The following is a 144,179-nucleotide window of genomic DNA, read 5'->3' as shown; positions in this document are numbered from 1 at the left end:
TTATTGATGTGTATGTAAAGTGTCAATTCATTTGGGAGCATCCACAAGCAAGTACAAAGGCAACGAAAAGCTTACTTGAGCTTTGTGATTGAAGCAAGTTGTTAAGGTGAGTGGTTTGTATTATAATTAATGCACAAAACAACAAGTTAAAAGGGGCTTAGGTGATCAAATCATCTAATCTAAGTCCAGAAGTAAGTGTTCTTACTTGAGCTTTATTATTTGCAAATAAGCTTACATGTGTTGTGATATGTTTAAGTTTGTAATGTGAATATATATGTGGTGAATATATATCTGAATATGCTTTGTGAACAGTTGGTTTTATGCACACATATTTGATATGAAAGTGTATTTGACTCATTAAGCAAAGTTAAGTAATATGAAAATGATATGTGAAACTTAGCATAAACCAGAAAATAAGTGTGTGTATGAGTGAATATATTAGCATTGAGACCTTTTAAAACTATTGGATATCATTGGCATACCATAGGATTGTGAGTTCTCACAACTTATTGATATTGTTTTGGTATTGACGTTGAAGATAGTTTTGGAGAGATAAGGGCATGTGAGCTTAGCTCCATTCATGAAGATAGTGTGATGTGTTTGGAGAATGTTAGCTTCATGCTACACTTAAAGAAGATAGTGATAGACTCTATGAGTCAATTGGTGTGTTTGGAGATCTGCTTATCCAATGCGTTATGTTATATACATGTTTTGTAGTCACAATTATGTCAATATATCAATGTGAATGTTATGAGATGTGCTAGATAACTTGTCAAGATTGATTGAGATAGTATGCCTTCTTTTAAAAATTGGATAATGTGATTATTTGTGGAAATTATTGACCAATCACTGAGCTTGAAAAAGCTCACACTCTTTATGAACAATTTACAGAAAAATAGCTTGAGAAAAGAGTGAGCCTTCCAAATGATCCAAAGTAAGGCAACAATTTGAGTATATTTGATGTGTTTCCAACTCAATAAGGAAGGCAATGGGGGACTAATCTAAAGGGTTTTGGTTTTTTGAATTGTTAATGGTTTGTAAATGAACATTATGAACTGCTTAAATGATTTTTGAAACCTTTAAGATTGGTTTGGATAAATGTTTTTAATGGATGACTTGTGAAGGCATGTTGTTTGTTGAATTAGTAAGAATTAGTAAGGTGTTATGTACTTATTATTGTAACACATGTACAATGCAGATGGTTTGGCTTGCTGAGCATTGAGGTAAGTCCCAAATGACCTTTTGGTATGTTTTGTAACATTTATGCACCTTAAATCACCTTATATACAAATTTGGTATGTTAAGTAAATGAAATTGAGACTTTAGAAAAGCATGCTAGCATATGTGTTTGATTTGGATGCCAAATCATGTTAATTTATCATTTTATGTATTTGAGCATGATTTATGTATATTATGTATGCTATATGACATGTTGGAATAAGGAAAATGGCATGAAATCACAAAATAATATGTGCATGAGTGTAATACCCCTCATCCATATTCAACTCTGGAATAGGATTACGGAGCATTACCGGACTTACAACTTAAACAACCATCCAATTCGAATCAAATATCATCAACCAAAGGTAATTCCAATCAAATACAATCACATTGTCCCCATTACGAGCCTATGAGGCCCTAAACATGCTTTAGGAGTGGTTTGGGACTAAACCGATAATTTAAGAAACTTTCACAAAACCTTGAAAATTTTGCTCAAAATAGGGGACACACGCCTGTGTCTCTCGCACGGCCACAGGCACGCTCATGTCACAGGCCGTATGGGCATTCGAAATGGGAGCACATGGCCATGTCCTAGCCTGTGTCTGACCTCGTGTAACTCTTTGACTTGGGCCAGACGGCCAACACACACACCTGGGTGACTAGTCCGTGTGCTCTAAAAATGGCCATACACTCCCGTGTGTCAGGCCGTGTGCTAGGTCGTGCCAAACCTGTAGGGTATACTGACTTATGCCATACGACCAAGTCACACGCCCGTATGTGAGGCCATGTGGAGCATACTAACTTGATTTCAATTTCAACACCAGGGAACACATGGCCATGTAACATAACCGTGTGTCACACACGGCTGAGACACACGCCCGTGTCACTACCCATGTGGAAAAAAATAGGCTATTTACCAAGCCAATTTGCCACCCAAATTTGAATGTACCTACAACACATAAATTTCCACCATCACATAGCTTAAATAGGCATTTAAACTAGCCAATTCAAACTTAATTCATGCATATTCTATACCACATTTCTCAATACACATAAGTTACAAAATAGACCAATCTATTTATACCCAAAATCTCATAAACTTAGATCATCAATATGGCTACTTAAAAACATTCATTCTTTACCTTGATTCACAAAAAAATAACATCACCAATATCAACATTCAACTTCCATAGTGTCAACTATTAACAAGCATCACCAAAACTAACCCGAATTTACATATCATAAACTATATGCACATACACATATACACAAGCAAACTAACTCAAAATAAGCCAACTCTCATGGCTTTTATATACAAACCAAGACATATACATTTACAAGCCAATTCAAATGGACAAAATCATTACCAAAACATAACCAACATGACCAAAGTCCCTATACATGCCATATACTTAAAATACCAAAGTTCATAGGTACCAAGTGATAGGTGGATAGTGTGAAGCGATCTTCGACGATCCTCAAATCCGAGCTAGCTTGATAACACTATAAAACATGAGAAAAATAAATAAAGTAAGCTATAAAGCTTAGTAAGCTTGTATACAATAAAATTAATTCAATCTCAAGATTATAATACAAAAATTTGAATATATCAACATTTAGCATATATTAGCTAACAAACCTTTCATATACACAATTATGATATCAATCATATTCTTCACAAGTTTCTTCTAATCAAAACTTATACATGTTACGTATGTACCTGTACCATCTCATATCATTCTCATACTCAATCATATCTTTCGTTTACCTGATGAGCCATTCAGAATAGAAGTTGGATACTCAAGAGTCTCGCACAATAAGTACCTATACCATGGCCCGAAGCCAAATCAAGGTAGCTTATATCTGAAATACTGATATCATGGCTCGAAGCCATTAGCCGATATTCATGGCCCGAAGCCAAATTGGTATAACTCACACCCAAAGTGCTAATATCATGGCCCGAAGCCAACTCAATGTATCTCCTAATGACATGTCACTAGTATCCTAAACTATTCCTAAGGTTCAACCGGGATTTCGTATGCCGAATTACCATCGAGTCATTGATGAATTTGTCCGAAGTCTTGTATTCACAATTTAAGCAATATCAAAGCATTTAAAAATACATTTATAATGAAATTTATCGCATACGAACTTATTTCGGTTTCAAAAACGATAAACTAGACCGATTAATCCGAAACTTTGTTTTTCCCTTGATCTAATTCCAAATTCTTCTTTTCTTGATCTATATAATATCAAATTCAGCACATTTAATTATCCCTCTATTCAATTTAGTCCAAAATACACTTTAAAGCACATTTATACTTTTGCCCCTAATATTTCACATTTTTCACAATTTAGTCCTTATTTCATAAAATAATCAATTAATGAAATTAAAAATAAACCCATGCTAGCTGAATTACTATTATGCCCCTAGCAGCCATATTTTTCATTTATTTCACATTTTAGCCACTAAATTTACACATTTTACAATTTAGCCCCTAATTTGCATTTTCACTAAAAATCACTTAACAAAACTTGTATATTTATCAACAAGCATTCATAATCTATTATTAAACATCAAAATACTCATGTATTCATCAATGAAAACATCTAAAATCTTTAAATTTTTTGCAAAATAGTCCCTGGGTTAGCTAGACCTAGTTGCAACGATCTCAAAAACGTAGAAATCATTAAAAACGGGACAAAAATAGACTTACAATTGAACTAGGAAGCTTGGCCAAATTTTTGAAGCTTTTTTAATGGATTCCTTAGGTTAATTTCAGCTAGAAGATGGAATAAGAATGATAATTGGCTTTGTTTTATTTTATTAACCTTTATTTACCAAATTACAATATTAACCTTGTTTATAAAAATATAAATCACTTAATACTTGTCCATAATTGTCCACTCAAACTAATAATGGTACAATTACCACATAAGGACCTCCATTATTTAATTTCAAAGCTATTAAGCCCTTTTAACTTATAGAACTCCAATTTTTCACTTTACGCGATTTGGTCCTTTTTATCAAATTAACTAATCAAACGATAAAATTTCTTAACGAAATTTTCACACAAAAAAATTATCATGCTGTAAACCTTAAAATAATAATAAAATAAATATTTTGACTTCAGATTTAGGGTCCCGAAACCACTATTCTGATTTGACTAAAAACGGGCTGTTACAATGAGAGTGTCAAAGTGTCATATGCAAATGTTGCAATTTTTCTGCAAATTTTTGAGTTGATATCATGATGAACCCTATAGGATATCACGATACTGAGTTAGTGTTGCGATGTGGGAACTGTGTGGTCACGATACGACGTTTAAATTGTTCTGGGCATATTTTGAAACTATTGCAAATAGGTCCTGATTTTTATACAATAAATTTGGAGTCCTTAAACTACACAAAATGTTTTGAAATTTTACATGACATGCATTTAAACATTTAATTTCAAAATTTTATTTCCACTTTATTAAACTGGTTTATTTGCATATTTTGTAAAATTTACATTTTAGTCCTTATATTTGTTTTGAAATTAAATGAGTTTTAAATTTTCGCTTTAAGCTAAAATTTTCCAATATGGTTTAAAATAGAATGCCCAAGGCACTGAATGAACCAAATTTCATGAATTATGACTTTTGCTTCCCATGTGTAAAATGACAGTTTGGCCCCTATTTATATTTTGTTGTATTATGTTAGCCAAAGCATGATTTAGACTTGTTTGATTAAAACTACTTGTTTAAGACTGTTTTTAATTGGTGTGATGGTTGGTTTATGGTGTGTTTGGATGATCGATAAGGAGAGTCATGTAAGTGGTTAATGTGACGTTTCAGATTTAGGTCAGTTAGTCCCGACTAGGTTTAGGGTGCCACATCTTAACATTGAAAATACCTTCGCCTATATTCGAGTTGCTCCTAGACCAATGGCTATTTAGGGTACCCAAAGGTCGGCCATACTTCACCAGGATTCATGGTGACATAGACTTGATAGAGACGATCAACCAAAAAGTTGAGGTCTATGCAAAATAGTTGACTATAGTCAAAACAAGTGCCGGCATCTGTGACAGCCCTAATTTGGCCCTAGTCGAAAAGTGGTTTCGAGATCACAAAACCGAGTCCCAAAAATAATCAAATGTTATATTATGTGTTTATTTCATGTGAAAGTGCATGTGTGAAAATCCCATGCTTTGATTCTGCCATTTGTGAGTGAAATTATGAAATAGGACCTATGTGAAAATTTTTTAAAATGATATAGGCTAATATGTAGTGGCCTAATAAATAGTAGTGCAAAATAGGAGGATTTGCATGTCAAACTCCCCATTTTATGTGTAGTGGCCGGCCATGGTGTTAATGGTAGACAACATGTGCAAATTTTTTTATTGAAGTTATGGCATAAGTATGGCACAAATAATATATGTTATTTTGTGTCATAAAATGTTTAGTAATAGAATAACAAAAAGGAAAAAAAAAGGAAGGTTTTTGTTCATTCTTGTTCATGAAAGCTGAAAATAGAAGAGAAATGAGAGGAAAAGAGCTCTTGAATGTTCGGTCACTTGGGGAAGAAAAATCCAAGTTCAAGAGCATAGAGGGGCAAAATTCGGATAAGAGAAAAGAGAAAGTAATCGAATAGCCGTTGTAATCGTTCGGCAACATTCAAGGTAAGTTCTTAAGTGTTTAAGCTTGATTCCTTTTTATATGCCCAAGAGTTAAATTAATATGGAAAAGGGAATATAAATTTTATTTAGTTAATGTGCCGAATATGTAATGATTTAAGGCTATAAGCCGATTATGGCTATTATGCTTAAGTTGAATTGGATTTGGAAATTTGATGCACTAAATGAGTGTTACAATGAATAAACTGTGCCATATATGTGCTGGTGGAGATATCACAATTTGTGATTATTAAATACCTAAAGGAAACCATGATGTGTATAAAATTATTATTATTAGTCCTTTGTGGTAGCCGAATATGGCTTGGCACTAAAGTGATTAAATGTGAACTTCGATGAGGTAAATTACTAAAAGTGTGGTGCTATAAGACTATGGGCTAATACGATATGTGGATTCGTTCCATAAAGTAAATTATTAAGGTATGTGATATGTACTTATGCATGTTAAATCGATTGGAATTGAATCATGAATGTGAATTGCGAAGCATAGGTAAAAATGCCTATGACATATATGCGAGTAAGGGTAAAACCATCGTAAATTATCGATAAGGATGGACTATGTGTGGAACCGTCTTATAATTGCTAATTTGAAAGGTTGTGTGTGAATCAGTGAGCAATATGTATATATTAGATGAATCGTGACCTTTTGGTTCTACTTGAATTAAGTTGTGCGATAAATAATTTATGTATATGACTTATAGTCGAATGGTCACTATGGGTTAAGTTTGAATGGTGAAATGGATATGTGATATTTATGAATAACTTTTGAATCGAAATGTAAACGATGGTGTTCATATGGAGCTTATACCCGAAAGTTGCAAATGACTACGAATGTGATATGTTGAATGAGATGTATTAATATATGATTAAATATGCATGATATTTGATGTGTATTCGGGTTAAATCCCGCAGGCTTCGTGCTGGTATTATATCCGGGATAAATCCCGCAGGCCTAGTGCTGGTATTATATTCGGGCCTTCATGCCTAGTAGGCTTAGTGCCGGTGATATGTATTCGAGCCTTCGTGCCTAGCAGGCTTAGTGCCGGTGATGTGTATTCGGGCCTTCGTGCCTAGCAGGCTTCGTGCCGATGATGTGTATTCGGGCCTTCGTTCCTAGCAGGCTTCGTGCTGGTGATGTGTATTCGAGCCTTCGTGCCTAGCAGGCGTAATGCCGGTGAAATGATATGTTATGTGAATTCGATGTTCCTTGTAAGATAAGGGTTTAGCCGAATGTTAAAGATGAAATGATAGTGTATTGTATCATGCTTATATGGCCTAATAGAAAGTATAACATGTTGGTAAAAATGCAATATGCTTTTATAATCGAATGATAAGTTTGAAATGAACGTGAGTGAAATGTTATGCATAAGCTATCAAGTGCTAAGTGTGAAAATGAGATGAAAGAAAAGTGTTTGAGATGTATAATTATATACGTTCGAATGATGTTAGTACTTAATTGATATGAATATGTTATATGGAACTTGTTGACTTGATTATTCGGGCCTTTGAGCTTAGCAAACTATAATGCCGGTGAGATACTATTCGGGCCTTCGAGTCTAGAAGGCTATAATGCCGGTGAACTGATGTCGGGCCTCGAGCCTAACAGGCGAAATGCCAGTGATTTGAGAAAAGTCCATGACTAAGGTACCTCGTGTTAGGTTGACAAATGAATACATTCAGTACGTTAAGTGGGCCAGGTACGCATTATGTACTCATATGTGAGTTTGATCTGTAATGAATCATAAACGTGCATTGTGATACATAAGTGAATAAATGTTATAACTATATCTATGATCATGATACACCGGGTCAGGGTGTGAAAGTATGTGAAAGTATTCGATTTAATTATGTTATACGAATTCAGATTAAGTGTGATAAGAATGCTGAACGTGCATTATGTGTTTGTGTGTATTCGGCCAGATGGCAATATACCTAGAATATGGCCACTTAAGAAATTGAATAATCGAAGTATAATTGCGTTTATTTGTTTGCATTGCTTAAGACTTACTAAGCTTATGAAAGCTTACTCTGTTGTTACATTCCTCTGTTTTATAGATTGTTGACTTCGGTTACCTGCTCGGGTTGGAGTTCGCCGGAGATATTATCACATTGTCGAGCTCATGCTATTGGTGTAAGTAAATCTTAGTATTTCTAGTCTATGGCATGTATAGGGTTTTAATGTTGAGTATGTGATATTATAATTTAGCCAAAGGTGTTGGCTAGTGATGTTTTGGGCCTCGTAAGCCCATATATGGGACAGATTGCATGTGAAAAGAAAAGTTTTAAATTGATTGAAATTTTTTGGCACTGTTTTTGTGTGATTGATTGAGTTTAAGTCGGGCAACACCTCGAACCCTATTCCGGCGAGGGATACGGGCGAGGGGTGTTACATTTAGTGGTATCAGAGCTATGGTTTAGTCAGTTCTCGGACTAACATAGCAAGTATAAGAGTCTAGATGTACATGCCATAAGTAAAGCGTGATAGTGTGATATCTCCCGGCTCTTATAAATTATTTTGCTCAGGTAATGATGTGTTCCAACCGAGCTATTATTAATTGATCCGAAAATGCTATTGAACTGATTGTGATATATTTGTGATATGACGGAATTGAAAGGGAATGAGTACGATCATTCACTAATGAATTGACGGAAAAGATCATGGTTGGACCATGGTAATACATGAGACAGATGAACTAGTGTAAGACCCGTCGGGGACGTGGCATCAGCTCGACTTGTGCTAAGCGTAAGACCTATCTGAGATAGGCATCGGCACAGCCCAGTGAGTGCTAGTGTAAGACCTATCGGGAATAGGCATCAGCACGGGCAGAGCAGAACTAGTATAAGACCATAGTTGGACTATGGCATCAAGTAAGTGATGTACTCAAAACCGTAAGACATTTTCCGATTTGATAAATATTGACAAGTGATCAATACTAAATGTGGAAACTTGATTAGACATTATTGGTAATTTGAGTAAGAGAAATGAAAGTGTGAATTGTGATAAATTCACTTATGTTTTTCTAATATTCACTTGAAATAAAGTTGCGTGTATTACTGAGATATGTGAAATTGTATCTGTAACGAATTGGAAATTTGAAATGTTTGAATCAATGTGCGTAATATTATGATGAGTGATAAAGTTATCTATGTATACAAATATGAAAGTTCCATTCGAGGCTTAACGACCCCACCCCCTTATCAGTGTTATTATTATAAGATTTCATTGTAGTATTATCGGAATAAATTCAAGGATAAATTCATATGATGTTATTCTTCTGTTTCTATTGAATGGTATTCCATCTTATAAAAGTATATGAGATGTGATAGTTCAAAATGAGTTCAGAATAACAGTTATTTGATTTTGGATATCTAGACATATAAGATTTCTGTTAATGTTATTATTGTTCTGATATGGAAAAGTATACAGATGGATTAATGGTTATGTAACGGATCTTCATATGAACTCTGATTGTGAAATGTTTGTTTATCTGGGTTTTAATAGATTATACAAGTATATGGAATAAAAGAAATCAGTGGTATTATAGAAGTGGTTGTGAGATAGAATTTCTATCCAAATTGAATAAAAAATTTTATTATTTTCTAAGAGAGAAATCTTATTGGATTATGATTTATCATCTGACGAGAAAAGATCAGTAAGATAGGGTTTGCATGTGCAAGGTTTTATTTGATGAAGTGACTAAAGTATCTATGATGTGATCTGTTGGTGTAGACCAAAGTTCCGGATTTTTTGGTAAAAAGAGATACATGTGAAGAATGGAAAATTGTGATTCCGAGAATTTTGCTAAAATGTTTTTAGAGTGGAAACTATTTCTTCTGGTAAGATTTTCGGGGACGAAAATTCCTAAGGGGGGAGAGTTGTGACAACCCTAATTTGGCCCTAGTCGGAAAATGGTTTCGGGATTACAAAATCGAGTCCCAAAAATAATCAAATGTTATATTATGTGTTTATTTCATGTGAAAGTGCATGTGTGAAAATCTCATGCTTTGATTCTGCCATTTGTGAGTGAAATTATGAAATAGGACCTATGTGAAAATTTTTGAAAATGATATAGGTTAATATGTAGTGGCCTAATAAATAGTAGTGCAAAATAGGAGGATTTGCATGTCAAACTCCCCATTTTATGTGTAGTGGCCGGCCATGGTGTTAATGGCAGACAACATGTGCAAATGTTTTTATTGAAGTTATGGCATAAGTATGGCACAAATAATATATGTTATTTTGTGTCATAAAATGTTTAGTAATAGAATAACAAAAAGGAAGAAAAGGAAGGTTTTTGTTCATTCTTGTTCATGAAAGCTGAAAATAGAAGAGAAAGGAGAGGAAAAGAGCTCTTGAATGTTCGGTCACTTGGGGAAGAAAAATCCAAACTCAAGAGCATAGAGGGGCAAAATTCGGATAAGGGAAAAGAGAAAGTAATCGAATAGCCATTGTAATCGTTCGGCAACATTCAAGGTAAGTTCTTAAGTGTTTAAGCTTGATTCCTTTTTATATGCCCAAGAGTTAAATTAATATGGAAAAAGGAATGTAAATTTTATTTAGTTAATGTGCCGAATATGTAATGATTTAAGGCTATAAGCCGACTATGGCTATTATGCTTAAGTTGAATTGGATTTGGAAATTTGATGCACTAAATGAGTGTTACAATGAATAAACTGTGCCATATATGTGCTGGTGGAGATATCACAATTTGTGATTATTAAATACCTAAAGGAAACCATGATGTGTATAAAATTATTATTATTAGTCCTTTGTGGTAGCCGAATATGGCTTGGCACTAAAGTGATTAAATGTGAACTTCGATGAGGTAAATTACTAAAAGTGTGGTGCTATAAGACAATGGGCTAATACGATATGTGGATTCGTTCCATAAAGTAAATTATTAAGGTATGTGATATGTACTTATGCATGTTAAATCGATTGGAATTGAATCATGAATGTGAATTGCGAAGCATAGGTAAAAATGCCTATGACATATATGTGAGTAAAGGTAAAACCATCGTAAATTATCGATAAGGATGGACTATGTGCGGAACCGTCTTATAATTGCTAATTTGAAAGGCTGTGTGTGAATCAGTGAGCAATATGTATATATTAGATGAATCGTGACCTTTTGGTTCTACTTGAATTAAGTTGTGCGATAAATAATTTATGTATATGACTTATAGTCGAATGGTCACTATGGGTTAAGTTTGAATGGTGAAATGGATATGTGATATTTATGAATAACTTTTGAATCGAAATGTAAACGATGGTGTTCATATGGAGCTTATACCCAATTGTTGCAAATGACTACGAATGTGATATGTTGAATGAGATGTATTAATATATGATTAAATATGCATGATATTTGATGTGTATTCGGGTTAAATCCCGCAGGCTTCGTGCTAGTATTATATCCGGGATAAATCTCACAGGCCTAGTGCTGGTATTATATTCGGGCCTTCGTGCCTAGCAGGCTTAGTGCCGGTGATGTGTATTCGGGCCTTCGTGCCTAGCAGGCTTAGTGCCGGTGATGTGTATTTGGGCCTTCGTGCCTAGCAGGCTTCATGCCGGTGATGTGTATTCGGGCCTTCGTGCCTAGCAGGCTTCGTGCCAGTGATGTGTATTCGGGCCTTCGTGCCTAGCAGGCGTAATGCCGGTGAAATGATATGTTATGTGAATTCGGTGTTCCTTGTAAGATAAGGGTTTAGCCGAATGTTAAAGATGAAATGGTAGTGTATTGTATCATGCTTATATGGCCTAATAGAAAGTATAACATGTTGGTAAAAATGCAATATGCTTTTATAATCGAATGATAAGTTTGAAATGAACGTGAGTGAAATGTTATGCATAAGCTATCAAGTGCTAAGTGTGAAAATGAGATGAAAGAAAAGTGTTTGAGATGTATAATTATATACGTTCGAATGATGTTAGTACTTAATTGATATGAATATGTTATATGGAACTTGTTGACTTGATTATTCGGGCCTTTGAGCTTAGCAAACTATAATGCCGGTGAGATACTATTCGGGCCTTCGAGTCTAGAAGGCTATAATGCCGGTGAACTGATGTCGGGCCTCGAGCCTAACAGGCGAAATGCCAGTGATTTGAGAAAAGTCCATGACTAAGGTACCTCGTGTTAGGTTGACAAATGAATACATTCAGTACGTTAAGTGGGCCAGGTACGCATTATGTACTCATATGTGAGTTTGATCTGTAATGAATCATAAACGTGCATTGTGATACATACGTGAATAAATGTTATAACTATATCTATGATCATGATACACCGGGTCAGGGTGTGAAAGTATGTGAAAGTATTCGATTTAATTATGTTATACGAATTCAGATTAAGTGTGATAAGAATGCTGAACGTGCATTATGTGTTTGTATGTATTCGGCCAAATGGCAATATACCTAGAATATGGCCACTTAAGAAATTGAATAATCGAAGTATAATTGCGTTTATTTGTTTACATTGCTTAAGACTTACTAAGCTTATGAAAGCTTACTCCGTTGTTACATTCCTCTGTTTTATAGATTGTTGACTTCGGTTACCTGCTCGGGTTGGAGTTCGCCGGAGATATTATCACACTGTCGAGCTCATGCTATTGGTGTAAGTAAATCTTAGTATTTCTAGTCTATGGCATGTATAGGGTTTTAATGTTGAGTATGTGATATTATAATTTAGCCAAAGGTGTTGGCTAGTGATGTTTTGGGCCTCGTAAGCCCATATATGGGACAGATTGCATGTGAAAAGAAAAGTTTTAAATTGATTGAAATTTTTTGGCACTGTTTTTGTGTGATTGATTGAGTTTAAGTCGGGCAACACCTCGAACCCTATTCCGGTGAGGGATACGGGCGAGGGGTGTTATAGCATCGAAACTACCATCCTGGACAATCATCACGGTCAGGGGGAGTATAATATTATGTACCCAATGTTCAAATGTACCTTAAATGTTTTTATCAATTAAACTGACTTTTCCCACTTTTATTTTTTTTAGCTATCAAAGGGTTTATTGACTTTATTAAACTAAATTTGAACCAAATAAATATATGTACAAAGTATGAAATTTACACATGTTGGAAAAATATATGTAAAACAATGTATTTTTAATGTTGTATAAGAAATTTATACATGTTGAATTTATTAAACTAAATTCGAACAAAATAAATATATTACATTATGTATTCTAAATGTTGTATAAAAATAAATAGCACAAATAATTAAATTTACAAGTATCAAAATTCGTGGTTTAATGGAGTCATCCGTGGGGTGAACCGTTGAAGTGCCATTCGTTGGAGTTGGGGTTGTTCTTGATGGTCAATATTCTCTTCACCCGAACCTGCATTCTCATCATCCATAAATGAACTTTAGAGTGTATTGAGCAAACTTGAAAAATCATATGTCCTAAAGGTTTTCCCAGGGATGGAGTCTTAGGAGTATGGAGGTGTCAAGCTAAACATATTAACCATCATTGATGAACTTGATTGTTGATAATTAAAACTGCAATCGGGCATCTTCAGATGATATGCGTAGCAATGAAACCCTGTATCAAAATTGTCAAACCACAACTTTGGATGATAAGAACTACCCTCCGATTATGTATGTGACCTCGGAGGTTAAGGCCCAAGCTCAGGCTTGAGCTCTGGTTCGGGAGTAGGAGGTGGGTAACCTCGGCAACGATGTGATTAACTCAGTCCACTTTCTCAATGCCCTTATCAATGCATGTGCCTAAGGACTACCATCTATTGCCCACCAAATAAATAAGACATCCCATTCTCCATGTACCAACATTAGTAGTGGACCGAGGGCGTGAAATTAAATAAACAAGACTCTAACAGAAGTCTCCTCTTCATCCGGGCGCTCCATAATTGTTAATACTCCAATGCCCAATTCTTTGCTTCTTTTCCTCTCTTATTAATTCCCGGACATTGTCGAAGTTATGTGGATCATTTGGCACATCTTATTTGCACATGAATTGTCATAGAAATTGATCCTCATTGTACCACTCAATAGTTGATGCACATAACTTACGAATGAATCACTAACACGGGTGCGTTAATGCACCACATGAATGAATCTTGATCGAAAAAAGTAATTATTTGAAAAAAAGAATAAGTTGATTAAACATTTTTTTCCATATGATTATAATCTCAAACTTATTTCTGGGGTTTATAAAACATCATCTTCTGGTGGTTTGAAACTTGATCGCATAACCACCGCCAGCTAGTGTGTAACACCCCGTACCCAAGACCGTTGCCGGAGTCGAACACGAGGTATTTACGGACTTATTTCATTTATTTTCACAGTCCATTTTAAAAATTTCCAGACAAGCTGGCTAACTGCATCACTGTTACCTTAAAAATCATATATTGAGTTCCAAAACTCGAAAACCAGTTTCATAAATTTTACCTGAAAATAGACTCATATATCCATCTAAAAATTTTTTTCTAGAATTTTTGGTCAAGCCAATTAGTACAGTTTATTAGTTAAAGTCTCCCCTTTTTCAGGGTTCGACTGCTCTGACCTTCATGCATTACGACTTATATATCTTCCTGTACAGGGCTTCATTACTTATGCCATTTGTTTCTAACGAAACTAGACTCAAAAAGGAATCTATACGTATTGGCATGACCTCTAATTATCTCTGGTTAATTTTTAGTGAATTTCCAAAGTCAGATCAGGGGATCCAAAAATCGCTCTAGCCCTGTTCCACGAAAACTTAAATATCTCTTAAAATACGACTCATATGATTGTTTCGTTTCTTCCATATGAAAGTAGATTCATCAAGGTTTGATTAAATAATTTATTCACTATTTAATTCCATTCCTACTATTTTTAGTGATTTTCAAATCCACACCACTGCTGCTGTCAGCATCTGTTTTTAAGGTAAACTTTACCTATTTCATGGTTTTCCATGAATCAACTAGAATTTGTCATACAAAGCACCAAAATGATCATGATTAACCATTACAATGGCTAATCGTTACCAAACATTTCCATACCTCTCAATGAACAACATACAAAACGATTATAATGCTATGCTCAAAGTGTATATAAGCCATTTTCGCATGGCTATCCAAATTTATACAAAACCAAATGGTACATGACCAACAACAAAAAGGGTAGTCCTATACATGCCATTTTCAGAGTTCAACCAAAAGTGTACCAAAAGGGCTTTGATAGTGTGGACGACTTCGACTTCGACAATCCCGAGTCCGATAGCTGACGAACCAAAATCTAAAAAACAGAGAATCAAAGAAACGGAGTAAGCATTTAATGCTTAGTAAGTTTTGAGCAATGAAATTAGGCACAATTGAAGTATAGCATTCATATGACTAAACGAATAATTTCATATACACACATTCTCAAAATCATACCTACTTCACATTACCAACCCTTATACTCATACATAAGAGATCAACTTAACCAAAAGTCGGAAGCTCATTAATCGACTAAGCGAATACTATTTAAAAGGATTCAACTAATCCAATGTATATACGAAACATACCTCATCGTTGGGATTTTACGAGCATATTAATTGAAATTATTACAGCAAGATCGCTCATTCCCAAACCAAGTACCTTCGGGATTTAACCGGATATAACTACTCGCTCAAATGCCTTCGGGACTTAGCCCGGATATAGTAGTTCGCACAAATGCCTTCGGGACTTAGCCCGGAATTAGTAACTCGCACAAATGCCTTCGGGACTTAGCCCGGAATTAGTCGCTAGCACAAATGCCTTCGGGACTTAGCCCCGTTATCATCCGAATATTCATGAACATATCAGTAAATCATGACACATCTTTATTTCATTTTCATAACTAGAATTCAAACACAAGTCAATTATTAAGCATTACCATTTTCGGCTCAATAGCCACATACAAACAGCATGATTTGGTTTGCTTTGTGACATGATCTCTATGCACATACGGCTACCCATCATACGTATAGACTAATTAACTCAACATATAATTCAAATAGAATCATTATATCACCGTATATTTGTTATGATTATACGTCATGACTTAATCAAATCGTAAACTAAGTTTCATTACTCGAAAACTTACCTCGGATGTTGTCGAACGATTTCGACGGCTATTCGATCACTTTTTCCTTCCCTTTATCGGATTTAGTTCCCCTTTGCTCTTGAGCTTAATTTAACAAATAAATTGATTTAATCATTTGAACATCAAAAAGATAAACTCAAGGTACTTAACCCATATATACATTAGACATTAGAGTCACATATATATGAAATCATGAATCAACTCAACATATTAGCCCACACTCTCTTTTAGCCGATTATCTAAGCCAAGATAAAAGCATCAATATGCTTGCCTCTAACCGAATGCATGCAACACCAATCTACCTCATGTGGCCGAATATGCATGTCTATGTTGAGGCCGATTATATGCTTAATACTTCCTACAAATATGGTTACTTGTATTGACTACTTACCATTTTGTTTCAAGTTCAAAACTCGGCTAATACACATATATACACTAGTAATCAAATACTAACATTTGCACTTCACCTTACTACCAATTCTCATCTACTTCCTACCATGGCCGAATGCATCAAGACACCATACCATTTCAATTTTGGTCATGGGTTAAACAAAGAACTTAATGTCTAACTCAAAAATGCTAAAAAGAAAATCCAAGAGTCATCAATCACCATCACATGTATCACTACAAAGCTTCACACTTAGCATGCAAATGACATCAACACAAGTCCACCTTAGCCGAAACTTAGCTCATCTTCATGCCTCATCACCACAACATCAAACACCAACCAAGAAGACAACACCCATGGCCGAATATCATCTCCATCTCATAGCAAAGATTTAAACCATGGGCTAGGTAGAACTCAAGCTAACAACTAAAAATATGCATGAATCTCATGGAACAACATCAACATACCTTAGTCTAGTGAACCACCATAGCCGATTTTCTCCAAGCTCTTTCCCTTCTTTTTCTTTCTTCTATTCGGCCAAGTTCAACAACATGAGAACTTTTTCTTTTTTTTTCTTCATCATTTTCCTTTTCATTATTTTATTACCATGCTCCTTATTTTATCATTTCTAACATAAAGCATTAACACAACATGTTTATGACATGTTCTACCCATCACATTTTGTCCACCCTCATTGTCATGGCCGGCCACTACTAATTAAGTGGGGAAATTGACATGCAAGTCCACCCTTTTGATTACATGCACTAATAGATCCTTATAGATTAACCTATCACATTTCAAAAGTGTCACACATAAGTCCTATTAACTAAATTCACATGCAATTAACTAAATCGAAGCTTAAAACTTTCACACATTCATATTCACATATTTTAAACAATAATTATCATATTCAAATAATTTAGTGACTCGGTTTAGCGGTCCCGAAATCGCTTTCCGACTAGGGTCACTTTAGGGCTGTCACATAGTGAGACTTTCCATGAGTAAGTTTTAACATTATACTTGAACTCATGACCATATAACCACTGCCAACTGGGAGCTCGAGTTGCAATGCAACATCTTTTAAGGTGATGGTGCACTCCCCACACGACAAATGAAATATGTGGATCTCCAAGCGCCATCGTATTATCGTGAACTCAAACATAGATTAAAACTATCACAATTTCTCCATAAAACACCAACACAAATAAATCTTTCTCCCCAAATTTCAAACACCCATAAAAAATAATTTTTTTTTGTTTTCTCCCATTCTACTGAGCATTGATATTTTTTTTTCTGTTTTCTCCCCTACTTCTAAGCACAAATATTTCTTCCTTTTTTACTTCTCTTCAACAACAAAAAAATCAATAGAAAACCAAATATGAAGATTTTGCACCGAGGATGGAGTATATATAGTGACAGGTGCTACTTGACAGCCTTGTGGGACCACCGGTGCTAATAAATTAATTTTTTTTGGTCTTCTATTTTCCCTTCACAACTATTTAAAAAAAATCGGTGCCACTTGACCCGACACCAATTTTAAAAATTATTTTTAAAAAATATTACCAGTGTCGCCTGACACCCCGGCAATACCTATTAAAAAATATATTTTTTAAATTTATTGGTGCTGCTTGATGACCTGCCATAGTTTGTAGTGGCAAATTAGGTACTTTTTGAAAATTAACGAGCATGTTTTTAAGTCGTTTTAGGTTATTTTATTACATTTTCAGTTTCAATACCTGAGAATTAATTTCTTGCAAAATAAGTGTTTTTATTCATAATTTTGAGTTACTTGACCTTTTAGGCCAATATGGATCTTAAGGTAGTTTTAACAAGTTAATTGAGTGTGTAGAACACCTATTTTCAGGCCCAAAAGCATTAGGAATGACAATCGGGTCTCAACACGAGCTTCCGGAGTTGTAACACAGCTGAACAAGTTCCATATTTAATGTTCGAAGTTGTATGTAGCGACACAAGTCTGACAGAGGGAAAGTAATTAATCAAGGGTGTTTTCATTCGTAGAATACATATTTAGACTAATTAAGGCCTTGTAATTAACCTAACTGAGCAACTAACTCTGCCTATAAATAGTTAAGTTAATGTTAAGCCAGAGGCAAGTTGTTAGGGTAGAATTTAGGTTTTAGTTTTAGACTTAGTTTTTAATTAGGATTTTAATTTTTTTTTTTAAAAACAGTTTTTATTTTTTGTTTGAACTTGGATTCGATTTGAGTCCAAGACTTGATTCTTAAGTATTTTGATATTTTTCTTTCACTTTTTGCCTTTTGACATCGATATCTCTTCAACTGTTAAAGGATTTTGCAGAACTGGGCGTATCTAGTTTATTAAATAGATCAATCTCTATTTTCCTTTTGTTTTAGTTTAATATATGTTTTTGCATGATTAAATTAATTCTTAGAAAAATGGTCTCGAGATTAATGAGTAGCTAAATCCTTTAAGAAGATTAACGAGCGGATGTAGGCGTAATTAACAGAAGGATGGGAGTTTCTCATAGAATTAATTGGTTTAAATTATGTATGCTTAAAAACTAGGATTGGCGCCCCTAAGAAGTCATCTTGGTAAAATTAAGTTTAAAGATAGGTTTGCCGAATAAATTGTAATTTATCCCAATTTAAAAAGCAAGGTCGAGAAATAAGTGAGTATTTATCGATTAATTAAATATATTTAGATTATTTATATAAAAAAACCAAAAAAGTTTATGGTTTTTTAAAATTTATAACAATAAAATGTAATTAAAAAAAAAGAGATGAAATAGGACAGAAACAAAAGGTCAACCAATTATAATAGTGATTGCTAAAGATATATAAATTTTGAGTGTCTAAAATGATTAGTCCTCTTTTTAAGTATTAGACCTCTCCTTAAATTGCATCGTATTGGTTATAAATTAATTATGGTTAAATAGTTGAAAACTTTATATTATATATTTAACTTAATATTTATCTATACTATTTATTAAATGTTTTATTGAGTTGGTGTTACTCTCAATCAGATTATTAATTTAGTTAAGAATAATAATAGAAATGAATAAAATATACATATGGTTTGATTTGAACCTAAACTAATTAGATTTATAGAAACTTTGATTTACCATTCAATTAAAGCTTTATTTTGATATTTTAATGCATTTCAATTTTTATTATGCACGTTTTTTTTCATCCATCAATTATATATCTTTAACTTTATATTATTTATTAAATGTTTTACTGACTTGATGTCACCCTCAACCGGGTCACCAACTCAGTTAGGGAAATTACATAAATACTCTTCCGTAATTAAAATAAGGATAATTTACTTTTTTTAAATAATAATAAATACATGTGGTGGGATTTGAACCCAAACTAATTGGGTTTGCAAAACTTCTAATTTGCTACTTAACTAAAATTTAGTTTTAATATTTATTTTACATTCCAATTTGTATTATGCATACTTTATTGCATCCATTAATTTTATATCTATACTATTATTAAGTGTTACATTGAGTTGGAACCACCCTCAATTGAGTCATTAGCTCAGTTAGGGAAATTACGGAAATGCCTTTCCGTAATTAAAATAAGTTATATTATTCGAGGATAATTTAGTCTTTTATTTTAAAAAAACCAATAAAAAATACATGTGGTGATATTTGAACTCGGACTATTTTTTTTTTCATTTTAGCATAGTATCATGTGTTATTATTAATTAGTTTCAAACCATAAATTTCATTATTTATTCTATCTTATTTTTAAACATACAATTGTGTTCTAAATTCATGGCTTCCACATATATATGCAAATGATAGGCTTCTATTTTATTTTGATTTATATTTAAGCATTTTATTGTGTTGGTGTTATCCTAGAAATATCATTTTTAAAATTTTAATCAATAATATTATTATGACATTTTTGTCTTTTCATATTTTTATATTACCTTTAATTAAACAATTGAAAATTAAAAATCCAAGAATGTAACACAAGTTCAATAGTATTAAAATATAAGCTCCTTACTACTCCACTATTTTCTTTCACTCACATCGTGAGCCCAACAAAATCTATTCCTTAGCACCCTGACTGAATTGGTTTCACATATTAATTGAGTACTAATTTAACTGTGAAAAAATGAAAATACCTTTAATTTACAAATTAAACTATGCTATTTTGAAGGTGTTTTTGTCATTATATATATTTTATATAGAAAAATAGAATAAAATAAAAAATAAACATAATAGAATTTGAATCATGCCTCTTTAGTTAGTTTCATTATTGTTTATATCAATTTTTTATAAATATATTTGTTATATAATTTTATTTTTCTACTTAAATCGTGCGTATGTCATAATGTAGAATATAATAATTAGCAAAATAAATCGAGATTATTGTTTTGTATAGTAAAATCACGTGTAGTGGATATTAAAAAATATGATTAAAATATACTATAAGTTCATGTACTCTTCGTAAATATGAAATTTAGTCATTGTACTTTTATTTTTAGGAATTTCGTCTCTCTATTTTTGAAATTTCAAAATTTATGTCCAACAATTAACATTATTAAAATTATTTTGTTAAATTCAAGCTCATTACAAACGTCATTTTTTAATTACATTACCATCAATTGAATATTTTTTTAATGCAAACTACCTCATTGGCCACTCTAAATTGATATCGTTCCTATTTTGGTCACCTTAAAATTTTTTCATTCAAATGCATTGTAAGTCTTCCGTTACCATTTAACAAAAGTGAACAATTTAATCAATTTCTTTTTTGAGGTGATCAAATTAATCAAAAAAATTTTGGGGTGACCATAATAAGAAGGTCCCATGAGTAACAATATAGTTTACTCTTTTTTCTTTCAAAATATGTACGCTTAATAAATTTAATTGTATTAACAATTAAATGTAAAATTTAAAATCTGAAAAATAATAAAGGTAGACTATACCTTATAAAGAAAATTGGAAGTTGAGTTAATTGATGGAGCATGTCAAGGTTAGGGTAATGCATGTGAGACTGTTTAAGCAAATGTTTTGAATGCGTTGTTGCATCCAATAAGGAGAAAAGCAGGAAGTCGGTTTTGGTTTGGCATTACAATTACGCCATTAAACACAACCTCGTGGGTATGTTTTACATTCTTAGAAGTTTTCTTTTTTATATCACCTACTTTACTTTATTTGCCACAACATTTAACTTTATTAATTTTTTCTCTTCAAAATATCAACTCAATACATTGCAATTAAGTCAAAGTCGGGTTTGGTACGAAATATGGATTATTTCGGCTTAATTCAAAATATGAATTTTAACTTTTACCCCAACATATTTATATTTGTAAATAACTCACAAAAATTTATTCAACCAAAGTTATTATTTAATATTTATTAATTATATATTTTATGTAGGGTTAATATTTGGTATACAACAATGTATTTTTTTTTATTTCACAAGTAATTTTAAAAAATTATTGTGTTTTTTTAAATAATTATTTTTAATAATTTATTATACCTCTACATGACACTTGTCAACTTCTTAACCTTACTTGTGGAGTCTAAAACCTCCATAATGTATCAAATGTTTTCTCTTTTATATATATATATATATATGTTATATTTTTTCTTTTAGTAAAATTCTAAATATAAACAACTTAATATGTTTTTTGGAGAACAAATCAACTTACAGTGGTATAAAACTCAAGTAGTTTTACACACTTTCATAACATTTTTATGATTAATATTTTAACAATCTAACTGTTGAATTTATCAATATCATTGTATTTGTCATGTATATAAAATTTTGAATTAATCCAATATCCCTTTAGATCAATTCAAAATATTATTTTTATTAAAATATATTTAACAATTTAATTTTTTTTACATAAAACATATAATTCGACCTTTCTAATTTACTCAAAATTTAACATACATGATTTACATAAATTGAATATGACTGTTGGATTGTTAAAATATTAATTGTTGAAAATGTTATGAAATTATGTAAAACTACGTGAGTTTTACACTAGTATAAGTGTATCCTTATACTATTTTTAAATATTTACATTATAATATAATATATTTAATTTTATACAATATAAATTATATGATATTAAAAAATAAAAATATATATTATAAACTTCAAAACGAATTAGACCAAGTTGGTGAGTCTAAATTTTTTTCAAACTCAATTCTTAGAACTGATATTTTTATCCAAAATTTTCTAAATTTCCAGCAATTCTTCGAGTACACTAACTTTAACTCTTGAAAAAAAAAATAATTACTATAATTTTATATAAACGTGATGATTAGGCATGATTTTTCAAATGAAAGTAACGTTAGAATTCGTATAAGCATTGACTTGCCTGCGTTTACAAAACAAAGGACATGTTAGCACTTTCATAATAAAAGTAGTATGGATTTCATTATACCAAAATTCAAATTGTATTTTGTTTAATTTATTTTTTAAAAAAATTATGTATATTAAATCAGAAAGTAAATAAATTCTTCTATTAAAAATTTTATCAATTTCTATCATTAAGTGATAACTTAGTTGACAGAGCAAGTAGATAGCGACATGTGATGTGTCACATGTAACTCATGTTAACTTGATATTTTTCCACATCAATTGACATTTAAAATTTTTTAAAAAATTATGAAAATAAATAAATTTTTTAATAATTATTTGAAAAACCATGTTCATGATAAACTTAGATAAATCGGTGTCCAAGTTCAAATGAATCTAAACAGTTATTTGTCCAAGTTGGTCCTGAATATGGTTTTTCAAATAATTATTAAAAATTTTATTTATTTTTAAATAATTATTAAAAAATAAAAAATTTAAAATTAATTTTAATTTAAAAAATAACTAAAATTAAAATAACCATCACCATTCTACATATAAAAAATTATAAAATCTATAACTTTTTATTTTGAGTAAAGGTGTTCATGGTTTGAGCTGGGCTCAACAAAAAATTTAAGCCTATTTGTTACGCTTGGACTCAGTCCGAAAAATGGGCTTAAAATTTTTCCCAAGCTCGACCCAGCTTGCCAGTATTAGTTTTTTTTTTATATTTTTACATAATTTTTAAATATATATAATACATAAAAAATACTAAAACATCAAAATAAATATCTCACAACAAATTGAAAATAAAATTTAAAAAATATGTATACTTAAATAACACTAAGGTAGATCTAACTTAATAAGCAAAATCCTCTAAAATAATAACAAAATTACCAATAAAATAAGTTTTTATATAATATCCAAATAATAACAACAAAATAGTCGCAAAATAGGGAGAAAACAACAAGAAAATAATATTAAAATACAAAAAAGGTAGATTTTTTTGTCCTTTAATGAATTCGAGCTGGGCCTAGGCCAAAAATGCCTTACCCGAGGCCCGATTTATTTTTTAAATGGGTCTTTTTTTTGTTTAATCCTATTTTTCGAGCCTATATTTTTGTCCAAACCCTCTCACATTTTGAACGGGTCTTCAAGCCGAGCCGGATGAATTTTGAGTGAGCAATATTAATATTTCTCGCCATTTACTTTGACTTATATTCTCTTAATTTTTTTTATCTAGATTTGTAACATATTTCATGATTTTGGTCCACTTAGTGGTGGTTAAAATGGAGGAATAAACAACTTCATTCCATTAAAAATTTCATTACTTTTCTAATTATTTTCTTTTAAAAAATTTATATTTATACTAATTCATCAATTTCAATATATATTGTAATTTTAAATAATTTATATTAATTTTTTACAAGTTGTTATAATTTTTAAATAATTTTTTATATCATTTTTTTATAATTATTTGAAAAAAAATACATTTAGGATGAACTTAGACAACTATTTATCTAGGTTAATCTTGGACATGAATTTTCAAATAATTATTAAAGCTTTTTTTATTTTTAAGATTTTTTATTTTTAATATTTGTTGACATGGTAAGCAAAAATATTATATCAATATGAAGTATACATGATGCACCATGTATCGTTGCCTATTTATTCTATAAGTCACGTCATTATTTAATTGTAGAAATGAATGGAATTTTTAGTAAAAAGACTAATTTTAATTTTAATCTAAGTACATAAATTAATTTATCTATTTTTTAATTGAGGAACCCAATCATTGAAAGTAGAGGGAGGAAATTCATATTTTAAGCTAATTGCCAATAGGGGCGAGCGTTCGATATAATCGAGTGAAAAAATTTCGAGTTAGTTGAGTAGACGAATTTTATTTTATCATCCTAACTTGATTTGAAATTTTTTCGAATCGATTAGTGTGAAATGAAATTCAAGTCAAATCGAATCAAGTGAAATTGTTCGATTTAAATTAAAAAATTAAACATGTCAAATTAAAATCTTGTTACAATATAACTAATTACATGTTAGAGCACGTAAAATTGAAACTATATATATTTGAATTTTTTTTCAAAGAAAAAAATATTTTAATATGATAAACTTAAATAATTAATTAAGTTATTTAAATTCCCAAAATTATTATTTTAGAACATTTTTAAAATTTTAATGTTGTTTATATATTTTTTTAAATATAAATTTTAAAATTTTTATAAATATTTTGAATTTATTTTGTAATTTTTGTTGACAATAAGGTCAATTGTTTACTTTTAAAATTGACATGGATCATAATATTATTTATATTAATCTATTATTCGAATTATAAAATTCAACTCAATTCAAATTTAAAATTTAAAATACAAATTGAATCAAATTTTACTCATCCTAATTTTCTACCAATATCCAAAGAAAAGGCTGACTTCTCATATTTGGAGGACAGTTTTTTTTTTATTTTGGTTGGATGAAATAAAGAAAAATTGTGTAATATGATTTGAAATTTTCTTTTTGGTTATTTGAAAGATGTTATTTTTTAAATTAATATGAAAATATAATTGACGACGACTTTATTGAAATTTGACCAACCGCTTAAATGGAAAAGCGTTACCCTCCTCCCACTATATAAAGTGTTGAGATTCCCGGTTACCCTACAAACAATAAACCCGTTCCTCTTCTTCCCTCTCTTTTGTTTGTCTAAAAACAGTTGCTTCCCTGCTTAATTTCGTTGTCATGGACACTCCCACCCCTCTCTTCTCCTTGCTTTGTTTCTTCCTCTTCTCCCTCTTCTTAGGTAACACCAAACAACCCTTTGCTTCATTATACATGTGGCCTGGAACTGGAAGAGTTTTTATTTTTTTATTTTTTTATCTTTAATCTTTTTGATTTCTGTGAATGAATTATGTAGGTGAGGAGCAACATGTTGTTGAAGGGTCAAGGGTGTGGACCTTTGGTTTCAGACCCAAGATGTTGTTTGTGTTCGGGGATTCCTACGCTGATACAGGGAACAACAGGAAAGCTTTGGCAAGTTCCTGGAAACTTCCTTATGGAATTACATTCCCCGGGAAACCTGCTGGCCGTTTCTCTGATGGTCGTGTTTTGACTGATTTCATCGGTACCCCTCTCTCTCTCTCTATCCTTTTTAGGATAAAAAATGATAGTGTTCATCTTTTCAAGTCTTTTAATTTTTAGCTTTACCTTTAGCTTTAGCTTTGGCTCTTTCTCTTTTGTACAACTAATGGGCTTTGCTTTACTTCTTATTTATTGTACTACAATTTAATAATATTATATTGAACCTGAGTTATGTGGTGTGGGTTCCTCCTTCTATCTTCTGCCATAATAATTTTGCTTTGTTTTTATACTGATCAGCAGAGTCTGAGTGCCCGACCTCACTCTTTTTCTTCTTCTTTTTTTCTTCCTATTTCTATCCTTCTTGTGAGATCATTTTCCAACTTTTTCACGCGATTCCAAGTATTGTAAACTTTTGATTTCTTCACTATTATTTTAACATTAACCATTCTTTTCAGTGCCTCTTTGCATCCCATTATAAATAATTGCTTCTTTCAACAACCCCTTTTCTTCACTTTCTTACCTCCCCCTCCCCCCTTTAATTAAGTTGAATCAATGGAATGTAACTATGATTTACATTTTATACCTTTTAACCTTAGTGTAGCACTCACAATGTATTAAAGCATTAAACTCAAAGTTACAGACAACTCATGACAACAAGGAGCTGTCTTGGAGTAAAGTTTATAATAGTTAACAATTTCTTTTCTAGTTCATCAACTCTAAAAGTAACATTAGGTTTTTTAATCCCATCAACTTTACTATTATGGTGCTTTCCAGCCATAGGATTATGCAGTTTACTGACAATAACTTTCTGAATCATCACAGTACCATAAATATTGATTTTATTAGTAAACAATTAATTGGGTTGTTTTATGACAAGCAGCTGGGTACTTGGCGATTAAGACACCAGTGCCCTACAGATACAGGAAAGAACTGGGGGGTCGTCTCAAGTATGGGTTGAACTTTGCTTATGGAGGAACCGGTGTTTTCGACACGCCAGCTCCTGAGCCAAACATGACAACCCAGATCGATTTCTTGCAACAGCTTCTCAATGACTCGGTCTACCCCAAGAGGGCCTTGAAAACTTCTGTTGCGCTTGTCAGTCTTGCAGGCAATGACTACTCTAATTACATTGCCACCAACGGCTCTACTGCGGTAATAATAACACCTCACATATATTCATATATATATATATGCTCACTATGTGCCATGTGTCACCAATCCAACCTTCAATGATTGTATGCTTGAACTTGTTGAACCCCACTTGTAATGACACTTCCTCTACCAGATAATGATTTAAATAATATAGCTCATTTGCAAAAAAGGACAGAAGGCCCAATTGAAGAAAAAATTCATTAAAATTTAAGAAAGGGACAAAGAATTATTGTGAAAGGTGCTGTCATGATATTAGGTACAAAAATTTGACTTCATGTTGGCACTTAGCCAAAATTATGACTTGGTTATATTTGGTTTTTTTTGTGGTGTCCCAATCTTATGTGTGGTCAGCTACATCTTGGAATCAGATTGCATTTTGCTTTGTTTACTAAAAAAATAGACAAATTAATCTCTATACATTAGATTAAAAAGCAAAATGGTTATTTCTATTAAAATTTTTATCAATTTGTATTGTTAAAAGATTGACGCGGTTGGCAGAATAATTAGATAGTGACATGTGGATCGATTTTTAACAGCAGAAATGGATGAAATTTTTAACAAAAGGATCTGTTTACTTTTTGGTCTAATGTATAGGGATTATTTTGCTCATTTTTTGATTAGAGGGGGTAAAATATAATCTGATTCCTAATATAGGCGCCTCTATGGTATTTTTACCTTGGATATGTAACTTATACTGATTTCATTGTCTTGTCCTTGTGATCTTATGCATGCAAAGAAAAAAAAACATTGTCGTTTTAATTTGTTTATGGCTAGTCTACCAAATCCACTCGTTTGACAGAATTGTTGTTTAATATAGATATTATGAAAAAGAAAGAAAAATGAGGGTTGAAAAGAGAAATTTGGTGTGAAAATTCAGGGATTTCCAGTCTTCATTGGAAGGGTTGTGAACCAAATGAAGGTGAACTTGAAACGCATCCATAACTTGGGAGTGAGGAAAATAGCGGCGAGTGCACTGCAACCATTGGGGTGCCTCCCTCGAAGCACTGCCCAATTCTCCTTTGAGCAATGCAACGAAAGTGAAAACGCCCTCGTTGGTCTCCATAACCAGCTCTTGGCTCAAGCAGTGAACGATCTCAACAAAGAAACCAACAGCTCCTCTTTCTTCGTACTTGACATTTACAATGCCTTTTGGAACGTTTTCAATCAAAAACAAGCACATCAAGGTGACTCCCACAATCCTATTCTTTCTTTCTTGCACAACTCCATTAAACATGAAATATATTGGGTTTTTTGCAGTGAGTCCAACATTTGTGAATCCATTTGAGCCCTGTTGTGTTGGAGTGAGTGCTGCATTTTCATGTGGAAGTGTAGATGAAAATGGTGTGAAGCAATACACACTTTGCTCCAATCCCAAATCCAAATTCTTTTGGGATACAGTTCACCCTACGGAACAAGGATGGCGAGCTGTTTACTCAACTCCAGCTCTTCAAAGCAGTCTCAAGCAATTCTGGTAGACATTACCATGAAATGCTTACCTTTTATCACTTTATGATGTTTTTACATTTAGTTTCTTGGTATCTGTCAAATCCCTTCGTGATCTCTTTATTCATTTGTGCTGGTAAAAAGTTGTATGAAATGAATGGAATATTAATAATAAAAGTTCTTGTCCAATGCTACCCTTTTTTGGTGGGATGTCTCTAATGAAACTTGTGTTCATCTCATTGATTTGTTGATGATCATGATTAAAGTTATTATCAAAGAGATGAAACCAAAAGTTGATTCTTTTTCTAATTAAAGATAAAAAATTGAATGGCTGCCACATTACACATTTTAGAATCATCATGGTTTGGGAATTTACAGGCATACATTAGAACTTGGGCTAGAAGTCCAAACCCCATTTGTTATATCAAATAAAGATAAAAACTTGAACTAAAAAGTTGAACCCTTCATTATTGCATAGGTTTATTGGAGTTGGTAGTGGGTTTTTTTTATTTCAAATAAAATATATACTTTTTCTTTAATTTTTTCTTTATTTAATTTTGTAATTTTTATCATTTCCAAGTCACACTTAAATATAAATATATTTGATTGCGAATAAAGATAAGTATAATAATTTAGCCCCTTAACTTTCACCCTCAATTTTTAAAATATAATTTAATTGATAAATTTTAAGGGCACTGTCATGACAACTCAAGACGCAGTTCATATGTACTTCATAAAAAACTTAAACCTTAACAATTTAATCAATTTTTCTATCCAAAAATACAATTCAACTAAGTTTTAAATGTTGAATATCAAAGTGATCCCAAAGAATAATTAAAGCTAAAGTGATAAAATGGTACTGGCTAAACTACTCATGATGCCAATGAAAATACACAATAAGAATTACATTCTTTTTACTCTCCTCCCTTTTTAATTTTTTTGTGGTCTATTCAACCAAACATGGTGTTTTTAAAGTAGTGAAAGTTGTTTCATGGCATAAGCAGCAGCAAAAGGAGTTTCTGTAACACCCTTAGCCCGAATCCAACACCGGGACAGGGCTCGAGGCATTACCGGAACTTTACACTTTCAGTATACTAACTTGGATCACAAAATTCATTTGAATTTAAAACCTTTCAATCATGAACATCTCGTCCCTTGTATAGGCCTTCAAGACCTATAACATATCGGAGAGCAATGCGGGACAAATACAGGCATGCTCGAAAAACCTTTGGCTACTCAGAAAATTTTCCTTAACATAAAGGGACACATGCCCGTGTAGGACGACCGTGTAGACTCACACGCTCATGAGCTCATCCCGTGTCCAAAACTTGAGCATTCTGTTAAATTAACACGGCCAAGACACACACCCGTGTGTCCTACCCGTGTGCTAATTTAGCTTAGAGTTTTAGGTGCAGGGGACACACGGTCATGCCATACACTCATGGGGATAGGCCGTGTGTCACACACGGCATAGACACACGCCCTTGTGTCTAACCATGTGGACTGTAATAGGCTATTTACCAAGCCTTTAATCACCCCCTTCTACTTCTTTTTCTTAAAAGATACCAAATTCAAAGTAAAACATGATTATACACTTGTAAATGATCTTGATGAAATTAGCTGTATGGAAACCTCATATCATTGGTTTCATTCAAAAAGGTTATTTCCCATCTAGTATTTATGGGTTCTTATGTTATTGCAACACATTCAAAACTTGGCTCGTTTTTGAACTCATTGCCACTTGAAGCAACCCATCATAATGGAGCATAAACATGCATATAAAGGCAGGTTATAGCCTACTTTCAAATATGCCAATTTCCATGGCCTTGTACAAAAAGATGAATGCATCTTTACATGCCTTCATTTGGCAATTCAAATGACTCATTTGACAAAATACTCAAAGCCTTATACATGCTATTAACAAAATAGAAGTGTCTTTATACCAAAGCTTGACTAGTTGATAGTGTGTTGACTCTCCAATCGTCTTCCAATCTTTATGAGTCCTCGAGCTCTGTAAAACAGGAAAAAGAGTGGGGGTAAGCATTTTCATGCTTAGTAAGCTCAAATAACCGGAAAGTAAACTTACCTAGTAATTAGCATACATCCATACTTATTTCATGAAATCATCTATTATGAAATGATTTCCTATCACATGCATTCAATCAATGAGTTAGTCACATAATCATGTATCATATAATCTAACTAGATGAGCTCATCATTTAACATTTCGTTCATATATGTATATCCCATGTTAATCTCGTTAAGTTTCTAAGAAATCTTGATAGAATACCCATTATCCGTCAATTCATAGGAATGATCATTCCATATATGCACTCCCGCGAACCTGACATATATAGCAGGATTACCAGTCTAGGCTAAATCCCACATATCAGGAACTTGTAAGGTGATGTTGAGATTACCAGTACAGGCTAAATCTCTTATAGCGAAAACACCCTTAATGAGCTCGGATCTGAATTACCAGTCCAGGCTAAATTCAGACCCTAATCAGATTACCTGTCCGGGCTAAATCTGTAATGCATATATATTCTTCGGGAGGCTCGATCATTCAAGGAACACCCGTTCGGGATAGATCCTTTTCATAATTGAGATCAATGGATTACTCGTCCGGGCTAAATCCTTACTGCAACACATGCAGGATCTCGTTACACATATCAATCAGGGTTTATCCATCAAATCCCCTTTATTAACCTCAATCGAGATGATTATCAACAAGTCATTACCAAAGATGCATTTCATGCATCTTCATACTATCAATAAATGCAAATTTCATGCATTCATAAATCATACAATTATGCATATTAGGGGTTTACTTTAAGTTATCCGAACTTACCTGGTATTCTTTTTGGGATGTGTTTCGGTTATTCTGAAACCTTGCGTTTACCACGATCGACCTCCGGAACTTGTTTCTCGGGGTCTATAACAGCAAAATTAACTCATTAATACCCACATAATACATTTCAAGTTTAATATCCACCCTCGGTCGAATTGACCGTTTTGCCCCTAACCTTTGACATTTTTACGATTTAGTCCCTAAGCTCGTATAATGAAACACATGCAATTTCTATCTTACCCAAGCCTAACCGAACATTTTTCCTTCTTATGGCAGCCCACATTATCCATTAATTTCTCATTTCTACCACACATTTACATCTTTTGTAAAAATGGTCCTTATAAGGGTTTATCATGAAAACCAACTTGGAAAAGATGTTTAACACACATTAATCTTTCATATTCCTCCATAATCCATCAAAATACCAATAACTCATGCATGGGTAAATTTTTGAACATAAAATCTAGCATGAAATATGGGTAGAAATAGGAAGAGCAAGCTACCGGGATTTCAAAAATACAAAGAACATGAAAAACGGGGCTTGGGAGCACTTACTATTAAGCTTGAAAATGTTGAAAACCCTAGCTATGGTGTCTCTTCAATTTTCGGCAGCCATGGAGAAGAAAATGGCTGATTTTGGCTTGATTTTTCCCATTTTAATTCTTTAAAATGACAAATGACCAAAATGCCCTTATGCCCTTTCTTTAAAATTTCATCCATGCAAGCCCATTTTTGTCCAAAAATTTAGAATTTGGGAAAATTACTATCCAAGACCTACTAATTCATAATCTAAAGCAATTTCATACAAATTGCCTCTAGAATCCAAGTTTTTTAATTTATTCAATTTAGTCCCTAATTTCCAATTGGACACCTTATGCTTAGAATTTCTTCATGAAACTTTAACACATGCATATAATCATATTCTAGGCCTCATAATAATCATAAAATAAATATTTTGGTGTCATATTTGTGGTCCCGAAACTACTATTCCGACTATGCCCTATTTCGGGATGTTACAGTTTCAATGGATTCAACACATCTTTTAATTAAGTTATGCTTATGGCTATTTTTTTATGATTGCACTAAAATAATTTTTATATATGCTTGATTTTCATAAAATTATAATTTATAATTGCATGAGAAATTTAGGATTAAAATTCAAAATAAATTGTTATAAATATTTTAAAATATATTTATTTCGTTGATGATTTAAACCATATATGCAAGGAATACATTTTAATTTTTACTTATAATGTAATAAGAAAATTTTTTCAAAATTTTCATATTGTTGATATAAAAGTTATTTTACAAATGTACTTACTTATTTAATGGATTTGACCGAGCAAATTATACCTTGTGGATTAATTTAAATATTTTTATTAAAAATTTAATTTAAATATTTATTAATAATAAAAATGTTAAAATATATGAGTATTATGTTTTATTTAATAAGGGTAATTTTGTAAAGTATCATTACATTTCTAAGAAAGTGTTGAGTGTGATGATATTTTAATAAACTTTCTTATATATACCAAACCAATTGAAATCTAGGAATGCAATTAAAATAGAAAATAAAGCATTTATGCAATGGTGATCATTTACATAAAAGGTTAAATGTGAAGCATTTAACAATAAAAGACTAGCTTGAGTAGTAATAGAATCCAAAGTTAGGTTATGATTAGATGCATTTATATTTAAATTGTGAGTACAATTTAAAATTTAAACATTATTTATTTATTTATGATGCTAGAATGAAAAAGATATTACTACTTTTAGTAGTGAAATTATTGTTATAAATCTTATTTTAGAAAAAAATCTTTTATATCTTCAAAATTGTAGTGATAAGAAGACATAAATAATCTCAACTTAAAATTCCATATGATAAACAGCTATCATCTCCATTTCCATTGTTTAGATATCATAAAATAATGAAGTTATTACAATGCACTATCCTCATTTCTTTTACATGCCTTCTTCACTTAACCCTTTTCGTCTCACTTAATATGCAACATTGAAATCAAAGTAAGTGTAAAATAATGTAAATAAGTAGGGTTGAGTACATAACAAAAAAATTGAGTTGACGAGTTTTATTTTTATCATCTTAATTTAATTTAATTTTTTTAATCGAGTGAAATTATTCCAGTTAAATTAAAATCTTATCATCATATAATTAATTCTATGTTAGAACACATAAATTTAAAACCATATATATATATATATGAAACTTTTTCAAAGAAAAATAAGAGAAAAAATAAACTACTTAATTATGATAAACTTTAATCACTAATTTACTTCTACACATCACCAAAATTATTATTTCAGAATTTTTTTAATTTTCAACTTTTTTACATATTCTTTAGAAATTTTAAATTTTAAATTTTATATATTAAAATATAAATTTTAGAATTTTTATAAATACTTTGAATTTTTTTGTAATGTTTGTTGAGAGACTAGTTTACTCAATTTCAAAATTAACAGGGACCAAAGGGGTGATTACAGCAATTTGTTATTCGAATATAAAATTCAACTCGACTCAAACTTGAAACTCAAATTATTTATTCGACTTGAATTGAAAAAACCGAATAACTTGATTCAATTAACTTGAAATTCGAAAAAAAGTTAAATTTTTTGAGTTGAATTGAGTTTTGCTCACCCCTATACATATGTACACTTATATTAAAAAAATAAAGAGATATATACCCAAATAAAAATAAATATTTATAATATTTATAATTAATTTTATATAAAAAAAACTAATGGATAGTAAAATTTACTATAAATATTAAGATAATTAGTATTAGAGCTGGCAACACAAGTCTAAACTTAAAAACTTATATGTGTCTATCTCATTCCTAAAAAATTCAAACCCATAACATATTTGGGCCCAAAAACATCCAAGCCTGATAAAGCTTGAGTCCAACTTTCTTATAGACTCGAATTGTAAAACTCCTCACCCATCCTGACGTATAGTATGAGTGAAGGATACCATCATATCACTTTCTTAACTTATACAAAAAGAAAACATTTATAAGATACCAATTAACAATAAAAGCAAAACATATAAAATATTATATAATCAACATTGTTTGGGGATAGAAATAAAACCTATCACATAATAAAATAAAATAAAATAAAAATAGTGATTATTTGAATGCTACTTAAATAAAAATTTCTTGCTAACACATCTATTTGTACTATTAAATATTAGCTTTAAATGATATATAATTGTAATACTAATTAATTATGTATATTACAACATCAATCAAGTAATTATTAATATAAAATAATAAGTACAATCTAAGATGGATTTGAAGTCTAATTGTAACATTAATAATGAAAATATTAGATAAATAGATTTTTTTAATTCCTTTAAATTTTGAAATTGAACAAATTAGTTCTTCTAAAAATAGGAGCAATTTAGTCCTATAAATTTTGAGAGGTTCAAAAATTTGATGTTACGAAAAGGAGAAAAAAATATATTAAAAATAAAAACTCCATGTGTCCAACCTTACAACTCTGGACCGAATCCTATTAGAAACCCAAGCGATAATTTTTTATTTTATATACATTTTTTGATAAAGATGATATTTTGTTATTATTGGTTTCACTTTTTTAGATGTTGAAATTATTGTTCAAAAGTTTTCGTACTTTAATAGGTTTCGAAACCAATATTAAAGAATCACTCGTGTTCTTATTGTTTCATGTACTTATAGTATGGAATAAACACATGTTAAGACCTTAATAGTTTGTAAAGGTTTCAAAAGTTGCTTCTTTCATAGCTTTGTGGGTTTTGGTAATTGCTTACAAATTTATCTATATTTTTTTTTCGCTTAAAGTATTTGGTATAAACACCCTACCCTATAATGATAAATTTGATTGTGAAGTAAGAAAAAACATACCATATAAACCTTAACGATTATCCTAGTTGCCCTTAATTGTACAGTGGCACAAAAAATGGAACGTGGAAAATAGAATAGAGAAGAGAAAAATGTAACAAGGAGAGACAGGGGGGCTTCTTTTCTTTTATATATATTTTCATTCATTCACTTTCAGAAATTTGATAACTCATTTGATTACATATATTAACTCAATGGAAGCATTTAGAGAATTCATTAATTACTTCTCCTATTTTCAATAATAGTGGACTCTTGGAATTCTAGAGCAAGTTTAGTTGTCAACATCTTCCTCCTTTAAATTTGTTTCTCAACGAACTTGAACTCCGAGCAGCTTCCTCAGGTCTGTAAAAGTTTCAATCTTCAAGGCCTTTGTAAACACATCAACAACTTGACCACTCGAATTCACATGCTGTAAATCCATTTCTTTTGCCTTTACGTACTCCCTTATGAAGTGAAAATGAGTGCTGATATGTTTCAAATGTTCATGATGGATCGGATTCTTAGCTAGGGCAAAGGTAGACTTGTTATTGATGAAGACCTTGGTTGCATTTTCTTGTTCCAACTTTAGTTCACCGAGTAAACCTCCTTAATCAAATGACATGACACATGCAAGAGGTTGTAGCTATGTACTCTGCCTCACAAGTTGATAGAGCAACAATAGATTACTTTTTTGAGGACCAAGTGAATGTGGTATCATTAAGATATAATACGAACCCCATGGTGCTTTTCCTATCATTGAAACTCCTAGCCCAATCACTGCTGCTGAACCTAACGAGTTCAGTGTTTCCATTTGATGAATATAACAACCCGTAATCGACTGTCCCTTTCATGTATCTAAGGATTCTCTTCACTGCCTTCAAGTGGGAAGTCTTCAGAGTCTCTATGTACCTAGTAATACGTCTAACTCAGAACAATATATCAGGTTAAGTGCAAGTCTAGTACTTCAAACAACCTACGAGACTTTTGTAATAAGTCAAGTTCATTGGCTTCCATTCTCATTGCTTAGTCAATCTGATGCTACACTTAACAGGTGTGTGTAACATCCCTTACCTGTATTCAACGCCAGAACAGGATATGAGGCATTACCGGACTTACATCACAAGCAAACATACAATTCCCAGTCATAAATTTCTGACCAAATTAAAACCATTTGCATTCAATCATAAAGTCCCTAATACGAGCCTATAGGGCCCAAAACATACTTCGAAATTGGTTCGGGACTAAACCGAGCACTTAGGAATTTTTTTACAAAACTTAGAAATTTTTTGCTATGAATAGGGGTCACATGCCTGTGTGATTTGGGACACACGACCAAAACACATGCCTATGGGGCACACACGGTCTAGACACACGCCCGTGTGTCTACCCGTATGGACAAAATAAAAGTTATTTACCAAGCCATTTGTCACCCTCATTTGTACATGAACACCCACAATCTTATTGGCACAACCATGACATATTTAGGCAACCAAAACATCCACAAACAAGGCCAAATCATGTCATTTCATTATCCACACTCAACATATTTACAACATCATATTTTTCCAAACCAAATCATACCAAACTCACATTCTACAAGTTCCAATATGGCTACCAATAACATGCATGATTTTACTTAGTTTTGCTAGCATACCAATGAGCTAATCTTAACCATTCAACAACAAAACCATTAAGCCACATTCAACTATTTACCAAGCATTTATAAATCACATCACACAAGAGATAGTTACATATGCATGCATAAATGTATATATATAAGCTTACAACCATTAAGCTTACACATTCAAATGCCCAGAATCAGAATAAGATATAACATAACATCAATTAACACTTAACCGAATCGCTTAATTAGAGCTACGATTGCAAATAACGCACAAGTCCAAGCTGAAAAAAGTCTCGACCACTCTTACAAAGACCTAGCCTAGGGTCAGAACACACGGAATCATAATCAAATAAAAAACATACACAGTACAAAATTTGGCGACATAAGGCTACACGGCCGCGTGCCCCAGCCATGTCGAAGAAGCCCAGGCCTTGTGGGGGTTTACATGCCCATGTGAAGGTTGCACATGCCCTTGTGAAGGCCACACACACCCTTGTGGAGGGAGTACACGCTCGTGTGAGCAGCTCGTGTAACTCAATGTCCAAAAGTGCTAAAAATTAAGACCAGAGGAGACACAGTCGTGTAGAGAGCTCACACACCTATGTGGGGGCACATGCCCGTGTGGCCAGGCCGCGTGGCACCAAAATTGGCCTTAAAGCCCTAATTCTCAATTCTACACGGTCGTGTGAACCACCTACATTGGGCACACCACCAATGTGGCCACCCGTGTAGTCACAAAACCATACCAGAACTCGCTACAGAATGTGCTTTTGCTCTCGAAACGCTACCCAAGCACTATTAACCCAATAACACACCAAAAACCCACAGTATTTCAAGCAAAACAACAACAATTGACACTTCAAATGATAATTTTCTAGAGATACACCAAATATATCGAATTTCACTAAACTAAATCAAAATTTCGACAATGATAAGAAAGAGTTACCGAACTCACACCTGAATTTGCGATTCCAAACCCCAACAAAGATCAGAACGCCTCCCCAACAAAACTTCCCCTCGCTTGAATCCTTGAATCACCCAAATTAAGGGAAGCACAACAGACGTTAGTTTTTCTGAAAGAGAGAGTGTAACATCCCTTACCCGTATCTGACGCTGGGACAGGGTACGAGGCATTACCGGACTTAAACACTTACATTCATATAAAACCGAGCCATAAAATTTCGTTCAATTTAAAAACTTTTCAAACACATCCATATTGTAACACCCCTATCTCGTAACCGTCGCCAGAATAGGTAAGGGAATTACCGGATTTATAACTCAAACTGGAATAGTAGGACTTTAACTTATCAATCGCTAACATCATTCAACACTAACCCAACATATCATGCTTAAAACAATTATATAAGCTTATACTAAAGTGACCATTCCATGTAGTCACATATATATAAGCATCTAAATACCACTTACAAATTAATCACATTTCAACATTCTTATCAACTCATCCATAATTACGTATCATTCAAACCAAAATACCAATTATAAATTTTAACACTAAATGCACACATGATATAATGCTTTCATATCAAACCAACTTTTCTCATATCAAGCCATATCACATAGCTTGATCATAATACTCAAAATTCATCTCACATTCATATAAACAAGTGACCATATAATCAACTTGTTAACTAGCCTATACATGCCATATTACCCAATTTCAAAGAGTTTAGGAATACCAATTGCCTCCTGGATAGTGTGATTAAATCTTCGATGACTTCCAACCTGAGTGAGTATTCGAATCACTGTAAAATACAGAGAATAGACAGAGTAAGCTAATAAGCTTAGTAAGCTCGCATAATTATCAGTACTGTATAAAAGATTTAACATAAAGCTTGTCATTTTAAGCAATAAGATTGCTTTTAAACCAGCCTCATCTAATTCAATATTTATTTCCTTAACAGTCATGTAATTCATGTGTAATTTATCACATCTACTCACTTGTCCTATAAATTTATCAATGTCACTTGCTTGTCAAGTGTACTATGTATACCTGTACTGATTTGTATCATCATTTCTATTCTTGCAGCATCATATTTACAGTTGAACCCTTGAGACCAACATCGAAAACTCTGTATCTTGCATACTAAATGCCATATATGTGACTAAACCATTTCTATCACATATCACCAATACAATATCAATATCATAGAATTCACATAGCATTGGGTCGATTTATTTCATTACGTATAACCTGTAACACCTTTATATAACTGATAGTAGAATTATACCCATATAAATATTAACTCATCAGTAACATCAATAATTCATAATTTGTAACAAATAATCGTTTTACTTACTTACCTAATTTTGAATAACAAATAAATTAGGTCATACCTGACCATCCAACTCGTCTTACACATTCCGTACCACATTGGCACCCAACTTTGTAAGCATCGAGCCTAAAGTAATACACCGGTATAAACTTGCTAGGAATAAGCCTGATAAAACTCACCAGCTCAAGGCCTGCTAGGCTTTTAGCCTGAATCATTCACCAGCACAAGGCCTGCTAGACCCAAGGTCTGATATTTATTCACCGGCAATAAGCCTGCTAGGCATGGAGCCCGATCAAATTCTCTGGCACATAGCCTGCTAGGCTAGAAACCCGAATATCATTTATTCACAATCAACTCAAGCACACTTTCATTCATACATTTTCCATTCAATTTATCAATATCAAAACTTAATCCAAACAACTCAAACATTCCCATTCTATCCTTACTACATTCGGCTATAATTCATTTAGCCATATATCCAAAATTAACATTTTAAACAAATTGTTTTATTCAAACAAGAACATTTAAATTTCTTATAGACTTATTACATGGTATCGTACATAGATATATATAATCATATCATTTTACTCATCCAATTTGTACATCTATCATGCAACCTTCTTTACCATTATCAATCACACAGTTTTACGATCAATAATGTTAACCCTATAGGTTTGATACTCACCTGCTCAAATTCAAATTTATAAATCATAAATACTTCTCAAAAAATTCAAGGCCAAAATACTTTCAACCATTCCCAATTACTCGAAAAGTCGCACACTTAGTGCCAATAGTTATTCAGCATTATATATCGAATTTGCACACTTAGTACTAGATACTTAAGCTTGCACGTGCAATTTTTACATCTATCACCTTTTATACTCGCACCCTCTGTGCCAAAATTCAATTACTCACTATTCATCAATTCAAATTTATCAACTTTATTTGCATTCGACAACCTCAATTTTTTTTATATACACATTTCAATTTGGCACATATATGTATATATAGTATTTAATTTAATCAACAACAAATATTTCCTTAGTAACTTACCACATACAAGGCATTTAATTTATCATATATTAAAGCTCAATTAACTCCAATATACATTTACTCAACCACAAAGTACTTCATTACTTTCAAACACAAGACCGAATATATATTATGGCATTCCATCATCATGTAATATTAATATAATCAAGTACAAAGCCATTTAACATATCTACCATTACATACTTACAATTTGGCCGATTACCCATCATTTCTTATATCATATAAATTTTTTTAACCATACGAATTTACCTCGTGTATCCGTCGACTATTTGTCTACTTTCCGATTTTTCCTCGATCAAAATCTTGAGTTCGTTTGGCTTGATCTTAATCCCTTAGAAAGCCATGGCCGAATGTTAAAGGTTCCAAAACCCTTTCTTTGTTTAATTATTCGGTTGAGGATGATGAAAACATAATAAAAATATCACATGGCTTTATTTTATTAAGCATTATTCCATAATTTACCAAAATACCCATGTTTAATAACCGAATAAATTATGAAATTCAAGGTCCACTACGGTCCACTCAAATATGCAATGGTATAATTACCATGCAAGGACTCCCATTTATAAAGCCATTATCAAAGAAGTCATTTTACTAATGGCACACATAGTTTTCATTTTACGCAATTTAATCCTTTTTATCGAATTAACTATTTAATGGGTAAAATTTCTTTATGAAACTTTCACACAGTAATACTACCACACTGTAAACATTATTAAAAATATAAATATAATATTTTTACTCGGTTAAGGGGTCCCGAAATCACCTGTTCTGATCAGACTCGAAATTGGGCTGTTACAGAGAGAAACCAATTTTTATAAGAAAATAAAAAGAATTAATATCCCCCCAAATCAAAGCATGATTTCCTACTAACCCTATCTCAACTACACACTCTCTCATCCACTTACACGGACTTTCAAACCCATTCGAACTCTCTTTTAGACAGCCGTGACAAAAATAAACATCCACGCCCGTAGGAGGATTTGAACACAAGACCTCAAGCTAATCTAACTCACAACCAACTGGAATGATGAAAATGTGCAAGTGTACACAATCATAACAAGTAGTAAAGAGACAAGTAAATGTCGAGTTATCGTACCCATAGAAATTGTGAAAAGAATTATTTATGAATGCAATTAAAAACACTTTGGTGAAGAAAAATATTTTGATTTGAGGAGGTGATTAAAAACTCAGATTTTTAACTAAGTAAAATAAATAAAGATAAAATAAAAGTTCCAATGCACGATTTCAAAAGATGATTTTAATCAAGATGACATAATTGTGCTAGGTTAATTACATTTCTAACTTATTACGAATAAATATGTTTATGTTGTTATGAATAAATTCATGGCAACTCAGTAATTTTCTAACTTATTAACATACTCACCTACCAAAATCCATTCATCTCTTGACTATATCTCTATGTCAATTCAACCGATTAAACAAATTTTAATAGTCGAATGTTTTAATGCACATACATACTTATGAAATTAAAATAATCTCTTGTACATATCTCGATGTCAATTCAAACAATTAATTCAATCTCATAAGCACATAAAAGATTACGTGAGGTAACGATGTATTTCTACCTTGAAATAGTTTAATCACAATAATCTTGCAAGTGATGCAAGGCAAATGTATCGTTAGATGCTGTTGCTAATTTAACCCTCAGCTACCTTAGATAATTAAACATGCACTGATTAAGTATCGTGTCAATTAATTACAATTTCAATCCGTTTAAATAATTAATTCATTAGTTACCTTACAATTGTAATGCAAGAATAACTTAGTCATGGTTTTACTTAATCAAACATCTTACCGAGGCTTATAATAACCCAAACACAATTTTAATAGATTAAGTAGACAAAATGCAATCAACCTAACACGAATTAAATTTAAGCCATATAAATTAAATTAAAAATTTAAACATAAAAAATATTCATAGACATGTTCATCATAACAACAACAAAAATTAAAAGGATAGGGAACAAAAATCAAATCTGGTGTTTCTCCGTGGCTTGACTGGTTTGCTCCACTCTTCCTTTTCCACTTGTTCTTGTCGAACCGAGACTGTTATGAACACTTTAATGCTGCTCCAAATGGTGGATGAATGACTCTTTTTCAAGAGGTGAAATCGGCAAGAGAATAAAGAAAAATAGATGGGAAATGCAGAGAGCAAATTGTGAGAGAAGAGAAGAGATGAGGAAAGTTGAGGTGTGTTTGAAATGAGCAGCCAAGGGGGTTTTTATAGGTTGAGAGGGCTGCTAAAAATAGTGAAAATCAGCAGCCAAAGAGCTATCCCATGGCCGACCACACATGGGGCAAGTTTGAAATTTTCAAACTTACTATATTAAGGTAGGGGTAAATCTAGAAAGGCACAAATAGTGGAGGGGTTTATTTGCAATTTGAAAAAGTCTTCAACGGCCATTTTGCAAGCTAATTAATCAGCCAAGAAAACTGATTGGGTCAGCATGTGGGACGGTTTTGGGCTGCCCAGTACTCAGTCAGTTCAGTTTTCTCAGTTCAGCTCAACTAGGTCACTTTTCATAATTAATTAATAATAATTTGTTTAACCCAAATTAATTTGGATATAAATTAAAATTAATTATATTATGAATTAGTACACATAATTTAGACCGACTTAGGCTAAAAATTAATTCGCCTTGATGCTTCAAAATTGTTTCTCGGTTTTGTGCTTCTAGCAGTGTTTGCTGAGTCGTTTTTTGCCCTTTATGCAAATCTGTCAAAAATAATAAAAATTAATTAAAATTAATTATAAAATTAATTAAAATTCATTATGTTAATAATTTAAGTACAAAATGATTATTTTATAATAATTATATATTTTTTGACAAGAATTTTACCGAACTTACTTGAATTTGATTAAAAAGGGCAAGAAAAAATGTTTATATTTTCGTGTTTCCACCAACAACTAGACTAACAGGCCCATTCTGACACTATAACAGGAACCAAATACAATTGTTCATTCTAGCCACTGACCCTACCTATAAATCACAGAACTTCTAACCCCAAAGTCTAGGGTGTTACATTATCTATGTAGAAGCCAAACAAGAAAGCATTTTCCTTCGTAATACCAATTTAAACCGGAACCAAAATAATCATTTCACTGTAATACAGATAGGACATATTCAATAAAAATAAAAGTAGAGATTGTAGCACAACAATTAAGTGAGCAATCCAAACTGGCCTTCCAAACAATCCCTGGAAACAGTAATAAGTTACTAATACCAAATACTCAAGCAAGCAAACATTTTTCATGTTCAAGCCAAACAACAACTTTTTGTGCTCTTATAGCTTTGAGAATAATTGGGAGTTGTCATTCTAGTTTTGGGTTGTGTATGTGTAACACTTCAAAAATTTCAACATCACTAATAGTAATATTTCGAAAAGTAAATAGCAATTTTTTTAAAAAAGTAAGAGTTTATCAATTGAAGAATAGTTGCAAAGCCAAAATTTGACATTAGAAAAAATGTATGAATAGTGAAATTTTAGTAATTAAATTGAAAATTTGTGAAAGATGAACTAAAATTGTAAATTTGCTATTTTAGAAAAAGGGACAAAATTTAAGAAATATTTTTTTTATGATGTGACACAGATATAAATTGATAGGTGGAGTAGGAAAATTGAGATGTGGACTAAATTGTAAAGTTGTGAAAAGCTATGAGATTAAAGTGTAATTTTACCATTTTGTAAGAAAAAGGCTTAATTGCAACTATATCATGAATAAATAGTATTTACATAAGTAATAATTTCTTAAGACACATAAGTATATTACGTGTTAAACATATGAGTGATAGAAAAAGGTAAAATGAATATTTTACCTTTATGCTTTAAAAATGAAAAAAAGCTATTTTAAATGGCAATTTGGTCATATTTTCATTAAATATTATTTTTGAATTTTAAATTATATAAAAAAGAGATTTTGATGAGAGAAATTATAGCCATTAGATTAGAATCATGTATTTAAATGTGAACCATTGACTAATTAAATAATTAAATGTTAAATAAAGAAAAATATAGAAAAGTCTAGATTTATGAAGAGAAATTATTATTTTTTCTATAAAATCCCCCAACGTGGGCTGTATGGCGGGAGGACAGAGGAGAAAAAAAAGTTTTCTGTTTTTTTTTTTCAATTTGGTTCATTTCTTACTCAAACATATTTCTAACCTAAGATTCTTTGAAATTAAAGTGAGATATCACATCTAATTCTAATTCAAGAGTGTCCTTTCATATGAAACGAACCATGGAGGCTTAAAGATGAAGATGAAAGTAGGAGAAAGCATGGGTAAGTTATTTCAATTATTATGTTACGTTTATTTGAAAGCATAATTTGATGTGAAATTGTAAGAATTAAGTGTATTTGATTATTTTCTATGTTCTAAGTGATGAAAGTGTTATGTTCATGTATGATGTGAATGGTGAGTGATTTTATGAATAATTTGGTGGATGTTTTTAAGTGATTAATATGATAAAAATTTAAATAAGGACTAAATTGAAAATTATACAAAATTTCAAAAGCAAAGAATTAAATAGAGAAATTAAGGTTTGGATTTTTATGATAAGGCTATAAGAATATGATATCTAAAGTATTGAAAAATTGTAATTAAATTAGCATGTTTTAAATTAAAATGACCGAATTGTAAAGATTTCAGAACTTGAGTTTTAGGACTAATTTATACGATTTGAGAATTTAAAATTCTGAAAACCAAATAAGAAAGTTTAATGGTTCAAAAATGAGGGACTAATTTGTGAAAAAACGTGATAATTTTAGTTGTAGGGATATATTTTAAAATCTAGAAATTTTAGAAAATAGACTATTTTGCAAAATTCTGCAAATTGGAATTTAGGACTGAATTGTAAAATAAAAATATTCAATTTTTAGGGATTGGATTGTAAAACTGTGTAAATTTAAGATTTTAGGGACTAAATTGTAAAAACCATAAAATTTGAATTTCATGGATTGTATTGTAAAAACTGTAAAATCTAATGAATAGTGGCTGTTCTGTAGCTTTTGAAACATTTAAGTAAATATATGGACATATAATTATATACTTGATTCCATGAAATATTTGATAAACATGTGTGAAATTAAATAATAGAAATTTAAAATTGGTAAGTTAGATTGGTTATGATTTGTATGTGATTTGGAATATTTGTTTGAGTTGTGTATGCGATTTTGTGATTGTTAGAGTTGTGCGATCCAAATTCTTGTTAAAATAAAATACAAGTGGCAAGAGACGGTACAGGCTGCACAAGTGGAATCCGTATATAAGTTTACTTCCTCTATTTGATATTTTATTAGAATAAGGTGTTTTAGCCTTATTGCATTACTTCTATTAGACTTTGATTAGAATATGGTTTTACAAACTTATTCTTTGAAACTAGGGTTTTTTCCCCGAAAGCGTTTCCATGTAAAATTCTGTGTGTTTTTTTTCTCTCTTTCTTTGTAATTCATTGTCATTATCAACGTTCGATTTTAAGAGTTATGACTTAGTGAAAATAATTTAAATTAAATCTTAAGGCTATGAAATGAGCTTAGATGGTGGTTATATGTATAAAATTTTGCTTTATGACTTTTGGGTTTTCCATCAGAGAAGTATCATGGCAGGAATGAGTCCATGCTCACTACACCAATTGTTGATGTGCAAATCTAACAGGGTGGAAAAGGAGGTGAAGATGGGTGGCTTACCTCGTTAGAGCAAGGTGGCACTAGAGCCAAAGAAGATGGTGGTTAGAGAAGGTGAAGTTAGGATTGGGAGATAAGGTTGCAGAAGAATGATGTCTTCAGATAGTAAGGAGAGAGAAGAGTCCTTCTTCTACAGGAGCTATTGGCTTTTATACTCTTAACTATAGTCCTAAGTTGCTATGTGTCGATTCCCTATTAGTAGATTAGAGCCAAGTGGCCAAGTGGTTCACCTTTATAAGCTTAGGCAAGGTGGCATTTGGACGTGCTTTCAATCATTATAGACAATACATGGTAGCTGGAGATAGAGGTGGCGGTTAGCGAGTGCGGTCCAAATGAGTGTTAAGCCGAGGGGTGCTTTCAAGGGGTAAATAAAGCCCTCTTAAGTGCCATACCTTGAGTGCTTTCGAGAGATTTTCTGAGCTTACTACTTGGCCCCTAGGATAAGGGTGTAATAGTGGTGTTTGGATGATTTTTGGTTCACAAGTTAAAAATTGCAATTATTCAAATTGATTTGGTTTCAATTTTTATTTAATTTATAATTAGTTTAAATTTTTTATGATGTAAAAATAAATATTTTATAATTAAAATAGTGAATGTTTCTTAAATGTACTATATAAAGAATTATTTTTCAAAAAATGAAATATAAAAGTTATTGATTATTTTTTAAAAATATATGAAAAATATTTAAAATCATCAAATAATATTCAAAAGTCATAAAGAAAAATTTATTTTATCAAAATAAAATCCAAAACCCAAAAGTAGTATGGAAAAACGGAGAATCGAATTGAATTGAATTGTAACGCCCCAAAATATAGGGGGTTAGCTGTGATGAATAAGTATGAATCTAGCCTTAGGCTTGGTGGTTAAATGCTATTCCTCTATCCTATAGGTCCTGGGGTCAAGTTTTCTTTTTCTATTTATTTTCCTTTTATTTTCAGCAACCTAAGATAAAAGTCACACTGAAACAAATATTATTTGAGGTAAAAACTAAACTAGAAATAGGCTTAATCCTAATGGTTAGCATGATATCTTCCTTTCCAATTGACCCAAATTTGAATCTCTTAATCCCTTTTTATTTCATAAATTCACCAAAGACACTCCAAACATTAAAATAAATATATACAATTAAGAAATAAAATTAAACAAGAATGAGTAACAGGCTCAATGTTAAGGCATTGGTACTCTTTGAAACTAGGGTTCGAGTTATTGCCTCCTTTCTCCCTTTTGTTTTAATTTCATATTCAACAAACCCTAGAAATTGACCAAATTCCTTCCTAATTAGAATTCATATCTTATCATTTCTCAAAATTCCAATAGAATTATTATTCTATCATCTTTTTATCTTTTTTTCCTAATTAGAATTTCAATTTGTCCTTTTCAAATTCGAATAGAATTTGCTCTCCATCTTTCTATTTATTCTGTATTTATTTTCTGACTCTTTTCTTTATATCATATTCTTATCCTAAATTCTGAAAATTATTTTTTGCTTCCCGAATCAAAATTTGTTCCTGATTCAGGTCATTTTTCAATCGGATTCATAATCACCACTAGAAACATTCTTAATTCTTGCCAAGAAGTGGTAAGTACGCCTCAAATCATGAATTTTGATCTTGAATCTTTACAAATTTTCTATCTAACGATAATCTTGTAATCGATTAAACGATTTTTCTCGATTTTTCATCGAATCTTTCTATAATCTTGACGAATATTGAGAATCTTCATTAATTCTTGCATAAATGTTGTTTGAATGACTCGATTTAGGTACGTCGGACCATATCTAAGCATAGGCAATTTGAGATGCTAGAGTCAGGTGTGTGTTCTTTTACAAGTCAATCAGGGCAAAACTATGCTTAAGACATGACCCACCACACGACCATGTTCCTCTGAAACACTAGGTTTTTCGATTTTCACACAGTCGTGTGTCCACTGTTTTTCAAAAAGTTACAATTTTGTCATTGCTTTTCAAAATTTATAATTTTACCACTATTTTTCAAAATTTTTCAGTTTTGCCATAATTTTTTAGATTTTACAGTTTTGCCACAGTTTTTTCAGATTTTACAATTTTCCTCTATTTTACAAATTTTATAGTTTTGATCTAGGATTTTATGATTTGATCAAATTAGTCCCTAATTAAGTTCCAAACTATTTTTAGTGTTTTAAATTATGAAATTAGTCCCTAATTATATGGAATATGTTAAAATCCATGATTGATCGAATTAATGCTGTATTTATTTGTATATATATAATTGTATGAATTATGAACAATATATGTTGCTATTGTATCTATACGTGCGATTATATGAATGACATGCCTTATGTTACTATTAACCCGAATACATGAAAACCATGACTTCTGCTACTAAATTGCCATATGTTAGTACAATAATTGCTATCATACTTGATCGGTATTAAATATGCCGCATTGCATTGCATGGTATGAGACGATATGAACAGAAGAAGTGTGAGAAGTTTATCTACAGTGTTTAGTGGTTTATCCACATCGTTTGAGTAGTTTACCTACACCATTAAGTGGTTTATCCACACCTTATTAGCAACTTTTACCTACACCAATGAGAGGTTTATCCATACTGTACTAACAACTTAAATATGCAAACATTTTGTGCATCCACAACCTACTGATAGCTTGTCTGCAAAAATTTTTTTTATCAAAAACCCTATTGGTTCATCTACCCTTTTTATAACAATTGGTTCATCCACAACATGGTGTAAAGGTAGAGGAGTTCTGGGAAACTCCTCTTATGGTGTGCAGCAGTGGGGCAAGAACCTTTTTTGATAAATTGAAATTGCATTGCATTTATAAACATTTGTATTTTTTTGAATATTGAGATATTATGATAATGAGTTAATTTGAAATACTAAAATTTCGAATTGCTAGTCAAATTGTGTTCATGCTTTGAAGTTGATATTCTATATGTTTTGTCTACTGTTTGCACTGATTTTCTTATGATGAAACTCACATCGGGCTTCATAGCTCACTCCCCTTTTTATTTCCATCTTCACAGATAGCCCATCAAATTAGGACGCGAACTCGGCATACGGAGGGCTCGCTTGGATTGTCTGTTCTAACTTAAAAATATTTTAAAATTACTATTTCATATCTTTATTGTCCAAAGACTATATCGTTTTATTTTGAACTGTGGCATGAGACTTAGGTTGGTTTTAATTAGCATGCGTGTCTTTTACATTATTTTTTTAAATGATGAAGTATGAATTATAATCAAATATGCATGAAATATAGATTTTATTAAAACTAAGATAAAAATCACTTTTCCGCTGCAAGATTATAAATAAAATTTGTCTAATAAATAAACTAGAAATTAACTAAGGTTTTCAATGATAATCACCCTTTATAAGAAAGATGTTAAACTAATTATTTTTTTAACTCATGGATTTTTTTTAAAATAGGCTAAGTTTTCTTCTAAAATAAATAAATGTTTTAAATTGACTATTTTATAAGTCCCGATCGCTACTAGGCCATCTCGGTGGCCGATATAATATCCCGAATTCGAGTCTAACATCTAGGTCAAATTGGAGAGATTACACGAACTATCATGAATGATTCACAAAAAGTTCAAAAAACTAGATTGAATTGAACTTAACCTTACAGGAATCTTGAAAGCCCAAGTTCGAGTCCCACTATGTGTGTATGCTTTGTTTCGATTTATTCTAGTCCATGCTCGAATGTATTTCGCCTATTAGTTTGATCGAAATTTCTTTTTAATTATTTGGATGTATTAATTATAATTGTAATTTTATTTGTATTTGTAACCTGTTAAAGAATAAGAGAAAAGTATTAACACCTCTTAAACCTTAAGGATTGATAAAAAAAATCTACTTACCCCATTCTTATGGTGTGAAGAATATCAATTCTCCAAAGTTTGATGAAAAATACATAAACCTCCCCAAGGTTTATTTATAAACTAAATCTTAAATTAAAAGAGAAATTTACCTTTTATTAGTTAGTTACTAATTTATTTATTTATTCTTCATTTTTTTATTCAATAAATTTTAATTGAAAATAATAAATATTAAAAAATTATTTTACTTAAATTATAAATTAAGTTACATTCTAATATAGACATATCTTTATACATTTTAATTAATATTAGATAATGTCATGCTGAATAGAGGGGTAAAAATAGAATAATAATAAAAAAAGAAAAGTTAAATAACTTGTTCAAAATGGATAAAAAATAAGTTGATTAATGCTTTAGCGAAAAAAGAACCTTTGAAAACTGCATTTTGAGAAAATATAGATGGATTATTATCTTATACGTAGTTAGTGGAGGAAAAAAGGTTAAATATATTTTAGGTGAATGTATTTTTCATATATTTGGAATTTCCATTTACTTTTCGAATTCAAAAATATAAGTCTAATTGTCAAAGCAGATAAAACTCTTCTCTTAGATTCATGTTATTAGAACATCATTTTCTTATTATATGGCTATCAAGTGGGTCTTTGGTTATTTTAAAATATTACATCAGTAACTTTAATAGAAGAATCTAAATGGTGTTAATCACTGAGTTTGAATTTTGAAATTTAAAAAGTATAAAGGCTAAAATCCTATAAATAAAAATAAAGGGACCAATTTCTAAATGTATAAAAAGTAAAGAGGTTTGGAGCACATTTTAACTTAAAAAAATTTCACAAGCGAGCTAAGAACGATGCCATTTGTTTTCTTTTTCATGTAGAAAAAAATAATAAAATATTTAAAAATAACACCTGTCATCATTCTGAGTTGAGACTCTAGGTGGAGTTTCTTTTCATATAAATTTTTGTCTTTTTCCAATTGAATTAATGTCTTTGATTTAAATAATATCGAACTCAGTGAGGATCTTTGTTATAGTATAGATATGTAAGTTTATTTTTAGAAACATGTTATGAATAATAATTATATTTTCTTTTTGTAATCTCTTTTTATTTTTTTGGTTCCTTTAAATATTTTTATTCAAATAAATGATAAATATTTTAATCTTAATTTTAATTCAATTATTTATATTAAATTTGTGATGAATTCATTTTTCTTTTCACATTTATTTCTATTTTATATGTAATAATTTTTCCATTAAAACCTTCTAAATATTTGTTTAGTTTAGTAGGAATCTTAATTACATATCAATTAATTCTTCTAAACCTTAATTAGGATATAGAAACGAAATAGTGATAAGTGGATGTTTTTAAATAAAAATCGAGGTTTCATGCATAGCTTATAAATAATCATCTCTTATTATCCTAAACTAAAATTAAGTGTCATGCAAAATAAAATTTATAATCCTAAATCCCATGCCACAGTTCAAAATAAGAAAATACAGTTTAATAATTATAATTAAAATAATAGCTATAAAATATTTTAGTAAAAGTGAAGCCGAAACCCTCCGGATGTCGCATCTGCTTCCTCACCTGGTGGGTTATCTGTAAGGATGAAAATTGAAGAGGGAGTGAGCTATGATGCTCAGTGTGAGCTCCGTCAAAAGTAAATCGGTGCCAAACAGTAATCCAAACATAAATAATATTATTTCGCAATACATTAGTAATCATATAGCATAGCAGAAATAGGCAGTTCATTCAAACATATTAATGCGTGATGATGCAGTATATTTATCAATTTCAATTTAACAATATAATTAGATCCTACCTTACCACTACACTCTACAATAAGAATTCTCTAGAATTCTTATATCCCGAACACTCTTGTTTGTGGATAAACCACCAGTGTTCCAGGTTAATACGCTGGCAGTAGTTGTGAGTACACAACGAGTTTATAGATAATGCTGCCAGTATGAGTTTTAGATAAACCACGAGTGCTTGCAGGTTAGTACGTTGCCAATGGTTGTGAATACACAATGGTTTTGCAGATGAAAGCTACTAGTAAATTTTGGATAAAGCACCGGTGTTTGCAGTTAAAATTGCGGTACTTCCTCCTTTCAACGCGTCCCGCCCCAAGCAATGTAGTATGACATGCGAGCATCAATACAGTATAGAAACAGTAACATGTTTAACACACATTTATATCAATACTAGTAGTAGACATGATATTCATGTATTCAGTTCAACAATATAGTAAGTATATGATTAATACAATTAGTAATTTGGTTTAACGGGTGACAGTAATAATTTACTAGAAATTCCATCATAGAAGCATGTATAAATCATATAGCATACTTATATAGTAATAATCTAATCAATCAATGCATGGATTCTAGCATTTAGCCTAGTCTCAGGGAATCAATTGCACAAAATAATTCACTAAATATAGTTCGAGAACCATTCAGGGACTGATTTGTATAAATCATAAATTTATGGGCGAAACTATAATTTTTGAGAAGCAAGGGACACACGACCGTGTGACCGGATCGTGTGGGAAGCCCTGGATTGTGTGGAGGGGGCACACGATCGTTTGAGAGGCTGTAGCCATGTGGTGTTCAAAATAGCAACCTACAGGACAGATATGATCATGTGGTAGGCCCGTGGAATGGTTCAGGTTGTAACCTCCTCAACCTGGTCTAGACGTTAGACCTGAGTTCAGAAGGTTACATTAGCCACTGAAATGGCCTAGTAAGCTATCGAATTTTTTGAAAATGGTCCTTTTAAAACTTTTGTTTAAATTGTTAGGAAAACTTAGTTAAGTACTTGATTTATTAAATCTCGAGTTTTATTTATTACCCAGTAGCAAAAAAGATGGTGATTACTTTTGTTTTTAGTAAAACTGGGGGTTTTCAGATAATAATTGCTTAATAACCTAATTGAAATTTATAAGCGAATTTCATGCAAAATAAAAATTCAAAACTAAATCCTAAGTCTCATGCTACGGTTCATAAATAAATAGTACAATCTTTTAAAGGTAATAAATAAAAATAATGAAACTTAATATATTAAGAAAAAACGAAATTAATCTGAGTCCCTTCGGATATTGTGCTTGCGTCCCTTCGGATATTGTGCTTGCGTCCTAACCTTGAGGATTATCTACAAAAATAGAATTTAAAAGGGGGTGTGCTATGACGCTTAGTGTAAGTTCGATCACAATGAAACCAATACAAAAATTTGTTAGGATACATTAAATAACATTGCACATAATCATCACGGTTATTAAATTAGTTCAAAATATGGTATTTTAATGCTACCACTATTTAATCATTAGAGCTTACAATCATAGATTCCAAAATAATCAAGTATTTAGAATTTCCCATATTAATCATATAGGATTTAGACACATTTATAAACATGAAATCATTCATATGCAAAAAAATCCCATAGTATAAATTTTAGACATGTATGCACATGATATGAAAAATGCCATACAACTTCGGTTTTAAAATATTTTTTCTCACCCCCACAGCTACGCACCACATTGGGAGTTCCCTAGAACTCCAATCACCAACAATCCAGATTATGGATTAACCACCAATAGTTTATAGTTTTAGTGTAGGTGAAATCTGTCGGTGTCTATGGAAACACAACATGCTCGCAAATGATAGATGTTAGAGGGTTGTGAATCATAGTAAAACATTGCAATTGGAATCTGCTATGGATGTGGGTACACAAAAAACATTAATGCAGAAATTCTGTCAGTTCTTCTTCCGATCATACCAACCCAACCCAACCCATGAATGCAATATAATCTATTTAACTCATTCATATATCGAAATATTTACTATTCTAACACATGGAAATCAAGTAGCAAAGTCATGCTTTCCATATATTCAATTTGGCATTAATTTAGGGCACATCGTTCATATGGTCACAACATATATATATGGTAACATATACTATTTGTAATTATGCACACATTCATAATCACAAATAAATATCAATTAATTTGATCATTCATGGATTCCTGCATGCCTCAAATCATCATGGACCTAATTGCATAATTTAATTCACTTAAAATAGTTTGAAACCTATTCAGGGACTAATCTAATCAAAACTTAAAATTTTGGGTAAAAATGTAATTTTCTAGTTCCAGTGAACACATGGCCGTGTGACCAGACTGTGTGGAAGGGGTACACGACCTACAGGGGAGACATGACTGTGTGGCATGCCGTGTAAGGGGTCTTAGGTTGTGTGAGAAACGAATACTTAGGGTTTTAAGGGGGAACATAGTCATGTGTGAGATTATGCAATCTGCACGGATGGGCGTATAGTCTCGATTGTTTCAATTTTATCTCGATTTTCTTGTAAAAGAACACACCACCTGACTTCTAGGGTATTGTACGACGATCCTCATATCTAACTTTGATTCGGGTTAGCTACACGGGTCTTTCAATCAACGAAAACACAAGAATTAATATCGATGTTTCAAGATTTATCGAGTTTTAACAAGATTTTTGGAAAAATCATTAAATATTCAAAATTGATTTTGAAAAAAAATTATCAAGAACGATATTGTATCAGATTCTAGTGTTTTACAAAATTAAGAATGAGATTGCTTATCGATCTTGGCATGATAGAATGAAATTGACGAAGCTACGCTAAATCAACAAGAAAAATGGATTGAACGAGGTTGTTTTTGAGTTGGTTATTCAAATAAATTTTTCAACAAAGAAGAGAAAATTTTTGTAAAAGAAAATATGAAGAAAGAATAGGAAATAAATAGGGGAAGAAATTCTAATTACAGTTGACTAGAAAAACCAAAATTCTAATATGATTAGGAAAGGAGTTAAAAGGCTAAGTTAAGTAAATTTTATGGATGTTTTGACAGATAATCGAAATTAAGGGAATAAGACAATAGGGGAAATGGAGTTGGCATGGATAGAACTTGGGATGAGGGGGATTTGTGCCAAGGCTTTACCACTGAACTACCAGGCTCATGCTTGGTTATTTACTACAACATTTATTACATATACTAGCTTGGTTTTGGTCCTTAGTTGTTGAAAAATAAAGAGGAAAAAATTACAAAGAGTGGGGTTTGAACCTTGGTTCTCTATGGGTTTTACTAAGCTTTTAACCACTAATACTAAGACTTATTTCATGATGTTTTTATAACTTCTAACCCTATAGCTTTTGGGGTGTTAAATTTCTCCCCTCCTTAAAGAAATTTCATCCTCAAAATTTACCTAGTTCAAACAGGTGAGGATATTGTTGACAAAACGTGTCTTTAGTTTCCCATATAGCCTCTTCAACTCCATGGTTCTGCTACAAGACTTCAACTAAATGGATTTGTTTCCTTCTTAGATATTCATATCACGTTCTAGAATTCATACGGGTTATTATTCAAAGGACAAATTCGGTCAAACCTCGATCTCCTCGATTGGGATGTATGGGAAGGGTTAGAATGGTAATGTCTCAACATGGAAACGTAGAAGCTGTTATGAATACGATCCAATTTAGGTGGTAATTCCGGTTGATAAGCAACGAGACTCATTCTCTTAAGGATTCAGTAAGGTCTTATGAATCGTGAACTTAATTTACCTTTTCAACCGAACCTTAACACTTTTCGCTATGGAGATACCTTCAGAAAGACTTGATCATTGACACTGTACTCAAGGTCTTTCCTTTTTAGATCTACAAATTACTTATGTATCTCAAAAGTCGCCTTTAGTCTTACTTGAATTAACTTAGGCCTCCCATCGGACTCTTATACTAACTCATGACCCAAAACTTTCCTTTCACCTAGTTCGGCCCAACACAAAGGACTTCAGCACTTGCAACCATATAAGGCCTCATAAAGACCCATTTGGATGCTCGATTAGAAGCTAATGTTATAGGTAAGTTTGGCTAAAGGTAAATGTTCTTCCTAACTACCTCGAAATTCGATGATATAGCCTCTTAACATTTCTTCCAGAATTTGAATCATAGCTTAAATTGCCTGTTAATTTGCGGATGGAAAGTAGTACTAAAATCCAAGTGGGTTCTTAATGATTCATGTAACTCATTCCAAAATCTGGATGTAAAACAGGGATCACAGTCTAAGATAATTGATTTGGGTATCCTATGCAACCTAACTATCTCTAAAATGTAGAAGTTAGCCAGCTTCTGTAAAGAATAATCCTTGCGGCCAAGAAGTAAGTGTGCTAACTTAGTTAATCAGTCTACTATCACCCAAATTGAATATTTCTAAATATGTTTTAATGGTAACCACTAACAAAGTTCATCGTTATTTGCTTTCACTTCTAATGCGGTATTTTCATGGGCTGAAACAACCTAGAAGGAAATTGGTGTTTAGCTTTCACTTATTGACAGGTTAGATATTTGGCTACAAAATCTATTACATTATGTTTCAATCCCAGCCACCAATACAACTCTTTCACATCTCGATACATTCTATTCCCTTTGGGATGCATGGCATAAGGGCTAGCATGTGTTTCCCATAGTATGGTTCGTTTTAAGTCGTCATCATTCAACACACAAAGCCTCCGACGGAAACACAAGATACCATCATCATTAAATTTCAAGTCCTTAGTTTTTCCCTCTTTTACTTGCTTGGTTTGAGGTAAAAGAGTTAAATCTAAAGGTTGTTTAGCTTTGATCTCATCGGCTAAGATGGGTTTACTTGCAATTCTGTAACAACTCGTTTTTAGTGAAATCAAAACAATGGTTTCGAGACCACAAATCCAAAGTTAAAAAAATTATTTTATTATTATTTTATGGTCTACGGCATGATAGTACTACCGTATAAAAATTTCGATAAGAAATTTTACCATTTACATGCTTAATTTGATAAAAAGGACTAAATAGCGTAAAGTGCAAAAGTTGAGTTCCAATAGCTAATGGTATTAAATAGCTATAAAAATTTAAAGTGGAAGTCCTTACATAGTAATTAGACCATAAATGAGTTAGTGGAAGATGTTGTCTTGGAATTTGTGTAATTTTTAAAGTTATTAAAGGTTAAATTAGTAAAAAGGTAATTAATGTTAAAATAAATAAAACAAATAAAGCTTTCATCTTTCTTTCTCAACCAAAATTGAACGTAGAAGAAGAAACAACCATTTTTGATGCTTGATTTTCGGCCAAGCTTATAAGCTCAATTGGTAAGTGATTTTTGTTCCGTTTCTGATGATTTTTATGTTTTCGAGATTGTTGTAGCTTAATCTAGCTAGTCTGAGGACTAATTTGTAAAAATGTTAAACTATTAGGGTTTTATCGTTGATGAATATATATGAGTTTTGAATTTTTCTGATAGAAAATGAATAGTTGTTGTCAGATAAACAACTTTTGCAAAGGGATTTTTGGTGAAATTTTCAATTAGGGGTTAAATTAAAAATATGATAAATTCATGATAAAATTTGTGAATTTTTTAAATATGTAGGCTTTTATAAGCATTCATAAAAATCGGCTAGGCTTGGGCAGGGATAAAATTGTATGAATTTTATTTTCCGAGCTTAAGGGCTAAATTGCAAATAAATTAAAAGTATAGGGGAAAAAAATGTGTTGGACTAAATTGGATGAGAAATATATTAAATTGAGTTAAATTTATATGTATAGATCAAGATAGATCTCATATGGAGTTAGATCGGGGCAAAGGGAAAATCTCAGATTGATTACCTCCGTATCTATGTATACTCGTTGAGGTAAGTTCTTGTAATTAAATTGTGTATTTATATGTTTTAATTGAATTATATATATGTGTGGCTGTATAATTGCCATGTATAAATACCAATCTCATATTTAATGGCGTACGATGACTATCGAGTTCCATTTGAACCTTAAGAATTCATAGGATACAAATGACATGTTATTAGAGTTACATGATTTGGATGCTGGTCTTGAACATTCTACTATGGCTGAGGTCCAAAATATGTTGCGGATACTCCACAACTCGTGTGAGCAGTATCGTGTAGCTACGTTCTGCTCCACAGCTCGTGTGAGCTTACCGATTACAACTCGTATGAGCTTACCGACTTACAATTCGTGAGAGCATACTGATTTACAACTTGAAAGAGCACACCGATTCACAGCTCATATGAGTATACATGTACAGGCATTGATGGATTACAGTTTAAGACACTATGTGTGAGCTATCTCAAGTATCCAACGATATTCTAAATGGTCTAACGGGCAATGTTCTGTTACGAGATGATATGAGTTCGATACGAACTATTACCTATATTAAATGAAATAAATGGAAATGATTTTATATAATATATAGATACATGATATAGATGTTACATGTATATGGAAATTTGATTAATTGTTAAGCTCATCCATGGCTATTGATTCATATATGAATTTACATGACTAATGTGGTTGGTGCATATGTGCTTAGGCTTTTGGCCAAGTTGTGTTGGGATATGCTTTGTTACTTACCTATTATTTGATTAATTGGTAAGTTAAATTCTATGTTATATGAACATACTAAGCTTAAATGCTTACTCTGTGTTAATTTTTGTGTTTATAGTGAATCAGAAGCTTACTCTGTGTTAATTTTTGTGTTTATAGTGAATCAGAAGCTTGTTTTGGCTGGAAGCTTGTCGGAGCTATATCACACTATCCATCGACTCTTTTGGTACTTTCGGTTGGTTTAATTTTGGTTATAATGGGATTTATAGGTTATTTTGGCTAATGTTGGCTTATATGTGTTTTGGTTGTTGGAAATAACTATATGGTTGGTTTGCATTTTGGCCTGGTGTTAGTGAAATGGTATATCTTGATGTGTATATAAGTAGCCTTATAATGGTTGATATGTGACTTGATATGGTTGAATAATGGAAGATAGAAAGGTAGTAGAATTTGCATATTAAAGATGTCATATAATTTGTTGTGAATTGGTGCTTTGTTGTGAAAGACATATATGTATATTGATGCTAGTGATTAAGTGATTAATTGGTACCATTTGGTGTGTTTTGGTAAGTGAGTTACATGGTAAGTTTTGATGCAAATATGCACATATGTTAGTTGGTCATTTGATTATATTAAACACATGGTTAACCATGTTTATAAATTTTCATTTGAGGTGCTTAAGAGCATATTGGTTGTATGTGAATATACCATATGTTTAAGGCTTGATTATGCTAATTTTGGGTGTCTTATTATGGCTTGTTCTTATGCAAAATGTTGGGTGTAGGTTTATGCCTATTTGGGTGAGCAAAATAGCTTGTAAAATGGCCTATTTTTTGTCCACACGGGTAGAGACACAAGCGTGTGTCTCAGCCGTGTGTGACACACGGGTAGGTGACATAGTCCTGTGTCTCCTGTAGCTTTCAAAAGGTTGCAAGTCAGGCTATTGCATGGCCATACACACAGCTTGTCACACGGGCATGTGAGGTTACTTTGAAGGGCATACCGCCTAGCCCACGGCGTTTGGCTTGGCCTTGTAGCCCAAGTTAGTAAGTTACATGGGAAAAGAGATGAGCTGGGAGATGGCCTTGTGTCCCTATTTCTAATACAGCCTAAGACACGGGTGTGTCTCTTGGCCGTGTGAGTCACATGGCCTAGCCACATGGTTATATGACACCTGTAGCTTTGAAATTTTTTAATGTTTTTTTGAAAAATTCTCTGAGTTCCTAATTTAGTCCCGAGTTACTTTTAACATGCATTTAGGACTTTGAGGGCTTGTATAAGGGACAATATGTATGATTTTGATTGGTTTTGATACGAATATTGACATGATATGAAATGTTTGAAATTTTTGTCTGTTTGATTTGTAAACTCTGGTAATGCACCGTAACCCTATTTCGACGACGGATTCAAGTTAGGGATATTACATTTATTGGCATCAAAGCTACGATTTAGTCGATTTTTGGACTGAACGTAGCGTGTACAAGTCTAGCTATACATGCCATTATATAACTTGTGATAGTGTGATATCTCCTGATTATTTTAAATATGTTTTCATATAGCAATGACATCCAACCAAGATGACTCCGATGAAGTAGAGAATAACACTCAAGCCTTCATTTACAGAGTAGCATGAAGCGGTACGAGGCCCATATTTGAAGGCTAGGGAGGAGAGGCTAAGGAAGTCTTCTTCCAGATGATGAGTGAATGGTTTACTGAGTTTGTACGGATGAACTCGGCTTTGCTCCTCAATCGATCCCTATTATTCCTCAAGTTAAGGAACCAATCCGAGTTAGTAAGCCTCTTATTGATAAGATATGTAAGTACAAGACTGAAGAATTCCAAGCAACTGCTAAGGATGATCCCAAGAGAACTGAATTCTGGTCAGAGAATACAATCAGGGTTTTTGATGAGCTATCTTGTACACCGGCTGAATGTGTTAAATGTGCAGTATCGTTATTGAAATATTTGACTTATCAATGGTGGAACAAGTTGATTTCTATTGTGCCAAAAGAGCAGATCACTTGGGAATTCTTCCAAATCGAGTTTCGAAAGAAATAGATTAGTTAGAGGTTTTGGATCAGAAATGTAAAGAATTTTTGGAGCTCAAACAGGGTCATATGATTGTATTAGAATACAAGCGGGAATTTTTCAGAATGAGCAAATATCCCCAGGAGTGTATTCCGACTGAGACTACTATGTGTAAGAGATTTGAAGAAGGGTTAAATTAATATATAAAGCTTCTAGTTGGAATTTTTGAACTGAAAGAGTTCATTGTACTGGTTGACTGGGCAAATAAGACCGAAGAATTGAGTAAAGAGAAAAGAAATGTTGAATTTAAAGCTAGAGACTCGAGAAAGAGATTGACAGGATAGTCATATCAGTCAGCATCGAAGAGATCTAAAGAATATCACTACCGTTATACTGCTTCTGTGGGATATTCTAGTAGAGACAGAGGTACCCAATGCTCTAGTCCTAAATCTAGGCTACATCTGTAGCGAGTGTGGCTAGTGTCAGAGATGTTAGACCTGAGTGTAAGCACTGTAACAGACCACATTATGATGAGTGTCGAGTGAAGAACAGAGCGCGTTCCAAATGTGATTCCTTCGACCACTATCTTAGAGATTACGCAGAGAAATTCGAGAAAGTGAAAGTTAAAACTACGAGACCGAGCAATATAGCTGCGAGAGGTAAACCACCTCGTAATCCCAAAAATGTGAGTAGTAGTCGTGATGTGATGAAAAACTCTGCTGTGATATCTGAGGTACAAGCACTACCTAGGGCCTATGCTATTTGCGTTCGCGAGGATGCTTCTGTGCTAGATGTTATTACTAGTACTTTCCTATTTATGATACTAATGTTACTACTTTGATTGATCTGGAATCAACCCATTCATATGTTTACTCGAATTTAGTATCTAGTAGAAATTTACCTGTTGAGTCCACTGAAATCGTTGTTAAAGTATCGAACCCCCTAGGTTAGTATGTGCTAATTGATAAAGTTTGCAAGAACTATCCTTTCATGACACGGGGTTACAGTTTTCTGGCTAATTTGATGTTATTACTATTTGATGAATTTGATGTGATTCTGGGTATGGATTGGCTAACTTTGCATGATGCTACCGTAAACTGTAGATAAAATCTTATCGTATTAAAATGTCAAAATGATGAGACGCTTCGTATTGAATTAGATAATCTGAGTGGGTTGCCTATTATTATATAAGCTATGTCAGTGCAGAAATGTGTGGGAAAATGTTGCAATGCTTACCTTGCTTATGTATTGGATACTAAAGTGTCTGAATCGAAGCTTGAATCAGTGCTATTGGTTTGCGAGTACCCCAATGTGTTTCCAGAGGAGTTACCTGGATTACCGCTGATCAGAGAGGTTGAGTTTACAATAAAACTTGTACCGGGAACATCACCGATATTGATAGCACCTTACAAAATGACTCCTACCGAGTTAAAAGAGTTGAAAGCACAACTGTAAGAGTTGACAGATAGTGGTTTTGCTCAACCTAGTTTTTCACCTTGGGGTGCACCGATTCTGTTTGTTAAGATAAAGGAAGGATCAATGAGATTGTGTATTGACTACCATCAGCTCAACAAGGTTACAATCAATAATAAATATCCACTGCCTCAAATTGATGATTTGTTCGATCAATTGAAAGGTGCCACAGTATTCTCGATGATTGATATTCGTTCTGGCTACTATCATGTGCTGAAAACTGCATTCAGAACTAGGTATGGACACTATGAATTTTTTGTGATGTCTTTTGGTTTAACTAATGAACCAGCAGTATTTATGGATTTGATGAACAGAATCTTCAGACTGTATTTAGACAAATTTGTTGTGGTGTTTATTAATGACATTCTGATATATTCCCAAGATGAGACCGAGCATGCTGAACACTTGAGAATTGTTTTGTAAACTCTGTGAGATAAACAACTGTTTGCTAAATTTAGCAAATGTGAGTTCTGGTCCGAGAATTCAATTTTCTGGGACACATAGTATTGGCTGAAGTCATCAGAGTTTATTCGAGTAAAATTTTCACTGTTGTTGCATGGAAACAATTAAAAATGTATTAGAAGTCAGAAGTTTTCTAGGATTAGCCGATTATTATCGAAGATTTTTCAAAGGGTTCTTAATGATAACTATATCGATGACATGGCTATTACAAAAAAAAATTGTAAAATTTAAATGGTCTGAAAAATGTCAACACAATTTTAATCAGTTGAAAGCACTATTGACAGAAGCACTAGTCTTGGTTCAGCCTGAATTCGGAAAAGAATTTTTCATTTTCAGCGATGCTTCTTTAAATAGTTTAGGCTGTGTTTTAATGTAGGAAGACAAAGTAATAGCTTAGGGTTTTAGATAGTTAAAGTCGTACGAAAAGAACCATCTGACACATGACTTAGAGTTGACAACGATTGTGTTTGAGTTGAAAATTTGGCGACACCATTTGTTTTGCGAAAAATGTCACATGTTTACCAATCAAAAGGTTTTAAAGTATTTAATGTCGCAAAAAGATCTAAATCTAAGACAGTGTAGATGGCTCGAACTATTGAAAGATTATGAGTTGATCATTGATTATCATTCAAGAAAAGTAAACGTAGTTGCTGATGCCTTGAGTAGAAAGTCCTTGTTTACTCTATTCACGATGGATACGTGAGTAACATTATCTAATGATGGCTCAATCTTAGCTGAGTTGAAAGCTAAATTGATGTTTTTACAGTAGATCTACAAAGCTCAAAAATGTGATAGTGAATTGCTAGCTAAACGGGCACGATGTGGATCGACTTCTGATTTAGAATTTCAGATAAAACACGATGGTTGCTTATTGTTCAGAGATGGAATTTGTGTACCGAAGAATCTAGAGCTTATACAGAAAATTTTGCACAAAGTCATAGTGGTAGCTTGTCTGTTCATCCGGGAAGTAATAAAATGTTAAATGATTTAAGACAAATGTATTGGTGGCCAGGAATGAAACGTGAGATTTATGATTTTGTATCGAGATATCTGAAATGTCAGCAAGTTAAAGTTGAATATTAGACACCTTCAAGACTATTATAGCCAGTGATGATACTGGAGTGAAAATGGGATAGAGTTACTACAGACTTTGTATAGGGTTTACCCCTATCTTTGAGAAAAAAAGATGCCATCTGGGTTATTGTTGATCATTTGAAGAATTCTACACATTTTATCCCTATACGTACAGATTTCTCCCTTCATTGATTAGCTGAGTTGTATGTGTTGAAATTTTCAGATTACACGGAGTACCAATCTCCATTATTTTGGATACAGATCCACGGTTTACATCGTGATTCTAAAGAAAGTTATAGGAAGCTCTGGTTACACAGTTGCATTTTAGCACTGCATTTCACCCAGAGAACGATGGTCAGTCCGAGCATGTGATTCAGATTCTTGAAGATATGCTCCGGTGTTGTGTTTTAGAGTTTGAAGGCAAGTGGGAGAAATACTTACTCTTGGTTGAGTTTTTGTATAACTGCAGTTTTCAGTCAAGTATAAAAATGACACTGTATGAGGCTCTATATGGTCATAAATGTTGAGCTCAGTGAGAAAAAAATACACGGGGTTGATTTGATTCGTGAGACTGAAGAAAAAATGAAAGTGATCCGAGATAGTTTGAAAGGAGCTTCCGATCATCAGAAATTGTATGCGGATCTTAAACGTAAAGATATAGAATTCCAAGTTGGCGACAGATTATTCTTGAAAGTTTTGCCCTAGAAGAAAGTTCTTTGTTTCGTTCGCAAAGGAAAGCTGAGTCCGCGATTTATTGAGTCGTATAAGATTACTGAAAGAATTGGACCTGTTGCATTCCAATTAGCATTACCATCAAAACTAGAAAAAATTCATAATTTCTTTCACGTGTCTACGTTACAACGGTATCGATCTAACGCTTCACATATTATTTCCCCGACGGATGTCGAGATTCAGCCTTATATGACATATAGTGAGGAATCGATCAGAATTCTGGCACGAAAGGTGAAAGAATTGAGAAACAAAAACATAACTTTAGTGAAAGTTCTTTAGCAATGACATGGAATAGAAGAAGCCACTTGGGAACCTGGGGAAGCTCTGGGAAAGAAATTTTCGAACCTCTTTTCTTGTAAGATTTTCGGGGATGAATGTGACACCCCTAATTTGACCCTAGTCGGAAAGTGGTTTCGGGACCACAAAATCGAGTCATAAAAATAATTAGCCGTCATATTTTATGACTATTATATGTGAATACGAATGTGTGAAAGTTTTAAGCTTTGATTTAGTAAATTGCATGTGAATTTAGTCAATAGGACTTATGTGTGACACTTTTGAAATGTGATAGGTCAAAACATAAGGATCTATTAGTGCATGAAATAAAAAGGGTGGACTTGCATGTCAATTTCCCCCCTAATTAGTAGTGGCCGGCCATGAGCATGAGAGTGGACAAAATGTTATGGGGTGAAACATGTTGGAAACATGTTGTGTTAGTGTGTTATGGGAGAAAGAATATAATAAAGGGTTAGTAATAAAGAAATGAAAAGGGAGGGGTGATGAGAACAAAGTTGTCTCATCCATGTTCCCCCCCATTGCCGTGACTTGAGAAGGAAAGAAAAGAAGAAATCGGTTCTTCTTGGCCAAAATGAAAAGAGGAAGAAAGGAATGAAGCTAGAAAGGAGAGGGCAGCTGCATGTAGTGGAAAACCATGAAATTTGTTGCTTAGAAGTTAAAATTTTCAAGTAGAAGGGTAACTCTTCTAAACTCTCCCTTGCCCATAGCTTTTCGTTGACAAATTCTGGTTGCATTGTTGATTTGAGCTTGACGAATATGTGGGAGTAGAGAAGATTTTCTTTTCTAGTTGCAAATGTTGCATGTCTAGTAGATGAAGAGTTTCTCACTTGTGTTAAAAGAATTTAGTGAATGCTTGTGTTGTTATAATCCATTTTTGTAACTTTGGGGTTGATTGTATTTAGCTAACAAGGTAGGAGAAGGTTGTAGTAGAAAAGGGAAAGAGCAAATTGAATAGGTAGAATCGGTGTTGGGAACCTTAGTGAGCTTTCCTTGAACTTTTATTCTCTTGTGTTTGACAATTGTTGAAAATGTTAAATCATTGTCTGAATTTTACCTTGTTGGTATTATTCATTGCTGCCCTGCTTATGCTATCTGATTGTGGTATTGATGCTGTTTGAATATTGTGTTGTTAATGAACAAATGATATATAAATGAGCTATTTAGATGTTAAAGAATGTTGTCTAAATGGGTGAAGACTATGATGTCTAAAACTGCTATTAATTGTTTTACAAGCTGAAATTTAAGGGGATTGAATGCCGAAATTAATTGTACATGAAGGTTAAAGTTTTTGTATCCGATGCTTCAATCCAAGCTGAGTGATGGTGTTCGAAAGTGCTCTGCGGCTTTAGCTTAAGAGCAAAGAGGATCAAAGTCGGATAGGGGAAAAAGAGAATGTAAACGAATAGCCGTGGATACCTAATCGTCGACCACTTCCGAGGTAAGTTTTAAGTGATCAAACGTTGAGTAAATCCAATCAAAATAGGACATAATGAGTTGAGTTAATAAGATATGATGTGGCCATGATATGTCTTAAACTCAAAAGGTAAGTTCATAAGTGTTTGGACTTGGAAATTTAAGAGCAAATTGTAATAATTTGCTTTGGACAGCAGCAGTAACGTGATTTTAGAAAATCACTATAAATTGTTGGCGTGGAATTATAGGCTGAATAAAATATGTAATCAAAGCTTAGTTAGTCTAGTTTCTTATAAAATAGATCTTGTGAGCAAAGAAATTTCCTATAAAGAGATATTTAAAGTTGTGTGAGACGGTGTCAGAATGACTCCGAAATCCCCTGTTCTGTGTTTAGAAAATCATTATAAATTGTACAAAAATGGTTATAAGATAAAATTTATATGCTTAGACTCCTTAATGAGTCTAGTTTCAAATGAAATCAAATACAACACATTTTGAATTCTGTAAAATGAGAAATTTGATTCGTAGTGAAGAGTGGTCAGATTAGTCAAACAGTGAAACAGGGGAAACTTTAAGAAAAATCTGGTATTGATTGGCCAAACCTAAAATTTTGGAAATTTTATGGATGGAAGATATATGAGTCTATATTCAGGAAAAATTAACGGCAAGTGATTTAGAGTTTTGTAGCTCCGGTTATAAATAATTTAGTGACCATTGCTCAGGAAAACAGCTCGTAGTGAATATGTGATTTTGTTGTAAACATGGATAAAACTTGTTTTAGTTGCTCATAAGCTATTGATTAAACCCATACTTGAATTCTAAATCGTGATATTGTAAGCTTATGAGTATTCGAATATGAAATGATAGTATGGCGTAAAATTGAATTATTCATTGGAAAGTGATGGATGTAGATTCGGCCAAGACCAAGTCTGTACATGATAGTATATGTGGTATGTGAAGTATATTTGAATAAATGTGAAAGTGTATATATGTGATAAGGCCTAATGGCCGACGTGATGAATGTGAAAGTGTATATATATGTGATAAGGCCTAATGGCCGATGTGATGAATGTGAAAGTGTATATATGTGATAAGGCCTAATGGCCGATGTGATGAATGTGAAAGTGTATATATGTGATAAGGCCTAATAGCCGATGTGATGAATGTGAAAGTGTATATATGTGATAAGGCCTAATGGCCGATGTGATGAATGTGAAAGTGTATATATGTGACAGGGCCAAGTGGCCAACGTGATGGATGTGAAAGTGTATAAATGTGATGAGTCCCGAAGGGCATTTGTGTCAGTACTATATCCGGGTTAAAACCCCGTAGGCTTTATGCGAGAATATTATCCTGATTAATGTCCGTAGGCTTCGTGCTCGTACTATATCCGAGCTTTAAAGACCCGACGGCTAAATGCTAGGATTCAAGTAAGACTTTGATATTGAGTATCTGCATTAAGTTACCATCAAATAAGTATTATGTATTCAAGATGTTCAGGTACGTATTACTTACTCATCGGTGGAGTGATTTCGAGGTGAATTATCAGTATCAAAGAGGTAGGTAAATGTGATTAATATTATAACTCCAAATGTGAGAATGATCTAATTGGTAATGGTATGTTTGTATAATAAAGTATGCGATGAAATATTCTTATGTATTAGTGCATATTCTGCCCAAAAGCCTTATGATCTGAGTATGGGTTGGGTTGAGCTAGATGTGCCAGTACAAGGTAAGGATTATGATTTGTAAGCTTACATATATGTGATAAGGAATATGTTGGTTCTTTATGTGCCTATGGTAATTTAGTACTTGTCATGTTGAAATACTTAAAAGTATGGATGTGATTATGAACAAGTGGAAAGGATTATTGAAAGTTGAAAATCGATGAAGAATGTGCTTTGGAAATATTTGACCATCTAGGTCATTATTATTCGAAAGTATATATGTGGCAGCCAAGTGTTGCGTTTAATGATATTATAGATCGAGATGAAGCTCTAGATTAACTTCATCGAACAGTTGAAATGAATGACCAATAATAGTGATTGAGAACACTTTGTCTTGCTTAAAACTTACTAAGCATTAAATGCTTACTCCGTTCTTTGAATCTTTGTTTTATAGATTTTGGTTCGTCAGCTATCGGACTCGGGATTATTGAAGTCGAAGTCGCCCACACTATCAAAGCCCTTTTGGTACACTTTTGGTTGAACTCTGAAAATGGCATGTATAGGACTACCCTTTTGTTGTTGGTCATGTACCCTTCGGTTTTGTGTAAATTTGGATAGCCATGCGAAAATGGCTTAAATATACTTTGATCATAGCATTATAATCGTTTTGTATGTTGTCCGTCGAGAGGTATGGAAATGTTGGTAACGGTTAGCCATGGGAAGGGTTATTCTTGATCACTTTTGGAATATGTATGACAAACTCTAGTTGATCCATGGAGGATCATGAAATAGGTAAAGTTTACCTTAAAAAAACAGATGCTGGCAGCAGCAGTGATGTGGATGTGAAAAATCACTAAAAATAGTAGGAATGGAATTAAATTGTGAATAAATTATGTAAACGAACCTTGATGAATCTATTTTCATAGGAAAGTAACGAAACGATCATATGGACAGTATGTTAAGAGATATTCAGGTTCTCGTGAGACAGGGCCAGAACGGTTTCTGGATTCCCTGTTCCGACTTTGGAAATTCATTATAAATTAAACAGAGATAATTAGGAGTCATGCCATATATGTATAGATTCCTCTTTGCGTCTAGTTTCTACAGAAACAAATGGCATCAGCATTGAAGCCCTTTACAGGGAGATATCCAAGTCGTAATGCGCAAAGGTCAGTGTAGTCGATCCCTGTAACATGGGAGACTTTGACTAATAAACTGTACTAATTGGCCCGACCAAAAATTATAGAAAAAAATGCATATATGAGTCTAGTTTCAGGGAAAAATCACGAAGCTGATTTTCGAGTTGTGAAACTCAAGATATGATTTTTAAGGTGACAGTAACGCAGTTAGCCAGCTTGCCTGGAAAATTTAAAATGGATTGTGCAAAGAAGTGATTTAAGTCTGCAAACCCCTCGTGTCCGACTCCGGACGGACTCGGGTACGGGGTGTTACAATGAAAATCCCTTTATGGGGGAGAGTTGTAACAGCCCGTTTTCAATGAAATCAGAATAGTGGCTTCTGGACTAGAAATCCAAAGTCAAAAAATTTATTTTATTATTATTATTTTATGGTCTTTAGCATGAGAGTATTATTGTATAAAAATTTCATTAAGAAATTTTACTGTTTGTATGCTTTATTTGATAAAAAGGACTAAATCGCGTAAAGTACAAAAGTTGAGGTCTAATAGCTAATGGTATTAAATAACTATAAAATATTAAATTGGCAGCCCTTATATAGTACTTAGGCCATAAATGACTTAGTTGAAGATGTTGGCTTGGCATTTGTGTAATTTTTAAAGTTATTAAAGTTTAAATTAATAAAAATGTAATTAATGTTAAAATAAATAAAACAAATAAAGCTTTCATCTTTCTTTTGCAACCACAACCGAATGTAGAAAAAAAAATATCCATTTTTGAAGCTTGATTTTCGGCCAAGCTTATAAGCTCAATTGGTAAGTGATTTTTGTTCCGTTTTTTATGATTTCTATATTTCCGGGATCGTTGTAACTTAATCTAGCTAGCCCGAGCACTAATTTGTAAATTTTTTTATCTGTTATGGTTTTACCATTGATGAATATATATGAGTTTTGAAGTTTGATGATAGAAAATGAATGGTCGTTGTTAGTTTAATAACTTTTGTAAGGGAATTTTTGGTGAAATTATCAATTAGGGGTTAAATTGAAAAATCTGATAAATTCATGGTAAAATTTATGAATTTTTGAAATATTTGGGCTGTTATAAGCATGTATAAAAATCATCTAGGCTTGGGTACGGGTAAAATTGCATGAATTTCATTTTTCGAGCCTAGGGACTAAATTACAAATAAATTAAAAGTACAAGGGCAAAAAGGTAATTTTGCCAAAATATGTGTTGGACAAAATTGAATGAGAAATATATTAAATTAAGTTAAATTTTTATGTATAGATCAAGACAGACCTCGTACGGAGTTAGATCAGGGCAAAGGGAAAACTTAGATTAATCGCCTCCCTATCTACGTATACTTGTCGAGGTAAGTTCGTGTAAATAAATTGTGTATTTATATCTTTTAATTGAATTATATATATTTTTGTTTGCATAATTGCCATGTATAAATACAAATTACATATTCGACGGCGTACGATGACTACCGACTGCTGTTTGAACCTTAGGAATTTATAGGATACAAATGACATTTCATTAGAGTTATATGATTTAATTAGGTTCGGCATGTGTTGCGGATACTCCATAGCTCCTGTGAGTAGTTTTGTGTAGCTACTTACCGCCCCACAGCTCATATGAGCTTACCGGTTTACAACTCGTAAAAGCATACTGATTTACAGCTTGAGAGAGCATTTCAATTCACAGCTCGTATAGCATACATGTATAGGATTTCACGGATTACAGTTTAGCACACTATGTGTGAGCTATCTCGAGCATCCAATGATATTCTAAATGGTTCAACGGGCAATGTTCTGTTACGAGATGATGTGAGTTCAATGTAAACTATTACATTTATTTACATGAATTACATGGAAATGATTTTACGTGATATATAGATACATGATATGGATGTTACATGTATTTGGAAATTTGATTAATTGTTGAGCTCATCCATGGTTATTGATTCATATATGAATTTACATGACTAATGTGGTTGGTGTATATGTGCTTAGGCTTTTGGCCAAGTTTTGTTGGGATATGATTTGTTAATGACCTATTATTTGATCAAATGGTAAGTTAAATTCTATGTTACACGAACTTACTAAGCTTCAATGCTTACTCTGTGTTATTTTTCGTGTTTATAGTGAATCAGAAGCTCGTTTGGATTGGAAGCTTTTCGGAACTATATCACACTATCCATAAGCTCTTTTGGTACTTTCAGTTGGTTTAATTTTGGTTATAATGGGATGTATAGGTTATTTTGGCTAACGGTGGCTTATATGTGTTTTGGTTGTTGGAAATGACCATTTGGTTGGTTTGCATTTTTGCTTGGTGTTGGCGAAATGGTATATCTTAATGTGTCTATAAGTAGCTTTACAATGCTTGATATGTGACTTGATATAGTTGAATGATGGAAGATAGAAAGGTAGTAGAATGAGCATATTAAATATGTCATATAATATGTTGTGAATTGGTGCTTTGTTGTGGAAGGCATATATGTATATTGATGCTAGTGATTAAGTGATTAATTGGTACCATTTGGTGTGTTTTGGTAAGTGAGTTACATGGTAAGTTTTGATGCAAATATGCACATATGTTAGTTGATCATTTGATTATATTGAACACATGGTTAGACATGTTTATAAGTTATCATTTGAGGTGCGTAAGGGCATATTGGTTGTATATGAATATACCATATGTTTAAGGCTTGATTATGCTTGTTTTGGGTGTCTTATTATGTCTTGTTGTTATGCACAATGTTGGGTGTAGGTTTGTGCCTATTTGGGTGAGAAAAATGGCTTTAAAATGGCTTATTTTTCATCCATAGGGGCAGAGACACGAGTGTGTGTCTCAGCTGTGTCTGACACACAGTCCCCTATAGCTTTCAAAGCGTTGGAAGTTAGGCTGTTACACGGCCTACCACACGGGCTTGTGAGGTTACTTTGAAGGGTACACGGCCTAGCACATGGGCGTGTGGTTTGCCGTGTGCCCCAGTCAGTGAGTTACATGGGCACAGATAGAAGCTGAGACATGACCGTGTGTCCCTATTTCTAATGCCCACACGACCTAAGACACGAGCGTGTCTTTTGGCCATGTGACCCCTACAACTTTGAAATTTTTCTATGTTTTTCAAAAAATTCTCTGAGTTTTCGATTTAGTCCCGACTTGTTTTTAACGCGTAGTTAGGGCTTCGATGGATCAAATAAGGGACAATATGTATGATTTTGATTGGTTTTGATATGAATATTGACATGATATGAAATGTTTGAAATTTCTGTCTGTTTGATTTTTAAACTTCGATAATGCTTTGTAACCCTGTTTTGGCAATGGATTCAGGTTAGTGGTATTACAAATTCTATTAGCAAACCTCCATCATCCACTAACTCAACCTTGTAAACATTGCTCTTAAGTCAGTCATTTGATTTCTGATCAAGGTGTTCACTACAACATTGGCTTTCTTGAGGTGGTAGTCAATAACACAATCATAGTCTTTTAGTAACTCTAGCCATCGCCGTTGCCTAAGGTTCAATTTATTCTGGGTGAGAAAGTACTTAAGGTTCTTATGATCAGTCGATATAACACTTCTCTCCATAACAAATAATGCCTCCAAATCTTAAGTGTAAAAACTACTGCAGCCAACTCTAAATCATGAGTTAGGTAGTTGTACTCATGTTGCTTCAACTGCCTTCATGCATAAGCCACAACCTTACCGCCTTGCATCAACACACAACCAAGGTTGGTATAGGATGCATTATTGTACACCACATATCTTTTACCTCGATCATATTGAATTAGAAAAGGAGCTTGGGTTAGCACCGTCTTAAGCTTTTTGAAACTAGATTGCTGCTCTTTTGTCCCTTTAAAAAGAAAATCCTTCCTCAACAAATTAATCAAGGGTACAACTATTAAGGAAAAGCCTTCAACGGATCTATGGTAATACCCTGCCAAAATAAAGAAACTACAGATTTTGAAAATATTTTTGGGTTTTTTCCACTCTAATACCGCTTCTATCTTCTTTGGATTTACTCGGATACCCTCTGCAGACACCACATAACCCAACAACATAACCCTCTTAAGCAAGAATTCAAATTTACTCAATTTAGCGTAAAGCTTCTTTTTTCGGAGGATTTTTGAAAACTTTCTTAAGATGCTCATCATGTTCGTGTTCGGTTTTGGAATAAACTAGGATATCATCAATAAACCACAACGAATTGATCGAGAAAGGGTTGGAACATACAGTTCATAAGGTCCATTATGAGGAACTCAAAGTGGCTCTAATGGGTTCTAAAAGCAGTTTTGGGTACATCTACTTCTTTAACCTTAAGTTGATAATATCCCGACCTTATATCTATTTTCAAAAACATTATTGCACTCCTAAATTGGTCAAATAGATCATCTATCCTAGGTAAAGGATATTATTTTTTACAGTGAGTTTGCTAAGCTGTTGATAATCTATACATAACCTTAGAGATCTACCTTTTTGTTTCACAAATAGGATCAGAGTTCCTTATGGTGACACACTAGGTTTAATAAACCAGTTGTAAATCCCCAAACTTGGCCTAGGCATTACGGCCGAATCTGGTGATGTCACATGGAATGGAATTCGAAAACTAGTTTGTCTAGTTAAAAATCGTTCCAGTTAATTAGCCTTTATTTTAATTTCAAGGTAGAAATGCATGTTTTTCGAAATCTCTAAATTCATATCTTTTTAACGAAAGCTTTGAAAACACTTATTTTAGAAAAACCCGTTCGATCATAGGGAAAACCGTGTTTTATCATTCCTTGCAGTAATAAATCGTAAAACAATTTGAGAAACCAAAAAATTTAAGCCAGACAGTCCAAAGTCCATAAATTACATAAAACCCCAAATAAGTAATAAAATATGAAAATTTGAGAAAAATAGTCTAAAATTTACGTGTGGCCACCGTCGAGTCCTCCGCTACGCAGATCCCTCAGGTTTAGGGATTATCTGTACAAATTAAATAGAAAAGGTGAGTTTTCGCAAACTCAGTGTGTCATCCCCACAAAAAACATGCATATAAAAACACATCAAAATACAGTCATTTACAGTCTGGGCCCGAGCACATTACAGAATCAATTTGCCCTTAGCCCATTCAGATATAATCTCAAAATTATATTAGGGCCTTGGCCTATATCAGACACAGAATGCAGATAAAGTAAATCAAAATCCTACCCACTAGCCTCTGCACCCCGTCTCCGTCTAGCCCTACACACCATGCTGTACCGAAATGCGGCACATAATTAGGAATTTGCAGCTGAACTGCCAGATAATAGACTTAAGATCCTTTCAAATACTTCCTCCAACATCACCAACCCACCTCGATGCAATGCAACATGCCATAAATGACATGCAAATATGCTAATAACAAAACATACATTTAGTTCAGTACAGATATTAGACCCAGTCAGACACCATATAATCAGATCACATAATTAAGGGTCTAAGTAAAGCTTACCGACCCTATAGTAGGTCCACAGTCGACTTGGGTGACCCGTGCAATGTTACAAAATATTTCAGAAAAATGGGCTCACACGTCCATGTGGTTTACCCGTATGGGCCCACATATCCGTGCGGCCCACACTGCCCAAATTGGCCTTGGCGTGTGGATCACACGGCCTGGCGAAGAATTCCACATGCTTGTGTGGACTACCCGTGTGGCCCATAGGGCCCAAGTCAGTCTAGCCCATGTGTCGCACACTGCTTATTTGGCCATCACACGGTTGTGTCATACGCATACGACCTAGCTCGTAAATCACACACCCGTGTTTCATCACACGGCCTACCACACGAGCAACCACATGCCTGTGTGGCATTGACAAAATGCTTGTTTGGCTTTTTTTCGAATCCTATTTTCTACGTTTCGAGTACACACCTAGTTTTGTTTGAAGTTAAACCGAACTCCGAGCACTCCATAACCTAAATATTGACCAATCCAACAGCACAATCAGTCTTACTTTGCGATAAATCAAAATCCCAAAACCAAAATACTCATCCCTAAAGCAATGAACACTTACTGTAAAGCTTTGAATTGATTTGCTAAGAAATAGTATGAAGAGAGCCTTAATCCTCGCGATGTGTTGTTATCAATAACGTCAATATAACCCCAGTCAAAATTTTAACATCCCAACTTACAAAGTATCAAAAATTAACTTACCAAAATGATGGATAACGAAAACTTAAGAACACAGGAACTCCACAGCAAAATCGACAGAATTGGGAAAGCACGAAATTTAGGAGAAAGGGAGCAGAGAAACTGACTTCAACTGTTTTTGGAAAAGAGAGAAAAATTGGGAAAAGAAATGAACTCCCAAACCCCCTATTTTTCTCCCACTAATCCACTTCTCAGACTCTTACTTTTGACTGAAACTCTCTCGGTCAAATAAGCAAAAATAAACTCCCTCGCTTATGCAGGGATTTGAACACAAGACCCCCAGCATACTGACACTCCACTTAACCACCAGACCAGTAGGCCCATTCTGATAATTACTTACCATCTTTTAATTAAAAGCCTATCAACCAAAGATTGGGCTTTATTCATAAAATTACCAAAATTTTCTCAAGTTGTGGCTTGAACGTGGGACCTCCCAGACGCACCCAGAACACTTAACCACTGAAGCAAATACTCAAATATGTCACTCTTTCGCAAAAAATAAAAATTTAAATTTTTGGAGCCTTACAACTCTACCCCCTAAAAGAAAATTTTATCTTCGATATTTACCTGATCAAAATAGATGAGAATACTGCTGATGCATTGTATCCTTAGGCTCTCACGTGGGCTCCTCAGTCTTATGATTCCACCATAGCACCTTCACTAAAGGAATGGACTTCCTCCGAAGTACCTTTATATCGCGATCCAGAATCTAAACCGGTTCCTCCTCTCCTTAACCGGAACAATATGCATAGGATTAGAGTAGTAGCACCTCAACATCGAGACGTGGAACACATCGTGAATATGGCCTAACTCTGGAGGTAGCTCCAACTGATAAGCGACCAGTCCCACTCGTTTCAGAATCTGGTACTGTTAGATTATAGTAAGAAACTAACAAAATGACTAAGATTGCATTATACAAGAATAATACATTTTCTTCAGTACATCAAATACATTGTCTATTCAGTTCTTTATATAGCTACGTAAGCTAACAAATTTCTAATAGATAACCAACTGTTAACTAACAACTAACAACTTCAACGGATTCATTAATTACTCTAACATTCCCCTAGTTTTGTTGACTTTTGATCATTGAGTTCACTAAGGGAAAGGACTCGAAGGCTATGTCAAAAGAATGCAAACTACTTAGGTGTAATATGCTTTGTAAGGACATCAACTATCTGTTTAGTAGATGGAACAAAAGTGACCTGAAGCAACCCAGCAAGAACTTTCTACCGAACAAAGTGATGATCTATCTCAACATGCTTCATCCTAGCGTAATGTGTGGGATTTGTAGCGATTGACACTGTAAAAGTATTGTCACACCAAACTATTGGTAATTGGGATATTGACATACTCACCTCATCCAACAGTTGTTTGACCCATAACGGCTTGGACACAGAGTCGGCTAGACTGCGATATTCTACTTCAGAGGATGACCTGGACACTACTGCCTGCTTCCTGGAGCACCAAGCAACAGGATTTGGTCCTAAATACACAACATAACTTGAGATAGAGCGTCGATCTTTAACGGATGAGGCCCAATCAGCGTCAAAGTAGCAGACCAACTCGCATTGACCTTTGGAGAAAAATAGGCCATGATCTATGGTGCCAACCAGATATCTCAGCACACGTTTGATTGCTTTCCAATGACTGTCACTCAGGGAATTCATATACTGGCTGAGTTTATTAACGCAGAAAGATAAATCAAGATATGTAATGCATATGTATTGCAGCATGCCAACTATACTTCGGTACAAATGGATATCAGTAAATGGAGGACTGCCATCAATAGCAACTAGTTTGGGAGTGCTCACCATGGGCGTAGAAGTGGCTGCTGCACCTACCATTCCAGTTTTGAGAAGTAGCTCAGTGATATATTTCTTTTGATTAAGCATTAGCCCTTGAGGTGTACGTTGGACATCAATCCCTAAGAAAAAATTAAGGTCTCCCAAGTCTTTAAGAGCAAACTTAATGTGAAGTTGGTGTACCACAGCTTCAATATCCTTACCAGAACTGCCTGTGAGAACTATATCATCGACATACGCCATGAGCAACAAGTGATTCCCTTCAGACACTCAAATAAACAGTGAAGGATCAACTTTGGACTCTCAAAAACAAAGTTGATCAAAAAGATACTACTTAAGAGTTTAAAGCCAAGCACGAGGAGCTTGGCGAAGGCCATAGAGAGCTTTGTTCAACTTGCACACAAGATTCTGCCCAGTGTTATCTGATACTTCAAAACCAGGTGGTTGCTCCATATAGATCTCTTTAGGTAACTTCCCATTAAAGAATGCATTATTCACATCGACCTGCCTCAGTGACCAGCCCTGTATAACAGCAAGAGTAAGGACTGTTCGAATGGTTGTAGCTCGAACCACCGGGCTAAAAGTGTCATGAAAATCAAGCTCCGCATGCTGAGAGAACCCTTTTACTACCAAACGAGCTTTATACCTGTCAACTGACCCATCAACCTTCATTTTGACTTTAAACAACCATTTGCACCTGACTGCTCGTCGATTTTCTAGCAAAGGACAAAAGGTTCATGTATTGTTACGAATTAAAGCTTGCAGCTCACTATGAACTGCTGCCTTCCAACACTCAGAAGTCATTGCTGCATGAATGTCAATAGGAACATCAGTAGAAGAACAAGATGCTATGCTCAGATATGCCTTGGGCTTGAAAATCCCAACTTTACTCTTGGTAACCATTGCATGGGTGTTAACTGGTGCAGGAGGAGAAGACTGTGGTTAATCGGTGGGAGAAGATCTAGGGAGGCTAGATGTAGGTGAAGCAGGCATAGCTTGTGGTAGACTAGGGGAGTTGGATGAGGGAGTTGGAGTAGTAGGAGAAACAACAGATGGTGAGCTAACACATGGGAGTGATCTTGAAGACAAGACAAGGAGTTTGTAACTAGATGGTGGATTTGGTACGAATGGGATAGGTGGAGAGATGATGGTTTTGTAGGGACAGTCTCATGAAAGGTGACATGACGGGATACAAAGAGTCGACCAGTAGTGTCTCGACATTGGGACCCTTTGTGTAAGGGGGAGTAACCTAAAAACACACATGGGGTTGACCAAATTTGTTCTTGTTAAGGGGTCGAAGGTTAGGAAAGCATAAATAACTAAAAGTTCAAAGAAAAGAATAATTGGGTTGTGAGTAAAACAGTTTCTCATATGGTGAAATGTTACCTAAAGGATAAGAGGGTAATATGTTTATCAAATACACAGCACTGCAGAAGGCATCATTCCAAAATGCTAAAAGCATAGACGCATGAGTCAGTATGGACAGACCTACTTCAACTATCTGTTTGTGTTTGCGCTCAACTATACCATTTTGCACAGAAGTATAAGGACAAGTGAAACACTGCATGATTCCATATTGAGCTAAATAACCTTTTAATGCCTGATACTCTCCTCCTTCATCTGTTTGCAAGGTTTTAAGTTTGTAACCAAGAACTCTTTTAGATTGTCGATGAAACTGTGGAAACACACTGAGTACATCTGACTTCTTCTTCAAAAATATACCCATGTATATCGTGTATAGGCATCGATGAAAGCAACATAAAAACAAAAACCATTAGACACAACTGGGGCAGCCCCTCAAACATTAGCAACCACCAACTAAAGGGGCAAGGTATATTTAGTGGACGATTTAGAAAATGGAAGTTTATGCTCTTTACCCAAGTGACAAGCAATACAATCAAGAGGATCTTTATTAGCATGAAACTATATATTACAACGTAGAAGAGCCTTTGTAAGTATGGCCTGACAGGGATGTCCTAACCTAGAATGCCAAACACTGAGAGGTACCAATGTACTTGCTGTGAAACAGTGAGCTTGTCTCGGGGATGAAGTGACTTTGACAGGACCATGTAAGTGTAGTTTGTATAAACCATAATGCACTGAGCCTTAAAGAAGAATCTCTCTGGTCTTCAAATCACGAACCTGGCATTGTGTAGGAAGAAACTTAAACATCACCTGATTATCTCTTGCAAACTTTGACATAGACAAGAGATTTTCAGTTATGCCAGGTACAAGCAACAAAGACCGTATGTATAAGAGTCGAGAGCGAGTAAGTAAAGATGGTTGACCAGTAGAGAGAACAGGAAGTGCCGAACCATTGCCTACATACACCTTACCTAGACCATTGTGGGAGATACTGTCACCAAGGGCAGTAGCAGAATGTGTAAGGTGATGCGTGGCCCAGAATCAGGGTACCAAGAGTTATCACCAACCGTGTCAGGAGTTGCAACATACGCGTGAGACTGTGGTGCAATATATGAGGGCAGACTGACCTATTGTGAAGAACTACCAACAAATGGGTTAGTCCAAGTAGTTGATGAAGGAGGTGTGAAAAACCAACTTGGTGGAGAATATGGGACACCGAATGAGGCATGGGCATAGAGGATGGAGCCCAAAGCGCAATAGAAGGTCCTATGCCAAACCTGCATATATTTGCCTGTAGGGGAGGCCTATAGTTTGTACTTTTATAGGAGGCATCAAACCGATAGTAGCAGCAATCGACAAGGTAACCAGCTTTTTTGCACAACTGATATTGAATACGAGACGTAGAAGATCAACCACGCTCACGGCCTCGAGTAGTTAAGGAGGGAGATAAGCTGGGGTAGGGTTACTATGAACACTACGATCTGGAGGTTGATGAGAGACCATATTAGCAGAACTAGGCACATCACAAATGGCAACCTGCTGCCAAGCTTTAGTATCAAGAAGCATGGTAGTGACACCCTACACGTTGTATGGTACTTGACTTGCTGTGATAATAGTAATAACAGACTCATATTCTGACGAGAGACCGTTAAGAATTGCAGTCACATGTTCGTGTTCACTGATCACCTCTCCGCAACTAGCAAGACTATCACAATACCCTTTACTTCTCATTAAAAATTCTTTCATGCAGAGCTCACCCTTGTGTTGATAATGCAAGGCCCTTCTATAGAACACCAACCTAAAAGTAGTTTTACTGTCATACAAGATTACTAGTGCATTCCAAATTTGAGCGCTTCTATCCATACCAATAATGTAACAGCCCGATTTAGGGCCAAAATGGAATAGTGGTTTCAAAACCACAAATATGAGATAGAAATAATAGTTTTATTATCATTTTAAGGTCTATGGCATGATTTCATGATTGTGTGAAAATTTTGTTTAGAAATTTTATCGATAGAGGGTCCAATTTGATATTTACGACTAAATTGCAAAAGTTGTACAATGTGTGTTCTAGTTCACAAAGGTACTAAGTACTTGTGAGTAATGGGTTTTTAAAGTGGAGGTCCTTGTATAGTAATTAGACCATTATACTAGTTTGGACAAAAATACCTAAAGGAAGATAAAACATCATAGTTTTTAATGAAGGGTAATTTAGTCATTTGGTAAATAAAATAATAAAATGGGAAAACAAAGCCAAAATTTGGTATCATCTTCATCAAGTTGGCCGAAACTCTCATAGACCCCATAGCTAGGGTTTTTTCCAAGCTTTCAAGCTCAATAGTAAGTGCATTCAAGCCCCGTTTTTAATGTTCTTTACATTTTTGAAATCCTCGTAGCTCGGTTTACCTATTTCTACCATTATTTCCAGTTAGGGTTTATGTTTAAAAATTTACCCATGAATGATATGCATGTATTTTTATGTTTTATGATAGAATATGAATGTTTGAGGTTAGTAGAACGATCCTTTCTAAGCGATTTTTAGCGAAAACGAGCAAAACGGTATAATCGGTAAAAATACCTAATGCTCATAAGTACATGTTAGAGTGAGAATTTGATGTTGTTATAGAAGAGAAAAATGTTCAGCATGTCATAAAACATAAGAATAAGGGCTGAAATTAAATTTCTGAGCCTAGGGGCAAAATCATGATTTTGTAAAAGTTAGGGGGTAAAAATGTAATTTTTACATAATGTGATTTTTGGATTGAAATAAATAGTATGAGTGTTAAATGAGCTAAATGTGTTGTTATAGATCAAGAAAGGCATGGAATCGACCTCGAACGAGGGAAGGAAAAGGTTTTGGACTAGATTGCAAAATTTCCATATTTTACACCGAGGTAAGTTTGTATGTAAATAATACATTAACTTCATTTACATTTTTGTATTTCAACCTATTTTATATATTTTAGTTGATTTTGAATCATAAATTGACTATTGGAAGAATAGAAATAAGTAATAGTGAGAGAAATCCCGGTTGAACTTTTGGAAAGATTGAATAATATAGATGAAATGTAGCTAGGTCACATGTATGGTGCTGAGTGCACATCATGTGTACAAGAGAGCTACGAGATACTATGTAGTAGCTAGGTCACATGTGTGATACGGGATGTATGCCATGTAGACAAGAGAGCTACGAGAGAGGATAAATGTAGCTAGGTCGCATGTGTGATTCCAAGTAAAGGACACCATGTAGACAAGAGAGCTATGAGATAAATTGGCTAGGTCACATGGGTGGTACTAAGTGTTCACCATGTGTACAAGAGAGCCGAATTATATGAAATATGATGGTGGAGCTGTGTACTGAAACCACCAAGTATCGAGGATTGATCTGAATTGTTCAACGGGATGATTTTATAGTGACATTGTAATCATGAACCTACACTTGTGATGTATGAAATATGGTGAAAGTGAATTGTGATATGTAGGCTAAATGAGGTAAATACAAAGAAAGTGTGAAAGAGTGAATTACCAATAATACTGTTTTGGACAGTTGCAGTGACGTAAATTTGAAAACTCACCAAAAATAGTATGAATTTAATTAGAGGTTGAATAAGATATGAATTTAAATCTTAATGAGTCTATTTTCATGTAAAAGAAACAGAGCAAGTAAAGGAACTCTATATTTTGAGATATTTATATTTGTGTATGACTTGCTCAGAATGAATATGTGATCCCCTGTTCTAACTTTGAAAAATCATTAAAAATTGTAAAAAAACTAATTAAGAAATATAGTTTATATGTATAGATTCCTTATTGAGTCTAGTTTTAAATGAAACAAATTTCATGGCTATTTGAATTGTGTACTGGGAGAAATTCAATTCGTAGTTAACAGAGGTCAGATCAGTCAAGCTGTATAACAGGGGAAATTTTAACTAATAAACTGTACTAATTGGCTAGACCAAAAATTATAGAAATCAATTAGTAAGAAGTAATATGAGTCTAGTTTCAGGAAAATTTTACGGATTTGAATTTTGAGTTTTCTAACTCGAGTTATGATTTATTTAGTGAGTATGACGCAGTAGAGACAGCTTGACCAAAGTGGAGTAAATGGTGAAATTAAAAATAGATACACTTGAGTTATTGTGTAAACATATTAAATTATTTATTCATTATTTACATACTTGCTTACTAAGCTATAAGCTTACCTTTTTTACTCTCTTTTGTCTTATAGTGTCGTCCAGCTTGCACAAGAGTCAAGGATCGTTGAAGATCTGCCTGCACTATCAATATTTTTGGGTATTTGAACTAAACATTTTGAATTATGGCATGTATAGTAGACTTAGTTATTTTGTTACGTGTCATAATTGTCTAGGTTTTAAAATATTAAGTATAGTATTTGACCGATTATTTTGTACGAAGCCTTTGAAATTGGCTAATATTATTAAAGGCATATGTTATAATGATTCATGATCTAATTTTATGCCATATTTTTGCCTTGGTTTTAATTAATGGTATGTACTATGATTCGGTAATACCTCGTACCCTGTTCCGGTGACGGATACGGGTAAGGGGTGTTACATTTACTAGTATCAGAGCTATGGTTTAGTCGGTTCTCGGACTAATGAAGTGTGTGTAAAAGTCTAGCTATACATGCCATAAATATACTGTGATAGTGTGGTGACTCCTGATTATTCTAAACTGTGTTTTGTTTTAATATAGTAATGGATCCTGACGGAACTGCGACTGATAATATTGCTAGTAATGCGCCGGCTCTCGCACAAGGGACCGCGCTTGTAGAAAGTAGACCTGAGACATTGAGATAGGGAGATGAGGCTCGGGATGCCTTTATCCAAATGATGAACAATTGGTATACTGAGTTTATTCGAGCAAACCCAAATGCTCAACCTCCTCCACCCCCTCCCATACCTCAGACAGTTCCTATAGCTGCTCAAGGCATAGATTTGGTAAGAATGAACAAGCTTCCGGTTGACAAGATTTGAAAACAAGGGGCCGAAGAGTTTAGAGCAAAGATCGATGATGATCCCGAGAAGGCGGAGTTCTGGCTTGAAATATCTATCCGTGTATTTGATGAGCTTTCATGTACACCCGAGGAGTGCTCAAAGTGTGCTGTATCACTTTTGAGAGATTCGGCCTACCATTGGTGGAAGACTTTGGTAGCAGTGGTGCCGAAAGAAAAGATTACTTGGGATTTCTTCCAGGAAGAATTCAGAAAGAAATACATAATTCAACGATTTATTGATCAAAAATGGAAGGAGTTCCATCAATTGAAGCAGGGCAAGATGTCTGTGGCAGAGTATGAACGCGAATTTGTAAGACTCAGCAAGTATGCCCAGGAATGTGTGTCCACTGAAGCTATTATGTGCAAGAGATTTGAGGATGGGCTAAATGAGGACATTAAAGTGCTTGTGGGAATTTTGGAGCTGAAAGAATTTGTAGTATTGGTTGATCGAGCTCTTAAAGCTGAAGAATTGAACAAAGAAAGAAGAAAAGCCGCTATTGAGGCTCGAGATGCCAGAAAGAGGCCGATAAGCAAGTCATTTCAATCTCAATCAAAGAGGTCCAAAGAGACAAACCCTCGAATGACAGTCTCAGCTGGGGACTCACATAGAGATCGTGGTAAGGCATATTCGGGGTCTAAAGCTCAAGCTACTTCAGTGGCAAGTGTGGGTAATGTGCGACCTAGAAAGCCCGAATGTCAGCAATGTGGCAGGCAACATTTTGGTGAGTGTTGGGGAAATGAGCGAGCTTGTTTCAGGTGTGGTTCTCGTGAACATTTTATCAGAGACTGTCCGGAGAAAGTTAAAGAAGAAAAATTTCAGAGTGCTAGACAGAGTACTACCTCTAGCAGAGGTAGACCACCGAGAAATACTGGAGGTGGGGCTAGCAGTAAAACTATGATGAAAGATTCAGCAGCGAGATCAGAAGCTAGAGCGCCTGCTAGAGCTTATGCCATACGTGCCCGAGAGGATGCATCATCTCCCGATGTCATTACTGGTACATTTTTTCTCTATGATACTATTGGTATTGCATTGATTGATCCCAGGTCTACTCATTCCTATATTTGTGTGAATTTAATATCTAATAAGAAGTTGCCTGTTGAATATACTAAGTTTAAGATTAAAGTGTCGAACCCCTTAGGCCAATATGTGCTAGTTGATAAGGTTTGCAAAAATTGCCCATTAATGATTCAAGGTCACTATTTTCCAGCTAATCTGATGCTGTTACCATTTGATGAGTTTAACGTTATCTTGGGAATGGACTGGTTGACATTGTATGATGCCAAGGTGAATTGTAAACAGAAAACGCTAGAGTTGAAATGTGAAAATGGTGAAATTCTGTGGGTTGAAACAGATGTATCAAATAAATTGCCTATGGTGATTTCGTGCATGTCTGCTCAGAAATACATAAGGAAAGGGTGTAAAGCTTATCTTGCCTATGTAATGAATATTGAGATGTCTGAATTGAAGCTTGAATCAATACTGATAGTCTGTGAATTTCCAGATGTATTCCCAGAGGAATTGCCAGGGTTGCCTCTAGACAGAGAGATAGAGTTTGCCATTGATTTGTTGCCGGGGACTGTACCTATCTCGATTACTCCATATAGAATGGCTCCGACTGAATTAAAAGAATTGAAGGCTCAGTTGCAAGAGTTAACAGACAAGGGATTCGTGAGACCGAGTTTTTCTCCCTAGGGTGCTCCTGTATTGTTTGTAAAGAAGAAGGATGGCTCAATGAGACTTTGCATTGATTACCGTCAGCTCAATAAGGTGACTATAAAGAACAAGTACCCGTTACCGAGGATTGATGATTTATTCGATCAGTTAAAGGGGGCAACAGTGTTTTCAAAGATCGATTTGAGGTCCGGTTACTACCAGTTGAGAGTTAAGGAGTCGGATGTGCCGAAAACTGCCTTTAGGACAAGGTATGGACATTATGAGTTTCTTGTAATGCCTTTTGGCTTAACAAAAGCTCCAGCTATATTTATGGACTTGATGAATCGAATCTTTCGGCCATATTTGGATAAGTTTGTAGTAGTGTTCATAGATGATATTCTAATTTATTCTCGGGACGAGTCTGAGCATGCCGAACACTTGAGAACCATATTGCAGATCTTGAGAGAAAAGAAACTGTTTGCTAAGTTTAGTAAAAGTGAGTTCTGGCTTCATGAAGTCGGATTCTTGGGGCATATAGTCTCAGTGATGGTATTCAGGTGGATCCGAGCAAAATTTCCGCGATCGTTGATTGGAAACCGCCAAAGAATGTATCCGAGGTTAGAAGCTTTTTAGGCTTAGCCGGGTATTATAGACGTTTTGTCGAGGGATTTTTGATGATTGCCTCTCCTATGACTAAGTTGCTGCAAAAGAATGTTAAGTTTGAATAGACTAATAAATGTCAGCAGAGTTTTGAAAAGCTGAAAGCACGATTGACTGAAGCACCAATTTTAGTACAGCCCAAGCCAGGGAAGGAGTTCGTAATTTATAGTGATGCATCATTGACAGGCCTTGGATGTGTACTGATGCAAGAGGGTAAAGTGGTAGCTTATGCCTCGAGATAGTTAAAGCCGCATGAGAAGAACTATCCTACACATGATTTGGAATTGGCCGCTATTGTCTTTGCCTTGAAGATCTGGCGACATTATCTGTATGGTGAAAAATGCCGAATTTTTACTGATCATAAAAGTTTGAAGTATTTGATGAATCAAAAGGATTTGAATCTGCGACAGTAGAGATGGCTTGAATTATTGAAGGATTATGAGCTGGTGATTGATTATCATCCAGGAAAAGCAAATGTAGTTGCTGACGCCTTGAGCAAGAAATCTCTTTTTACTTTGAGAGCAATGAATACGAGGTTAGCATTGTCTGATGATGGGTCAATCTTAGCAGAGATTAGGGCTAAACCATTATTTCTCCAGCTGATTTGTGATGTTCAAAAGAACGATAGTGAGTTGCGAACCAAGAGAACTCAGTGCGAATCAGGTTACGACTCAGATTTTTGAGTTGGGCCTGATGACTATTTGATGTTTCGAGACAGGATATGTGTACCGAAAAATGACGAATTAATTCAGAAAATATTACATGAGGCACATAGTGGTTGTTTGTCAGTTCACCCTGGTAGCACAAAAATGTATAATGATTTAAAGAATTATATTGGTGGCCAGGCATGAAAAGGGACATTTCTGAATTTGTCACCAAGTGTTTGATCTGTCAACAAGTAAAAGCTGAGCATCAAGTGCCTTCAGGATTACTCCAACCGGTAATGGTGCCTGAGTGGAAATGGGATAGGATTACCATGGATTTTGTAACTGGTTTGCCTCTAACTCTTAGAAAGAAGGATACTGTCTGGGTAGTGGTTGATAGGTTAACAAAGTCGGTTCACTTTATACCGGTACGTACCAATTACTCACTTGATAAATTAGCTGAATTATATATTGTTGAAATTGTGAGGTTGCACGGGGTACCTATGTCTATAATATCAGATAGAGATCTGAGGTTTACCTCAAGATTCTGGAAAAAGTTACAAGAAGCTTTGGGCACAAAATTGAACTTTAGTACCGCGTTTCATCCACAAACAGATGGTCAGTCAGAAAGAGTAATCCAAGTACTCGAAGATATGCTTAGATGCTGTGTTTTGGAATTTGAAGGCAGTTGGGAGAAATATCTACCTTTGGTTGAATTTGCCTACAATAATAGTTTTCAGTCGAGTATACAGATGGCACCATACGAAGCCTTGTATGGTCACAAGTGTCGGGCTCCTTTATATTGGACCGAACTTAGTGAGAAACAGATTCACGGAGTTGATCTAGTTAAAGAAACCGAAGAGAAAGTAAAAGTAATTCAGGATTGCTTGAAAGCTGCTTCAGATCGACAAAAGTCATATGCAGATTTAAAAAGAAAAGAGATTGAATTTCAGGTGGGTGATAAAGTGTTCTTGAAGGTGTCACCATGGAAAAAGATTCTGAGATTTGGCCGAAAAGGCAAGTTGAGTCCGCGTTTTATTGGGCCGTACGAGATTATTGAAAGGATTGGACCAGTGGCATATCGGTTGGCTTTACCGGCAGAGTTAGAAAGAATTCATAATGTGTTTCATGTATCAATGTTGCGACGTTATCATTCTGATCCTTCACATATAATTTCTCCAACAGAAATTGAGATTCGATCTGACTTGACCTATGATGAAGAACCAATTAAGATTTTGACTCGAGAAGTGAAACAGTTGAGAAAGAAAAGCATAGCTTTAGTGAAAGTGTTATGGCAAAGACATGGAGTAGAAGAAGCTACATGGGAACCGGAGGAAGCCATGAGAAAACAGTACCCAAACCTCTTTACCGGTAAGATTTTCAGGGACGAAAATCCCTAAAGGGGGGAGAGTTGTAACAGCCCGATTTAGGGCCAAAACGAAATAGTGGTTTTGAAACCACAAATCTGAGATAGAAATAATAGTTTTATTATCATTTTAAGGTTTATGGCATGATTTCATGACTGTGTGAAAATTTTGTTTAGAAATTTTATCGATAGAGGGTCCAATTTGATATTTAGGACTAAATTGCAAAAGTTGTAAAATGTGTGTTCTAGTTCACAAAGGTACTAAGTACTTGTGAGTAATGGGTTTTTAAAGTGGAGGTCCTTGTATAGTAATTAGACCATTATACTAGTTTGGACAAAAATACCTAAAGGAAGATAAAACATCATAGTTTTTAATGAAGGGTAATTTAGTCATTTGGTAAATAAAATAATAAAATGGGAAAACAAAGCCAAAATTTGGTATCATCTTCATCAAGTTGGCCAAAACTCTCATAGACCCCATAGCTAGGGTTTTTTCCAAGCTTTCAAGCTCAATAGTAAGTGCATTCAAGCCCCGTTTTTAATGTTCTTTACATTTTTGAAATCCTCGTAGCTCGGTTTGCCTATTTCTACCATTATTTCCAGTTAGGGTTTATGTTTAAAAATTTACCCATGAATGATATGCATGTATTTTGATGTTTTATGGTAGAATATGAATGTTTGAGGTTAGGAGAACGATCTTTTCTAAGCGATTTTTAGCGAAAACGAGCAAAACGGTATAATCGGTAAAAATACCTAATGCTCATAAGTACATGTTAGAGTGAGAATTTGATGCTGTTATAGAAGAGAAAAATGTTCAGCATGCCATAAAACATAAGAATCAGGGCTGAAATTAAATTTTTGAGCCTAGGGGCAAAATCGTAATTTTGTAAAAGTTAGGGGGCAAAAATGTAATTTTTACATAATGTGATTTTTGGATTGAAATAAATAGTATGAGTGTTAAATGAGCTAAATGTGTTGTTATAGATCAAGAAAGGCATGGAATCGACCTCGAACGGGGGAAGGAAAAAGTTTTGGACTAGATTGCAAAATTTCCATATTTTGCACCGAGGTAAGTTTGTATGTAAATAATACATTAACTTCATTTACATTTTTTTATTTCAGCCGATTTTATATATTTTAGTTGATTTTGAATCATAAATCGACTATTGGAAGAATGGAAATAAGTAATAGTGAGAGAAATCCCGGTTGAACTTTTGGAAAGATTGAATAATATAGATGAAATGTAGCTAGGTCACATGTATGGTGCTGAGTGCACATCATGTGTACAAGAAAGCTACGAGATACTATGTAGTAGCTAGGTCACATGTGTGATACGGGATGTATCCCATGTAAACAAGAGAGCTACGGGAGAGGATAAATGTAGCTAGGTCGCATGTGTGATTCCAAGTGAAGGACACCATGTAGACAAGAGAGCTACGAGATAAATTGGCTAGGTCACATGGGTGGTACTAAGTGTTCACCATGTGTACAAGAGAGCCGAATTATATGAAATATGATGGTGGAGCTGTGTGCTGAAACCACCAAGTATTGAGGATTGATACGAATTGTTCAACGGGATGATTTTATAGTGACATTGTAATCATGAACCTACACTTTTGATGTATGAAATGTGGTGGAAGTGAATTGTGATATGTAGGCTAAATGAGGTAAATACAAAGAAAGTGTGAAAGAGTGAATTACCAATAATACTGTTTTGGACAGTTGCAGTGACATGAATTTGAAAAATCACCAAAAATAGTAGGAATTTAATTAGAGGTTTAATGAGATATGAATTTAAATATTAATGAGTCTATTTTCATGTAAAAGAAACAGAGCAAGTAAAAGAACTCGATATTTTGAGATATTTCTATTTTTGTGTGACTTGCTCAGAATGAATATGTGATCCCCTGTTCTAACTTTGAAAAATCATTAAAAATTGTAAAAAACTAATTAGGAAATACAATTTATATGTATAGATTCCTTATTGAGTCTAGTTTTAAATGAAACAAATTTCATGGCTATTTGAATTGTGTATTGGGAGAAATTCAGTTCGTAGTTAACAGAGGTCAGATCAGTCGAGCTGTATAACAGGGGAAATTTTAACTAATAAACTGTACTAATTGGCTGGACCAAAAATTCTAGAAAAAAAATTAGTAAGAAGTAATATGAGTATAGTTTTAGGAAAATTTTTCGGATTTGAATTTTGAGTTTTCTAACTCGAGTTATGATTTATTTAGTGAGTGTGATGCAGTAGAGACAGCTTGACCAAAGTGGAGTAAATGGTGAAATTAAAAATAGATACACTTGAGTTATTGTGTAAACATATTAAATTCTTTATTTATTATTTACATACTTGCTTACTAAGCTATAAGCTTAGCTTCTTTTCTCTCTTTTGTCTTATAGTGTCGTCCAGCTTGCACAGGAGTCAAGGATCGTTGAAGATCTGCCTGCACTATTAATATTTTTGGGTATTTGAACCAAACATTTTGAATTATGGCATGTATAGTAGACTTAGTTATTTTGTTACGTGTCATAATTGTCTAGGTTTTAAAATATTAAGTATAGTATTTGACCGATTATTTTGTACGAAGCCTTTATTATTAAAGGCATATGTTATAATGATTCATGATCTAATTGTATGCCATATTTTTATCTTGGTTTTATTTAATGGTATGTACTATGATTCGATAATACCTCGTACCCTGTTCCGGTGACGGATACGGGTAAGGAGTGTTACAAATAAGATGAGGAAGAACAGCTTGAATGACTGAAGAAAGAAGCCATGACGCAAGAGCATTGTCTTGATGTTCAAAACACACAAACTCTGGATTCTCATGAAGCACACCATGTTCATCCGAAACACGCTAAGTAGGAGGAATCGTTCGAGAGTCCAAGAAGCTCTAAAGCTTAGATGTTTTGACTGCCAAAAGAATCTGTTGACACCATAGGAGATAATTATGATCATCAAGAAGAACACTGATTTTCTTTGTAGACAAGAACCGACTATCAACAACCCCGTCAATAGTAGTGGAGGCCATCACCGGTTAAGTAGAAGGCACAGTAGACTGACTAGATGGAAGACCTATGAAAACAAAAAGAAATTATAGAAAAGAACTCCAGGATAAGACGGACATCTGATACCATGTTAGATTATAGTAAGAAACTAACAAAATGGCTGAGATTGCATTATTTAAGAAGAATACATTTTCTTTAGTACATCAAATACATTGACTGTTCAGTTCTTTATATAGCAACATAAGCTAACAGACTACTAGCTAACAGACTGCTAACAGAGAACCAACTGTTAATTAACAACTAACAGCTTCAACAGATTCATTACTTACTCTAACAGGTACAGCCCAATAAACCTAGAGCTCAACTTGCCCTTACGACCGAACCTTAACACTTTCTTTCATGGCGAGACCTTCAGAAACACGAAATCCCCCACAGAATATTCAATCTCACATCTCTTTAGATCAACATAAGACCTCTATCTATCCGAAGCTGCTTTTAAACGATCCCGAATCAGTCTAACCTTATCCTCATTCTCAGAAACCAACTCAGGACCCAGAACATGTCGTTCACCCAACTCAGTCCAACACAAGGAAGTGCGAAACTTACGACCATATAGAGCCTCGTAAGGTGGCATCTGAATGCTAGACTAGAATCGGTTATTATAGGCGAACTTGGCTAGTGACAGATAGTCCTCCTAACCGCCTCGAAAATCAATAACACAGCTCCTCAACATATCCTCCAATATCTAAATCACCCTCTTAGATTGACCATCTGTTTGAGGATGGAACGCAGTACTGAAGTCTAACCTTGAACCCAGAGCCTCATGTAGCTTCTTCCAAAATCGAGACGTGAAGCGAAGATCCCTATAAAAAATGATCGAGACAGGTACCCCATGTAGTCTTACTATCTCAGAAATATAAATCTGCCCCAGCTTCTGTAAAGAATAATCAGTACGAATTAGTATGAAGTGGGTGGACTTGGTCAATCGATCCACGATGACCCATACCAAATCCTTCTTAGTGGGTGTCAAGGGTAACCCACTAATGAAGTCCATCACCATACGTTCCCACTTTCAGAGGGGAATCTTAATCGGCTATAACAAAACCTGAAGATGATTGATGCTCAGCCTTAACCTACTGGCATGTCAAACATCTAGCCACAAAGTCAGTAACTTCCCATTTTAGTCCTGGCCACCAGTACAACTCACGGAGGTCTCGATACATCCTAGTCCCTCCAAGATGCATAGCATAGGGACTACTATGCGCCTCCTTCAGAATCGACTGTCTTAAATTCTTATCATTCGGTACACAAATCTGACCGTGGAAACAAAGTACCCCATCACTGTTTACCCCAAAATCAGTAGTGCCACTATTCTCAACCTGACGAAAACGTAACTCAAGAGACTTATCCTCCAACTGTTTACCTCGAATCTGCTCAATCCATGTTGGTTTAACCTGAAGTTCCGCCAACAGACTTCCATTGTCGAATAGGCTAAGTCGAGCGAACATTACTCTCAGATCAGTCTTAGCTCTACGGCTCAACGTATCGGCTACCACATTGACATTTCCAGGATGGTACTCAATGGTACAATCATAATCTTTAAGCAACTCAACCAATCTACACTGCCTCAGATTCAACTCCTTCTGAGTGAAAAGATACTTGAGGCTTTTGTAATCAGTGTAGATGATACACTTCTCACCATACAAATAATGCCTCCAGATTTTCAGTACGAAAACTACTGCGACCAACTCCAAGTGATGTGTCAGATAGTTTGCTTCATGAGTCTTAAGCTAATGAGATGCATATGCTACCACCTTACCATCTTGCATCAACACATATCCCAAATTGACATGTGACGCATCACTATAAATGGTGAACTCCTTTCCAAACTCCGGCTGTATCAGAACAAGGGCCTCAGTCAGTACAGTCTTGAGCTTCTCAAAAATCTGTTGCTGCGCATTAGTCCATACAAAAGAAACTCCCTTATGTAGAAGCTTAGTCAATGGAGTTACGATCAAGGGGAATCCTTCTACAAAACGCCGATAGTAACCCGCCAACCTAAGAAAGCTGCAGATATTAGACACATTCTTTGGTCGTTTCCAATTCAACACTGCCTCAATCTTACGAGGATCAACTCAAATCCCCTCAGCAGAAACCACATGTCCTAAAAAGGTTACTTCCCGGAGCCAGAACTCACACTTGCTAAACTTCTTATGTAGTTGTTTCTCACGTAGAATCTATAGTACCACTCTCAGATGCTCATCGTGCTCGTCTTCAGACTTAGAATACACCAAGATATCATCGATGAATACCACAACAAATCGATCCAAGTAGGGTTGGAACACTCAGTTCATCAAGTCCATAAATGCCGCTGGCACATTAGTCAAACCAAAGGGCATCACTAGGAACACATAGTGACCATAACGTGTCCTAAATGCCGTCTTATACACATCAGCATCCTTAACCCTCAATTGATGATAACTTAAACGTAGATCAATCTGGAAAACATCGAAGCCCCTCTGAACTAGTCGAACAGGTCATCAATTCTCAGAAGTGGATACTTATTCTTGATCGTCAGCTTGTTCAACTACCGATAATCGATACACATCCGCATGGATCCAGCCTTTTTCTTGACAAATAGTACCGGTGCTCCCCATGGAGATACACTCAGACGGATGAACCCATGATCGAACAGCTCTTGAATCTGGGCCTTAAGCTCCGTAAGCTTTTTCGGTGCCATTCGGTAGAGGGCGATAGATACTGGAGCTATACCCAGCAAAAATTCAATCCCAAATTCCACCTCTTGGCTCGGAGGTAAACCCGATAGTTCTTCAAGAAAGACATGCAAAAAATCCCTGATAGTTCTGATATCCTTTACAAACAAATCTCCAGAATCATAAACACTTACATAGGCCAAACATGCCTCACATCCCTTCCGGACCAACTTTTCCGCCACCAACGCAGAAATCACACTTGTCAAAAAATCCCGATGTTCCCTAATCACAACTACCTCGACGTCCTCCTTGGTTCTCAAAATGACCCTCTTGGTTGTACAGTCCAGACTTACTTAATGCTTGACCAACCAGTCCATCCCTAGAATCAAATTGAACTCCCCAAATGGAAGCTCTATCAGATCAGCTAGAAATACTAACCCTTGAACCTCTAACAGGACGTCTCTATATAGTCTACTAACCCAGACCGATTGCCCCAAAGGACTCAATACAGTTACCTCACTATCAGTATTCTCAACCGGAATCCCTAAAGTTTTAGACACAATACTAGCTACATAAAAATGTGTAGAATCTATGTCTAAGGTACATCATAAATAAAAAACGTACCTACAATAACGTCTGAAGCATCTCGATCCTCTCGACAACCAGCAGCATAAACAAGAGTGGGCTGCCTTGCCTCAGTATATCCAGCACCTCTGTCTGGTGCTCTCTGTCCTCGGCCCATGCTGCTACCACCCTTAGCCTAATCACGGCCCCTAAGTGGCTGCTAAACTATCCTCGATGGTTGTGTAGTACCAGAGCCTGGAGCTTGCATCTGATCGGCCCTCAGCGGACACTCTTGAACGTGGTGCTCAGTAGACTTACATCTCAAACATACCCTGGTCGTCCTCCAACATTCGCCCAGATGGCGTTTACTACAATGCCCACAAGGTAAGATCCTAGTAGGTGCAACAGGGGGCCCAACTCTAACTGACCCATCAGATCTGGCTTTTTTTTAGGCCTGATCAAAAAACTCAAGGGCTCCGAATCCCTCTTATTCTTACCCCTCTCTATCTCTATTTTAGCGCTCAGTGCGCTTCACCTCCTTGGCGATCTTTGCCTTCTCTACCAAAACTGAGAACTCACGCTCCCTCTGTGGAGCAATCAAAACCCTCAGATTATCCCTTAGGTTATCTTCAAACCGGACACACCTCTCATATTCAGTCGCCACCACACCCCACGCATAGCAGCTCAACCTCAAAAACTCGACCTCATATTCGGCCACTGAACGGTCCCCTTGTGTGATATTCAGAAACTCACGTCTCCTAGTGTCGATGTAGCTTGCCCCACATATTTACCTTGGAAAGCAGACTTATAGAAATCCCATGTTAGTTGTTCGGGCTGAGTACCCTCCTTAATGGTCAGCCACCATTGTTATGCTTCATCGCAAAGTAAGGAAACAGCCCCTTTCAATTTCTGCTCAGGGGTAAAGTCCAGGTCATCCATGATTCTTTTCGTGGCCTCCATCCAATACTCAGCCACATTAGGGGCGACTCTAGTGACACCACTGAATAGCTCAACCCTATTGGACTGAAGTTGTTCCGTAACCGACCCTCGACCCCCAGATCCAGTATCGAGCCTAGCGACCCTCTCCAATATCCTAAGCATAGCCCGGGACAATGCGTAGTCCCAGGCCATGCGATCATAAGACCCAGTCTCAGCAGCAGGTGAAACTGGCATCTCACTCATATCCAGATTAGGCAGGTTTCCAGAAGATGAGGACCTAACTCGGGCCCCTCTACGACCCCTACCATGGCCTCTATTACCCCATCCGTGAATACCTCGTGTGCTCATATCTAATCGAATTATCTGTATTAAGAGTTTTATAAATCAGTTACAATTCAATAATTATTAGCAGATGTTTTATGTAATCAGTTTCAGTAGTTCAGAGTGATTTTCGTAATTCGCAGTCTCAATATACACTAACTAAAGTGTTTTTAGAATAGTCTATATCAACGTTTTCATAGTAAACTATTAGTAGTTTCTAATCAATTTTAACAGAGTATAGAAAACTTACAGGACCGGTGCCGGAGACTCGGTGTACCACATACTCAGTCAAAAATATTTCAAACCATTTTAAAATCATTTCTCTAAAACCAAGTTTTTAAACCCAAATCCACAGCCGATTTTTACAACCTAGCACTGATACCACTAAATGTAACACCCCAAACCTAGCCTAGACGTTATGGTCAAATCTGGTGATGTCACATGGAATGAAATTTGAAATCTAGTTTGTCGAGTTAAAAATTATTCAAGTTAATTAGCCTTTATTTTAATTTCGAGGTAGAAACGTATTTTTTTTGAAATATCTAAATTCATATCTTTTTAGCGTAAGTTGTGAAAACACTTATTTTAGAAAAACCTGTTTGATCATAGGGAAAACCGTGTTTTATCATGTCTTGCAATAATAAATCGTAAAACAATTTGAGAAATCGAAAATTTTAAGCCAGACAGACCTAAGTCCATAAATACATCAAAACACAAAATAAATAATAAAATCTGAAAATTTGCGAAAAAAGTCTAAAATTTATGGGTGGCCACCATCGAGTCCTCCATTGTACAAATCCCTCAGGTTTGGGGATTACTTGTTCAAATTAAACAGAAAGGGTGAGTTTCCGCAAAGTTAGTGTGTAATCACCACAGAAAACATGCATACAGAAACGCATCATAATACAGTCATTTACAGTCCGGGCCCGAGCCCATTACAGAATCAATTTGGCCTTAGTCCATTTAGATACAATCTCAGAATTATATTAGGGCCTTGGCCCATATCAGACACACAATGCAAATACAGTAAATCAGAATCCTACCCACCAACCTCTACAAACCATCTTCGTCCAACCCTACACACCATGTGGGGATTAAATCAACCCACCCATCCCTACACACCATGCTGTACTGAAATGTAGCATATAATCAGGAATTTGCAGCCGAGCTGTCAGATAACAGGCTTAAGAGCCATTCAGATACTTCCTCCAACATTATCAACCCACCCCGATGCAATGCAACATACCATAAATGACATGCTAATATGCTAATAACAGAACATACATTCAGTTCAGTACAAATATCAAGATCAGTCAGACACCATACAATTAGATCACATAATTAGGGGTCCAAGTAAAGCTTACCGACCCTACAGTAGGTCCACAGTCAACTTGGGTGACCCGTGCAACCTTACAAAATATTTTAGAAAAATGGGCTCACACGCCTATGTAGCTTGTCAGTGTGGGCCTACACGACCCAAATTGGCATTGGCCTTGTAAATCACATGGCCTGGCCCAAAATCTCACACGTCCGTATAGACTATCCATGTGGGCCACACGCTCGTGTGGCCCACACGACCCAAGTCAGAAATGCCTGTGTGTCGCACACGGCTTATCTGGCCATCACACGGTCGTATCATGAGCTCACGGCCTGGCTCATCGATCATACGCCCGTGTTTCATCACACGGACTAACATACGAGCGACCATATGCCCGTGTGGCATCAACAGAATTCTTTTTCGGCTTTTGGCCAAATTATTTTTTCTGTGTTTTGGGTACACACCTGGTTTCGTTTGAAGCTAAACCGAACTCCGAGCACTCCAGAACCTAAATATTGACCAATCCAACACCACAATCAGTCTTACTTTGCGATTAATCAAAATCTCAAAACCAAAATACTCATCCCTAAAGAAATGAACATTTACCGCAAAGCTCTGAATCATTCGCTACAAAACAGTACGAAGAGAGCCTTAATCCTCGCAATGTGTTGCTGTTAATAACGTCAATATAACCCCAGTCAAAATTTTAACATCCCAACATACAAAGTATCAAAAATTCACTTATCGAAACGATGGATAAAGAAAACTTAAGAACACAGGAACTCCACAACAAAATCGGTAGAATTGGGAAAAGCACGAAATTTAGGAGAAAGGGAGCAGAGAAACTGACGTCAATTGTTTTTGGAAAAGAGAGAAAAATTGGGAAAAAAAGTGAAAATTAATTTGAAATAACTCCTAAATCCCCTATTTTTCTCCCACTAATCCACTTCTCAAACTTTTAGTTTGATCGAAACTCTCTCGGTCAAATGAGCAAAAATAAACTCTCTCACTTATGCAGGGACTCGAACATAAGACCCCCAGCATACTGACACTCCACTTAACCACCAGACCAGTAGACCCATTCTGATAATTACTTACCATCTTTTAATTAAAAGCCTATCAACAAAAGATTGGGCTTTATTCATAAAAATACCAAAATTTGCACAAGTCATGGCTTGAACTTAGAACCTCCCACATACACTCAGAACACTTAACCACTGAAGCAGATACTCAAATATGTCACCCATTTACAAAAAACAAAAATTTAAATTTTTGGAGCATTACACCAGTGATCCAAAAGTTCTTAATGTTTGGTTTTTAGTTCTTGTAATTCTTTTGGTGTCATGTTATAAAGAGCTATAGACATTGAAGCGGTTCCTGTCAACAATTCAATATCAAATTCTACCTCACAATATAAGGGTAACCTTGGTAACTCCTCAGGAAACACACTTGGGAATTCCTTAACAACTTGAATGTTATCTATGGTGACACTATCGAAATTCCCATCCATTACATAAGCTAAGTATACCTTGCACATTTTGAAATTAATTTTTTTGACAATCTCTTCGCCCTTGGTTGTTTTCACATTACCCTCTTAGAGGCATAATCTAGGCTTACTTGATGTTCAACTAACTAGTCCATACCCAGAATTAATTCAAACTCCCCGGAAGATAATTCCATAAGGTTCACGATAATTCCACAAGTCAAACTCCTATAAATTTTATTGACAACATTGAGTTGTCCTAAGGGACTTACTGCTGTATATCAGTAGTGGTTTCCTCTACCCAACACCCAATTTTTTAGACATATTACAAGATATATAAGAGTGGGTGGGTCCTATATCAATTAAGGAAAAATATGGGGTGGAATTAATGGTAAAGATACCTGCTATAACATCTGATGCATCCATTTCTTTGCGATCCCTAATGGCATAGACTAAGGCAAGTTGTCTTATCTCGGTTCAATTTGCACCTATTACAACCTTTTTAAAAGTCCTATTCTACCCCCGGCTTCTTAGAGGTAACTGGCCCGCCCTGTAGTTTTAGGGCAGAACTTGAGTTTGACCAGTTCATCGAGGATAATATTTCATCAAATGCTTTATTGATCAACATATTAAAAAGGTGCCATTCTTCTTCCAACATTAGCTCAGGTGGCACCTTCCAAAAATTTACAGTGGTCAGCCTTATCCTAATGTTAACCATTGTGCTCTTTTGTTGTGGTCTACTTTCTCTGGCTCCTTCAGCAGACAAGAGTTCGGACCATAAGAACCCAAATCTCTTTTAATTGGGACCTTACTTTTCTTCCATTGTTCATGATTTAGCTGCTTTATCTCTTCAACAATTTTAACTTTCTCCACAAGGCTCTCAAATATCCTTTCCTGAAGCACTCGTTCTCAAAATGTACACACTAGTCCTGTTCTGTGGCAAGCATACCTTGGGCATATCGGCTGAGCCTTAGGAATTCGACCTTATATTCTACCATAGAGTTGTCCCCTTGCTTTAGCTTATTGAGCTCAAGCCTGTGGGCTTCAGCATACCTCGTTCCCACATACTTTTTCTAGAAAGCCTTTTGAGAATACTCCCAAGTGATCCTTTTAGCTTGTGTGCCTTTTACCACATTCTTCCTCCAACGATAGGCCTCATCTTTAAGCATGGACACAGTGCCCTTTAATTTCTACTCTGGAGTATAATTTAAATCCTCTAGGATCCTCTTTTGTTGACTCCATCCTCAGCTATGGTGGGAGTCGTATCAACAATGCCTTTGAAAATTTCCGCCCCATTTGACCGGAGTCTTTTTGCAATAGATCTGCGACTCCCTGATCCAGTTTGGGCTCTAGCAACCCTTTGTAAGACCCTCAAAATTGCCTATTTCTTGGCGTCATCGCCTTTCTTGTAGCCTCCTCCACCTTTGGCAATAGAATTTTCAAAATATTCCTCCTCAAAAATTGGGTCCTCACCCTGAATAGTGGGCAGCTCTACAGGTGTAGCCTTATGAGGCCTACCCCTACCATGTCTACTTTGAGTGTTCATAGTTTTGGAAGAGTCTAAGTAGTTTAAATATATCTACAATTTTCATGCAAAAGTTCAAACATTAGCTAGAGTATATCTATAACGTAAAAATTTTAGTGCAACTAGAATCTCTTAAACATCTAATAACTATAGTAGGACTGACACCAGGATCTCGATTTTAATTTCCTGTAGAAAACTAATTTTTCAAAAAGAATTTTGTGGCATAGTTGTTCCCAGAATACCCTTTTGATGCATGTATGCAATTTGCTCTTATTTCTATGGTTCAAGTTTAGAAAATCTAGCTTTGATACCACCAAATGTAACCTCCCCAGCTCGGCCTAAACATTAGACTTGAGTTTGGAAGGTTACATTAGCCATCGAAGAGGCTCAGTAAGCTATTGAAGTTTTTGAATACAGTCATTTTAAAACATTTGTTTAATTTGTTGGGAAAACTTAGTTAAATACTTGATTTATTAAACCTCAATTTTTATTTATTACCTAATAGTGGAAAAGATGGTGATTACTCTTTTTTAGTAAAACTAGAGTTTATCAGATAATAATTGCCTAATAACTTAATTGAAATTTTTAAGTAAATGTCATGAAAAATAAAAAATTCAAAACTAAATCATAAGTCTCATACCATGGTTCATAAATAAATAAATAATACAATATTTTAAAGGAAATAAAGAAAAATAATGAAACTTAAAATATTTAAAAAAAATGAAATTAAGCTGAGTCCTTCCAAATGTCGCGCCTACGTACTAACCTTGAGGATCATCTAAAAAGATGATATTTAAAGAGGGGTGAGCTATGACGCTCAATGTGAGTTTGATTACAATGAAACCAATAGAAAATGTTGTTAGGATACATTAAATAACATTAGACATAATCATTGCGGTTATCAAATCAGTTTAAAACACGGTATTTCAATGCTACCACTATTTAAGCATTAGAGCTTATAATCATAGATTTAAGAATAATCAAGTATTCAAATTTAAAATTTTAGGTCCATCTATTAACACTATTAAAATTCTTTTGTTAAATTTTCTGGTCTGACATTTTGAAATAAAAAATACTTACTTCGTTGTCTTGTCTCGATTCGGTTTGCACCTATTGCAATCGTGTTAGAAGTCCTATTTTGCCCTTAGCCCTTTGGAGATAACTGGCTCGCCCTTTGATTTTTGGCCGAAACTTGAGTTTGACCAGTTCGTCAAGGGCAATCTTTCATCAAATGCTTCATTGATCCACATAATAAACAAATGCCCTTCTTTTTCCAATATTCTCCCGGGTGGCACCTTCCACAAAATTTATAGTGACCAGCTTCATCCTTAGCATTAAACACTGCACTATTTTATTGTAGTCTACTTTCTGTGGCTCTTTTGTTGTAGTCTACTTTTCTTTCTTTGTTCATGATTTAGTCGTTTTATATCTTCAATGATTTTAGCTTTCTCTACAAGGTTCTCAAATATCCTTTTCTGATGTGTTCGTTTTTTAATCATACGTACTTGTCCTATTCTATGGCAACATACCCTGGGCATATCGGTTGAGCCTTAGAGATTTGACCTCATATTCCGCATAGATTTGTCCCTTTGTTTTAGCTTATTGAACTCGAGCCTATGGGCTTCCACATACCTCGTGCCAACATACTTTTCTAGAAGGCTTCTTAGAAATACTCCCAGGTGATCATTTCAACCTATGTGCCTTTTACCATAGTTTGCTACCAACAATAGGCATCCTCTTTAAGCATGGACATAATATCATTTAATTTATGCTCAGAAGTACAATCTAAGTCCTCTAGGATCCTTTTTGTCGACTCTATCCAATACTCAGTTATAGTAGGAGTCGTATTAGCAATGCTTTTGAAAATCTCCACCCCATTTGACTGAAGTCTATCCGCAATAGATCCATAGCTCCTTGATCTAGTTTTGGCGCTAAGAACCCTTTGTAGGACACTCAACATCGCTTGTGTCAAAATGTCATCACCATTCTTGTAGCATCTCCACCATTGGCGATAGAGTTTTCAACATATTCCTCCTTGAAAATTGGGTCCTCACCTTGAATAGTGGGTGACCATATAGGTGCAGCCCTATGAGGCCTACCCCTACCACGTCTACCTTGAGTGTTCCTAATTTCGAAAGAGTCTAAGTAGTTGAAATATATCTACAGTTGTCATGCAAAAGTTCAAGTATTAGCTAGAGTATTCATTATTGATATTGGGTATTAGCAAGGGGAAGATAAAGAAGAGATGATGGTGGTGACAAAGAGGTCAGCTCACCAGTGATAAGAGAAGAGCTAAAATACCCAAAGAGGAAGAGTAGAAAACAAGAGGAAAGAGATAAAGAGAATGATGAGGAGGTTGTGTGAAACACTATAAATCTAGGGTTGCTAAGAAGGAGGGGTGATGGCTTCTATATCGCACATTGGGATTTTTATAGGGAAGGAGTCTCTTATCTAATTTTATCATGTCACTGATAATCTCGGGATAAGAGTTTTTGTCATGTATAGCTCTAACATTCCTTTTTTTGAGGGGTTACGAGATTGTTAGACCTTAGTGGTCCCTAGATGGTTTCCTCTTAAGAAGGGCATTACTAGAGGGTCCGCTGTCAGTGGGTCGTTAAGGATGGATGATCTTCCCATGGGTGATATGAAACATGCGGGTGGTTGGTTCTTGAGTAATCATTCAGACGGGATACGGGGGGAGACCATTAGTGGACGTTTTTCCAGTTGCTTCTCATGGTCCTACGTGTCCAAGACGGGATAAGGGTATAACATTTATCTAGATTTAATTTTATGGAAACTAAAATTTTAAGAATTAAATAAAATAACTATTCTTTTTTATAGAATTAAAGGTTTATAACTTGAAAAAAAGGAAGTAATTATAATTATTTTAATAAGATATAAATTTATTTTAAAAAATTTTACATGTTTCAATGTCTTCAATAAAAGTATCCAACTATAGCACCAGTTAAGCAAACTAATATGATTTTGGGAGCTTTTGAAACTTCATAAAACATTTCAAAAAGTTTTAAAAATAACTTGAAAATTGATTAAGAAAATATTTTATTATATTAAAACATTTAAAAATAAAAAATAACACATTTTTACTATTAATTCAAAAATAATAATAAACAATGTCACAATTGTTCGTACTTCTTTGATATAATCCTACTATAAATAATATAAACATGCATATCCAAATAATATAAATATTTTATGTTACTATAATAATCGAGCCAAATCAATGTATATAAGGTATACTTTATATCTTTTTAATGGTCTATAATTTTCTTTTAGGATTTGTGATTATTTTTTCTAACATTGTTATTTTTAAGATTTCAAACTAAATTCTCTTATTAGCATACAATGTACTTTTTTGATGCCTCTAATACTTGTTGGTATTTTTTTTTAACCTATCACAAATCAAAATTTATATGATGTAAAAAAATTTAATTAAATAAAAAAAATATGATTAAAATGATAAAATTGGAACTTTAAGATATTGAATACTCAAATACTGGTCTACCCACATAAATTATGTGTGGGTGAATTAATTAAATTGAGCTAATTTAATAATTTAATTATTGGTATAATAGTAAGTTATACCTTAAAAAAGCAAATGAACAAAAATTCATAGAGTCCAATTATTAATGTTTTGAAATATTTCTATAAAATGTGTCATTTTAAGTAAAATAAATTAATTCATTATAAATTCTAATTATATTTATCTTTTCTTGACATAATACCTAAAAGTAGTTATGCTCTCTTATCAACCCATAAATAAAAAGATAATGTATTTCAACGCATTTGAGCCAACATCTTTTGACACTAATAAAAATATTTATAACAATTGAACTAATTTTCAAGCAATAAATATAATTCGTTATTAAATGTTAATGACTAAGATTAAATTAACTTTTTATATTAGCATATCTATATTTACAATCAAATAAGATGTTAAGCACTGTAGTAGGTAGACTAATATATCTCTTATTTCATATAAAATTATGATTTGGGTAAAAAGCCCACCAAATAAGATCACTCGGGACTTGTTGAAGACAAGATGTTTGAAAGCAGTTAGACAGCCACCGATAAAAATGGCCGACAGAGCAACATGCGATGGCGGTGATGCTGTGTTTGTTTGTCTGATACTTTCTACTTTCTCCTCCTCAATTTCCTCCCATCATTAATTTTTACAAATCTCGATAACTTCCTTTTTATAAATGTATTAGTACATAATTTTTCAAAGTTTATCAAATCGATATATAATCTAACTAAATCAAACTTTCATTCATAATCATAAATCTATAAAAATTATAGAAAAATGGCTTCAATTACTCACCTAATTGAATGACGGAATGCATGAGGGTCTGAAAGCTTTCTCTTTGGTCTTTTTTCTTTCTTATTTGGACGACAGAATTGAGTTGAAGAAAATGCCACTAAATTTTAACTTATATAGTTAATTAGAAATTAATTAATTTTATTTAATTTAAATATTAATCGAAGTTTAATGGTTTCTCACGTCATCATCCACTATCATTAATTTAAAAATGGTTTCATTATCATTTTGGACTTTTAGCTAATTGTTATTCAAGTCTTCAAGTCTTTTGTTAATTAAAATTTTATAACAATTAGACTTTTATAATTTAGTCTTTGAACCTTAATTAACTATTTAATTGACAAAATTGCTCGATCAATCTTCAATATATTTTTACATGAAGCTCATAAATATTCTTATTTTATATTTACATACTCAATTTATAGAAATGGAGTTCTCAAACCGCATTTTCTAATACTACTAAAAATCAGACCGTTACACATACAACTTTCGAGTCAAAAATTAACATCCAAATTTTAATTATAAACTTTGAAAAGAGTGCAATCTCTAGATTTAATTACAAAGAAAAACTCCTTTTATTATTCTCTCTGGTTAAGATTTGATTCAATGGTTGCCTAAACTTGATCTTGGATGGAACTTGATATTTTCAAGTGTTGTGTTGACTTGCTTTTGAAAAGAGTTTGGATCTCCTTCTTTAGTTGAATTGGACCTATAAATGACTTTTATTCAAAATTGATATGGCATTTGTCAGAATTTCATCAAGTTTTTTAGTTTCTTCAGAGATTTCTCTAGAGAATTTTTGTACCTTTTGAACTTGTGAATATGTGTTGAATGATTTGGAGGTGGCCCTTTTTAAAAGGCTAGTCAATCAAGTAAAAAGAATTTTCTTGTAAAATTTAACTTCTTCGTTTGAGTGTTCTACAAGAATTAAATTATTTTATTTATTATTTATCTCATATTAACTTAATTAATTAGGGATAAAATATTCATTTAATATTATCAATAAGTATTAATAAATTATTTATCTCCTAATGATAAAAATAATTATGACATAAATATGATATCATATTTTAACCTACAGTAATTTCGACTTGATCGATGATTCTTTGTAGCTAATCCGAAAATTTCTTCATCTACAAATACCCCTTAAACTTGATCACATACACGAATGTTGGAGTGTGATAAGTGAACTATTCTTGAAATTTTATAAGCTAAGCATCATTTCCTTGAATTGTCTTGTAAAAAAATGAGTATTTAATTTTCACCTCACAAGTCCTTTTTGAATAAAAAATAATTCATTTATTTTTCACCAATTTGCTAGTAACTTCGTGCACTTTGATTTCTTCATTTGATGCAACGTAACTAATAAAGTTTCAACTGCCTATTAGAGTTCCACCTTTGTTAGGACTTACTGAATTCCTAAAACAAGGGAAGCACGGTCCATATTTTTAAAGAAAATCGATATTCAATTCCAATTTAGTCTTGAATATTAAATTCACTAGACTAAAATTAAATGCTTTATACATGCTCTCTTTAGCCTTCAAGATTTTTCGAATTTTAGCAGTGAAACACATCGATAATCATTAAGCAAGCATCGAAAAGAGTTGAGATATCTTGTATATTGAATATTCATCTACTTCAGAGTTTATCAACTTTAAAAATCAAATGATTTTTTTGGCGTGATTGAACCTGACGATAAAAGCAAGTTTCCTATGTACCTTCCCTTTTTAAAGGATCGAGGCATCATTGTTTGGGCTAAATAATTTAAGCTCATGTTTAATAACGTCAATATTTTGGTGAATAGTTTAAGCTTATACTTAAAAGCAATGTGACAGTTTAAGCTCGTGCCTAGGATCTTTTCATTTTATTGGCTTCTTTGACATGTGGCTAGAGTCCAACCATGACCATTTTGATATTTTACAAATAGGTGATTGCCTTATCACTTGGAAATCTATTGTCTTGCTTCTACCTGGAACCCATGTAATAAGATAAAAAATTGTAAAATTTAAGGTTTTATCCAACTTATTGGATTGAGAAACCATAGTGGTTGATGTCATGTTTGATGATGCTACTTCTTCAAACTCGATTTTCTCTTCTTCATCGAGTTGCATGATCTTATCTTTCAACACAAAATACTTCTCAAGAGGATGGCTAATAAGCTGGTGGTATTTTCTATAGTTGGGATCATCTACGTGATCGGCTTCTTTAAGCCGCTTCATTTTTGGCAACTGAATCAACTTAGCTTTTACCAATTCTTCAAGCATCTTTGGAACATCAATATTAAGGAAAGAATACTTCTTTTGTTGCCTCTTCGTCAATATGACTCTTGTTGTACCTTTAACTTTAGTTGAAATGGTTTCACATTCATGGCCATAAACTAATTGACATTTTCATCATCAGTTGAAACTTCGCCCTTATTATGGATTACTGACTCAGGAAGTTCTTGATTTGTAGTAGTTTTCATACTTAACTTCATGTTATGACCTTGAGTATTCTTCAAAGGACTTTACCTTGATGCCTTGAAGAATGTAGCATAAGCCTCAAATCATGCCTTATATGGACATTTCGATGGGAGAGGATTTTGACAGTTTAGACTTAGATTCCTCCACCAGTGGATGTTATTGATGACTGGCTCATATTGCCACAATTTTGAGCTTGTGATCTTGGTCGTGCTAACAATATGAGGAGTGATATAAAATCAATTGTGAAATTGCTACTCAAGTTCTTCCTGATTGTTAAACATTTCAGGCTCAATCAGTGTACCAATCAAAAGCACTTCCTTACAATGATTTAATGAAATGTTTCACCATGAGTTCTCTATCAGTGTCGATGTTATTACAAGTTTCCACAAAGTGAGAGACATGTTGATGTGGATTTATTTTGCCATCAAACTGTTGGAATTTTGAAGGTTGATAATTTTTAAGCACTATCAAATGGTCAATCCTCTAAGTGTATGGCTTTAAGTATGTATATGAAGACAAAACAACACTTTTAACTCGGTCTTTGATGGATTATTTAATGAGCTCCTTGGGTTGACCAGTAAGGAAAACTTAGTTGATTATTGGTTGAGGATCTTAGGCAACTTGTACATTTGATTGTTCAACAACCCCCTCTTGTAGATTCTCCTATGAGACTTCTTCATTGGTTGGCCTTTTCCCTATAAGATCATGGATCCTCTTCATTATGAAAGCCATCTGGTCACTCTTTCTTTAAAACTTATGGTAAGGTTCTCTACCATCTTTATGAGAGACACCACTTGTTCTTCCAAGGATGTGGCACCATTTTTCATGACATTCATCATTACGAAATTTGGTTTTGAGGGAGATGTAGAAATGAAGTTATTGTCTAGTTGACTCTCTTTCCCCTCGAATGATAATTGTTGAGCTATACTTGATCCTGTTGGGAAATGTGTCCATATTGTAGTAAACATGTAACCGTTTTCTATTTATTTGGACGATGAATAAATAAATAAAGTTAATTTCACATTTCACTATTATGTCTTTTGTATTTTCTATCTTTTATATTTTTCATACATAGCGAAATTGTGACAATCAAATATTAGCTCATTAATTGTCTAAAGTTCAAATTGAAGATAAGTGACATTGTAAAGAAAGTTTATATTGTGAGAAAGACAACTTACTTCAGTAGATAATCTAAATAAGTCTGTAATCTTGTAAAAGAATTGAAGTGAACATTTGATTCGAATATTGAAAAGGATTTTTATGTCATCTACAATTCCAATTAGGGAGATGACTAGTCTTTAAGAAGACACAATGGTGACAATAAGATAAAATATGATTGTATTAAGTGAACGGGTTTAACTCAAAGGAATCAAGGATATCATATGAAGGTAACACACACATGATGAGGTCATTGGACAAAGTAGTTGGATGAATTTGTAACACCCCTAACCCGTATCCGTCATCGAAATAGGGTTTCGAGCATTACCTGAACATTAAGAACATTTTATAGATAATTCGTGTCAATCACTATTCATTAGCCAAAATCATTCGTAACATCCCTTAAATGGACTCTCGAGGTCCAATACGAGCATTTGAAATGAGTCGGGACTTAATCGAAACCTCTAAAAATTTTTTGCAACATTTCAAAAATTTTCCAAGTTGCAGGGCTCACACACCTATGTGGCCCTAGGACACGCCCGTGTTGCAAACCGTGTTCGACCCCGTGTAACTCTCTAACTTGTACACACGGCCATGCCGCACGCTTGTGTGCTAGGCCAACCATGCCACACACCCGTGTGCTAGGCCGACCATGCCACACACCCGTGTGCTAGGTCAACCATGCCACACACCCGTGTGCTTGGTTGTGTGGTTAATTAATTCAATTCGAAATTAGGTGCAGGTTTCACACGGCCAAGACACACACCTGTGTCTCTGCTCATGTGCTCAATTTTGAGCATTCTGTTTCTCAAAATTAAGGTACAGGGGACACACGGCCTAACTATATGCCCATGTTACCAGGTAGTGTGTCACACACGGTTTAGACACATGCCCGTGTGTCTGCTCATGTGGACAAAATGAAGCCATTTCTAGCTTCATTTCTCACCCAAAATCTCACCCAAGACCTTCACTTGAAACACACATCCAATACCAACCAATCCAAGGATTCAAATTAGACAATTCCATCATTCATCATGGCATACCATTACATGCATATGTTTTTGTAAACTTACCTTGGATTAACTTGGGCATTAGCATTATTGGTTCACATATACTCAACTTAATACATGTGTATATATATCATAATAACCTACTTAGAAATATCAAAATGAACCATTACTAGCCATTCCAATGGCTAAGTTACAAAACATCATTTTCAAGCTACTATTGACCAAGTTGTCCTATACATGCCATTATACCAAAATGATTTTTACTAAGTATACCCAAAATGACTAGTTGATAGCGTGACGATGCTCCAGTGATCTCCAACTCTCGCGAGCCTCGGAGCACTATTAAACAGGGAAAAAAATAAAACGGAGTAAGCATTACATGTTTACTAACTTCGTATAACGGAAACTAAACTTACCAACCCCATTTATTAAATCTAAGCATACAATGTTATGTTTCCATCCATTTGGCTAAATTGCCTAATCACATACATTCAATAAAACATGTTAGTCACCAAAATCTTCATATCAATCAAGTAACATAGATGAGCTCATCATGCAATACTCTTTCAAGACTTTATCATTTCATCTCAAAATTTTCATACCATGCATGTCAAGAGTTATATGTCCATTGAATCATTGAATTCCGATGGAAGCTCAAGTAGTACACTCAAAGTGTACGATTCAATAATCCATCAATTTCTTATTCAAGGGTACCCATTAGGGCACTTAACCAAGAAACACTCTCTCGAGCCACATATCGTATAACAGGATTACCAGTACAGACTAAATCCTTTATATAATGTATGCTAAGAGGAGTTCGATTAGGATTACCAGTCCAAGCTAAACCCTAATCATAATGTTTGCTCGAGAGGTATTATATCGGGATTACCCGTCAGGGATAAGTCTTTTCTATAACAAGGTTAATGGGATTACTCCTCTGAGCTAAATCCTATCTGCAACAAATACAGGACCTTATTAGTTTCGGGAAAGCACATATAATCATCGGAATTCAACATTCAATCGGGACTTAACCCTTTATCACCATTTCAAGCATGTATCAAATTTTCCATCATAGCATACAAGTAAAGCACATCAATATAAATCACATTACATACAAACACAACATTCAATTAACATAGTTACATGCTTGATTAAGTTACACGAACTTACCTCGACACTTGTTCGTGTTAGAAATCTACTAATCCAAAACCTTTTCTGTTCCTCGATCTAACCTCGAATTAGTATTGTCTAGATATATATAAATGAATTTAACCATCAATTTCACAAATTTTATATTTAAATGGATTCAATTTACATCCTAAGAAAAATTACCATTTTGTCCCTAACTTTTCCATAAATTCTGATTTCATCCTTAGGTTCGGAAAATGAAACTTGTGCAAATTACTCCTTATTCCAAGCCAAACCAAAGCCCTATTACAAAATTTACAGCACATGTACTGATAAAAATTTAGAATTTTTCATCAAATTTTACAACTTCACATTTTTAGTCCCGAAATCATGTTTTTATCAAAAATCACTTTGTAAAAGTTGTTTATCTATCAATAATATTTCATTTTCTACCATAAATTTCTAATTTCCAGCATATACATCCATGACCCATTTTTCATACCTTCATTACTTTTCAAATTAGTCCCTCAAATAGAGAGATTAAGCTATCTCAGTTTCAAAATACCAAAATTACTAAAAACATGACAAGAAAACTTACCCAATTAAGCCATGAAAGTTTCCTCTCTCTCTCCTAGAGTTTCCATAGAATTTTAGGTTGAAGATGACAAAAATAAGATGATATTTTCTTTTATCATCTTTTAATTAATTTAATTATTTCAAATTCCAATTTAGTCTTTGACTTTTTCTAATTTTTCCATGGATGAGTCACCAAGAATCTACATACTTTTCTTTAATGGTCTAATTACCATATAAGAACCTCTAGATTTAAATTCCATAGCTATTTAATCCTTATAGCTATTAGAATTCAACTTTCACATTTTATGCGATTTAGTCCTCGTAATTAAACACTTAATTTATAAAATCTTCGTATCAACATTTTCACACGACATGCCTATTATAATACGGACCACATAATGAAATAAAAATAAACTTTATTTTTGAATCGAATTTGTGGTCCCAAAACCATTGTTTCGATTTCAATGGGCTGTTACAGAATTGCTTTCATAAAGAGTATACAACAAGGACTTTCCAATCATGGTACTTCTTATGGACAGACTCCATGATTAAGTAATTGCAAATTATCGGAACGATGCTTCTGGACATAATTGCAATCACTAGAACCTAATTGTATATGTTTGATTGGTCCATCTGCTAGCCCAACAAAAGCTCGATCAGACTGTATTTGAATCAGAAGAAAATTCTACTACTATGGGAATAATTTAATTGAGACAATTTATTCAATGTGGAATTAAATTAAGTGGTAGTAAGAATTGCTCAACTAGAGAATTTGATTAAAGAGTTTTCTTGAAAAATTAATTTGGAAAATCTAAGTCAGACAATTTGGAAAATCAATTGAAATTAATTTGATATTTTTGGAAGTTAATTTTCAAGTCAGACAATTGGCCCAATGGGTAATTCAACTTGAAAATTAGATTTGAGATCGTAAATTAGGTCTGGGAGCCCAAAACAGAGGCCAAACCCCAAAATTGGTCAAACCACATATCGAGAAGATGGTCCAACCAATGGCTAGATAGGACTGGTCGGGTTGTCACTGATTTGAACCGAATCGATTGCAGCTGAACCAGCTTGGGGTGTCGTAAGGGTGTCGCACTTGCATTACCAGACACTGTAGTGCTAATGGCTGCGATGGCGACACTGGTAGCTGCGATGGTGGCACTGGTGGCTGCGACGATGATGTCCCGATGGCCGACATTGGTTGGTTGCCGGTGGTTGAGCAATAGATGAGTTACATTCATACTGGAATCCATTAGAGAATTTGATTTCAGATTAATTATTCCAAAAATAATATTATTTTAAGAGTTTAATATTAAATTAAATTTAATTCTTATCTAAACAATATTTTATTAATTTAATATTAAAGTGATTATCTTAATATTTAATTTAATATTGATCTTGTAGATAAACATTCTATTATTTTAATAAGATTTATTATTAAATTTAATCTAATATTTGTCTTGATAAATATTATATTAATTTAATATTAAAATGATTAAGTTTAATCATAGTTGAACTCAATAAACTCTCCCTATATAAAAAGAGCCTTGAGTCATTTTTTACACACTTGAATTCAAGAGAAATTTGTAAAGAGAAAATTCTCTGAAGAGATTATTCAAGAAATTTTCTAGAGACATTTTTCTGATTTACAACTTGACCCAAAGATTTAGAGAAATTACAAAATTACCTCATTGGTTATTTTTGTGGAGCATTTTTTGATTCGAAGCAAACCCACACTCGACAGACGTGAGCTTGATGATAGCGGAGAAGACAACTCGGTCGAAGCGTTCATCATAGACGAATTGAAAAAAATACAATTTTGGTTAAGTTTTATTACTTTAGATATCACAACTAAGATTTTATTTTTGGAAAAAATTTAAAACTCTAGTTTTTCCTTAAATTTATTTTCTGTTGTGTTTTCCAAACCTGTTTTTCCAATATATCAATAATTAGAAATTTCTTTCAAGTCATGAGTTAGTGAAAAAGCATTATAGAGTGAATTATCACAAAGCATTGAAGAAGTCTAACCAAACAACTGTAAAAGATTTTTCATCTTTTGCATAGTGCCATAGGGATGATAAGGAAATTGGTGCTTGGTCATGAAGTCAGATGAGCTATAGGAGTAACTTGAATAGATTTGTGAGCTAGTTTGATGATGATGATATTTGTAACACCCTAATCTATCTCAATCGCCAAATTAGAGTTACGGAGCATTACTGATCAAAACATAACCAATAATGACCTTTGGAAACAATTAATCAATTTAAATAATAACATTCAATTCTAATATTTATTTATGGCATAAACATGGTTATGGACCAATGGGAAACAAACCAGAAAAGTTTAGAAAAATAATCATATATAGCAGATTTAACGAAAACCAATTCACTGTTCTAATAACTTAACAATACTATTTCTATCGGCAATTCAATATGACATCATGAATAGTAAGTTAATCTATTCCCAGAATAACGTCAAATTTATTAAAAAGACTGTAACATCAAATCAACAGAAAGTCTTAACCCTGGATTCTCAATGAACATTGTTTCGTATCAAATCAACTATGACACTTTCGCCTAAAGGGTTCGTTACTTTAATAACATACTCAAGTGACACAATCGATAAACTCTTTTCTATTATTAACTTAGTGCATACCAATGTGTCTCAACCTAGAGTCAAATAATGCATATACTGTAACAAAGGTAGGAAAGGTACCAGTAATTACATCAAGCGCTGAGGCCTCCATGCACACCCGGATAACATAAACTATAGTGAGAACTCAAACTTCAAATCAAACCGCTATGTCTTTTATTTCACTTCTATTAACTTTAGTTGTGCCTCAAATTTCTGGTTGTCTGCCTCTCGTAGAAGTAACAACAAGTTTTGCATTCAATTTGTTCAAATCCACTCAAATCAGGAAAAAAATCTTGAAATGATCGGGAGATCGACAAATGAAATAGAACCTGTAACACCCTTCGCCCGTATCCCTCGCTGGAACAGGGTTCGAGGTGCTACCAGATTTAAACTCAACCATTTATATAAAACTAGGACGTAAAATTTTTTGATCAATTTTAAACTTTTCATACACGCGTATATTATCATTTAATCAGGCTTACAAGGCCCCAAAACATTCATGAGGTATTAGTCTTGTATCATTTACTTACTCAACAATGAATCACAATTCAAATTCTAAATATACAAGCTATAAACCACATCACAGGAGATAATAACATACAAGCATATGAATAATCAAACTACCTTAATAACAAGCCAAAGTCTTTGGCTTAATCATACTATTACATACTCAACTTTACAACCCTATACATGCCATAGACTCAAAACACTAAGATTTACTTACTCCGATAGTGTAGACCCGACTATGTGATAATATCTCTGATGGCCACCAACCCGAGCTAACTGACAACCCTAGGGAATATGGGAAAGAAAAGGGAAGTAAGATTTACGCTTAGTAAGTTCATAAGAAAACAATAAGCAACTCATTAACAAGTTTTATCAATGTTTAAATATAATCACAAATTCACTACAAGTTGTCTTCCTGAGCAATAGTCACTAAACTATTTATAACTGGAGCTATGAAACTCCAAATAAATTGCCGTTAATTTTTCCTGAAAATAAACTCATATATATTCTATTCATAAAATTTTCAGAATTTTTGGTTCGTCCAATCAATACCAGATTTTTCTTAAAGTTTCCCCTTGTTTCACTGTTTGACTAATCTGACCACTCTTCACTACGAATCAAATTTCTCATCGTACAAAATTCAAAATATATTCTTGTTGATTTCATTTGAAACTAGACTCATTAAGGAGTATAAGCATATAAATTTTATCTTATAACCGCTCTTTTACAAATTATAATGATTTTCTAAAAATAGAACAGGGGACCCCGAAGTCATTTGACTCTGTCCCACACCACTTCAAATATCTCATTATCAGCAATTCTTTTGCTTACACAACTTCTTTTATGAGAAACTAGACTCATTAAGATTTAACTAAATAATTTATTCAGCTTCTAACTCAACTCCCACAATTTATGGTGATTTTTCAAATTCACATTACTGCTGCTGTCCCAAGCAGATTTATTACAAATTTACTCTTTCACACATTCTTTGCATTCATATTATTCAAACATGTATATCACCAATCAATTTCATCACATATCTATAATTTCACTTAAGCATAAACTCAATACAATACATCATGCTCAATGATTCGCACACAACCGTTCAAATTAGTAATTATAAGATGGTTCCGCACATAACCCACCCTTATCGATAATTTACGATGGTTTTACCCTTACTCACATATATGACATAGGCATCAACTTTAATTCAACCGAATTCAACCATTGTACCATTTCATAACCACAATTACTTTTGTCATTCATATCTAAATGGTATTTCACATAATTCATATAACCTTTCACCATGACCGAATACACACATACACATATGACATCTTCACCTATGCTTCTCATTTCACATTCATGATTCAATTCCAATCGATCTAACATGTATAAGTATATATCACATACCTGGCCAACTTAATGTATTGAATGAATTCAATTGCCGATTTAACACAAGGTCTCATAGTCTTAGACTTTTATCAAATCACCGGCATATAGCCTGCTAGGTTTTAAACCCTAATTCATCACCGGCACGAAGCCTGCAAGACTTTAAGTCTGAACTCATTCACTGGCATTTCGCCTACTAGGCTTGAAGCCCGATATCATTTCACCGGCATTATAGCCTGCTAGGCCTGGAGCCCGATATTATCTCACCGGTATTATTGCCTACTAGGCCCGAAGCCCGATAATATTATTCACCAGCTTAAAGCTTGCTCGGCCGAGGCCCGAATATCACATTTCGATAAACAATTCACCTGTTTTTTCATACTTTCATAACTTATGCTTGAATTGGATATACCAAATCAATATCATTTAAATCATAGCCATCATTCAATCATAAATTACATACAAAAATTCTCATAACTATTCACATGCGTACCTTATTGCGAATTAATAACAATTTAACTCATACTTGGCTTTACACTCATTTTTAACTTGTTCAATAACACATCAATTCTTAGTCACGAAAAATCATACCAGCATGTAGCCTGCTAGAATTATAACCTGAAACATATCACCGGCAATATGCCTGCTAGGCTTTTAGCCTGATGTTACAATCATTCACTACTTAGCTCATTGCTAAGATTACACATAGTATGCGTCGTAACACAACTACTTTGATACACATCAATTTCATCAATCCTTTCATTTGAAAATACCTTCGGCACCTTGTCTCAATGTCTATTTCAATTCAAAAAGTATAGCCACATTCGGCTCAATTTATTTATTCAAACACACATGCAGCACATTATATTTCTATGTCTATTTCGGATTAATAATTTAGCCACATTCGGCTCTAATCATTTCTCCAAACATATATCCATCACATTATATTTATACATCTATATAATCAAGCATTTTACATTACTATGTTTATTTAAATTCTAAGCATACTGAATTGAATTTAAATTACTTAAGAACTTACCTCGACAACTTCGTACAATAGTGTTGACTACTCGGCTAACTTCGCCTTTCCCGATCCAAATCTCGTTTCTTTGGGTCTTGAGCTTGAATTAAAGTAAAGCAACTATTTAATCGATCAATTGATCCACTTAACATTACCTCATAGGTTATATTATATATATATAATAACACAACTTAAAATTAATTCACATAATAGCCCCCTTTATAGAATTCAGACATTAACAATTAAGCCTTAACATCCTTAACATGTAATTACTCAACATTCTATCTATTTCACTTCATTCGAATATTCCTTAGTATTTTCAAGTCCTTACAAATTAATCTAAGTTCATGCAAAATAACAAGAACCAAATTTGTCAAAGATATGCTTAACCGAATGCTATTTCTTCACATACAAGTCCCTCCAACTCATTATTTTACCATTTAGTCACTTATAATTATAGATTCATAAATTTCTCTCCTTAATTAAGACAAACAACCAAATTTTATTCAATTTCCTCTATGACTGAATGCACATACCTCAACTGAAATCAAAATTTCAACATGGGCTTTAACAATAATTAAACAAGGATCACACATCTATTAAAAATTAACAAAAACTACATGAAATTTACCTTAAATTTTTAGTTTGCTACATTGCCGAAATCCTCAAAGCATATTTCTTCTTTCTTTCTCAAACATTCGGCAAGAACAAGGCAAGGATGTATGGCTTTCTTTTCTTTTATTAATTCCTTATGTTTATTATAAAACATTTAATAATTATATTTCTTATATATATAAAATGCATATATTACAAATCATCATCATCATGGCCGGCCACTAACTTTAAATTGGACAATTTGACATGCAAGTCCTCCCTTTTAATAAGCCATGCATTATTCGGTCACCTCATTTCTTCCTAACACTTTCGTCAATTTTATCACAGAAGTCCTTTTTCATAATTTCACATTCAAATGACAAAATTTAGACATGATACTTTCACACATGATACTTCACATATAATAACCATAGAAAAGAGCATTTAAATAATTTTGTGACTGAGTTTTGTGGTCCTGAAACCACTTCTCGACTAGGGTCAAATTAGAGCTATCACAACTCTCCCCCCTTAGGAATTTTCGTCCCCAAAAATCTTACCAGTGAATAAATTAGGGTATCATTCTTTCATTAGAACACAATTCAAACTATTTCATAACATATGGTTGAAGATCATAAACTCATTATTCAACTCAAGCTGAACCAGAACTGACATTTCGGTTGATAATATCTTCGTGCAAAAAGAAGCTTCAACAATCGAACTAACTTTAACTTTTCTCATAGAATTGCTCCGATAGATATAATTTTTGTACCAAATCTTCACGAATACAGATTCTTCTTCTAGACTATCCCTCAAATCATATCTTTCTTCTTGTTAGAAAGATAACCTTTGAAATATCACTATACAGATTTAATCTTGATCTTTTATCATTTTCACTTTTAATGATGTCGAATCTTTCACAATAACTAGGAAAAGAAAAAAAAAGAAAAAAAATTATAATAAAGCTGTCTCATATAATAATCATCGAAACTCTGAATTATACTGAAGTCACCTTAACCAGATAGACATATTTGGGCCTTAATAGGAAAAATGTCTCAACCCTATAATAAATATTATCCCGATTGTTAATGAAATATTTGAACACAGAAGAGAATCAAATATGGTTTAAAAAGCAACCAATGCAGAATCACAACTTCTATAACTCTGATGACGGTACCACTATACTCTCACATTTCAAGCCAGAAATTATAATCATAATAAACATAATCAACTCTGTCAAATAAATATTTCTTACAGATAATCAAATGAAATCATAAGAAATCGATATAGCAAAATTTCAATGTCTGAAGTTACACAGAATATCAGTAAATTACCACCCATATAGAATGATATCAATTCCGATGATATCCTAGAAAATGTCCAAAAAGAACAATGTCACTCATAATTACTGAAATCTATAGTAACAGAGACAATATACTCTTCACAAATATTCAACCGAACAATAATCAGTAGAAACAGAGTATTAGCATCATACAAATTTTCTGTTGATTTTCATATTCACATATGGGAATAAATACCAAAGAAAGACATAGCAATGTCGAACATAACCCAAACAAACTAACGATGCTTTCGTTTATTAGTATACTGAACTAATGTTCTCATATAACAAAAATTCCTTTTGAAATTAAACCGTCACATATACTTCTGAAGATAAATGTACACATAGAATGCCCCGAAGAAGTCATAGTAACTGCCCAACTATAACTACTGCATTCAGCCATCAATATAATTCAATCATGACTCAACCGTCTAATTCTGTTTTCACTAATCCCATACTATTACACTATTGTACTCTTTAATTTCACTTTTGCAAACTCATGCAATGTATCTCTCGAGAATCTCACTGTATAACTCTATTCTGGTAAGGGGCGAAAATTGTAAAGCCTTTAAACTTTTGACTCTCAAGCAAGTACACATTCAACAACAACATAGCATTACGCACATTGATTCAAACATTTCAAATTTCCAACTTATTATGAACAGGTTTTCATACATCTCAGTAATACATGCAACTTTATTTCCTGTGAATGTCAGCAAAACATAAGTGAATTTATCACAATTCAAACTTTCATTTCTTTTACCTAAATTACCAAAAATTTCTTATCAAGTTTTCACGTCTAATCTTGATCACTTGTCACTATTTATCAAATTGGATAACGTCTTATGGTTTTGAGTACATCGCCTACTTGATGCCATATTCCAACTATGGTCTTATACTAGCTCTGCTATTGTCGTGCCGATGCCTATCCCAGATAGGTCTTACGCTTAGCACAAGTTGAGCCGATGCCACATCCCAGACGGGTCTTACACTAGCTCCTCTATCTCGGTGATGATGCCTATCCAGACAGGTCTTACACTTGCACCTACGAGGCCGATGCATGTCCCGGACATGTCTTACACTAGCTTTCATATTTCATGTATTGCCATGGTCCAACCATGGTCTTTTCCGTCAATTCATTAGTAAACGATCGTACTTATTCCCTGCGTTCCACCCAATTTGATCTTTCATTACAATTTTCATGCTATTGTGACATTTATGAATCTGTAACTGAGATTATAAAGCATAACATTACGACATCTTGACTTCATTAGTCTAGACATAAATGTCAATCTCATGCATATACTGATTACTAACCAGGCAATAAAAGCATTTATTCATACATTCTGCCATTTCAAACAAATATTCTCCTCATAATTACTAAGCCAAATGAGTTAGGTATGTATCATCCCGTGAATACTGACATGTACGAAAGAGCTTATCACAACTTAACTTTCATTTCATTCCACGTTTCCCTATTCTTTAACTCATTAGTATCACAAAATGAGTAGTAGTTCATGTAAAAAGAATCATAAATTTCTTTTCATACCTTTCCCATTTTCAGCATATCACAAGCATGATTCATTAATCTAAATTTTACTTTTATCTCTATCAAGATTTGCTCGGTTGGAACTCATTCCTGTCTTAACCAAAAATTTTGTTAGGACCGGGAGATATCACACTATCACGAGTAATACTATGGCGTGTATAGCTAGACTCTCTTAAGCTAGGTTAGTCCAAGAATCGACTAAACGATGCTCTGATACCACTAAATGTAACACCCTTCGCCCGTATCCCTCGCTGAAACAGGGTTCGAGGTGCTACCAGATTTAAACTCAACCATTTATATAAAACTAGGCCGTAAAAATTTTTGATCAATTTTAAACTTTTCATACACGCGTATATTATCCTTTAATCGGGCTTACAAGGCCCCAAAACATTCATGAGGTATATTAAATATTTACCAATATCTTAGTCTTGTATCATTTACTTACTCAACAATGAATCACAATTCAAATTCTAAATATACAAGCTATAAACCACATCACAGTAGATAATAACATACAAGTATATGAATAATCAAACTACCTTAATAACAAGCCAAAGTCTTTGGCTTAATCATAATATTACATACTCAACTTTACAACCCTCTACATGCCATAGACTCAAAACACTAAGATTTACTTACTCCGATAGTGTAGACCCGACTATGTGATAATATCTCTGACGGCCTCCAACCCGAGCTAACCTGGCAACCCTAGGGAATATGGGAAAGAAAAGGGAAGTAAGCTTTTCGCTTAGTAAGTTCATAAGAAAACAATAAGAAACTCATTGACAAGTTTTATCAATGTTTACAACATAATCACAAATTCACTACAAGTTGTCTTCCTGAGCAATAGTCACTAAACTATTTATAACAGGAGCTACGGAACACCAAATCAATTGCCGTTAATTTTTTCTGAAAATAGACTCATATATTTTCTATTCATAAAATTTTCAGAATTTTTGGTTTGTCCAATCAATACCAAATTTTTCTTAAAGTTTCCCCTATTTCACTGTTTGACTAATCTGACCACTCTTCACTACGAATCAAATTTCTCATTATACAGAATTCAAAATTTATTCTCGTTGGTTTCATTTGAAACTAGACTCATTAAAGAGTATAAGAATATAAATTTTATCTTATAACCATTTTTGTACAAATTATAATGATTTTCTAAAAACAGAACAGGGGACCCTGAAGTCATTTGACTCTGTCCCATGCCACTTCAAATATCTCATTATCAGCAATTCTTTTGCTTACACAGTTTCTTTTATGAGAAACTAGACTCATTAAGCTTTAATTAAATAATCTATTCAGCTTTTAATTCAACTCCCACAATTTATGGTGATTTTCCAAAGTCACGTTACTGCTGCTGTCCCAAGCAGATTTATTACAAATTTACTCTTTCACACATTCTTTGCATTCATATTATTTAAACATGTATATCACCAATCAATTTCATCACATATCTATAATTTCACTTAAGCATAACCTCAATACAATACATCATGCTCAATGATTCGCACACAACCGTTCAAATTAGTAATTATAAGATGGTTCCGCACATAGCCTACCCTTATCGATAATTTACGATGGTTTTACCCTTACTCACATATATGACATAGGCATTTAAATACTTCAGTGTCAACTTTAATTCAACTGAATTCAACCATTGTACCATTTCATAACCACAGTTACTTTTTTCATTCATATCTAAATGGTATTTCACATAATTCATATAACCTTTCACCATGACCGAATACACACATACACATATGACATCTTCACCTATGCTTCTCATTTCACATTCATGATTCAATTCCAATCGATCTAACATGTATAAGTATATATCACATACCTGGCCAACTTAATGTATTGAGCGAATTCAATTGCCGATTTAACACAAGTTCTCATAGTCTTAGACTTTTATCAAATCACCGGCATTTAGCCTGCTAGACTTTAAGACTGAACTCATTCACTGACATTTCGCCTATTAGGCTTGAAACCCGATATCATTTCACCGGCATTATAGCCTGCTAGGCCCGAAGCCCGATATTATCTCACCAGCATTATAGCCTGCTAGGCCCGAAGCCCGATAATATTATTCACCAGTTTAAAGCTTGCTAGGCCGAGGCTCGAATATCACATTTTGATAAACAATTCACCTGTTCTTTCATACTTTCATAACTTATACTTCAATTGGATATACCAAATCAATTTCATTTAAATCATAGCCATCATTCAATCATAAATTACATACAAAAATTCTCATAATTATTCACATGCGTGCCTTATTACGAATTAATAACAATTTAACTCATACTTGGCTTTACACTCTTTTTTAACTTGTTCAATAACACATCAATTCTTAGTCACAAAAAATCATACCAGTATGTAGCCTGCTAGAATTATAACCTGAATCATATCACCGGCAATATGCCTGCTAGACTTTTAGTCTGATGTTACAATCATTCACTATTTAGCTCATTGCTAAGATTACACATAGTATGAGTCATAACACTACTTTGATACACATCAATTTCATCAATCCTTTCATTTGAAAATACCTTCGGCACCTTGTCTCAATGTCTATTTCAATTCAAAAAGTATAGCCACATTCGGCTCAATTTATTTATTCAAACACACATGCAGCACATTATATTTCTATGTCTATTTCGGATTAATAATTTAGCCACATTCGGCTCTAATCATTTCTCCAAACATATATCCATCACATTATATTTATACATCTATATAATCAAGCATTTTACATTACTATGTTTATTTAAATTCTAAGCATACCGAATTGAATTTAAATTACTTAAGAACTTACCTCGACAATTACAATAGTGTTGACTACTCGGTTAACTTCGCCTTTCCCGATCGAAATCTCGTTTCTTTGGGTCTTGAGCTTGAATTAAAGTAAAGCAACTATTTAATCGATCAATTGATCCACTTAACATTACCCCATAGATTATATATTATATACATATATAAAATAACACAACTTAAAATTAATTCGCATAACAGCCCCCTTTATAGAATTCGGGCATTAACAATTAAGCCTTAACATCCTTAACATGTAATTACTCAACATTCTATCTATTTCACTTAATTCGAATATTCCTTAGTATTTTCAAGTCCTTACAAATTAATCTAAGTTCATGCAAAATAACAAGAACCAAATTTGTCAAAGATACTCTTAACCGAATGCTATCTCTTCACATACAAGTCCCTCCAACTCATTATTTTACCATTTAGTCACTTATAATTATAGATTCATAAATTTCTCTCCTTAATTAAGACAAACAACCAAATTTTATTCAATTTCCTCTATGACCGAATGCACATACCTCAACCGAAATCAAAATTTCAACATGGGCTTTAACACTAATTAAACAAGGATCACACATCTATTAAAAATTAACAAAAACTACATGAAATTTACCTTAAATTTTTAGCTTGCTACATTGCTGAAATCCTCAAAGCATATTTCTTCTTTCTTTCTCAAACATTCGGCAAAAACAAGGCAAGGATGTATGGCTTTCTTTTCTTTTATTAATTCCTTATGTTTATTATAAAACATTTAATAATTATATTTCTTATATATATATAAAATGCATATATTACAAATCATCATCATCATGGCCGACCACTAACTTTAAATTGGACAATTTGACATGCAAGTCCTCCCTTTTAATAAGCCATGCATTATTCTGTCATCTCATTTCTTCCTAACACATTCTTCAGTTTTATCACATAAGTCCTTTTTCATAATTTCACATTCAAATGACAAAATTTAGACATGATACTTTGACACATGATGCTTCACATATAATAAACATAGAAAAGAGCATTTAAATAATTTTCTGACTCAGTTTTGTGGTCTCGAAACCACTTCAGAACTAGGGTAAAATTAGAGCTGTCACAGAACCCGTCTTTCAACATTATTTTATTTCGATTTATATTTACCAGAAAATCCTGATAATATTGAGAATCGATTATTAAATTCCTTCTTTTTCTTTGACCGGAAGTAGAAAACATTCTGAGTACATTTCTTTTGTTAAAGTCTCGAATTCTTGTCTTGCTCTATTTCTTGTGATAACAACTTATTTTGTTTGCTGAGCTCATTTCGATAAAATTACGAAGTCATGAAATTCAATTGCATCCACAAGCATTTTGATCACATTATTTAATCTATCTTTAAACAAGTACATAATTCTTTTTTAATCGATATCATCTTATAAACATATTCACTGAGTTGAACAATCTCTCACCCGTACTCTGCCACTGATCTTTTTTCCTAGCTTTAACTCATGAAATTCCTTTTTCTTCTTATCTAAATATTGTTTGTTGACATAATTCTTTTGAAAACCAATTCAGAAGAAATCCTCGTTAATCCGTTCTTTCGATGCCAAAGTAGTTAAATTTGATTACCAGTGAAAAACCTTATTCTTTTAATAGCGACACATTATATCTTAATAAATCTTCGAGAAGACATAACATTTCGTCTAAAACTCTCGATGTATTTTCTAACTAGTAATTAGCTCTGGCCGAATCATTACTCATTTTACCACTAAATTATTCGGCTCTACACTTTCGAATTTTATCAATAGAAATCCTATGGACATTCTATCGTTTAAGACTTTGAAGATGAGGGGGTGGAGGTCGTATAGCCACAAAATTAATTCTCATGTACACATTAAACGTATTATTCTTTATTAATAAAAGTATTATGAACCTCTTCTCTAGTCTTTTTGAATTTCAACACATTATGAGCAGCCTCTTGATCGGAGGCAAGAGAATTGCTCTCAACTATATCGGAATTAGCTCAGTTGGAAGACATCTTTTATCTATGTGAAAAATAAAATCCACTTGAGTCAGCAGACACACACTATCACAGGTTATGAAATGACATGTATTTTAAAATTCTATACCTGCTATGTTCAGTCCGAGAACCGACTAAACCATAGCTCTGATACCACTAAATATAACACCCCTAACCTGTCTCCATTGCTGGATTAGGGTTACAGAACATTACCAATCAAAACATAACTAATAATGACCTTTAGAAATAATTAATCAATTCAAACAATAACATTCAATTCTAATACTTATTCATGGCATAAACATGGTTATGGACCTTAATTCAAGCTTATAAGGTCATAAAAATAAGTTGGGAACATCTAGAGACCAATTTGAAATAAATCAAAAAATTTTAAACAAATTGGAAAATTTTGAAAGCAATAGTCACACAGCCGTGTGGCTAGGCCGTGTGAGTATTCAAAGTAGGGGACACACAATCGTGTCCCAGCCCGTGTGTTCTTTCGAAGTTTTGTAACGCCCCAAACCTAAACTAGACGTTATGACAAGATTTTAAGGATTTACATCAGCTTGTTTAAAAAAATTCATTTTAATTAAACTCAGAGTGCATTTTGGAAACATAAAATTTGACAAAACTTTCACAAATATTTAGAAATCTTAAATCCGGAATCACTTATCTCAAACCCATAATTTGAATTCATAATCTTGTTTTGAAAGTAATAATTTTGGCAAATCATTTCCAGCTTAAAGACAAACACTTGTTAAAACTATTTGTTTATTTACAGAAAAATCTCTTTAGGGGTTACTTAATTTTCCAGTGGAAAAACTTTTAGAGTTTTAATTTTCAAAATCAAATTTTTATATTGTTAACCCGTGAGGTTTTGTAGTTTCATGTTGAAATACTCAAAACCAGACAAACTGAACAGAAACAAAAAAACGAAGTCTAAACAAATTTATAGTCCAAAATAATTAAAAACATAAACTATTTTATTTATTAACCAAGAATCAATCTGAGTTCCCGCACGCCATCCGATCCTAAACTCAAAGTTATCCTGAAAAGTTAGAGATAAAACAAAATGGGTTAGCTATAGAGCCTAGTGTGTAACGAAACTCGAACATTGAACACATATATCACAATCTGCAAATCAGAGTATCCCAAAGAATTCCATCACATGCAATTGAATAGAACTCTGAATGCATGATTATGCCAATGCAATATTTTTCAAAAATCATAATGCAGATTTTTCAGAAAACTTCCTGCAAACTCCGCAACGCACCAAAAGAGAACTCATCCAACCAAATCACACCAATATAAAATTGTGGACATTGCCACCAAAGATTGCATTTAAAACTGCCAGATCAAAAGTATATGTGGTCAATCCACTATATTGTAGCAAAGCTGCCAGAACAGATATGAGTGGGCAAGCCACTATAATTGTAGACAAGCTATTAGGGAAAATGTGGTTAAACGACCAGAATGCGAAGATCATTAAACTGCCAGAAACTTCTTCCTTTGAACATCATCGCAAACCCCATGCAATGTATCATGGCATGTGTAACACCCCTTACCCGTACCTGAGAACGGGACAAGGTATGAGGCTTTACCAGATACATACTCGGACACTTTTGGAAAATACATGTTATAAAATTTCTTTCTAATTTAAAACTGGCTAAACAACATCATAATGTCCCGATTATGGACCTCCAAGGTCCAAAACATACATTAAAAGCGACCCAGGACTAAACCGAGAACTATAGAAAATTTTGGAAATATTACTAGGGTTATGCCTCACACGTCCGTGTGGAGGCAAAGCACACGACCGTGTGCTTAGGGACACGCTCGTGTGTCCCACCCGTGTTGAATTATTTGGATTTATTTTTCATTTCGAACCTATAGGGATTTTCACACGGCCAAGCACACGCCCGTGTCCCTCACACGGCTTAGACACGCCCGTGTCATCCCCTGTGTCCAAAAAGCTGGACATTTTGTTTATGACGTCATCATTCATTTTGAGGCACACGGCCAATGCACACACCCGTGTGCTAGGCCGTGTCCTCCACACGGTTGAGACACACAGCCGTGTCTCTAACCGTGTGTTTACTACCATGCAAACTGACCTAAAATTTTAAGTACAGGGGACACACAGCCGGGCAACACGCCCATGGAGGCTGACCATATGTCACACACGGTCTAGACACATTCCTGTGTGTCTACCCGTATGGACCTTTTTAGGGCTATTTTCCAAGCCTTTAGTCACCCTCTATCATCCATACACACTTAGAGACTTCAATGGTATTTAACATGGCCTAATTATACTCTTAAACAACCTTGACATAACTCATTTCATGTTAACCTCATCTCATCGATTTAGTACATGCTAAATTATCATTTTCATATTAGGGATTAACATAGCACATCTTACTTTTTACACTTAGGCCATATTATAACCATATACCATTATATACTATGTCCACTCTCAAATTATTAGGTTCCATTTCAATCATCCAGTCATGATAAACTTCATCATCATATCTCATGAAACATTTAAACATAGGGATGCATCATTGGTAGGTTCACTACCTACAACAATATGAGCCATATCTCATGGCCATATACAAAAGGATAAGTATACCATTTAAGCCCTTACATTGGCTAGCCAAATGGCACATATAAAAAAATAACCAAAAATCCTATACATGCCATTAAACAAAATGGAAGTATCCATATACCAAAGCAGGACAAGTCGATAGTGTGTTGATTCTCCAATCGTTTTCCAATCTTCACGAGTCCACGAGCTCTGTAAGACAGGGAAAAGAGAAGGGGTAAGCATTTATATGCTTAGTAAGTCTGGATATCTGGAAAGTAAACTTACCGATTAATTAGCATACAACCATATTGGCACTAATTCCAACAAGCATGAAATAGTTTCCCTATCACATGCACTCATTCATCAAGTTAGTCTCATAACAATACATCATGTCATTAGTCTTAGATGAGCTCATCAATTCAATATTTCCATTTTTATTTCTTCTGTTAATCCCATTGAATTTCTCGAAAATCTTGATGGATAGCCCAATTACCGTCAAGTTATACAAGTGATCATCTCTAGTACGCACTCCCATGAACCTTATATCTTATGGCGGGATTACCAGTCCAGGCTAAATCCCCCGTAGTATTAACTCATAGAGTAATGTCGGGATTACCAGTCTAGGCTAAATCCCTTTCAACCACAATTGCTGTCATAAGCTTGGATCTGAATTGTCAGTCCAGGCTAAATTCAGTCCTCAATCGGATTACCTATCCGGGCTAAATCCTTAATGCACCCATATTCTTCAGAAGGCTCGATCACTCAAGGAACACCTGTCCGGGCTAAATCCTTTTTGTTTTGAGATCATCTGATTACCTGTCTGGGCTAAATCCTTTTCTGCAACACATGCAGGATCTCATGCCATGTAAGCCATAATTTATCCGTCGGATTTCCCTTTCTATTTCAACCGGGATATTTATCATCTTTCATTCACACAAGCACATTACATAAATTATCATGCAATGAATATCTAAATTTCCATACCTTCAAGAACACGCATGTTTAAGTATATTAAGAGTTTACTTCGGGTTATACGAACTTACCTGGTAATTACTTTGGTTTCGTATTTCAGCTATTCCGAAACCTTTAGTTTTCCACGGTCGACCTTCAGAATTTGTTCCTTAGGGTCTATATGAATAAAATTTGACTATTAATAATCATATTTTTCATTTTAGGATTTAAAACTCACTCCTGGGCAAAATGACCAATTTGTCCCTAACCTTTCACACTTTTACAATTTAGTCCTAATGCTCGTATAATGAAATGCATGAAATTTCTAAGTTATCCAAGCCTAGCCGAATATTTTTCTTGCCTATAGCAGCCTACATTTTCTTTCATTTCACATTTTTCTACCCATTTTCACAACTTTTACAAAATGGTCCCTTAGGCCATTTCCATGAAAAACTACTTAGTAAAAGTTATTTACTATCCTTTAAACTCTCATATTCCTCCATAAATCATCAAAATACAAACATCTCATGCATGGGTAAATTTTTGAACATGAACCCTAGCTTGAAATATGGGTAGAAATAGAGAGAGCATGTTATGAGGATCTTGAAAATACGAAGAGCATTAAAAACGGGGCTAGGGAGCATTTACTATTGAGCTTGAAAATGTTGAAAACCCTAGCTATGGAGACCCTCAGAATTTTGGTAGCATGGAGAAGAAAATGAGCTAATTTTAGCTTGATTTTCCCCTTTTTATTTAGTTTATTACCAAATGACTAAAATGCCTTTCCTTACTAAACTTCCAAAATTTTCCATGCATGCCCATTTTTGTCCAAAAACTTAGAAATTGGGAAAATTACTTTTTAAAGACCTCTAATTAATAATCCATAGCAATTTCATACTAATTGCTTCTAGAACCCAAGTTTTGCAATTTATTCAATTTGGTCTTTAATTTCCAATTGGACACCTTACAAATGGAATTTCTTCATAAAACTTTAACACATGCTTATTTTCATATCCTAGACCTCATAATGATCATAAAATAATTATTTTAACGTCAGATTTATGGTCCCGACACCACTATTCTGACTAAGCCCTAATTCGAGATGTTACAGCATGCATATATAGAAGGAAAATCACAAACATGTAAGACATGCTGGCATACAATAACAGAAAACAGAAGGCATGATGATCCATGCTTCACAGAACAAGATTATCAAATCTTATTGAAAACACATCATTTTTTCCATGGAGTCACATGCATGGTTATACAATAGATTTAGAGATACTCAAATTAACATATTTTGACATCACATGCTCACATCCAACATAGTAACACAAAAAACATACCATCGAAATTAACAAAACACGGATCATATACGTATAAATCACACACCCTAAACACTTCATATACAAAATCATATTAACAAATACCTCGTTTTTAGGTCTTATTTAAGCAATATGGACCCTACAGAAGACCTATATTCGACTCGTATGACAAATATAACCAAGGGAAATTTTTCAAAACTTGGGCCCACACGGGAGTGTGGCCTACACGGCCTACTAGACCAACTTGTGTAGCCTACATAGCCCAATTGGCCCAAATAGTGTCACTCACATGACCATGTGTCACACATGACCTACCACACGGCCATATAGCATCAACAGTTCCAGATTTTGGCTTTCGTCGTTCGCTATTTTCTTGAGTTTTCAGTACATACCTAATTGTTTTTTGGTGCAAATCTAACCACGAGATTTCCAAAACCTAAAAGCATCATTAAAATGACTAATTCTTGTTATGAAACCTGAAACTTAATCAAAATTCCAGTAAAAAAACCTACATTGCCCTATAAATATCATTAGAACACTTACTCCAATTAAAGAAAACGACTCTAAGCCTCCTTCAATATCGGAGGATGATTTTTCGCCCCTTAAGATTCGCCTAAGCGAGGATTCAAAAATAAAGGAATTAATTCAATTGAACCTTCACCAAAACGATGTCAAAAAGGATTCGCACTACGCCCCATAACCAAAACAAATAAACTTATACTTACACCCAAATTAATGTTGCAACGGAAACTTCAAAACCCACCAAAACGAATACAGACTCCAACGATGAAACACCAAAATATAATGGTAGACTGATAACAAATTGATAAGGAAAGAAAAAAAGAAGAAGAAAAACTTTAGAAAGAAAGAAAAGAAGGGAAACAATACGTCAAACAAAACTAAAAATGAAAGAGAGGAGTGAGAAATGTAAGAGAAGAATTGTGAGGAACTTTTGGGAAACTAATTAATTAATTTAATTATTTTTTTAACAAACTAAAATAAAATTAAAATTAACATCCAAATCATAATCAACTACTACCCCACAAATTAGTTCCTAAACTAAATAGATTTTCTAAAGTTCAAATTAAACCCAAACAACACTAGATGGCGGCACACAGAGATATTAACAAAAATAATACTCATTTGCACATGCAGGGATTCAAACACAGAACCAAAGGGTAAGTTGAAACCTTTCCACTAAACCAGCAAGCTCAATCTTGACAACGGGTTCACACAAATAGCTTTTAAGCCAGATACACAAATTTAGGGGTTTATGCAAAATTTTAACAAAAAATGCAAGGAAAAGGATTCGAACTCAGGGCCTCCAACACACAAGCACAACATTTAACCGTTGAATCAAATTAAATTACTTGACAAAATTTCCATAACCTTCAACTAAAATCAGAATGTGACCACCCTTGGTCTCACTAACTCAATTTTTTCTAACCCAACTTCGGGATGTGACAAGTTTAGTCATACGACCATGTTGCCAAGTTGTGTAACTCTCTTAGTCCATATTGTTCATCACACACCTAAAAATTAAAATGGCACATGGCCATGTGACAACCTGTGTGTAGCATGAATTGCCCTTAAAACAAGTCATTACAAATCCAATTGCTTACACACCGAGCCAATCAATTTCCACATGCATTCATATGATCAAAGTACATTCAAACACACTCTTAAACATACCAAATCAACCATTTTATAAGACCTAACCAATATGCCATCAAAGGCATCGCATTTCACACACCAAACATTAATTCAATTCAACATTTCAAGTTCAAACATTCAACATATCCGAAACATACCAAGTAACCACATCAAAAGTATACCAAGCAACCATAAGCTACCTACTTTCAAAAGCATACACGAGCATTCAACACCAAAAATTTACACTTTAGTTACAAACCATCAACCAAGGGACATTAAAACACAAATGAACTTGGCATAAATTCAAAACCAACAAACTATCAAAATAAAATTTTAACCCTATTACATGCCATTTATAACCTTATACCAAAATAACAAAAATCTACTAAAATGATGGTTGGATAGTGTGATCGTGCTCTGATGTGATTCCAACCAATCGAGGTTCCGATGGTCTACAAAACAAGGAAAACAAATATATAAGTAACTAGTGCTTAGTAAATTCATCTAAAGGAAAATTAAACTTACTGAACATAGAATGATTAAATCATTCAAACATTGTTTATTAGATCACAAGGATACTTCCCTTTCCTATCTACAGCACTTCACAAGTCTCACGTGGTTAGCAAGTTCATATATAAAACATGTAACTATCTCCTGTTTTCAAACATAAACCCAAAAATACATTTGGTACATAAATCAACCCTCACACATTCATTTAATAATTAACATTTTTATTTCAGATATTCATTTCAAATATCTCTTTACATATAACAATAATTCCTCATATATTTCGTATAAGCATATCATATAATCATTTCCTATATCTAGTTTCATATAAACATTTAGTATAGCCATGTTGTATAACCGCTTCCTCTAAACAATCCATTTTACCACTTCATTCACACATTTAACATATAATCATCTTGTATAAATTCATTCATTGGAACATGTGCCTATATATTACTTCCCTAGAACACAAACCAATGGTTAGTAGGTGAATCAATAAGACTTAATAATAACAACAAATCTTGAACATGTGGTAACAAGCATTTCAATACATATATCATCTATCACAAGTTCAACAATCATACCACTCCAAATCAACTCCTTACAACAATAAGATTCAATTCACAAGATTTAACCATGAACTTAAACTTTAATTATGTATTCATAAGTTTGTATTCACATAACTTACCCGAGAACATTGGTATAATGATATCCTTTTCGACCTTCTCATTGGTAGACTTTTTGTCCTTTTCATTGTTTTGAGGATGACATAGTATCTTTCAACCAAGGTCTTACATAATCCTGAAATGATGCCTTAGTATCATTTAACTATGGTCTTTTCCTTTTTTATTATAATGCTATTATATCTTTCAATCATGACCTTTCTCTTTTCTTATTTCAACAAATCAAACTATCACTCTATAGATATATATATATAAATATCAATTCACTTTTAGAAATCAAATTAAATATTTTAATTGAAATATGAACTTACCTCGACAAAAACATTGTAAAAATGAAGCCAACGACTATTCCGACACTTAAGCTTTTCATCGATTTAGATTCGTTTGGTTTGTTTCTTGATCTCAATAATAACTTTCATTCAATATTCAAATAACTTAATATAATTAATTCAACTTATAACCCTTATCAATGGGAAATTTACAAAATTACCCCTAATATTTTACCTTTTATGCAATTTAGTCCCTAAATCCAAAATTTTGAATTTAAGCAATTTTAATTAAAATTCATGCTAGCTGATTTTCCCTTAATCTTATAACATCCCATATTTTTCCTCATTTCACACAATTTACATTGAAATTTACTATTTCAACAATTTAATTCCTAAACATTAAAATCATTAAAAATCACTTAACAAAATACTTTTATTTAACTACCAACTTTAATAATCTATCAATTAAAAAAAACTTCAAACTCATCCATGGCAAGTCCCTAGACTTTTAACAATTTTACAAATTGACCTCTAGGCTAATTAGATTAAGCTCAAATGATCACAGAAACATAAAAATAAAAAAAAAGGGGGATAAAAACCATACCATACACAAAAGACAAGATTGGCTGACTGTTTTTTCACTTGAAAACTGTGGTTTTGCAAACAAAAGGAAAAGTGAAGATGATGATAGCTAATTTCTTATTTGTTTATGTTGTTAATTATTAAATTACCTTTTTAACCTTAATAATTTAATTAATAAACAACAAATCTTTGTCCATAAATGTCCAATACACAGTTTAATTACCATCTAAGTCTATTAATTTATCTTTCCTTAACCATTTAACCCATTTAACTAATAGAAACCCAATTTTGCAACATTTACGATTTAGTCCTTTTTAATTAATTAACTAACTAAACATTGAAATTCCAGACCAAAATTTCATTATTTCCATATAATCATTCCGTAAATATTTAATAAAAATATTTATAGGCTCATTTTATAGAAATAAGGTCCTAATAACTTATTTTTCAAAATCACTTGACTTAATGGATTTACCACTTGAACTTGATTATACGACCAATTATAAAATTTATTAAATCAAAATTTCAATAATAGTATACTTGAATCATAAATATTAATTAATAATATTTACAAACTCTCTCATTGGATTTATGATCCGAAAACCACTATTTCCAACACCATTGAAAACGGACTATTACAACTTTTCCCCTTAGGAAAATTTTGTCCTCGAAATTTATCACCTGAAAATAGTTTCGATTAATGAGTTCTGAAAGAGTCTTTGATTGTCCAAATCAAATCTATCCCAACTAACTTGTTTTCGCTCCATTATGACCCGTATAAAGGGCCTCTACATTTCCGTCCGTGAAAAGGTTCAAATGGTATCTTTTAATACAAGACTAATAGTTATTATAACTGAATTCTATCAATTATAAAATTTTTCCTAATTTCCCTTGAACTTCAGATCAAATACTTCTTCCTTATCATCAAAGTTAGTCCAGATACAAAATCTACTATGACTCACTCTCATTCCCATTCAGAAATCATAACATATCATAATAATTCAGACAGAACTTGTTATTTAGTTTTGACCTATTAACATAACAGTCATTTTAGTACAACCTTTGAAATTTCACATTTTATTTTCGGAGCATCAGTAACTCTGTTTTAAGTCATTATATATTTTGTCGCTACTTGGTTTAAATCAAATAAACGCTACTATGAACCTCGTGTAAGATGTTCTATAAAATCACAGAATTGTTCAACACACATACTTGAATATTTCTTTTGCATCTCATAAATTCTCTGAAGAATTAACGATTTAACCTTGACTCCATAATAATCAAACCATCATAGTTCAAGGTCATTTAAGTCATTATATATTTTGTCGCTACCTGGTTTAAATCAAGTAGTTACTTGACTTGACTAAACAAATTTGACGTTTTCTTGTAATAGTTCAAACGAAAAGGTTGAAAAGGATATATGCAAAAAGGATATCAAATGAAAAGGTTGAAAATGATGTTCTACATAAAGGATAACAAATGAAAAGGATGTATTTGAAAAGGTAGTTGATTGATTAATTATATATTGAAATCTTGTGCATGATATATTACATGTTATGATTAATTTGTTCTTGTATATGTGTATAATTACTAACTTGTGAATTGGTGTGACTAGGAAGAAATGTGCATTTAGGAAATAAGCAATGCTTGAATGGTTTAATAATGTATAAGGGTTTAATGTAATAGGAGTTTTTATGTTATTTTACCAATGTGACTTGGTGTGAAAGTGCTTGTTCATATATTTTGATTTTGGCTTGTAAATGTTTATGTAAATGTGTGTGTAAATTTATGGTGTTCAATGCTTTTGTATGTTTTTGAAAGTAGGTAGTTTATAGTTGCTTGGTATACTTTTGATGTGGTTATTTGGTATGCTTGGGATATGTTTAATGTTTGAACTTGAAATGTTGAATTGAATTAATGTTTGATGTGTGAAATGTGGTGCCTTTGATGACATATTGGTTAGGTCTTATAGAATAATTGATTTGATATGTTTTAGAGTGTGTTTGATTGTGTTTTTGATTATATGAATGCATGTGGAAATAGAGGCTTGGTGTGTAAGCAGTTGGATTTGTAATGGCTTGTTTTAGGGGCAATTTATGCTGCACATAGCCTGGGACACTGGCTGTCACACGACCGTGTGTCACACACGACCACCCTACATAGTCGTGTGCCATTTTAATTTTTAGGTGCAGGATGAACCATACGGTCTAAGAGAGTTACACGGCCTCGCGGCATGGAGGCGTGATCAAACTATGAAAGCACATACAGTCAGACACACAGGCTAGGACACGACTGTGTGTCCCCTACTTCGAATACTCACACAGTCTGGGCTATGTCACACGGCCTGGCCACACGACCTTGTGACTCATGTTTTCAAATTTTTCCAAGTTTTCTAAACTTTTTTGATTTATTTCAAATTAGTCCTTAGGTGTTCCCAACTTATTTTTATGACCTCGTAAGCTTGAATTAAGGTCTGTAACCATGTTTATGCCATGAATAAATATTAGAATTGAATGTTATTATTTAAATTGATTAATTGTTTCTAAAGGTCATTATTGGTTATATTTTGATCGACAATGCTCTATAACCCTAATCCAACGACAAAGATGGGTTAGGGGTGTTACAATATTCTTTGAGGCTTGACAAGTTTGAACGTTGACTTTTTGAGAGAAGAGAAGACATGTAGATATTGTCTCACTGGGTGTACCAGAAATCTGAAAACACAAGTTTCAAGTCAAATATTGATTTGACAATTTGGAGTTAAAATTTATTTATAAGCTTTGAAAAAAGTACAATATTTGGATTTCATTATAAAGAACAAAAACCTTTTGATTCTTCTCTTTAGTTGGGCTTCGATCCAAGGGTTGTCTAGACTTACTCTTGGATGGATGCGAGTTGTTTCAAGTGTCGTGTTGACTTGTCTTTGAACTAGGTTTGGACCCCTTTTTTCCGATTGAATTGGATTGAAATGTGGCTTTATTCAGAAACAAATTTTGGTTTCCTCTCCTCAATTGAACTAGATCAGAAGGTGGCTTTTCTTTTAAACTGATATGACATTAATCATAATTTGTTCAAGTTCTTTAGACATTTTTGCAAAGAATTTATGGACTTCTTGAAGATGTGAATATTTTGAATCGCTTGTGGATGACCCCCTTCTATAATGCCAACCAGTTAAGCAAAAGAGAGTTCTTCTAGAATTTAACTTCTTCATTTTAGTATTGTACTAGAATTAAACTCTTTTATTTATTATTTATCTCATATTAATTCAAATAATTAGAGATAAAGTAATCAGTTAATATTGTCACTCAATTATTTTGGATTTAACTAGTTTCTTACCCATGTGGTGCACGAGCTAATTGTACTTATCAATTCAAATATATTAAATTATTTTTTAAAATGTAAGTAATCTTTTGATAAATATATTTATATTTTTTAATTTTCAAACAATACTTTTACTGTAAAAACATTATATTCTATTACGATATATTATCAAAATTTTAAAATACTATATGAATAGTATATACATTTTAAAACAATATTCTGAGAAAAAAAGTCATTGTTTCTAAAGACTGTTTAAAAATAATTTAATTTTATTGTTTAAAATTATATATTTTTTTGTATGATGTTGCCAACCATATTCTATTTTTAAAATTTAAAATTAATTTTTAGAAAATTAAATTAATTAGAAGTATCCAAAATACTCCTATTTGTTTTAGGACTTCCATTTTTAACTTAGTTATTCTCTAATTTAATATATATATATAATTATTAAATTTATTTAGACATCAAATAACAATTAAATCACAAAATTTAAATTACCGTAAAGCTCAAATAGTAAAAATATAAAATATTATTGCAACCTTTATAAATTTAATAATTAATACTAAAGAAAAAATATAGCAGTTAGCATTTAACCTAGTAAAATGCAATTGGAACTTTCTTTTATAACAGGAAAAAAAACATTTAAAAGCATTTAAAATTAATTATTTCAGAAAAAAGTAAAAGAAAAAGAGAAAAGTAAAAAGTAAAAGGTAAATAAAAATAAAGTAAAAGAGAAAGGTCTATTTTCATCAGGTTTACTCCTGTGGACTCTCGTATTAAAATTATATATAATATATAGATTAGTGATAAATAAATTTCTATTAGTTATCCTTTTTAACAAATTTATTATTTAATTAATTTAAATTAATTAGAGAAAAATAATTATGACATAAATATAATGTTATCATTCTAATTTACAATAATTTCGATTTAATTTTGTTATAGAACCGTAAAATTTTTTATAAAACTTAATAAATTAATATCAGTCATGTAAAATTATTAAGAATAAAATTAAATGCGTAAGCGTACCTCAATCCATTGATTTATTAAAATCTTCGATCTTGTGGTTTTGACATTCTAAATTAGCACATAAGTAGTTCAGAGAATGTGACTCTCTTTTCTAATTCTAAAGATGAGATATTATAAAATCTACGTCTGTGTAATTTGAGGACCATAACCCTAATATATAACTTTTGCACATTAATTTAATTTCTAATCAGCCCATCATTATTACTAGAGTATCTACATATATTTGACCCGTACTTTATTTAATAACTAAAGCCTAATAAATCTTAACTAAATTAGATCGCTTTTAATTTAGGATAACCTTTTATAATAGTAAATAATAACATGTAATTACTCTCATTATATATGTGATGTCTATATTACTCTTTTATGACAACAAATAATAACATGGGTTAATCTTTTCGAGGTTTGACACATTGAGGAAGAAAAAACAATCAACAAAACAAATGTAACATGGCTTTGAGAGGGTTGAGTCATAAATTTTTGCTCGTTTCCCACTAGAGACGCTAATTGTTAAGGTGAGGGACTGGGATGAAGAATGATCTTTGAGGAAGGTAAGATAACCTCGGATTCTTCGACCCTTACAATACAAATGGGATAAAAAGCGTTGGAATTTGCATTTTGGGATCCTTCGATGCTTAAATTAACATAATGAAGAAAGAAAAGTGAAGTGTGAGAATAAGGAACTGAAGAAAAGAGAAGCATTCTTTATTATGGAGTACATGTGTGTAATTATCCTTGATTCTATGACTGTCCGAGCTGCTGCGCTCTCATCCTCCAATGGTCAACTCTTGACCTACCAAGCTCGGGTACTCATTGACTGGTAGTCATGTGCATGACACCAAATAATTCACAAAGGCTTGGGCAGATTCACCGGTTTGTACGAAATTGATCATCACGTTAAAGTTTTCTAGTTTCAAGCAAAGAGTAAAGAGAGACTCAGGTTTCTGATAGTACTGATTTTTTTTAGTAACATCTTTTAATGACCATTTCCAAATATTATCAAGACCCAATGTAGCCATTGTCACAAATATATGGTCGGGGCGGAGGAAGACAACCAGACACCAGCACATGGACTCGCTCATAAAAAATATGCAAATCCCGCTTGCTCCATTATCTCTAATTATGTAGCTGCAAAGCCCTAGTTTTCAAACCTTCAATTATCACACATCCGGACATAATCTTTGGAGGAAGAAAATTTATTCAGAAAATATATACAATGACACCACAAAGACAATATATATTAAGTAATTCAAAGTCCAATAAAGTTGAATCAGATCACTTCTCTTTTCTTTTTATTTTACCAGTGACGATACGATGAAGGGTTTACATCTAGAGTGATCCTACAAACCATGTGACCAAATATGTTTTATGGGTTAGTCAAAAGTTTTCACAAGGGTTTGAAATAGCTTAAATTAAAACCTTGAGGGGCCAGTTTTGGTGAGCTTTATAATATGATGATAATACTTATTGTTGCATGACCCAAAGATATTGCCAGCATTTTAAACTACTTAGAGTACCCGATATTCATAGATTAACCTTTTCTTTTTTATTAAATAATCTTATTTCATGCGCCACCAATACATAAATTTTAAAAATATATATATAAAATTTGTGAATTAAAATAACAAAGTAAAGCCCAAGTAACAAATACAACTAATGTAACTTAAACTTAAGCTACACCTAGGATGGTGAACACCTTTAACCATCAAACCATTACATACATTCCTTTTAAACATAATTTTTTTGAAGATATTTAAACATAACAATTATAAATAAATATTAATAACATCATATTTAAGATTTTGGGATTAATAGTTTAGGGGGTAGGGTGTTTTAGATATAGAATTTAGAATTTAGAATTTTAACATTTATTTATAATTAATTATTTTATGATAATATTATTAGTATTTATTTCTAAGTTTATTATTTTTTATTTTATTTAATGATAATAATAGTACATAAAATTTATATATTCACAAGACATGAAATATTTTCCGCTTTAATTAAAATGAGAAACATTTAGTGTAATATTTTTTGTTGACACTTGGAAGTTAACCATTTCAGTTAAGAAAATAGTAGGTTTTTTAATAGCTAAAAATAGTTTAAATTTAGTAAGTACATAAGTTAATGGAGAGCTATGTTGTGCAGAATATTACAGCTTAATAATTATTTGAACATTAAATCCCTAGTAGATTAAGAGGATAAGATTAAGGTCATCATCATCATCATTTGAGTTTATGGCTATTTCAACAGTGAGATATGTAGAAAGGTTGATGATTAACCCCAATTCTATTTAAATGGTGTGCTCAAACACTACTTTATACTTAAATAGTATTAAGAATAATGCCACCTGTGTCCCTGTCCCCCACTTAATTTGCGGTCCAGAAGGATCAACATTTATAGGCTAGTTTTTCTGTTGCATTTGCTTCTAGTCTTTTATCCCATCATGCATATAATGAATATAAATGTAAAATGTTACATTATTATTGTAATAATTCAAAGTAAATATTTAAAACACTAATTGAAGGGAAAAATAAATTAAGCATGATAAGTTTAAATAAAGGATGTTATAAGTATTAAGTAAATATAAATATACTTAAACAATCTGGGTCAAATATAGTAATACGTGGAATTAAATTACAAATATTGAGATAAAATAACAAAATGAAGTACAATCTCTTGAGATAGTAAAGTCATATCTCGTGACATCTCTCCTCTATTGCATGATTTTTAGGTTAAAAATTTGAAGCCTGGAGACAATGGACCCATGACTCAAGACCTGTTAATGAGGTCTGAGCAATATTTGCTGTTATTTTGTAATATTATATGTAGATTAGTTTCTTATTTCATGTCATGTATGAGTTTAATTGTATGTATAAATTAAAATATATTATCTTTATTTTTTAAAAATTTGTTACAAAATTTGTAGATGTAATATAAATGTTTAATTTTTAGAATATTTATAATTTGTATTACTATTCATATAAGTTAAAAGAATAAAAAATTTAACATTTTAAATAAACGTTAGTGACAATATATTAAAAATCAAATAATTATGTTATATTTTTTAAAATTTTAAAGAAAAAACAAAAGTTTATTATTTAAAAATATTATATAAAAGTAAATTATTAATTTAAAATTAATAAACTCTGATAGCAAATTTTTTAAATGAGCATTAAAAAATTACTAATGTTGTTCATTTATAGACTATAATAATCTAACTCTACTCAATAAATAAATAATATTTTAAATAAATTTCTAAATAATATAAAACTCCAGATTCACTAATAATTTAGAAATACCCAAATGCTATCTAAAAAAATGGTTGCAAGTTAGTTGATGTTTCAGACTTTCCTAAGTTGGTATCACTTAATTCTAGCTTCTTAAAGGCTTTGCCTTTATATCCACCATATATGGCTTACGTTTAAAGCTCAAAGCTTCATGGGAATTTGTTCTAGTCATATGCACATAAAAGCATTAAGCTTAAATAACGCAATGCGATCTTCTTTCAAATGTGTATGGAATGGAGCATCATCGAGTGTCTCCATGCTTTCATTGTAGGTAAGTTACACTTTCATATGTCCCTACTTAGGAGGTAAAATCAAATAATTAAAGTATAATCTAATCTTTTATCTTGTTTGACATTTGCCTTATATCTTGCCTCATGTTATGGTTTTACTCTTGTAAATTTCATGCTTGATTATGATATTCTTAGATTTAGTGACTTATGTTTTACCAAATTTCATCGTAATGTGAGCAGCGAAAATTCTTTTCCAAGTTTCATAATACTCAGAATTCTTACTATGTTGGGCTGTATTTAGGGGTGAGCAAAATTTGATTCAACTCGAAAAAAATTCGAATTTTAAATTATTCAAATCGAGTTAATCAAGTCAACTCAAATTTTTTTTATTTTCCCTCCTTTTTTCCCCAAAAATCAAATCCCCAAAATTTTTTTATCCCCTTTACCTCCAAACATTTTTACTTTCCCTCACCCTTTTACTCCAAAATCAAAATCCCCAAAAAATCTTTTATTTCTCCCCCTTTACCCTCAAAAATCAAAATCCTCTAATTCTTTTTTAATCAGTTGCTTTTATTTTTTTGCTTCAATTTTTCTTTGTATGATCATTTTTAAACACTATAAAGAAAATATTTTTTTAAAAATTACATAAAAATAAAAAAATACCAAAATCATTTTTTAATTTAACTCAAACAAATATATTCGATTCGATTCGAATTTCATCTCACTCGACTCAATTCTAGAAAATTTCAAATCGAGCTAGAATGATAAAATATGGTTCATCAACTCGATTAACTCGAAACTTTTTCATTCGATTCGATTGAACACTCACCCCTAGTTGTATTCCCATTTTTATGTTCTTTTAGAACATTGTTTTTGTCACATCCCAAAATATAGGGGTTAATTGAAATAAATAACCAATGAATTGAATAAGATTGGTGGTTAAGTAGTTAGTGCACTCATTAAAGATCCTAAGCTCAAGCCACTCTTCTCCTATTTCCTTTTCTTTAATTTTGAGCAAACTCTGATAAAAACCATACTAAAATAAATTCTGTTCGGAGTAAAAACTAAACAAGAAATAGGCTTAGGCCTAACTGTTGACACACGCCACTCCTCACCCTTGCACACCCAAGTTTGAGCCACTCCATCCACAAAATATATTTTATTTTCGAAAACAAGGTAAATTATAGTTTAGCCGCTTTTCCTAATTACAATTGAATTGTAATTTTTTTTCCAAACTAAATTGAATTTTTACTTTCTTTTTCCCTGTTTCTTCTCCTTGTTCTTTTTGATCTTCTTCTTCTTTGCAAAATATTTTCTCTCCATTGCTGAAATCATTTTTTCTTCTCAAAGAAAAAGCAATTCCTGTTCGAATTATTTTTCTATCAGTCGTTGATTTCTCCTATAACATTTTGTTTTCAGTGAAATAGGAACAGTGGTTTCAGGACCACAAATTCGAGTTAGAAAGAAAAAATTATTTTAATATTATTTTATGATCTGCATTATAATTGAAATATTGTATGAAAATTTCGTAGAGAAATTTTATAGATTACATGTCTAATTCGAGGGAAAGGACCAAATTGAAAAAAATGCAAAAGTTGAGTTCAAGTAGCTAAAAGTATCAAATAGCTATGGAATTTAAAATTAGAGGTCCTTATATGGTAAATAGACCATTAAGAGGAGTTAGCAGATAAGTATAATGATTCAACCATGGAAAATTAAATAAAGAAAAAGACTAAATTGAAAAGTAAAAATAATTAAAGATGATAAGTAATAAAATAATGAAAATATCATCATATTATCATCTTTCCCAAATATTTTTTCATGGAAACCTTAGTTAGAAGAGTTTGAAGATAGCAAGCTTATTTGGTTCTATTAGGTGAGTGTTCAAGTCCCGCTTTTAATGATTTTTATGTTTCTGAGATTGTAATAGTTTAATCTAGCTATCTTGGGGATTAATTTGCAAAGTTATCAAGGTACTAGATGGATGAATATGCATGACTTATGAAGTTTTATGGTATAAAATGAAAGGTTGTTGGTAGATAAACAACTTTTGTAAAGGAAATTTTGATGAAATTATAATTTAGGGACTAAATTAAAATGATGTGAAATTTATGATAAACTGAATTCATGCCATACATGTCTACTACTACTGTTAATCTGAATACATGCCAAGCATGCATACTGTTTCTATATTGTACTGTTACTAGCATGCCATATTGCATTGCATGGGGTAGGACGATTAAAAGAAGGAAGTACTGGCAGTTTATCTACAAACAATGATGATTTATCCACAAACTTACTAGTAGCTTTAATATGCAAACCTGTGGTGCATTTACAACCTACTGACAACGTATTAATTTGAAAACACTGATGATTTATCCACAAATTTACCGGAAAATTTTATCTGCAAACCTTTTGTGTATTCACAATCTATTGGTAACTTATTAACCTGAAACATTGGTGGTTTATCCACAAACTAGAGTGCCTGGGTTAAAAGAGTTTTGGGAAACTTTTACTGTGGAATGTAGTGGCAGGGTAGAACCTTTTGTTTTTTGTTAAACTGAAATTGCTTTTTCATCATTACGCATAAGCATGCTTGAATGAACTATCAATTTCTACTATATTATATGATTGTTACTGTACTGAAAGATGTTATTTTGTATGCTTGATTTATTTTTCTGCACTGATTTTCTTGTGATGGAACTCACATCAAGCTTTATAACTCATTCCCTTTTTATTTCCATCTCTACAAATAACCCACTAGGTTAGGATGTAGATACGACATCTGAAAGGTCTTGACTCGATTTTGATTTATTAAAATACTTTAGGTTTATTATTTGAAATTTTTATTATTCAGAGACTGTAAAGCTTTATTTTTGAAATGTGGCATGATACTTAGGATTTGGGTTTTCTTTTGTTATAGCATGCATGACATTTAATTTTTTTAAATGTTGAAACATGGGTTTTATTTAATTATGCATGAAAATAGGTTTTTATTAAAAATATAATAAAATATCACTTTTCTATTGCTAAATTATAAATAAATTTTGAGTAATAGGAATTAGCTAAGCTTTCAAATGAAATCACTATTACGAGAAAAAATGTTAAAATTAACCGATTTTAATTTATGAGTTTTTCTAAAAATCAACTAAGTCTTCTTTTGAAATAATCAAATGTTTTAATATGACAATTTCTAAAAAAAAAAATCTGATAGTTTACTAGGCTATCTTAGTGGCTAATGTAATCATCCAAATTTGGGCTTAACGTCTAGGCTGAGTTAGAGAGGTTACATTTGGTGGTATTAGAACCTAAGTTTTCTAAACTCAAACTATGGAAATTTGAGTGAGTTTACATGCATGCATTGAAAAAGGGTATTTTGGGAAAAACCATGCCACAAGATTTTGAGAAATTGATTTTCTACAGGAAATTGAATTTGAGACCTCGAAGTCGATGCTAATTTAACCACTGTTACTTTAGATGAACTATAAAACTTAGATTGTGAACACTTTGGAGAAATAGCTAATGTTTGAAATTTTATTTGAAAACTTTAGATATACTTAAGATCTAAATTTTCAAGAAATGCGATATGAACACTCAAGGTAGATGTGGTAGGGGTAGGCCACGTAGGGTTGCGCCCATTGAGCCACCCACTGTTCAGGGAGAAAATCAGATTCCTAAGGAGGATTATGTTGAGAATTCTACTGCCAAAGTTGGAAAAGGCTACAAAAATGAAAACGATGTGGTGTCATAAGCGATGCTTAGAGTGTTACAAAGGGTTGCTGGAGCCTAAACTAGATCAGAAAGTCGTGGGTCTATTACAAAGCGGCTCCAATCGAATGGGGTGGAAACATTTAAAGGCGTTGTTGGAACGACTCCTACCCTAGTGGAACACTGGATGGAGTCAACGAAAATCTTTCTAGAGGATCTAAATTGTACTTCGGAGCAAAATTTGAAGGGCACTGTGTCCTTGCTAAGGGAAGAGGCCTATTACTAGTGGCAGTTTATTGTAAGGGGCATACATGCTGAACATAAAAAATAGGAATAGCTCCAAGAGGCCTTTCAAAACAAATATGTGGGCACTAGGTATGTGGAGGCCTACAACCTCGAGTTTATCGAGCTAAAGCAAGGAGATAAGATGGTGTCGAAATACGAGGTTAAATTTTTTAGGTTCAATGGCTATGCTTAAGGACTGGTCGCCATAGAACAGGACACATGCGTGAGGTTCAAAAATGGGTTGTGTTTTGGCCTCAAAATATAAGTTTCTCCACACCATGTATGAGTGTTTGAGTCACTAGGGGAGAAAGCCAAGATCGTGGAGGAAATTAAATAAGTGGAACGCGGACAATGGGAAAATAATAAGGTCTTGGTTAAAAGAGATTCAAGTTCC

General features: G+C 33.4%; 1 protein-coding gene across 1 annotated transcript; it reads left to right on the top strand.

The window, feature by feature from the left end:
• Positions 1–25,355: 25,355 nt before the first annotated feature.
• LOC107948466 (GDSL esterase/lipase At5g03610-like) lies at positions 25,356–28,539 on the top strand. The gene is given in 5 exon segments (NM_001327546.1): positions 25,356–25,480; positions 25,595–25,801; positions 26,639–26,910; positions 27,788–28,094; positions 28,168–28,539. Coding segments are annotated over 5 exon segments (1,065 nt in total). The 5' UTR covers positions 25,356–25,419; the 3' UTR covers positions 28,386–28,539.
• The last annotated feature ends 115,640 nt before the right edge of the window (positions 28,540–144,179 follow it).

This window comes from Gossypium hirsutum, chromosome A04, assembly GCF_007990345.1.
Source record: "Gossypium hirsutum isolate 1008001.06 chromosome A04, Gossypium_hirsutum_v2.1, whole genome shotgun sequence".
Lineage (NCBI taxonomy): Eukaryota > Viridiplantae > Streptophyta > Magnoliopsida > Malvales > Malvaceae > Gossypium > Gossypium hirsutum.
The sequence above is the reverse complement of the archived record's forward strand: the minus strand, read 5'-3'. Positions and strand labels throughout refer to the sequence as shown.